At 39.1% G+C, this 144,179-nt stretch overlaps 2 protein-coding genes across 4 annotated transcripts in view; both read right to left on the bottom strand.

The window, feature by feature from the left end:
- Positions 1 to 49,322, bottom strand: part of DICER1 (dicer 1, ribonuclease III) — a 54,374-nt gene extending 5,052 nt beyond the window's left edge. The window contains exons 1-25 of one of the 3 annotated variants that reach the window (XM_072337349.1): positions 49,240 to 49,322; positions 33,387 to 33,452; positions 32,425 to 32,525; positions 28,593 to 28,785; positions 27,611 to 27,773; positions 27,060 to 27,190; positions 26,396 to 26,530; positions 25,402 to 25,562; positions 24,638 to 24,806; positions 22,170 to 22,642; positions 18,603 to 18,735; positions 16,820 to 17,062; positions 16,568 to 16,722; positions 14,645 to 14,777; positions 14,144 to 14,219; positions 13,600 to 13,739; positions 10,680 to 10,859; positions 10,166 to 10,379; positions 9,592 to 9,745; positions 8,795 to 8,977; positions 8,391 to 8,496; positions 8,124 to 8,299; positions 7,079 to 7,862; positions 4,987 to 5,142; positions 717 to 1,599 (exon numbers count right to left, since the gene is read on the bottom strand). In XM_072337349.1, the coding sequence (XP_072193450.1) occupies positions 717 to 1,599; positions 4,987 to 5,142; positions 7,079 to 7,862; positions 8,124 to 8,299; positions 8,391 to 8,496; positions 8,795 to 8,977; positions 9,592 to 9,745; positions 10,166 to 10,379; positions 10,680 to 10,859; positions 13,600 to 13,739; positions 14,144 to 14,219; positions 14,645 to 14,777; positions 16,568 to 16,722; positions 16,820 to 17,062; positions 18,603 to 18,735; positions 22,170 to 22,642; positions 24,638 to 24,806; positions 25,402 to 25,562; positions 26,396 to 26,530; positions 27,060 to 27,190; positions 27,611 to 27,773; positions 28,593 to 28,736 (5,092 nt within the window). In that variant the 5' untranslated portion in view covers positions 28,737 to 28,785; positions 32,425 to 32,525; positions 33,387 to 33,452; positions 49,240 to 49,322. Of the gene's footprint in view, positions 1 to 716; positions 1,600 to 4,986; positions 5,143 to 7,078; positions 7,863 to 8,123; positions 8,300 to 8,390; positions 8,497 to 8,794; positions 8,978 to 9,591; positions 9,746 to 10,165; positions 10,380 to 10,679; positions 10,860 to 13,599; positions 13,740 to 14,143; positions 14,220 to 14,644; positions 14,778 to 16,567; positions 16,723 to 16,819; positions 17,063 to 18,602; positions 18,736 to 22,169; positions 22,643 to 24,637; positions 24,807 to 25,401; positions 25,563 to 26,395; positions 26,531 to 27,059; positions 27,191 to 27,610; positions 27,774 to 28,592; positions 28,786 to 32,424; positions 32,526 to 33,386; positions 33,453 to 49,019; positions 49,203 to 49,239 lie in introns of those variants that run through there. The other 2 variants (XM_072337348.1, XM_072337351.1) reach the window with 2 other exon arrangements.
- A 5,900-nt stretch (positions 49,323 to 55,222) lies between these two features.
- On the bottom strand, positions 55,223 to 125,410 carry CLMN (calmin). The gene is made up of 13 exons (XM_072337871.1): positions 125,222 to 125,410; positions 78,332 to 78,393; positions 75,855 to 75,950; positions 74,337 to 74,420; positions 71,419 to 71,511; positions 69,998 to 70,188; positions 68,081 to 68,274; positions 67,051 to 67,133; positions 64,324 to 65,637; positions 63,172 to 63,353; positions 62,474 to 62,534; positions 61,738 to 61,799; positions 55,223 to 60,448 (listed from the first exon to the last, which is right to left on the bottom strand). The coding sequence occupies exons 1-13, from the start codon at positions 125,301 to 125,303 to the stop codon at positions 60,295 to 60,297; spliced, it is 2,658 nt and encodes an 885-aa protein (XP_072193972.1). The 5' UTR covers positions 125,304 to 125,410; the 3' UTR covers positions 55,223 to 60,294.
- Positions 125,411 to 144,179: the final 18,769 nt, after the last annotated feature.

The raw sequence follows: 144,179 nt of genomic DNA, 5'->3' as shown, positions 1-144,179 counted from the left end.
CCTCAAACATAAAACCAAAGGAACATTTCAGTGTTTCATCAGGACTATTTCTCAGTGCACTAACTTTTCAAAATGACTTATTCCTTTAATTAAGGAAAAGATTTTTTACTTCTTGGAATAAGGACCTACTTCACTATTGGGAAAAAATAAAATAAAATAAAAAATAATAAAAAAAATCAGACAAAGCAAAAGTAACTGGAGAATATTACAAATTTGGTCTAATGTTATATCAGGTACAGGAACAGTAAGCAATTAACCTGAAATTAATATTTAGTCTCATTAAGTCAACTACTTCAAACTTTTACATTAACCATTCACTCAATAAAATATCTAAACTTTAATGAAGACTTCAAATTCCCAACTTCAAACTGAACTCTCTATAAATTTTGCAAAATGTACTTTAGTCTTAGATATAAACTCAAAGAATAACATCTTTGAGATTAAGTTATGTGACAAACTGCTAAACATACTTGCAAAATATGATCAGAACTTTCAGATTTTCTGCAATTAGAGATGAATTTAACACAACTAAATGACAATCTAAAGTTAGTTGTGTGCATTAACAATACAGTCTCAGACACATCCTGTATCTACATCAAGTAAAAAAATATGAATATCATTAAAATATGGCTTCAACAAGTACTCCCCTTCTAAATCAGATTACTTATCTTACATTTGTTATACAAGAAAAAACACTTTTCATTAAGACAACTTACCAGTAATGGTATTATAATGGTACGAGGCATGAGTAAATGCCTGAAGAAGATACGCCTTGTTCTTAAAACTGTAATTAATTTTCTTCTCAAAGTTTTCAAAACCAGAAATAAGGTGATTCAGGGTTTTTTCAGCATCTGGGTGATCAAACATACACCTTGGTGGGATCTTCAAACAACCATACTCCAGGTCTTTATAAAGAGAAGGCTCTGAATTAACTATACAAGTAGAAACAGAGTTTGGTGAAAGATTCTTCTGCTCACTGTTACAGTTCTCTCCAGTTGCACACAGAGTGCTTTCCCAATCAGTCTTTTTAATTACAGGGAGAACCTTCAGCCCCAGTGAACACAGGAAAAGCTGAGCAGCTCTTTCACCACAGCTGGTCAGATAGCAGCCCAACAGGGCTTCCACACAGTCTGCAATGCTTTTGTCAGCAATACACTGCTCTGTATGCAAATCATATGAGATAGACTGTTTTCCTGCATCGACACCACAGTTTTCTTCTGATGGATTCCAGAAGCCGACTACAAAATCATCCTCTTCAACAGCCTTGCTAGGATCCAAATAGCACATAGCGTCCCAAGAGCTATAGTCAAAATCATCAAAATCTGATGAAAACGGAACGTTACCCAGGGATGACTTTTTGGGTGCTTTCCATTCATAGTTTGAATCAGTGGTTGAAAAGTGAGAGAGAGAAATTTTCTTCACAAAAGCCCCCGATCCCATTAACATGCTATCTATGAATTTGATATGCTCTTGATCGTACTCCAAAAAATCATCTTCAAAGTCTGTTTCTTCCTTGGGCAACCTCCACATTAGGTCTTCATCTTCTTCATCATCATCATCGTAATCAAGTTTACCATTAGCCAACAAATTCTCCTTTGTCTATGAAAGAACACACAAAAAAACATGCTACTGAAGAGGAAAATAGTATTTTATTCTAGAATTGTCCTAAGAATAGGTTATGAGTAGTATCTGCTAATAAGCCTGACTTTTTTAGTTAATAGTATATTGTCTAATCAGATACACAATAAAACTTCAATTAACACTAGCATTCTAAGACTAGAATAACTGCTTTGGAATATGCTACTAAAGGTTAAGTAATAAAGGTTTTGTATGTTTTACATACCACACATGGTATGTTTCGTAGGAACTCATGCTGATATTGTGCACACAAAACTGACTTAAAAAAAAACACTAAGTGCATATTTGTATGTTGAAGAAAACTAAACAACCTCTTAGACTCTAAGCACTTCAATAATCATTATGTAAAGCAGCAAAATATATTTATTTATGCTTTCAAATACAGTTGAGTTGCAAAAAACTTGTAGTCTACTCAGCAAACTAATTAAAAGTTTAGTCAGTCAGTGTAAGTGATTATTATAGACCAAAAGAGGAGTCTAATAACAAATCGGCAAGAATTAAATGCATGTGTGGGAAACTGTCCTGATCGTCTATGTTAGGGGTTCAGTAAGTGATCTGCTTAGAAGCAGAAGAAAAAACTAATTAATAACATGTAATTTGTGTCTAAGAATGGAAAAGCAGATAAATGACACAGTTATGCAAACAGATTTTTGTTTAGTACTGAACAACAACCTACACATTAAATCATGAAGTAGGATAATGATGCAGTGCAAAGGCAACCAGTATTAACCCTATCCTTTAGGCAAGTACATAGCTTTTTTTTTTGCAGACTATACCCATAACTTGTTTAATTAAGTTACATTTGTCACCATTTTTAATACATAATCACATATCCACAACAATAAAAGTAATGATGCCTCATATCTTTTACCTCCTCACATGGAACAAATTGGTGCATGCTGAAGTAAATTGTAAATTGAACACAGATATGTCCAAGAGATACAATGCTGTACAATTTGCTGTGGCCCCAATCCAGGAAAGCACTTTAACATATTAACTAAATGCATAAGTAGCCATTCTTATATCAAAAGGACTATTCACAGGCTCAAACCAGCATCACTGATGTCAATGGGAATTCTGCCACTGAATTTGATCGGAGCAAGATCAGATTCAAAGTGCTTTTCTGGATTGGATCTTGAAAGCCAACACCATTTTGAATCAAGTGAAACAGCCTATATCTGCCCTCAATCTATGTATGGTATGCTGTAGTCTGTATCTGCCCCCAGTCTATGTATGGTATGCTGTAGTCTCAGTATTAGCTATCTAATCTTGCGAATCTGTGAACCAGATGCTAAAACTGGAGACCCCTCTATTTGGGCCAAATGTACAAGTCCTTAGAGCTGTGGATGTGCAGCCGTAGGGTGCACCCACCAGGAAACCCCTGAAACCACCCACTGACCAACTGGATCACAACCTTCCTCAACACGATGTGGCAGCCCTAGCTGGGTCTAGGAAAGGTGGTGGAACAGAGAGGAAATGGCTATAGAAATTCATAGCCCAGCTATATTTTACCAAAAAAGTTCTGCTGTTGTAATTACCCATTTGATGTGTCCAAAGCAGGGGTTTCACTGACTTTAATTGTTTGGTGAAAATGGCAACATTTGAATAAGTATTTATTTAGACACTAGTAGCAGTGCAAGTTTTCTAACCACCCAGAACTAGAGCTGACTTCTTATAAAACATCACCTGTCCCACCTGCCACTAAACAGAAATGATAAGCGTTCATTTTTTAAGAGCTCATTGACTGTCCTTGCAAATATTTAGAAAATGATAAGCTGCATTTTTGCTGCAATTTCATTCACAAGTTAAATAACTTTAAGAAACAGGACAGCTAAGTAACCTACCCTAAATTAAGTGATGAGAATGCTCAGTAGTTAAATGAGTCAGGATGTAATTCTGACAGTCGTTTTTTTATTTCAGAAATACGAAAAAAAATAATCCCAGAAGAGATTTTTTTTTTTTTTCTTAAAGAACATAAAATTAACTTTGAAAAAGTCATGGCCACAAGCTAAATAAAACTACATTGTTCTTTTTTTGTTTTTTGTTTTTTGTTTTTTTCCTCCTTGCTGTTTGGAAATCTGCTATTTGATAAATTACGAGCATTCTGCTACAGGAAAGATCTTAATGCTTGTTAACGCAATAATACCAACTTTAATTAGGACGTTTCAACAATAATTTGTCATAATGAAATGAGATTTCTAGATCCATAGATAAACTGAAATTTAAATCTAAGATCACGAAGAATCAAGTCTGCCAGTTGGCAAAAAACTCGTTACTTTGGACTGAAATTGATAATTTTGTTTACAAACAAATAGTGAAAGAGGAAGATGCCACTGAAAAGTTATGGAGAACTGAGAGTGTTTTAAAAACAATGATTATCACTCGTCCCAGATGTACTATTTTAATTTTAGAAAGGTAAAACAGTAAGTCTCTTTGAAATGAAATCTTGGCACAATATAGAACCACAATAATCAAGTTGTTTTATTCTGCAGTAAATATTTATTTGTACAATACATCTACCTAACAGCCCTCTCATGTGCCCTCTGGTGGTTCTGCAGTCCGAGTGTGGTCTTCAAACTGGGAAAAAAATAAAAATCCCTCCACTCTCTCCTAACCTCCAAATTACTTTTAAGCACCTAAAAACTAAATCAGTGGTGTTTCCTAAACATCCACTTCTACTCCTGACATAAAATGAGTTCAGTCAGAAAATAATTTTCATACTTCATTAAGACTTGCCAAGTTTTTAGCGACGGACACTAAGAGGTGCCTATGTCTGCATTTTACTTTCAATGAAGAGGAATTCCCAGTCATCCTCGCTTTCTAACTAACAGCAAGCAATATTTTCACAAGGCAGCTGTAAACTTCATTCTCCAAAGCACTATGAAAAATAACAACGCTTCATATATTCTACAAAGGTAAATACATTTATTAAAAAGCAGACGGTCGAAATTTCTTCTGCGTGCAAATGCTACAGCAAAACCAATAATGATAATTCAGTTTAAAATTATCAGGAGAAACTTCAGACCAGGTAAACTCAGGAGAGTACCTTAACTACAGCAAAAAAGCTTTTCTTTCCTGCTTTTCTATTAACATATATTGGATGATGTTCAACAAATTTCCTTAGTTTGGGCTCTATTCGGGATCAGTTTGCCCCTCATTTTCCTTAAATTAGGGTTATGTTTTAGATAGAAATGAAATAAATATATGGACTTTCATTTTCCAAAATGTAGCAAAATACTCGAGGGAGAGGTTCAGAAGGTAGAAGTTAGGGGATACAGATCACAGTCATTAAACTATTCTGAAAAGATGTAGACAATTATTCACCAACATTGTTAAATGAATTCTTACCGTTTCATCTTTCTCCCATTTATCGGTGTTGCTCTTGTCCTGGTTTACTATGTAACCAGGAGGAAGCCAATTGACAGGGGGATCAAAAATCGATACCACCATTCGACTAGGCAGTCCTTTCTTTTTTCCAAGGCGATACAAGTTACAGTTGCTGACCTTCAGGAAAAAAAACTTTGATAAATCTCTGGACATGCATTTATAAAAGAAAAGGTTAATATATGAAGGACCAAACTGATTTTATGAGGTCAGGTCAGATTTTATACCACCGTGCATTTCCTTTAGTGCTCTTAAGGGTGTTCAGATTTCTTAGCATAGTGCAACCAATTCACAGCATGGCAGAGATTTATTTAAGTTAAACATATTAGATGTGACAATTTCAGCTAAAAGAAATATGTTACATTAAGTTCTCTTTGCAAAATAAAATTACTACTAATTTTAGAATAACAGTAAATATAACTTAGACAAGCACCACTAGTTATCAGTATTAACAATCAACATTCAAGCTAGATTTGGAATGAAAAATGATTACTATAATGGTCAGATTGACCTAAACTTTAGCAATAGAAAATGTTAAACAGTTCTGCATAAAAAAAACTTAAGTTATAATCCAGATGTTATTTTGATAGACTCAAAAGCTTTTAAATATTTTAAAAGGAAAGGAAAAACACAGACACAAACATCAAGAGTTTCTTTTACTTTTGAACTACCAACTTCTGACCTCCATTTCTTATTTTAAAAACAATTTCCACATTTCTTTTTCAAGTCTTGAAATCTGAACCTGAATATTCAATTGCTTTTTTTCATAGAATGGCCTGGGTTGAAAGGGAACTCAGAGATCATCTTGTTTCAACCCCCCTGCTACGTGCAGGATCACCAACCACCGGACCAGGCTGCCCAGAGCCACATCCAGCCTGGCACTGAATGTTTCCAGGAATGGGGCATCCACAACCTCCTTGGGCAACCCGTTCCACTGTGTCATTACCCTCTGGGTGAAAAACTTCTTCTTAATACCTAACCTAAATTTCCTGGCTCAGTTTAAAACCATTCCCCCTTGTCCTATCACTATAGACCCATATAAGCAGCCATTCCCCCTACTGTTTATACGCTCTCTTCAAGTACTTTAAGGCCACAATGAGGTCTCCCCAGAGCCTTTTCTTTCCAAGTTAAACAAGCCCATTTCCCTCAACCTGTATTCATAGCAGAGGTGCTCCAGCCCTCTGACCACCTTAGTAGCCCTCTGACCACCTTAGTAGCCCTCTGACCACCTTAGTAGCCCTCTGACCACCTTAGTAGCCCTCCTCCAGACCAGCTCCAAGAGCTCTGCATCTTTTATTTGAAGCAAGCAAGTTATCTAGCTTTCCTCGTTTTCAGAGAGGAAGCTACTCAGTCATTTAATCCTCAGTGATGCATTTTATTAGAAGTAGTCAAATCAAATTCTCAACATTAAACTTAAGTTATGTTACATGGAAAAAACAATTATTACTCTAGAATTCTAAAATTGTAACAGCAGAAATGAAGACTGCTCACTACTGTTTATATTTACATTAAAATACTTTTATACATTTTTATTTAACTGTTATGTGCAACTTGTTGTTTGTTTCATTTTCAGTATTCTTGTAAGATCATGCAAAAAGTTTTTGTGGAAGGCAACCCACTGTGGAAACAGATAAAAGGTCAGTAAAGCTACAGTCTAATACTCTGTGCTGCTAACTCTTGATTTAACTGCTCCCATTAAGAGTTTCTGTTCTCAACAACTCAAATGTTTGGTCCACCAAACATGTTCTCATAAACCCAAAACTTTCAGTTCAGCCCTATCCTTTCTTAGGGACAGTATTCAGTTGCTTTAGATTTAGAAACAAACTGTAAAAAAAAACACACACAAAAAAAAACAAACAAAAAAAACCCCACAACCAACAACAATTTCAATTACAGCTATAGGAGCATCAATCTCCTCATTATGTATTTTTAAAATATATACATATATGTATATATTAATTCATATTTAATTAATATTTAATACATATTCATATGTAATTCATATTTATATAATGTGTAATATTATATGTGATAGCATTGGATTGTTACTACTTACTTTTTTGCTTCTCATGTATGACAGCCGTCCCTCGTGCGCATCAGGGTAAGTGCAAAACAAGTACGTAGTGATGGCATGCTTTAAAAATGAATCACCAAGCATTTCTAGCCGCTCCAGATTAAATCCATCACTAGCATTTGAAAGAGTCAAAGCCTGAAGAATGAGACCAGGATTAGGACCAAGAGTTTTTGAGGAGTACCCACTGGAAGTGTTCTTTTCAGAATCCACTTTGTCTTTTGAAACATTAAGAGCTGTTGAAGTACTGGTGGTCACTGTCATTTTGGGGCATCCATCTGAGGTAGATCTGTTAGCATTTCCATCAAGGTATTTATTACTCAGTAGAGTACATTCATTGCTGGGCTTGGGCTGGTTCTCACTGCTGTATAAATTCTGAATGGGATATGAGGTAGTTGGTTGTACAGGTATTTCCTGCCTGCAGTAATTCAGCTGATTTCCTTGGCAAAAGTCTCTGTTAACTAAATCACAATTGCCATTGGCAAGATTTTTATTATAAGAAACACCATTAATTGCTGCAAGTTCTGCTGAGACATCAATTTGGAGTTTACTGGGTGACTCATCAAGCAGTGTTCTGTAACTCACAGACATTTGGTCATGTTTTTCTGCAGAAGAGGTTCTATTAGCACCTTGATGTGCAGCATTTTCAGGGACTACAATTGTGCTGTGCTTACAGTAATTCTCATTCTCTACCAAAGAGGAGCTAGGTATGGAGATGAAAGATTTGCTGTCAATAGATTTTTTCCATCCGAAGTCCAGGTTAGGATATCTGTGAAGAGAACATGTTGGCTTTGTTAAGAAGAAAAGATTATAGATAACTACATGCATATACTCGTTAAAAAATTGATGTTTTTCTGAAAAAAAGTGAATTTAGATGCTGTAGTCACTATTTCCAATCAAGTCTTTAATTATCAGCTTCACTGAAAAGTGACTGGAGTTAAACAGAGACTATCAATCTCAAATTCTCACAACAGTTAAGTTTTCCCCTGATAATGTAGTCAGATATTGAACATATTGAAAAAATACATACCTGAAATCTGCAGGAAGTGATTTAACCCCTACACCAGCATCAGTGGCTGTTTGAGCTCTTAGTTCTTCTGCTGTCAAAAGGCAGTGCAGGCGATAAAGTATGCTGGGGAGGCAAACTGCTTTTCTCCACAATGATGCTGGAATAGGATGTATAGCACATAGCTCAGGAACCAGTATCTGGGGCAGGAAGAATACAATTTTATTACTAAGGGTAGTCTCCAGGATACTGTTAATGCAGAGGCAACTTGAATCATTACTTGTATTTTACCTGCTTATTCTGCAGACTTTCCCATTTTGCTTTCCTCTTCTCAGCACTGCTTAGTGGAAGTGCTTTCCCCTTCTGATTCAAATGGCGAGGAGTCAAAAGATTAAGTCTAAAATACATGTGAAAATAGTTTAATATAAGTCTATCATTAATGAATAAAACTTTAGCTTAAACTTTCTGAAGTGATAACTTGTTCTTAGAATTCACCTGTAACGCATTATGAAGTGGAAAAAAAAAGAATAAAAGCAATATACAACTGTAACTTGAGTCTAACATATGCAAGGTATCACCAGAGAAAAAACAGTATTTTGGAAAGCACAAACCTTCAACTTAATCACATAGAGGGGAAAAAGAATAGCATTTTGTTGTTGTATTTCAAATATCAAACAGAAATGATTGTTGTTTACCTTGAAGATGTGTGGTCCACATCCAGCAGTGGCTGGTTGAGATTGGTCAGGTCAAGATTATATTTTGTTTTATAATATTCAGCAAAAGTTTCATATTCAGGGGAAGGGAATTTGCTGAGTGGAGTAAGATCAGTGTATACATCAGCTACATAGAATCGATGAGGCTGATCAAAATTTCGATACCTAAAAAAAAAAGTTTAGCATGTTTTATCCTTAGAGGAAAGCTTGTGGTGATTTCTTCACGTTTGAATGTGATTAAGTGATAAACCATTAAATAACTCACTTTAGGGCTTTTATTTTCAAACGCTAGTTAAATAAATGAGGGTTTAACAACTTCAAAATCAAATACATTGATAACAGTCTCAAGAGTAATTCTGCAAATGATGATTTCTTAATTCCAAACACCATTTACACTTGGTAACTTAGCTTCTTTTAATTTGGTATCTTATTTGTGCTAGATTCAGTAGAATTCAGAGAATCAAATTTCCCATACAAAAATATACTCTATCCACACTGGCAAATAAGATTAAAATTCAAAAATTAAAATAGCTAATATAGTAAATTCACAATAGCCTAATAGGTGAACACAACTATTTTAATAGAGATACAATATTAGAAAACTGAAGCCAGGATTATGAAACACCTTTTAGTGATGTTCACTGGATACTTATGTGAAAATCTGAAATTCTTTGCTGAAGAATATGTTGTGTAATTAAGCTTTCACAAAATCCTTTTTTTCCTTATCTTATTCACCAGCCATGCTTATTTTGCAGAATGTCCAAATAACAGATACTCACCGTGGAATGATAACTGCATCCTGGTAGTCTTCTAACTTGAAAATAAAAGGCATTTCTTTTGTATACTGTGTACTGGGAATGCCTGTACGCGCTTCAGACTTTTCAATATCTTCCATAAACTTAAAGTCAATGTCCAAAGTGCTGGAGTCATCAACTTCAAAAATGAAAAGGTATAACACAGTTATTCACAGGAGAGTTTTTCAGGAAGAGCTTTTCTGACAAGTTGTAAATTACAACTTTTTTTTTTTTTCTTATTCAGTGTGCTTTCTTATTCTATATTTCTATTTTACTTGTGATATACACACACACACACACACACACACACACAAATACATGTATGCGATTTTATACCTTTACTGAGTCAACTGAAATTTGCTATAAATCAACTTACATCACTAAGTTAAAACTAATTTAGAATTGTGAATAAGAAATAAAAACAATACTGACAAAAGATTTCATACTACCACATATGACATTATTTCAGCAGTTAATCTCTGAAATTTAAAATAAATACTAAAAAATGTTTTGCTAAAAGAATTAAAAGTGAATATTTAAGAAACACCTTTGTTCTTACCAACGTTAAGAGGTAGAACACAATACGCTGAGTCAGCATCTGTGGGTTTGAACTCTAGTGCAGGTTTCTCAAGACGAAGAATATGTGAGAAAATGTACTGGTGGAGTCGTGTTATCAGCTCAAGCATTTGCAAAGACAGAGTAAAACCAGATTTCTTAAGCTCAATTGATATTGTAACCTCTCCAGAGCGAGTATACACAGGAAAGTGAGGAATCTAAATATGGGGGAAAAAAAAAATAATCAAAAAAATCAAAAGGGAAAAATTCAGAGTAGGATTCCTCTACAGAGTACTAGTTACATAGTTCAGACATTTGTCAGCTGTTTGAAACACCACTCATGTCCAGTTGGCAGGGACACACATCAAAATCAACCATCTTTGAGGTCTAAGCAAAAGTTAAAACATATTAAAGTCACTATTCAAATGTCTCTTGCATTTTATGATCATTTCCAACTCTACAGCCTGGAAAATGAGATTGAGTCACATTAGATAAAATAAAGGGGCTAAATTCATTACCTGAGGTATAGGTTTGGCTGTCAATATGCCAAAACATCTCGTTGTATCCTCAGGAGGATATAGCTTTCGTCTCCTAAAGTTGAGCTCATCAGGTAATGGAGTAGTTAACACCATTCCTATTACATACAGGTAACAGGGCTGATCGGGTTTGGGATAACTATCCCTCAAACATTCTGGAATCTAAAAATCATAAAATAAAAAAACATTAGCATGATTAAATCAGCAAAACTAACCTAAACACTATTCTTTGAATAAACCTCCCTGTGCTTATTTGGTAAGGTACTGCTAAAAACGAGGCATAAGCACATTAATTTAGACTTACATAAGCTCTTTCTTACACAAAACATCTGATCAGCAGCATGGCCTGGAACTTTGAAACTTGTGTCATCAAAGGAGAATAATGCCCCCAGATCTTCCTATTTGCTAAGGTAACTTAGCACTACACTACACCCCTAACCATCCACTATGTTAGAAACATAAGTCCAAGTGTACAATACAGACATAACTTCCTTATTAACACAACTAAGCTTTTGATGCCAATTTAGCCAGTATACCTAGAGCGCCCTATGTCCAACATCTTTCAATCTTAACACAAGAATGAAAATAAATAAATAAATGAGGGAGGAGGGAAGGAGACAGAAGCAACATAACAACACCCCTTATGATCTAGTAATTCAGCTTTCCTATAAGCTTGGCTGAATTTACATCTTTATTAACACAGATCCTTTTCCCTAGATAATCAGTTTTAAAACATAATTTTCTTTAAATACAATTTGAATAAATAAAAACGAAGTTTTATACGTGGCCAGTGTAGCTTAGTGTTACACGGTAAAAGTCTTCTATTAACAACTATAGCTTGTAAATTTGAATGCTCTCAACAGCTAGGAACAATTTTAACTCTGCTGCTCATATTTATCATAGATCATCCCTTACATTTGGTAGGATCTTTATGGATCGCAGAATGTTATCCTTCTGCTTATCTAAAACCAAACTGCAATGCATGCAGTTATGGATTTTAAAGTCAGACTGTAGCAAAACTAAGGCCATGGCTTAGTGGAAAATTACTCATAAGTTTAATAACTATATTAAGCCCAAGAGGATCTTGTAGACCTTAAACATTTGCCAAAGCTTTTTTTCCAGATGTGAAAAGTTGGGACTGAAGTGAGGGAAAATATTCTCAGATTCTGTATTAAAAAAAAATTGCTGAGAAAGAACGATGCGTTACTTGACAAATCAGCCCCTGTGAACGAGAAAGAATATAGTCATGCATTTTACAAGTAGCCTTAATTCAGAAAAATCACTAGAGGTAAGGGGACTGAAAAAGACCCTTGTGGTGACAAGAAACACCAAGAAACACCTTGCTAAGTTTCAAGCCAATAAGTCTTGCAGGAAAAAAAGAAAAAGGTTTCCTAATCTTGTAATTCGCTCTATAATATTCTTCATGATGACGCAGTCTCTTTTCCTGGTGTTTCATAATAACCAATTATTTAAGCTACTATTAAAATTGGAGTATGTGGAGGAATCCAAGAATGAAGTTCTTGGTTGGTACAGCACATCACCATAAACTACTGCTCTGAGAATACATGCTGACGTTCTCAGATGTGATCAGGGGCTGCAGGTTTCTTCATGAAATGCAAAGATTGTCAGAAGCTACTACCAGAAGCTACTGTTTGTTACCAATCCTATTCGAAGAAACATAAGGCAGAAATCAACAACTACAGGGGAAGAAGAAAGGTTCCTGAGTAAATCCTAAGGTACTCAGACAAGCTACTTCATTCCTACATCTTCCTCACAAATACCATAGTAATAAATTAATTAAACAATCTTAAATGGCTGAAACCTGTTGTAACAAATTTATGGATAAGCTACTTAATGACACAGAACTATCAACTATCTCATATAAACCCTACAGTATTTTAGGAGTAATATTTCAAAGTACAAATATTAGAAGTATTTTTGATTCTCTAAGGGTTAAACAACAATAAAAAAAGAAAATATTTGTTGGAGCAATAAAACCAAACATCTAAAAAACAAAAACAAACAAACAAACAAAAAAAAAAAAACACAACACAACAACCAAACCATTAAAAATAGGTAAAGGAGCAATTTCTGCACTTAGTCACCGACCCTGGGGGTGTTCAAGGAAAGACTGGATGTTGTGTTGAGGAACATGGTTTAGTGGGAGCTATTAGTAATAGGTGAACGGTTGGACTGGATGATCTTCTAGGCCTTCTCCAACCTTGGTGATTCTATGATTCTATGACCAATGTTCAATTACTTCTCTAGAAAATCAGTAATTCTTCTGTTGCTCTACTACATTTACTGGAGAACTTAAGCATTTACAGATTATCAATGCCAGATAATTCTTCCTTCCAGTTATTACAGTTTGTATGGGAACTGTTAAGTCATGGCCTAAACCAATGATTGAGCACTTGGTGAAAGGGTACACAGCCCTGGTAGCACAGGTGGAAGCAATTCACCCGTGTGACCAAAAGGAGTTTGGTCTTACCTAATCTAATTATAGTCCCATGGTCTTACCTAATCTAATTTCAGGGCTGGCAGATGCAAAGGGAGAATTTTTACTTGGAGATCACATTCCCTGGGGTATTCTGATACTCAGAAAGGGGTAAAAGCAACCCCTTCTTTATGACCAGATTGTGACTGCTGCCTTCCTTGGGTTTAAAGTAACTGTATCTTCTGCTGCCTATTCTTACACTGTAGCAGGAAAAACAGTAACCAAGTTTTGAAGAAACTGTACATTCTTTGAACTACAAGCACACTTCCACAACATACACTCACATAAGCTAATCAGGTAATAATGCAAGTTTCCATACAGTCAAAACTATAAAATACACCAAGTACAAACTGAATTGTTCCAAAAGACTCTTATCAGATAAGAATAAACATTAGCAATGCTAACAGCTTTAGGGTAGCACTGTCGTCTTTTTGTAGAGCCTGGTCTTCCTGGCACACTGGTTTCTTCTTCATCATGTAAATCAAGCTCTTCCTCATATTTAACCGTTTCTTTTCCAACTGGCATCAAATGATCATCCAGTTCACCTAGGTATTGTGAAAGATTACAAATAAATAGCATTAAATACAATCACACATTAAATACAATCCTGATCTACAACCAATACCTTCTAGAAAATGAAACAGTATGTTCAATATTGAAATCTCTTTGGGTTTCACTAAAGTTGCATTTGCTGCTTAAGACAAAATTAAGTTAAATAACTGGAAAATGACTTTAGCTTACATGGTGTGAGCTAAACTATGAACTACATGATGATATCAAAAACAAGCCAAAAGGAAGTAAGAATAGACAGATTCAGCAGAAATTCATGCATAATGTCTAGATCATCTTCAGTATTTAACTGTAAAAAAAAAAAAAAAAAAAAAAAACCAAACAAAAACAACCAACGATTTGCCAAAGAGATATTGCTTTTCAAATTTCAAATTCTTACCAATTTTGTGCAGTTTTTCACAGCAAATAAGAGCTACAACTCTCTCAGCCAATCTTGCACAACTCATTGGAGGACCCTAGAAACATTTAAATATTTCTTGAAGTCTTCAGTTGATTAGCACGTATATTACAAACAGTTTAACATAAACATTGGACCAACAAAACTTAATAAAATATTACATTAATGACAGCTTTGTGTAGATATGCTAGTTTACACTGTTTTCCCACAGAAACTAAAAGCTTTTGAATTCAAAACACTACTGGTAAAAAACAATTAAGCATGTTTACCTGCAGCTGATACATAAGCACACAAAAAAAAACAACCCAATAAACAAAACAATGGATAACAGAAATAGATTTACATGCAGTTACAGAGCACAATGCAGGAAGAGAAAGTTATGTGACTTCCATTAACTGAAAAATATCAGTTTAAAAAACTGAGCATGCACACATCTATACCAACAAATTCACTTATTTCTATGTTCTGTCCCCAAATACCTACAACAATTGATGCTCGAAGAGGTGAGTTGATTGGCAGGTAGAGAGTAGAGTAGAATGTATGATCAGGTAGTTCTCGGGTTTTACACTTGGGAGCTAGGTGTGTAAATGGATCACTTGGTAATCTAGCACAGTACCTAAATTGACAAGAGATTTTTCAAATAATCAAAACTTGCAAAGTGAAACTATAGACATTTTCTATAAACTCTTACCTGTCATGGTTTTATGATTTTTGTTATCAGTATTCCACATCATAAGATCACGTAAAGCACTGGGTGTTAAAAGAGTTAATGCTGCACTTCCACAGACTGCTGATTTTGCAGGTACCAGGTTCTCAGAAGAGAGGAACTACATACCCCAGAGGACTTTTCATCTCCATGTTCTGTTCAGAGGGAAAGCTGAAACTGCTCACAAGTCACGAGACTGCCCCTTTTTTTGGCTACTCATCTTGGCAGTGCTCCATCACCATCTCTTCAGCTTTAGAGTACGGCCTTTGGTTTGGCCACTCTCTCACTCATTTTATTAGCCTCAATTCCTATTATACTGAGTTATTCTGATTTAGAAAATTAGCTTTCCTCCTCAGATTGTTGCCACTGTTTTGTTTTTAGGCCCATCAACCATCTGTCTACCCTTCCCATCTTTTTCCCCCACTTACCCTGGGTGTGGGTTTGTGGGTCCGCCTTCTCCATTAATCAAAGAACCTGGTTGAACCAGCTTGTAAACATTTGATACCCCCACCTCCCCTCCCCTATTTCAGGCTGTCCCCCTGTCACAGACACAGACAGATCTAGAGTTAACTCCATGACACCATTCCATCCCATGTACCAGAGTTTCCTTTCATCTGTTTCTCAACCTCCAGACCCCTCCTCCACTGTAATCACATTCCTTGTTTCTTGAACACGCGTCAAGATCAAATGTGTCAAGGAACTTTTTATGCAGCCATGACAGCGACATGCGCTGGATCTTCTCATGGCTCAAAAGCAGTAACATGCAGAACCACATGCCAGCTACACTTTGAGTAATCTACCATTACACTCTGTCTCAATCTGACTGCTTCGCTGGATTCCATTTGCCAGGCAACCCACTTGAATGACCTGTATCACGTAATTGCCATACAGACAAACTTACATCAAAAGCTTTAGTTAACAGAAGGATTTTACATGATCCATTTTTCCTTTGTTCAGACTCAAACACATCATCATACACAAAACAATAGGTTCAGACATGCAAAAACTGGTCTTGATGAAACTGCTGGCTGTTGCCAATCACAACTTCTTTATACTTATGGAAACATGCTCCAAAAGTATTCATACTAAAGAGTTAAGCAGTCATGTGCTTCTCTGTCTCCTCCTTCTTGCCTTTTTGGAAGAGGGTCACAACATTCACCTTATCCCGTCTCTAAAGGCCTTTTCTTACTGCTATGACTTTACAAGTATATTATTGGCTAGTTTCCTTGGAAACAGTTTCCAGTCTGGGTGAATGGTACTATGTTCACCTTAAAGCATTGTTTTTTTTTTCAACACAACAACACACTGACTTTGTAAGAGTGAATTTTACGATTGGAACACTGTACTACAGTTTTAATAAGCCACATACTTGTTTTTAAAGTTAGCTTAGTAAGAGGGGAAAAAAAAACAATCTTGCTACCTGTTTTAAAACTAAATGTTTTCAGGGCAGCTTTTATCAACAGGACTACATTTATTAAGAAGGAATCAATTATTATGTTTATTATCAAAGGTAGAATATCTGTAAAGAACATAAAAGCAAACTATACCTTCAAACTTCCATAACAATTTTCTTTGGAAGACCCTGTCAAGATTTCCAAGATGCAATGTGCACAATGCCCAAGCCTATAATCTTGTGTTGCAAGATACAGTGATGAACTTTCCATTCATAGAGAAATTGGAAAAGTGAACATGCCTCATACCTATTTATGTGTCCAATTGCAGTGTTGATAGTAACTCTTGGACTGTTCTCATCTGTCCTCAGCACATATGGTGGAAACACATCATCATCATCAACAATGGGCTCAGTTTCGGTTTCGCTGGTATCAACAGATTTTGAGCATTTATTTCTCAGGATCTTAACATTTCAAGAACAGAACATGGTAAGAGATTTTTCCTTTAAAACACATTACAATAAATTTAAGAAAAGTAGGCATAGTCCTCTGGTCACATACCTTCTCAATTGCTTTATATGTCTTAAGATCTTCTTCAAAACTTTTAATTTTGTCTGTATCTGCTAACATTATGTAATTGGAAATTGGTGCTCTAGCTCTTCCTTTTGACTGCACATAGGAACGGTATTCTGTGGGCAAATCAAAACGCACCACCAAATTGCATTTTGGTATGTCAACACCCTCTTCCACAATACTGGTAGCAATAAGAAGATTGGTCTCATGTGCTCGAAATTTTCTAAGAACCTGTAAAAGTAAGGAAGACAAATTTGAGAGATTGATCTGTCACCATTTGCATCACTCAATTCATTGACAAGCTATTAGAGCTAAGAGGAATTATTCAGGCATTCCAAAAACTTGTTCAAGTATGCAGATGTAAAACTACTAGTGTTTGCAAAACACAGCAAGGCTATTTTACCTGATTTTTAGGAATTATATCTGATACATGGAATTAAGCAAATCTAAGGATCTACTGTCAGGTAACAAAAGCATCACACCCAATTACATTTTATAAATACAGTATAATAAAATACTGCCTTCAGGAGAGTGATTTTTCTTCCTACATATTATTTCTGAGACTGAAATATACTTGTTTGGGAGGGCTATAAAAGAACAACACATTCTAGTGTTGGTACATTTATTTTTAATAGTAAGTAAACAATAAGGACTTCCTCCCCCCTCCCCTCCTGGAGAAAAGTGAGAAGAAACAAAGAATACTTTCAGGAACATTGGGAGCAATGCCAAGTTAGATCAGAAATTCAAGAAAAGAAGTAAACATCTTAAAAAACCTAAAAAGTAAAATCTACAGAATATCTCACTATAATATATACAGAGAGGCTCCCATAACAATAAAGAGTGTGTATTTTAAATTTGTTAAGGAATCAATGCCATCAACACTCAATGATTTCAAGTTTTAATACAAGCAGTGTATAAACAGCTACCCTTCATTAGTGGATTCAACCCATGCTTGTTTGTGACGTTTTTCAAGACTATATATTCTGGATGACTGAAATGTCTTTTTTGCGCCCCTATATAAAATAGTGTGTGATTTTATTAGAGATTTATTAGGCATGATTAACTTCATTACTTTTATAAGACACCTTTTACAAGACACTTAACATTTTTTCCTTTAAGTACATTCACTATTAAGCTCTCGACCTACTATGTTTCACGAGCTTTATTACAATTAAAATTTTGGCGTTGCTGCATTACTGTGCATTTCCTGAAGTCTGACTTGTATATCGCTCTCTCCTCACCATGTAAAAGGTCAAATTGATAGAAACATACAATGATTTCAAAAAAGATACTAAATAACAATATCATTACAAAAGCCAGAAAGTTGGCAACGCAGCCTAGGTGGGAGAAAAATGCATTTGACCTCCAAAACCTGTATGTGTTCAAACCATGGAGTTTTACATTCATACAGTTTAGAGATTTAACACTTTTTTAGCAAAAATGAACAAAAGAAGCTTAATAACTGTTAAAAATACTAGTAACTTCAATTTGCTGTATAGTATTACTATACTAATATTAATGCAATGGAAAAAGTTAATGATCTGACAAGAAATAAATGACTTCAAATAAAGCTTTACATAAAGTTTTGTTCATGCAATGTGACATACAATTCATCTAAACATCTGTTATTTTTCATGAAGAACATCTGTACCCCAAATTAGCATGCATATTTGTAAAACCACAGGTATTCCCCAAACTTCTAATGACTGATTCTGCCTGTAAGGAAAGTACTGAAGTTACTGCTAGTTTCAATTATTTTTCTTGAAGTTACCTCTTCCTGTTTTCTGAATTCTACTTCCATCTGCTTGTTACGAGGCTGATTCTTGCCAATGCCATGTCCAGTTATGAAATTGCTACTGATGTAAGACAGTTCTGGATCTTGCTTGCCAGCTTCTTTTATCAACCTAAAAATATCATGTGCTTTTTAGAAGTCACACAAGCCAGACAATGGAAGACAATCTTTTGTTTGCAAAATCGACATTTAAAAATGAATAAAACTGTGGAAGTGCAAAAATTAGACATCTTGCTAATATAAGCCAGCCTTAGTTTACCCTTGCAACACTGGACTCTACTGAAAGCCTTTGCAAGGACAGTAAAAGACAGACCATACACACATGGATCATATACATTCTAGAACTATCATGGTAAAATACATGGATAACACCCAGGTTTTTTTGTTTGTTTGTTTTTAAATCCAAACTACTACTCTAAAACTTCCTGTTAACAAACTCTCTATTCATGACATTTCAGATCATTTTCTGTAAGGGACAGACTAGTAGAAATACCTCTAACTGCTCCCTCAAAACGTATGTTTCCTGAATACAAAGGGTTCATTCAATTTTTTTCTCCTATATCTTTCTTTAGCTTACAGAAAGAAGTGAAAAAGGCTGCCCTTGGCAATGCTTTGGTTTCAAGCACCAGAGAAAATTGCTTGCATAAAAAAGGACTGAATCTAGAACCAGATATTTGTGGATTTAAAAGTGTTGTTAGCTTGCTCAAAGTAATTTTTTATGCCATAGCACCCTTAATAGACCTGCTTTCAGCATGGACAGAATATGGGACTTCTCAGCCATACAGGTTTATGACAGGAGAACCAATAAAACCAAGGTTTCTAACACAATTATATCTCTTGTAGGTCTCAGAATAGCCATCCCAGTACTAGTTCTTATAGTACATCCCTCGTTTTCATCAAGATGTGTTCCTCCTGTCCAAGGAAAGCCTGCTTCCATATACCCCCAGCAGTAATTTCAACCCCTCCAACTTACACGTTAAGAAGTTCTGCCTCACAGAAAAGGATGGATGCTGTACTAGCTACCTACCAGTACATAGCCATTTTCCATTTGATTGGCAGCAGCTAGCTGGCTAAGTTCTCTTTCCTTTCTCTTCTATTGAAGTACTTACTTACTCAGGTTACTGATTTTAGTAGTTTATGGGAACCTAGCACACTTCCTTCCTTTGTATTTTGTTGAAACTGTAATGGGCAGGGAGAATAAATAAGATAATGGAAAACTGACAAATAGCTCGGTATCCTTACAGAAACAAACTAGAAGGATCCTCTTGTACAAAGATGTGCTTTTATTACCTTAAAGCTGAAAAGATTCACTTTTCATATGTGGTCTAGGCTCTTGAGACAGGCATTTTAAGAAAGTAAGATTTACAATTTTAACAACACAATTTAACAAATTGTTTTATTTTTCTGTGTGGCATTTGTACCAAGCTGTATAGCTGCAAGAGCAACTACTACTGAACATTAGAAATATTCTTTTTGTGTCCTACTCATTACAGAAATTGAGAAAAATTAAGAGCAACTGAATAAACACGCCACTGTGTAGATATTTGGAATGCTTTCAAGAAACGTTTAAGACTTTAACCTCATAATTTAATGGAAAATTTAAGTACTAATAGCTAAAAAGGAACTGTTTTCCAAAGAGATAAGATCCTTCTCTAGGAGAGCTGTGGGGCACTGCAATGAAAATGGATGGATACTGAGCTTTAGAAAGTGATTTTTAGTTCCACTAACCTCCATTTCAGAACAGGACTCAATTGTATCGACAAATGAGTAAACAGGCCACTTCATTAGTTGTGTCATAAAAATGTTAGTTTCTGAGGGGAGATTTGCTGGTTTTGTTTCTGTCTGTTAGTCTGTAGTACTTACAACATGAGCAGTGGCTGCTGCTGAGTTCTCCAAAGAAAGATCAACTTTAATTAGTACTTCAGAGAAACAACAACAACAAAATCTACCTACTTTCCAGAAAGGCTGCCCACGAACTGCAGACTATAATACTATTTTATGAAGTTTGTTTTACCATATTTTCCTTTTTTTTAAAATTGATGGTACTTCCAGTTAGTTCTGATCCATACTGGATCATTAAAAGCTTGAGAGGTTTTGATAGACAAATTCAAACCCTCATGACTTCCTCATTCAGGAAACTCCTGTACATACAGCATCAATACAGCTGCAGTCAGCAGAGGCCCTTGAACATAAGTATCTCCATAGAAGGCCTACAGGCTTCTGTCAACCAGCTCAAGTCTGCTCATCCTCCAGGAATTCTAAGTGCACATTAAGTAAAGAAGCATTTTGCTAATTTTCAGCAGAGAACATGAAGTTGCATAGTTTGATTTCTTTGCTGCCCATAATTTGCACCAAAGGTGCTTAAGGCTTAAAGATGGCAGAAAGTGGCTACTTACTCTATCTAGATATCATACTCTCTATTGGTTTCAAGAGCACACAATATATACTAATAACGCATAAGTCTGTCCACAAGAACACCTTAAGAAAAAAGCTGGAAATTAAAGGATTTGTAGTTTAATAGATAACTAACATTTAACAATTCTGTTCATTTCTTGTTTAGTAGTGGAACACCAACTTTGCATGAAAATTTCTCAGAAACTATTGAAGTTATTTTTTCAGGAGCTATTTACAGGGAACATTAATTCCACTGAAGTACATGATTTGCATTACATTGCATATTTATACAAACATATTTAAGAATGTAGAAAGGTTAATGAAAAAGTGCACAAAAAACACATAGGCAAGTCTGTATATTAAAGACTATATTATGCAACTCAAACTACTTAGTCAGGTAAGAGATAAAAACTGAAGCATCAGATTCAGAGTTATCCAGAACTCAAAAAGCAGACTGCAAAGTACACTTTTAGCACTCTATCAAAAAAGAAAAAACCCTACATTTTCCCTTCTCCCCCAAGATATAAATCAGATGTCACCCAGTTTGTGTCAAACGGTGTTTAAGAATTAAGAATGCTAAGTATATCTATCACTGATCACATTCAGGAATAAGAACTGATAAGGAATGAGATTACTCCAAAGTATATCTTGGCAAAAATTCCAGAATTCCTATTTTTCTTGGTGAAAACTGTAAGAAAGTGCTTAGTGTAGAACTGGTAAACCTTCAGAGGAATTCTGGCAAGTGAAAATTTGCATTTCTGCAGGCCTGTATCATGTAGTGAAATGATTTAGTAAGCTAATGGTAAAATTTCCGGAAGTACAGCTCTCAGTAAGTTAGAGAAATTCCCAGCATCCATTGCAAATATATAAAGAATAATTAAATACAAGTAAGGATATTATTATTTTACCCTTTGAGTACAATTTTCAAATACATTTGCTGTCCCCATCCACACACAACCTCTTTTTTTTTTTTTTTTTTTTTTTTTTTTTTTTTTTTTTTGCTATTCTTTTTTGAGACAGGATCTGGTATAATCCCCTAATGCAACTTTAAATAGAGTTCTGAAGATAAAAGCCAATCCCTTCCATATTCACAATGTAAACATCCACGTGCTGGCAGCTGAATATGCTTTTTTTTTGTTTTTAAAGATTTACCTATTTAGAACAACTGCTGTGTATCTTCTTTCCACAAAAATAATTCCACATAAAATATTCGTAAAAGGAGATGGGAAATTAGTCTCTGGCTTCTCTTTCTCCTCAATTTCTTCATCCTCATCATCATCTTCAGAATCACTCCATGATACGTAATTATCCTGATTTCTATTGTTATACCATTCAACACTTTCAAACTGCTGCCGTTCATATGGTTTGTATTTGCGCAAGATTTCAAGCAGCTTTATTACTTTTGGAGTTACAAATTTCAGGTCAAGTGAGGCAGGTGAGAAATGCTCTTCACAGAGTGCATGTATTTTCCTTAGGAAAGTGTCTGTAAACAATAAAAATTTCCTGTGCAGCTCCTCTTGCTCATGTTTGATGTACTTCTGTAGCTCTCTCACCATCATCCCAGCTACCTTGTCTGCACACCAGGGTCCCAGAACAACCAACACAGCTCGACAATCTGACAATATCTACAACAGATGAATTCAAGTATCAGTTCAAAAGAATACATTCATAAGTTATTCATGCAAGACAGAACTGGTTCCTCATGTCATAGAGCTTATGAATATTGTGATACGTTCTATTACAAAGATATTTAAAGTTGGCTTTTGTCATTTATGCAACCTTGGAATCTCTGGTATTTAATGGAGCCACTTTTCCTCCCCTCTTAAGTCCCAAAAACTCAACTTTGAGCTTTGCACATTTCTGAGCCTCAAAAAAAGTTTGATTTTGCAATTTGACGAAATTGGTATTTGAAATTACCTTCAGATAATTATGCTAAGAAGGAAAATACTTCTTGAGGCAGCTCAATATGCAAAGCAAAACTATTATCTATTATGTTTAACATACAACTAATAACAAGATAAATGCTTTAGATAAATGCTTTAAGAGGTACTTTTTACTTAATTTATTAGCGATAAATACCAAGCTTTCAAAAATACCTAAACATGAAATTGCACAGCTGCAGTAGGTTAAGTCTTCCCATTCAAAGGAAAAAAGGGTATGTGTAGGCAGAACAGAAAAAAAGAGATAGAACTATTTACTATTTGAACAACATAGACACTTGAATATAATCAGCATTATAGCTGAAAAGTTCTTTCTTTCCACAGAACCAAGTGGTTCAACAAGAAACAACTAATGACATTCACAAATGAGATACAAACAGTACTGCTCATGAACTATACGTATTAATTACAATGGAAGTGTCTCAAAACAATCAGGATATCAGTTGCCCTTCTGATTTTTCTTCCTTCTTCCATTCATGTGAGAAAACACAGAACAAGTTGTCTTTTTGATACTGTATTTCCTGAAGTTTATTAACTGTGAGATTTAAGGGTAAAAAATTTTCTAAATAAATTGTAACTATATACAGTGGGTTGATTCTCTGCAAATCAAGTGGAAAACTGATTTATTAAACTAGGTGCCTCCATCTTCTTCTAGAGCTACTGGATCAGGAAAGAAGCATAGAGGGCAATGCACATTAGAAACATAGCAGTTAATTCACTACTCTGGATTATGCAAACACTTGGGATTGCCCTCAGTTCCAATATTCCTTATGAACTTCTGCTCTACTGCATTTTAAGTCTACAACAAACATCACAAGCAGTTGTGAGAAACTGAGAAATAGAAAGACTGAGACTGCAATACTTATTATCCCTCTCTCTGGCTCAAGTCTTTAACTGCCAGAATATTGAGTTTGTAGAAACATTAAACTCAAGTGTTTTGAGATGAAAAGAGAAACACGTGGTTATAGAAATAATTTACTTCTAACTTCTTGTTAAACAAGGAGACTTAATATCAGCACAATTGTGCCTCAGGATACAATTCCAAATCTCAACAGAAAAAAGATATAATGGTTCTGGACTCCAGAACCCATGTGCAACAAGTCTCTGTTCAAACCATACCACCTATATTCTACTCTGCCATCCTGCATAAAAGCACAGGAGCAAACTTGAGGAGGAAGTTTCATTCCACCAGTCCCACCTAGTTCTTACTAGAATAAACTGTGGAAATTTTAGAGCTTGTTGGATTTTACACTTCAATTTCACTTCAGCATTCTGTAACAGAACTGTGCACTGCTTTTCCTCATAATTCCCATGGCATTATTTCCCTTTTTGTACCAAATTATTCAGTGGTCATTGCAGAGCCTACAGATGTTAAGACTCTTGACTTCAGAAATCTGGGTGCAGGATATTTTGTTGCCTTAACCAAATCTGAATACAGGATTCACAAAACAGATGAAGTTTTAATCTAGATATGGAAATTAGGTGCGAATACTTGACATTCAAGCCCCATTAATTTATGAAAAGATTCGCAGTGCCAGTAGAATATGAAAATCAGAAGTCTTTTTGCTCAGATATACCAGGCTGACTAGCCTAGAAAGTCTCTGTAACAGAACACATGGTGCAAAGAAAAGCATTAAGACTTCAATTCCCTAGGTTTTTTTACCCAGCTTACAACCTTACCTGTTTAGAAATTAACGTAGAATCTCTTTCCTTTGAATGTACTGATATGTTGCAGTCATTTAGAAAATGAAGTGCTTCATCCAATTCCCTTAATAGTCTTCCATACAATCCACTTTTGTCAGTATATGGTCCACAGTCTACAACAATCTCACATGGCTGAGAAGTATATCTTAATTGAGGGCAAAGATCAGGTTATTTCAGCCTGTTAAAGTTATACGGCAAATTGCAAGGGCAGTATGAAGTACAGTCAAGTACATATCTATTCTCACCACGAATGATTACAAAGTTAAATATATACTTAAAAAAAGAAAAACAAAAATCATCCTATATACCAAACTGATTCATTTTAAGAACACTAATCTTCCTAATATACTTCCTAAAAATGAGGTTAGTATCACTGCCTACATTTCAAATATTGGAATATCTAAGCCAAAGCAAATTGAATCCATTTGACCACAACCTTCACTTTAGCTTTTCCAAAGTGTACTCTTTTGATATGCCAAACAAGTAAAACAGTTGTGATGTAAATTTTATTTATTTCTTCAACAACATAAAGTCTCTGATATTAAGGTCAAACAGACTTTCTGCTTAACACTGGTTACTCAAAAAGCAATTTTGTACGTTCACCTTTCTCTCCACACCTCATGTAATGGCTTCACATACAAACTCTGTTAAGATTTAAAATAGCAAATATTCACACCAGTTTATTCCCTACTAAACTAAAAGGCAGTCAATTAAATAGCCATAAATGTACAAGAACATACCTATCTAAGACCACCAAATCAGTTGCAGTTTCAGCATTGCTCTTTAGTATTTTCTCCAGTTTCTTTATCTTCTCTTCTAACTCAGCAGGATCACACTTCCCATTTAAAATGGAAGCAGTTAATCCCAGGATTCGAGGGCAAGATGGGTAATCCTCACAGATCTGTGAAGCAAATCAGAATGAAGTACCTTCAAACAGTTGTTCCCATCATTCTGAAAACCTACAATCAAACCAGCGGGTAGAAAGTTTCTATGCTTAGCTGGAAACTGGTATTTGAATAGTATGTACAAGACAAGAAATCAAATGTTCCGTAAATTCTTTCTTCTATTACCTGGAAGTAAACCTATGGAACTGAAGAACAGTCAACAGCAGCCATGTTTCAAGATAAACATTTCCATATAGTAAATATTTAAAGTAGTAAACAATTAGTATTACACAGGATAACTTTGTCATACTTACAATAAAACACATGATAACACTTAAACACCATGGAAAAAACTAAAGTAACACACATAAAACAAGTGCATGTGATCTGGTTAAATCTGAAGAGAGATCTGGGAAGACATCTAACAAATACCTCATGAAGCTAACAATATACCTTCAAAAGCCCTATGAGCATTTTTAAAAATCAGTATCTTAAGAAATACAGGAATTGGTTAGTACATCTCATTCCCAAACACAAACATTGTTAAGAATAATTCTGAAAGTTCTCTTAATTTCCTAAGTTCAGGTTATTGCCAGCTTTTTCTTTAATCACTACAAATTAGAGAAAAGTAGTCTGATAATGAGTTAAGTATTAATTTATTACAGTAAATCCAGACCCAAGGCATGCTAAAACCTGGTTCCATTGATGTCATTCTCCAACAGCAAAAACTGACTTGTTTCCTACTTCTTCAACCCTTCCAACCTCACCCTGTTTCCTACTTCTTCAACCCTTCCAACCTCACCCTTGCTCTGCAACCAAGTATTAAAACGTTCACACAGTATAAACTAACCTTCATAATTTCACGGTATGGATGGTCCTGGATTGCAAGATGGCACTCATCAAACACCAGTAGATTAATATTTGACAGGGATAAATATTCATTTCTCAAAACAGTCAAAGCAACATGACATGTCATAACAAGAACCTAAATTAAAAAAAAAACAAACAAAAACGCATCAGTATAAAAAAAGAGTACAAGTTGTCTTAAGCCACAGTAAAGTAAAAAAGCTTCTCTGTACATCATACTTGATAGTATCAACAGTATTAGCAAATATCAACTCCATGTACTCATCTGAGTTCTCTACATATATTTCATTGGCTATTACTACATTTTGCTAAAGTAAAATAAAGATAAAAAATGGTCCTTACTTAAAAGGCAGAAATAAAAAGGATGCCAAAAATTGACATTTTTAGTAACATTTGAAGTACAATATGTACACTAAAAATTTCTTCCATAACTGTCATCTCTGACCACAAGGCAGGGAGGCTTGAAAAAAAGGATTAAAAGGACAGCTTTTTACAACAACCCAAGTACCTCCTACATGTTTTGCCTCAAAATTAATATACATATATTACTAACATGCTGAATTTCTGTTAGAACAGTTTATGTATAATTGAAAATGACCAGCTCTCATGTGGTCTAACCATAGACTTATTTATACTTAATACATTACCTGATGCTTAGAGAATTCCTGACTCCATTTCTCTTTTGTCCATGATTCAGTTACCTCTAAACTTGAATACTCTCCCACTTTAAGATCTGAATGTGTTCTGACAGCTGATACTTGCTGAGCAACTTGATTTGCTTAAAAATAAAACAAACAATAATCCTCAGTCTCACAAAGGTGTTTCCATACATTAATTTTCAAGATGTTTACCCTATTATTAGCACTGTGCTTTACATCAGGCTAATGTTAAACTGGGGTACATGGTAGTCTACCTCCACATAAAACTATAGCTAGGAAAAACTGCTAACTGAACTGCAATTCAGAGGCAATGTTTTTAAATCAGGAAATAGAAGATGTCAGAGATAAAGTGGTTGTATTGAGTGTACAAATGGCAAAATGTGAAAGGCATCACAGTCTTTGATCAGTTTATTACCCCTGCTGTTAACAGCTTCAGCCAAAACTTTCTCCCATATTTGCTTTCACACAACTTTTATTAAGGAGTGTCCAATGACCACAGACCTAGCACATTCAGCAACCTACTATATTTTTCCTCTTACCTGAGTTGACCAAGAACACAGTTCTTTTTCCATTTTTGTTGAAATCCCCCCTGATCTGATAGGACAGCTCTTTAGTGAGTAGTACTGCAATAAAAGTCTTCCCTGAGCCAGTGTTTAAACAGACTATTGTATTATGATCCAAAGCTGCTTCAAGCAGTTCAACCTAGGTTTAAAAACAACACCGTTATTTGCAGCAAAGTGTATAAATCATTGACAAAAATAACAATACAAGGGGTAAACAAACTACAGACAGGTCAGTATGACCTGTAGAACTCTTTCCAATGCCAAAGAACTAACTCTATTCTTTCATAACAAAGGTACAGTCACTCACTCAAAAAATACTAATATGATTTATCTTCTAAAACTACATTCCTCTTCAAAATTATTTGAAGCTAAATGCTAGAGCTTTTAAATGTAATTCTGTGTATTAATTCAGCCAAATATGCAAGTACATTAGTTCAAGGTGAAACAACCTTTTCAGTAATACTAACCAAATTCTAGCTTTCAGGCATCTCTGCAGGGCACAAAGAGGACTGAAATTCCAGAACTCTGGAATATCTTCTGCAACAAAATGAAAATCAGAGTGCCCTGACAGAGTTTCTAACATCATTATTATACTGCTTTGACCAATGTGCATATCAAAATCAAGACTGGAGATGTGACTGTAAGTGTATAATCAAGATGCACAATGTCAAGACTAGGGTATTTATCCCCAGTAACACCTTGCAGAGAATATTCTGTTAAAATTTTGGTTCATAAAAAAATTGAGAAGGGATTATTACAAAAATAGAACGCTTCCTAGATAGTGAAAAAAAGGACAATATGTCCCAACAGGCGGAGTTGTGAGAAACACATGCCTGGACTACATACAACAGTAGACTTTTATATTCTGCTCTGCTTCTTTTTCTATTAAATTCTTAGATTTAATTTCATTAACATAGTAATGTTACAAAAAATAAAATAAAAGTATGATCATCAGTACCTGATATTTTCTTGGCGTGTAAATGTTATCATGAATTGCTTCTTGTTGCCATGGTAGTCCAAAAAATGGACCCATTGGGGAGGAAGCAGGGGTCATGAGCTGCAGTCCCGCCATGCTGAGGGATTGCAAAGCAGGGCTTTTCATTCATTCATCCAGTGTTTCTGTCATTGCGTTTTTGTTCCAGCACAGCCTACTACAGAAGAAAGCAAAACGGTATTAGATACAGTTATAATACAAAGGAAAAAAACAAAACAAAAGAATCCAAAGATACATAATTCTACTTCATCTGTATTTGCAGTAAGTGCTACAATCTCATTTTTAGCAGAATACTTCAATTTTGCACTTACAGACACTTCTCCAATTAAAGAGATGCATTTACCAAAAGATTTTCGAGATCACAGGTAACAAGTAATTCTACCACATTTTGCATTTTCAAGTAGGAAGTCCTATAACCAAAGATTTACATATACATGTAAAAACATAAATGCACAGAACAGGGACTTCATTCTAACCAAAAGGAAAAAGAATAGGAGCTTCAAAAGAACTTTTTCAATTAAACAGATAACTTTAGCAGAATCAGCAGAAGAATAAGCAGAAATGTAATAAACAATTACAGACGATGATGACAAGAGCTAACAGAAATTGGGTCCCCTGCCAGATAAACCACAAGCTTCCAGAAAGATACTCTAAGTAACAAACAATTTGATGACAATTATATACTAGAACACAGCTCCCTAAGAAGGTCTACAAAGTCCTCATCACTGGTTATTTTAGAAATGTTGGATATTTTACAGGAATTATCAAGGTATAATCAATTCTTGTTTTCCCAAAGGACTGAATGAATTATAACCTTATTGTATAGAAATGTTCCTACTGTCCTATACTAAGGGAAAATTAAGTTTCAAAATTGTGCACTGGGAAAAAATTTTGAGACAAGTACTGCATGCTATACAATAAAAATACCAAGCAGTGAATGTTATTAACAAACTGCTTAGCAAGTATGAAGCAGTTGAAATAAAAAAGGAAAAAGTATTCATTTTCTCTGAATCTAGATGAACTTCACTTTTATTTATGAGTTCAATTAACATAACATTGTAGCTCTTCCTTGTATATTCACATTTCCAAGTAAAATTTTACAATTTGAACCAACTCTAAACACTGACATACATGCTAACTTAACTAACGTTATGTAAATATAAGAAGCTTTTTTCCACTTCAAATATATTTTGTCTCTTGCTTGAGACAAAGAGAAAGCGCTACATTGAATTACACGATCACTCCTCTAGGATGTTAGTTCTTTTTTTTTTTCCCTCCTTTCTTTCCCCAGAAGAGTGGAAGACTATTCAAGGACATTATGGTTGAGTTGAAGTAGCACTGTTCCATTCCACTACAAAGAGCTACCACTGTTTTGAAGACAAACATTCAAAAAAATGCTAGTAAGTGAAAAAGGGTAAACTTCATCTTTGGTTCAGCAATCAACACCCATCCTTCTTTATTAAAAAAAATCTTCACCAAAAGGAATGTGTTTATATTGCAGGAGTGCAGTGTTACATTTTAATTTCATCTACAGAGAAACTGTCAGGGTGAAGAGATACCAGAAAGAATTGATTTATTTAAAAGTTGAGAGAAAAAGCATGTAGGTTTTCAAAGGATGTATTAAAGAATGCTTTTGAGACACTGATTTCTCCAGTTACTTTTGAACAAACCTCTAAACTCATGCAAATCTTATGAGTATTTCTCATTTACTTTCTCAGTCCCGTAACTTAAGTTATTGTGTCAGTATGAGTCCTTTCAGATTCTTTAAATCAAAAGAAAAAAACCAAATAGATATTGCTTTTTTTAGTTGCAAATACAGAACAACGTTGGCTACACACATCATAAAATCAGAAATACATCATTTTTCATTTCAGATGTAATATAAGAAGAGTCCTGGAGATTCTAAAATTGCTGACACAATACTTAATATATATATATAATTTCTATATTATCTGGTTTCTGAAACAGTTTCAAGAGTCTATTTTCCCAATTTTCTGAAGAATATAATTTGGCTCAGAGGTCTAAACTAAGAAAATACCATCAAACAATAGTATTCAAAAGGATGAATCAAGTTATTTTTACATCATGCTACCTTTAACATATTTTAACACATGCAATGCAGCTGCACAAAACTCCATTATCCTTCAAATACCTTCATCATATGCATTGTCTAACAAACTATATTGCCCTGCAGCATTCTTTGAAAATAAATAAATTCAGATCAATTCTTTTTAAGTGCTAACAGAATGCACAGATACTTAGAAAGCTTAGCTGCAAGAATTCCACCAAGAACCAGCTTCCCTGGTTTCCCAAGCACAGTCAATTAACTTTGAATGTTCATCTTCAATTAGATGCTATTCGTTGTTATTTTATGAAATAAAAGTAACCTAACAGTATAACCAGAGCATTGGTCTTTAACAACACAGCAAGGGAGCCAAGTGCTCCTTTTGTTCAGAAAAGTTTCATTAAAGAGCTTACTAAGATGAGGATTACATTGAGGATCTGTGTTAGAAGGAGCTGCTTTTGAAGCATTTCTGCTTGGCAACATGGTACAGTCAACAGCTGGAAGGCTTGCCAGACTCCTATTCTACTGCCAGGAAGTTAGGAGAAGTGGATAAATGCACGACTTAAGTCCTTCAAGTGCTTCATCACAGGTATAGACAAAACTAGCTTTGAAGAAAATTCCTAATAAACAGTTTCTGTTGCTGCTGAAAAAGCTAAGCTAACTGCATCAGCAGGCCACTGCTCATATCAAAATTAAGTATTAAGCTGCTGTACATTGCAACAAACCCTTAAAGCAAAAGAATTTTAATTCTATTTATCAGCATAGTATTCCTAGGATGTAAACTATTTGCCAATGCGGAAATGAGAAAATGAAAATGCATCTGTTTTTTAGCATATCTATACTCACATCAGTACAAGAGGCATTCAGAATAAATGAATGGAAGGAGGATGCTTATCCTTTGTCAATTACAAACATACAGATAGTGGAACGAACTATTTAATCTTTTATAAAGGCACATATAAAGCCTAGTACAGCAGGTCTAGCTACGCAGTTGGTTAATCAGAAGAACTTGAACTGCTGAAATGCTGATTCCTCCACTTTTAGCCCTTTAACATAGAGCGCAACAGAAAAAACTTTAGGCACATGATATATAAAATGCAAATGAAGGAGACGACTGATGAAACCAGATACATGACTGTCCTCACTTTGACACCAAAGCACTCAATTTTCATTGTATACATTGTATACAACTTTATCAGATGCCTCTTTCCTGCTTTTGCTCAACTCATAATTGAAACTGAATATTACTGACAGTAAGACTGTAACAACTTACCTGCCATTCACTTCAAGACAATAACTTTTTACCTCCTATCTGAAACAAAATCAATTCTAATTCTAATCCTGCAGATCTTCCTTCTTCCCACTTTTTAAAAACTTGTTTTATTTCATCTATAAAACCACATTTCATTGCAAAATCCACAAGAAATATTTAAATACAACAAAAAAATGAACACATTCATATTCAGTTTCACAAGACATATCAAGGCACACATTTTACAACAAATTCTTCTTCTTTATGCCACTGCTTTATCTAACCATCTATGGGTAATAAAAATAAATCAGCTATTTTCATCATTCTTATTCTTTCCAAAGAAATTCCGGGTAAATTTCTACAGTCTCACTCACTTTATGGTGACTTGGTGATCCTGAAGGAGTTTTATGTATCAGATAGAATACAGCAAAATGATACATAAAAATCTGTTTCTCCTACACTACAAAGCATGCACTTACCGTTTTAATGTCTGCAGCCTCTGTGCTTATGTTTTCCAAACTGCATTTTGACATCATGATATCAGCTTGGAGGTTAATCACATAATTTGCAAGCTTCGGCACTGAAAAACAAGAAGAAAAAAGACCTCTGAACTATAAAAATTATTTTTAAAGGAAAGTATAACATCAAGGTTAATTGTAGAAATTCACTTGCTTATAAACATTTCATGACGTGTCAATACCGCACTATAGCTAGCTGAGAGAAAATGAAATACTTAAATCCACTCTGAACCCATAATATTTTAATTTAGTAGTAGAAACAAAACGACAAGCAATTTAAAAGCTAATTTTTGATAGATTAAATATGCAAGGAATTAATGCGTCCCTAATCCTACCCATATTAGTAATTTGTTCATATGAGAAACACACTAGTAATGCTTTAGAACAGTTTTCAAATAAACATAATGAGTTTTCCACACACAATTCAATTCATTTAAGAGTTGGAATGAAATGCAGATTTCTTTTAATGTTTTCTAATGTATCACACTTTCGAGTCACAATACAGTAAACTGATCATGAAGAAAATTACTTTCCAAGCACATCAACATAAGTATATTTTATTAGTAATAATAGTGTGCAATTCATGTTAATTCCTATAAAAATACATTTATTCACATACGTCTAGCAGTCATTCAAATCAATTTCATACATTAACATCTTTATAAAACCACAACACAAAAACACAAATGTTAGATATCTAACTGATCTACAGTATTCTCAAAGCTTGAAAGCACAAAATTAATGTGATATTTAAGTATTAGTTTTGCTGTATCTAAAAAGATAATTGAAGTCATTTTTTCTTTTAAATCAATACCAAAAACTTAAATGCAAAATTAATCTTGATGAAAATTTCTGCTCCAATCAATTTCATAAAGTTAATAAGAAGGACACTCCCAAGATTACTTCAGTATGTTCATTTTTACCTCAAATACTGATGCTGAGCTTTTCCAGAGTTTCCAAGCCTGTAATTTTGTTTCACCCTAGGTAACCTAGAAGGCAATATAAAAAGAGAGTATTTTAACATGAACTGCCATAAAAATCAATCGTGCCATGTGGTAGTCTGCTTTCTTGCATTTTAATATTTAGCTCTGTAGCAACAGCACATGGTCCTTCAAAATCTAATTATCATCTGTCCTTTTTTGGCTGGGGATACAGACAGTCAACATCTGAAAGCCATAAGCGCTCCGGAGATATTTGCATATTTTCTGTTTTATCTGCTAAAGTAATTGCTGGCTGAGTACAACTAGATTTACAATTTTCCTCCCCTGTGCTCCTTCCACACAGCTTTCACCTAATGCTGTGATGAAGTCTTAAAGAAACTTAGCATCCAATACGTAGCCAGAAGAATGGACTAAGTTTGAAAGAGCAAAAATAAACTGTTTTTGCTTTATTTTACAACAGCAATGTGTGGCAAATGCAATGGAGAAAATCTGGTGAGTACTGTGTTAATGTACAAAATAGACCTACTCAAATCTTACTCCCAGAGCTACTTTTGAAATTCACGTTTGCAATGCACACACACACACACACCCTCTTCACAAAACAGCAAATTACCAGTAAGATGCAGTGAGTTGAACAAATTTATAACAATATGTTCCTGTTCCATACAGGTTTATCATTTAGCCATCAACTCTACAGCATGAATAGCCTAACAACTAAAAGCCATCCCTTTTGAAGTAGAGGAGCAGAAATATACCAGACTTTATATCATTTCTTTCAGCTTCTCTTGCTATTACATCATTTAGTTACCCTACCATGACACGAACAGGAGAGAAAGAAAAAAAAAAAGAAAAAGAAAAAAAGAAGGCTCAATTACTTGTCAAGAAAGCTAACGTCATGTATTGCTTCACACAGCAAATGTATTTTATTCCATAATCGCAAATGGTAAGCAGAAAGCAAACAAATCGGTAGGTTCAGATTTGGGAGAACCAAAAGGAGAATGTAATTCCCCACCAATCTCCTTTGGCACATCAAAGCTGTAACACAGAAGTCGGCAGCCTCAATCGATCCGCAAACCTGAATTACAGTAGCCCTTTTAATGCCGAAGCTAACATATAACCAGACGGGCCACATTCCTGAAATGCAGTCAAGTTCTCCTACAAAACAGCAGCTCCTTCCATTAGCATCTCAATGGCGCTGGTGCCCGCACCCAGACAAAGCCCGGTGCGCAGAGGCAGCAGCCCTGTCTGCAGCTCCAAGGATCCCAGCCCCGGTGAGGAAACGCTTTGGGTTTATCAGAGAATTTTAATAAACATCAGTGTCCGATCTGGTAATACTTAAATAAGGTCTTTTCCAAACTGGGTAATTCTTTGATTCTATGATATGCAGATAGACAAATGTAGAGAGGTGTCAACCATAACACTATGACAAGAGGTGTAATATTTTACGGCAACTAAAGATCTCGTTTAAAAACAAGGGTGACTTTTATTAAATAACTCTGACATCACTAAGCACAGAAGCCATTCCAGAAGTGAAAATCAACGTGTCTTTTTTTTTTTTTTAAACTCCCTATTAAGAGCTTAATGTTCACATATTTTTATATAGTGATGGAAAGGGAGACTTCCAAGCTAAGTATTTGGATTGCCCAACTAGCCACACTGCAAAACCCATAAATACTTAATGAACAAAGCAGCACTGTTCAAGCAAACAAATAAAAAACCCAACAGTCAAGTCCTATAAGGATGCCAGGAGAAGCAAGCAAGGACACTATGACTTCTGCAGATCTCCAGTGCCCCGGCAATCTGCCAGTAACCAACAGGCACCTCTGCAGACCTCAGACAAGATCTCTGAATAGCGTGGCTATTTGCTACTTTGAAATTTAATAACACCAAAAAATAAGTATACAAATACATCAAAAAGTACACAAAAGAATACATCATCAGTTTTGACTCTTATTTTCTTCTATTTCGTAAGATGATGTATGCAACTGGACTCTGAACCCACAAGAGTGATGGAGCAAATGATCTTCAAGCAAATAGAATTAAATTCTAGTGCAAACTGAAGTCCTGCAGCACCAGAGGATATGAGCTATAAACCACTGTTGTGGCTGTGGTTAGGAGAAAGTCTTTCTGGGCCACCATCCTGCTTCTCCCTAATCACAGCTGCTTCAGGATTTTGAAGAGAGCAATTACAAAACATCTACTCTTCTATCTGTCTGTCATCCCCACAAGCTTATTCCTAATATTTTTCTTTGGTTATACTGTGCTACAAACAATATAACAAGTTAGGAACCACAGTACATACATCAAACTCACTCCAAGACAGAATACTCTCAATTTGACAAACTGAAGTCTCCGTGGAAGTCAGAGGGAAAAAAGATATTAAGGACATGTCTTTAAATGAACTAAAAGCTAAAAACATTATTTAATAGAGTTAGCAATTAAAAAGAAATTACTCCATGCAATATTTGCTTTTCTTTTCCCCCCCAGTCTACTATTTGAAAACTAATCCACAGGGTAAGCTTACAAACCCTAGTTTATATAGATACCTGTATAATTACTACATCTGAATTACCAGAAAGGATAGCTGAACATACTGATGATTTTTCTTTTTTCCAGTCACTTGATCCTTTGATTGGGCAACAAATCGTTTTCTTGTAATTATTTAGTTTATCCAAAGGTTAACTTTAAGACAGGAAGGCAATTAAGCAGACATTAGAGCAAGGATTTCTCCTTTCCCCCACTCATGCGCAAGCTGTGAGCCAAGTACAGTTCCAAAGTATCAATTATTCTTGCTTATGGTAAATAAAAGCAGCAGCTGCCCTCTGAATATAACCCCATGTGGGGCTTTTGAGCCCATTATTTGCATCAACATAAACCCTTCCTCTCTATGGGGCAAGTCAAGCTCCCCCAAACAGAGGTGTCTGACAGCCCTCTGTTCTCCCTCTGTCAGCATCCAAAGCTAGAGTTCAAGAAGAAGACAAGAAGTGTCCTTTGAAGGCATTAGTTCTAAGAAGTAGCATATATGGATATCTGGATTTTACGTCATCCTCTAGCATTTTTACCAGTCTAAAATGAGAGTTCAAATCTCATAATATTGGTCATGTTATTAATTCATCTACCACTCAGCGCACAATCAGTAGGCTTTGCTTTCAAAAAAAACCTTCACTATGTATTATTTGTTCTGCAAGTCAACTCATCCTAATGTAACATCTCACTAGAAGATACAGCATATTATAGACAATACTATTCCTTCCATATAAACACATGTATTTAAAAGTAGAACTTGAGCATTTATTTACATTACTTAAGATAAGATTATAAGACTTAAGCAAATTATCATTATATAATGTTTTCACAATACAGGTCCTTTGTTACACTGTTGGCTTTCAAACAGCTGGTACCAAGATAATGAAAGTGATTCAGATATCTGAAAAAATTCACTTGGGGCAAAAGGTGGCCACATGTGAGCTAACACCCGTAACGAAGTTGAAGTGACAAGATACATAGAAGAGCAAGTGACGTTTCACTTGCATTTTCACTTGCATATTTGCAACCAGACATAAGGAAAATCAGAATGGCTTGCAAAGATTTAAGGAGTTTATCTTGTGCTCTATAACTTCAGGTGTCCAGTGTAGGAAACAAACACCTTTGTCTTTAACAGATGTCTCCAATGAAGTCTCAGAAGTTTAAGTGCTGCCTTATGATTGACCAAGAAATGAAAATATTTAAGACCCACAAAATACAACTGGAATACATTCTCCACAACACGTGGGATCACAGGTGTCTAACATTAATAAAGCTGTTTTAAAAACTTAAAACTCACACCCCTGCTTCCCCTTTCTTCCCCCACCTTTCACTTTTTCCATCAACTATGGAAGACAACAGAAGGTCAAATAGATAAAGAGCTACCATGTCACTCGACTTGAGAAACATCCTGTTCATCATAAGGGTCCCTCATCTCCACTGTTGATGCTGTTCTGCACCAGCAATACTTTCATTACAGGCAAACAAATAAAAAAAAAAAACCCAGACCTATCCCAGAGTCAACAATCTGTGAATCTTTCACAGCAGCAGAATAAATGCAAGGAGACAAAGAATAATTGTAAGTAAAACAGGTATCCTTGAGATATTTCTGTGTCTACTAGGAAGTGTTTTTGTATAACGCAAAGCTGGTTTACTGAAAATTGCATCAACTTTTTTAACGATTATTAAGGCCTCTTATATAAGGAAAAAAACTCAAAACAAAACAGAATTTTACTAAACAATTTCAGTTTTTCTACACTCTCATCTAAAGCTATTCAGGGCTGAGAAATAATATTTTGAAGCAGATACATTTCTGTAAATGATGAAATTAAGGCTTTCTGACATTCATTTGGGTTCTGAAAGCAATATAAATTAATATAATATTCCAACTGCCAATTAACCCTTCTACCAAACCTGACTCAGAACGCATTCACATAGTTCCTTCAGTTCCAGTTCTACTGTGAATAGCCTGGCACTGGAAAGACAGGCATACCCACAGGATCCTGGTCCACATTCATCAGTTGAAGGGAATTCTCCTCTTTTTTGTAATGCTAAAGTGCAGTCCCATAACTCAACCAGTTGAGAGCTGGTGAACAGTGTTTTCAGAACAGAATATAAAGATAATGGATTCAGTAGAGCTTCACTGCTAAAAGAATATCATCATATATTTTGCTCTACTCAGAATTCCAGCTCCAGAGCACCATTTACTAATAAGAGCACTTTGAAAGAATAGAACAAGTTAAAGCAAAAGAAACTAAATAATCTCTTATTACCACATCAGTTGTGGCCTGAATTGAAATTTTCGAATCAGCTATAATTATGTTTAGTGTCATCTAATTGCCAGCAGCAAAATAGCAAGCACTTTAGAGGTCGCTTGATCCCAGCAACACGGAGCAGCCAGCAGCAGGCAGTCAACAACAAACACTTCAGATTTTTTGTGATTTTGTCAGTTGTGAGTTATTGGAAAAAGAGCCAAGTTCTGCAATGTCCACCTGGCAGCTCAATCAGCAGAGCCTGGACTGCCTCCCTTTTCTACTTACGTCCTAAGCTTCTATTGCAGATATACAAGGACCTACAAAAAAAGTGGTATTTTTGCAGGTACAGTCACTACAGAAATCTTTGTGATTTACATGAGAAAGAGAGAAGGAAATTACAAGAGAATAAGATAAGAACTGGAACACAGCTTCACCATTTTGAATCTGGAGGAAAAAAAATAAAACACCAAACATATCTGTACATAATCTTTCACCGCAGGATCCCTCCAACCTGTATTAACTTGAGAATATTCCACGTTTCACATTTTACGACTCATCCCAAGGCGTTTCCACTGTGGAAACATTCCTCAACACCTTTTTCTTATCTGACCCTTGGGTGGTTCTGCAAATAATTCAATACTTTCTCTAACAATGAACACAATGGGTTAGGAATATTTCCTTGCCTTTGTTTATCCTCACAATGCCCTGCAGATGACCAATTCCAATAGATCAGACTGATGAGTACATAATTCTCCAGGGGACAATTAAATCCAGACTCTCTAAGAAGATCCATGATGCAGCACGAAGGGGATGGAAAGAACAGCAGCTGTAATGAATACATAACATTCAGGCACTATCAGAAGAAACGCTGCCTGCATTTAAATTACAAAGAACAATGAAAGCTCAGTCTAGGTAAGAATGAATGAAAGGAAATAAATAGGTTTCTAGAAGCAAAAGAAAAATACGAATGCAAACAGAGCTCTGAAGAAGTAGAGATAGTCCTGCTCAAATAAAAATAGATACTGAAAGCAATAAGATACAAAGTAAATTGGTTAAGAACGGGGGGAAAGGAACAGCATTTTAAAGGTGATTACTGCACCACATCATCTCAGTACAGCAGATCTGATTAAATGCTAGACATTAAAACCCCTTAACTCAACACTGATTTCTACTGGGAAACTTAAAATTATCAGTTAAGAAAACTCATTTTGGTTGTGAAATTTTAATTTTAAGCAATTATTGCTATTAATTACCTGATCTACAACTTATGAATGTGAGCCTTTGACATATTAGGAAGGTACTGTTGCAACTACTATTAGTTACTTCATTTAGCTTATTAATTGGCATTATTAATAACCATTATATAGAACATCCCGCTTGTCTGACAGCTGTGTGTGTTATGGTGTATTTAGGAGGAATTTATAACTTGATTAAATGCAAATGCATTTTAATTCATTAAAAATTTATATTATGCAAAATAAATATTTAAATACAATTGTCTTTAGTTTCACTGAGTAATCATGTAATTTTGTTAGTTAAAGCTAACAAGCTCACTTATTTGGTTGGGCATTAAGAGATAATTGAGAGGTATGACTTTCAGAAGGATTAACATAGATTAACTGCCCAACTTCTACTGAAGATTTGAAATATTTTCTACTTCTTCCTCAGAATTGCTTCTCAACTATGAAAGAGTAGATACATTTTTAACTTCTCTTTGGTAAACAGATGAATTATAACACCCTTCCTGCATAACACAAATCAAAAGTAATCTTATTTAGAAAAAGTGCATGTATTGTTTTTATGGCCTTAAATGCTGAACAAGACAGACATCGTGGAAGTCAGAATTAAATACTGACTCTGATTCTTTCCTAGCTACATGTCATTTATACAGGAGACGGTCATTTTCATAGTTTACGCTTCAAGCATTTTCCAAAGGCACAGTAAAACTGATCAGGAAAAAGAACAAAGTCTAGGCCTTTAGCACACATAATGAAGTATTCTGAAGTGAAAATGTACAGTTACAATCATCAAATAGATAAGAGCTTAGAGAAACCGAGACTAATCCAGTAATGCAATGAAGTTAATTTGAAAAGTGAATTAAACTCACATAGGCAAGCTGTCACTGAGAAAAGTGGTCTTGCTACTTGTCTATTAGAATTAAACACAGAGCAAATAGAGAAGTTTAACATATCTTAATGTCACAAGAGATATTTCATTTTAACTCTCAAATATTCTCATAAAGATCTGTATCTATTTGCACAGTCAAAGTTTGTCAGAATAAACGCAGAAGAAATGCGATAGCCCTGTATCGACAAAATGCAGAAAATTCACTTTCTATTTCATCACCCCTCTTCCATTTTCATTCAGCAGTTACATAAAACATTGCCCCATCTTTTAAAGGCCCCAGATGACACCTTAAGATGCATTTCACGGGGCTCTGACAGACACACAGGAGCATCAACTCCTAGAATCCTCTTCAACCCACATGCAACCTCCCACTGTGTCTTACACTGGTACAACAGCTTCTAGGTAATTTGTGGCCAGGTAGGAAGACCAGCCGTAACAGTTATAAAAGATGTCACACAGAAGAAAGTTGTTTCTTAGATGAAGCAGCATCCCCAGTCCACCACATAACTTCAGAAACACTTACACTCGAAGCTTCACAGCAAGTACCACTAAGTAGGGCATCTACAGGTATTTTCTTTCTAGGCAGAAATGTCAGCTAAAATGCACAACTACATATAGATCTATGCACCTCAGGTGCCCAATAGGAAAAAGGAATTTTGAGGGCATTTTTTTTGTTTGTCTGGTTTTTTTTGGAGTATTTTCTCTGTGATAGCATAACTCCTACATTGAATGCAAAATTTAAAGAATATGATTTATTTATTTTACATAGAGGTTTTCTTTTTTGGTTATTTTAATTAACCTTCTACATGATATCATAATACCTATCACAAGTATTGGATCATATTTCATAAGAAAATTATACATACACTTATGCGATATTCTGAGTTGCATGCCTACTACTGAAACTGATACATATTGCCTATCTCAAATCCAGTGGGACAGAAATATTAAGACAACACTAAGTATGGGACTCCATACAGCAGATGTCAGTCTGCTCATAGTTTTTTTGGATACTGATGCATCTGAATGGTGCTATCACCATTCAATTACTTAAAAGAAAAAGAATATTAAAAAACCTGCAATCAATATTCATCACAAATCCCAGTACAGGACTGTTTAAATTTTCAAGCCTTGTCTCCAATCCCTTCCCAGATTTACTCCAAAAGTAAAAGCACAGGGTAGGAAGAAACAGTTGTTTACTCAAATGAGACAAGGAAGAAAAAAAGAAAAAGCCTTATAAAGGTGACTTGCTTCTTCCAGCTACTTTAACTTTTGAACTTCCCACACAGTGATTCAAAGACTTATGTTGTGGACAGTGTGAGGTCCTAAAGCCCTTATTTCAAATTAAGGGTTGCAATACTTCATCAAGCTGGTGGTAAACATCCGAACTAGAATTTATTACTATCATTTTAAACAATCAGGACAATGCTTTCCTTTCCTTCACTGAAAGCTATCCACTTTGGTTCAAGAAGCTCTTAAGACAAATCACAGAGATTACAAAAGAAAAAAAAGTAATAGATAAGGAAAAAAAATTAGGCTTTGATGCATACAGTGACACTGCTATCATAAAACACAGCAACACATTTAACGAAAACAGGAAAGAAAATATTATAAGATAAAGCAGTTTCATGAATAACTCCCTAATTACGGAGTCAGGATTACAAAGTACCACTAAATAAAAATAGGAGGCTTTACACTGAGCATAAAAGGAGATCTGAATTTTCCCAAGCTAGCAGCTAGAGCATAAGTACTCCATCTTGGTTACTGCCCTTTCTGTCTGTTATTATCTTTGTTTCAAAGTTATTGAATCCCAGCTTATCTTAATACTCAAAAACCATAAGATTACTACAATAATATGCATGTTTATAACAACTGCTTACTAATAAATGAGAAAGTAGACTACTGAGAAAAACATGAAACAGTTATTTTAATTAACAAGTGAGAAGAGACATCAATATTCACATCGTACAGAAGACAGTCAAGTAGAAAGTACCCACAGTACTTTGGGATTAGGCTTCACAAGACTGCCAACCTAGTCCCATAGCAACTCGGCGCTATATGAAGTAACTCCACTCCTTCTCACTGCTCCTTCCTGTCTCTAAACAGCTTTGACACTCAGTTGACATGTTGGGGGAAAAAAAAAGTTCAGCTCCCTTTTCTCCTTTGCCTAAGCAAGCTTTCTGCTGGATCAGCAAGCTGCACAAGGTATGGGAGGTGGAGGGTGCCACATGAGTAGTAGAGCTGGTGTGAGTAGATGGTTGTCATCCATTTTGACAGCCATTAGGTGGCTTACCTTACAGGAAACAAGCAAACTGGGTTCAAGAGGCTTCTGACTGTCACTCAAATCAGACAGCAACTTCCCTGTTGCCAGCTATTGCTGATCTATGTTACACAGTGACAAAAAACTTTAAGTTGCAAAAACAAGACTTCTTGATACCTAGTACAAAACCAATTAACAGAAAGCAACAAAAGAAAACATTTAACAGCACCAGTAAAGGAACAAACCATAAAAGGCTTTAAAAACAGTTAACAGCTGGCAGTCGATACATATATTAATAGTATTATTGGCATGTTACTCAAAATGCTGCCAGAAATCAGCACCTGCTTCATCGTTCTGCAAGTCACCACATGTTCTAAAACCATCCAGCAGCTCCCTGCAGAACCTTATTCACTGATATAAGTACCAGCCAGTGGACAGCTTTAACAAACCGTGGATTGCTTTATTGAAAATTCATCTTCTATTCAATTTAAGTAACACAGAGACTAAAGAAGACTGTTTTCCAGAAAGTTCAGTATTAATCAAGGCAGGATTTATGTCTCAATTTCTACGCAGCACAACATTAACTATGCAAAGATTACCACAGGGAAAATTACTCATCTCCTGTAGGTTGATTGTATGTCTTTGAAGGACCCAGGGAGCTCATAAATGTTCCTGGCACTGTCCCAGTCCTTTTGCATTGAAGTACTTCAAGGTAGAAATGCAGGCCTATGTTGTGCATTACCTTCATAAAACCTCCACCTCCTCCTCCACAATTCTGTCATCTGCCATATAGGTCAAGCTCTTTCCTCTCAAATCCCAGGACAGATATTTTTCACCACACATTCTGGTTACACTTCTTCAGAAGAAGATATCACTAAATTGTAATCGGATTGGAGGGCAACACTAAAATCAACTGATGCATTCAGCATATAAACAAACCTATGAACTTCAATACCTAGGTACACATTTCTTAACTACATATAAACCTTTAAAGTACACAAATAATCAGCTTGGTTTTGAAGCTCCAGGTACAGCTTGCTGTGTTTCTTCAATTCAGGAGGCCAGTATTTACTGAGATCACTAGATCACTAGACCAACTAAGAAAAGCTTCCTTTCCAAGTATTAAAATATTAAAATGAGGTGCATAGGATCCAGTTTAATTTTCTTAAGCTAAGAGGAAATGCAGGCCTTGTTTAGAATAACTGTAGAAATAATGAGAGAAGTAAAAAAAGAATAATCATTAGGCTCAATAACACAACTGTGTCACTTCCCTTTTGCTGTCTCTACCATTCAGGCTGATGCTGGCCACTTAACTGCTAGAAACCATTCATTTCCTTGGGTCAATATTATCCTTGTTTAGCCTCACAGAAACAGGAAAGCATTAATACATCATAATAAGAATAATTAATAAGTTAAATAAATAAATACACACATATTCCATAGACTCGTAGAACACATGCCAGAAACAGGGCTTCAAATCAAGTCCTATTTTCAGAGCTATGTACCTTTTAGTGCCCATTATCCACCTACAGTAGTAATTCACTTTCTGAACTCTCCGACATCAATTTGGCAATACCACGCCAGACAGCAATAGTAACTAAAAATGGCCTTCAGTGGAGGTGGGGGAGGGGAGAAGCATGACTTTCCCCACCCCAAGCCTTTCACACAGATCATATCACTTCTTAATAACTTCACATAGATTGGCAACATGGGCATTTAACTTCAGCAGAAAGACATTAAAAGGTCATGGGTAAAAAAAAATAAAAAATAAATAAATCAGTCAAAACACTGTTATATTGTATATACCTTCTTTTACTTCCCATCCTCTTCCAAAAAGGAAAACCTACTAGCCACTTAGCATGAATTCAGCAAGGCAAGAACGTTTGCCTACTTGGAAATACAAAACTTAAATGAGAAAGTAGAAGTCTCCCTTGAGATTGATTAGACTTGGTCATCTTTAATGATAACAACATTAGCGCCAGAAATCACTGAACATTCCATAAAGCCACAGTTAGTAAGTCAGCTTAGATGTATCTATCTGTCCTAACACCTAGCAACAGTCCCAGATTTCAGCAGTTGAAAGTAGGGAGGCGCAAAAAGAGGGACACCTGAACGAACTTCACAGAACTCTGAGAAGGGCTTCCTGAACCTGGACATCAAGGGATCAATTCTACTTGTTTTTAAACATCAACTACAAAGTAACTCCACTTTGTTCATTTCCTCAAGAGCAAGAAAGCATACAGAGAGATGGCAACAGTTGCAAGAAAGCTACAAAAACCTTGATCTAAATCACAGACAAAAGAAGACCAGCCCAAACAAGGCAGAAACAAGAATAGTTTAGTTAGCCATCGAATTTGGCCATTTAATTAAGTGAGCAAACTACATTTGCTCCCTATAGAAAGGAAGGTTGTGCTATCAACAAATGGGCAGTCCTTCAGACCAGCTGTCGCAGAGAAATAACTTTTTTAAAATAAATCCTACATTTTTGCATTTCCAAGAAAACTGAACATTTACTGCTACCCAGCTGCTATTTGGAATCTGCTGAGGAAGCTCTACATAGATTGACACTGTATCAGCAATCAGACTCCGAAACAAGAGACAGGCCCTGGGAACCAGGTTTTAACTATTAACAGTAAGGATTGTGGGGCTTGAGGATTTTTTTATGTTTTTGTTGTAGTTTTTTTTTGCATATAAATGGAAGAGTTGAAAACGCACAACAACGCCAGCTCAAATAGCCTCAACCTGCTGCCCTGTTCACAGCAGCCAACCCACTGCAACTAAGACAAACACACACACACTTGGTGAACCTATTAAGGAATCGATTGTTCGTGGAGATAAATAGAAGACAGACAACATGAGCAGAAACTGGTTATTGCATATCACATGGCAGCAGCGTAAGCATTAAGTCATGGGCATATAGAGGGGGAGGAGGGAGAAAGCATGGCAGAATAGGTTTTCTACAAGACTTCCATATTAGCAAGTATTAAGAGAACAAAAAAAGATTCAGTTTTCTTGGTCAGAAGGGACCCACAGTGCCACACTAAGAAAAACCAACCCACAAACCAGAATATTCACAGCTGTGTACAAACTTACATTAAAGCCACAAGAAGAGCTACAGAAGTCCCTGGCTCTAAGATGCAAGAAGTCGGAGCCCTGCTCTTCTTTCTTTTCCCACCAAAGAAGGACATTTCACCATCTCTGTATAAAATTCACACAACCTTACAAGTAAATTTCTTGATGCCAGTTTCACTTCTGGACTTGAGAAGCAGAGAAGTTGCAGCAATTTGAAAGTAAAAACATATCAGGAAAATTCCCCTTAACCAATAAAAAGCAGAAATCAGCTGCTCAGCATTCAAACCCTTAACATCTGTAGGCAAAGGAAGTAAGAACTACCAAGACCAAGCTTTCAGAAAATATCAAAGCATACTCTAATATAGCAGGCACTGCTTTGTCCTGTAGATTATATCTTTTAGAATGGCTCCCTAATGTCAATCCTGAAACTGCCCATTCCCTCAAATGATTAACACAGTTTGAACAACCAAACCTTCAAATACCAACCAAAGACCACAGCAACTCCAGCTAAAAAGAAAACCCTTAGTTACTACTATCTATCAAGTCTCTTCTGGCTTATCACAACCCATGTGGAAGTCAGGGAGAGCTAAAGATTGAGAAAAAATCTTGACGGAGAGGAGAAAGCACAATTTGGTCTTTAAGCATTCTTAGTCTTCAGGGTGGAACGTTCTAAAAAGTACATTTAATTATACTTCTACTTTCTTTTTAAATACAGCCATTTCCTGGGGGAAAAAATAAAACAAGTTTCTGTGCTATCAATATGAAGAAATGAGTATTGAACACATGAAGGTAACTGGACACAGATCAGAGCTTACCCAGCTATACATTACAACATGAGGAAAGGGAACACTATAACCATCTCTCTGCTCTGCCAACTTTATCTATCAAGATCAGTATCCACAGTTTGTACATGAGAGAAAAAGAAAACTGGATTTTTTCATTGAGAATGATGGAACGTGGCATAATTCATTGTAACTGAAAAATGTTTTAATGCAACTAGATCATGCCCCAAAATAAAGGTTGTCAGTAGTCCTAGCACTTACTGTAATGCTCACTATCCCTAAAGCATCTCTAATCCTTTGCAGATTCTTCTGTATACTGTAAATGAGAGTTCAAGCTTATACAGAGTACGTCAACTCCAAGCTTACCACATTCATTTTTCTAATCTCCTTGCTCTTCTAAAAAGGACAGACTTTTTCACTTTTTTTTCCTCTTTTGGCCAGTAATTTGCATTCAGGTACAGATAAACACATATTTCGTCCATTCACAGTGAAAGAGAACACAGATGAAGTAGTGAAGTTTTGCATCAAGGAAAAGAAATCTTACAGGCTTTTGAACTGGGACACTGCATTTGTGTCCACCATACAGTAGTCTTTTTGGACTATTGTTCTGCTTATTTTCTTCCCATAATCTACAGACCACCAAAACAGTTTGCAAAAACAATAACTTCTATAAAATATTTATGCAATCTCACAGCAGACAAACTTTCTCCTCCCCAGCTTGCTGGCTTCTCTCTACCAGTATCCAATGGAGGACAACTATGAAGGAGTATAACAGCAAGACCTCCCACTGACACCCTTCACAGTCATCTTGTTGTTTTCTGAGTCTGGGATGCTTGAGCATACCTAAGATGCTACTTCACCAGGAACTAAAGCTACATATGATATATATGATATATAGTTCTATTGCTTTCTTTTTTTATTTTTTTATAAATTACAGGAACCTTCCATGAACAGGTGAAAAAAGCTACTGCTTTCTATCAACTTTGCTCATGACTTTAACTCCAGTCTCTTACCCTTCCTCTTGCAACTCTTCCCCTGTGTAAGAAGTCCTAATGAACTTTCTCCCTACCTTTGTTCTTAGTCTAATGCCAACTTTTTGAGGTAGAACAGAAAGACAGCAAAAAAATATCCCAACTCCATTTAGTATTACATATGTTGGCCCAGCAAGGACCTATACACTGCCATACTGATGCCCTTTTATTTTCACTTATTTGCTGGTTCTTTATTTCTTATTTGATGGTTCTTTTTACTTCTTGACTACTGAGTACTGAGCTGCCACTTTCACAGAACCGTTATCAATAAGATGATTTCATACCTAGTTTAAAGTTCAGCACTTCTGTACAAGCATATTTACTTAAATCCCACAGATTAATAAATTAAATAGTAACAATCCTCTGATCATACACCTATTAGCACCTTCCAGTTGAAAGCTTCTAATAATATCTCCAAACCTTGTACTGTAATCTTCATAACTACAAGTTCTGAAACACAGGCAATGGGAAAACCCTCTTCACAAAAAAATTCTGAATAGTTATAGTCCATAGGGAGTAAATTCCAGTTTGTCTCTATATCAAATTGTGGGAGAAAAAAAAAATAGCCAAGACAACTCACTAAAGCTACATATGCAGTATGCCCTTCAATACAACATCAAAAGTAGTTTATTAAAAAAGATGCATAAACAAAAAGCATAAAGCACAATATACCATAACGTAAACTGAGGGCCTGCAGTTAATTCTTTTGATTTTTCAGTTCGGTCTTTTTACTTTAAAAATGGTCATCGCCTTCAAAACTACAGCTTCCACCACTGCAGCCCCTCTGCATAACTTGGGGTTTAACATCTCGATGTCCAGAACACTCATAACGTATCATGTGAAGTGCCAAACCCCCGCCATGCGAAGTCAGTAGGGAACTATTTTTGGAAATAATCATTTCCGGGGAATGACAATAAGCAAAAAACAAAACACGCTTTTTTTTCTTTCTCCTAGAGATCAATATCACAGCCCATGCTTTTAGTATTATTTTATCTATCATCTCAGCATACCAACGTGCCTTTTAACCTTTTGTTCTTTCACAAAGCACCAGGTGTGCCTCGATCGCTCTGCTACTACACTTTCTTCGCTCCTCTAAACTAAGACAACGGAGAGGGAGCACAGCGAAGAGCCGCGATCTTCCTTCACCGCCTTTAGCAGCGGGCTCCCAGCAGCGAGAGTTCTCGCCGTGCTCCGATCCTCGCCCTGAGCCCATCGGGACAGGGCACGGCGGCTCCGAGCCCCACAGCCTCACAGCGGGCCTTCCTCGCGGGCCCTACGCAGACAAAGCCGAGCAGGACCAAAGCGCGGCCCTCACACCCCGCACGCCGCCGGGAGCTGCCGAGGCCGACGGCGGGGCTCCGAGCCCGGCCTCAAGACGGGCGAGGCCCCGTAGGGACGAGGACAGCCGCTGGGACAGAGGCGGGGCACAGCTCACCGGGACCCGGCGGCGAGAGGCGGGGAGGGAGCGGCCGCCGCCATCCCACCCACCGCGGCGGCGCGCGGAGCGGGCTCCGCCACGCAGCTCCCGGGGCGACAGGCAGGCGCGCCCGGCCGCCATCTCCTACCTGCTCGGACGGACCCGGCCCGGCGCTGCACCCTACTGCAGGCTACGTCTCATTGTGCTGCAGCCGCCACCGCCATTTCCCCGCTGCCGCCGCCTCGCTCCCCCCAACTGTCAGGTTCCTCCATTCACCTGGGCCCGCGACGGCCTCCTCCTCCTTCTCCTCCCCCCACTTTCCCCCTGCGCTGCCGGCCCTACGCAAACGGAGCACCTCCCTCCCGTACCAACGAAGGCCGCCCAGCGCCTACGACGCAAGCCCTCTCCGAGAATTCCACCCTGCGCAGCTTACGCTCTACGTCCCCGCAACATGAAAGGAATCAAGCAATTGGCGGCGAGACCTCGATAAAAGGTGAAAGGTTCACAAATCAGCCAATGCGGCGAGGCGACACAGCAGCTGCTCGGGAGCTGCCGGGTGGTCCAAGAGCTCACGTGTGTGCGCCTTCCCCTCCAAAGCATGGCGAGGCTCGCGGCCTCCTCTTCTCCTCCGCTCCTTCCTCGCGCACGCGCTCGGGCGGCAGCGCTGAGGGGAGGGCGGCGACCGCCATCTTGGCAGGGCTGCGGGTAGATGAGTGAGCTCTGCGGGGTGCGGAGATGGCGAGGCCGCCTGCGGGGCACTGTTTTTATCGCTGAAAGACCAGCTGGGCCGTTGGTCTCACTGAGTTTCTTGTCAGCCCTCTCTTCAGTAACATTGTGAGATGCAACACTTTTTTTAAGTGCCCGTAAATTTCATGAATGTAGCTTTTCAGCTGATGTAACTTCACTGTCAAAACCCTTCAGGTGAAGCATCAAAGAGAAGCAAATGGGTTGGGCATAAACAATAGAACACTGTTTCTCTTCTATGTCACATGCTACTGTTTTCCAGCTTTTATTTCCATGATGCAATTGACATCAGTGTTTAAAAGTCCTTGGAAAAACCGGGGGAAAACTGCAAAATAGTAAAAGGCCTTGAGTTTACCTAAACTGGGCTGCAGTGCCACATGACTGCTAACTCCCTAACTCCTACCTTCCATGGCATCATCTCTTTGTGACTGGTGAGAAGACGGAACCCTCCTCACAGAGATGAAGCTAATAATCAAAGCTCCAGTCATGATTATTGCATGACTTAGATCCATAGGTGAAGCCTGAACCAGAGAGATGCCCAGGGCAAATAAGGAAAAGAATATCTCTTGTAGATTCATATGTTGAGTTTAAAAGTCCCTCAAGCCTAATGTCAGCTGGGATGGATCATCAGGGAATTGAAGTGTAGTAATCACATCCTATTTCTGTCTTGTTCCATCCCCTTGTGAGTGGCAGTTTGGTGGAACTATTAATGCCCAGTTATCAGTTACAGCAGTGTTGGAGCACAGAATTGCAGCCTCAGTCTTGAACAGCTATGTCTGGAGGCAACCTTGAAAAGCTGCATCTACATCAATTCACAAGACCTTTCCTGTTCTTCAGCACATTGTGCTCACCTTTTGCTGAGTTGGTCCATGTTTATTAGAGTCCACATCAGCTGTTTAGATTGTCCTGTCGCTTTCCATGGGTTTAACAGCTCATCCTTTTTACCTTGCTGCCCTCTTCAAGGGGTTTCATTTACACTATGAACAAATTAAATCGCTGACCAACAAGAGAAATTTTGGTGGTTGTTGGTGATGTTTTTTTTTTCTCCTGAGTGTGTTAAAAAGATGTGTACTAAAAGGTGGAAGCAAGTGGCAAAAGTCTTATTGCTGGGGCAACAGTTTTTTTGGTCTCATTTCATTTGCTAACTGCAAGGCTTAATTTTTCTGCTTAACTTTCCTTCATCCTTCACTCATATATGTCCAAAAGCTCTTAATTTTCCATAGTTGTCTCACTCTTTGTGAAAGAGCAAGATGCGTATTTTGCCATGCTTCACAACAGTGGTGGGATATTCACACTTAAAGTTCAGAACAGGTTTTATCTATGGCACAAGTGAGTGATCATATGTGTGTACTACCCATAGAAATCACCACACTGATACTGTAAAGATATATCCACACATGAGCCATGTGGTCATTCTTATGGAAAGAGGTCTTCAAATAATGTAAATATATGCACCTGGCTTCTCTGTTCCACAGTGGATAATTTAGTTGCATGCTGCATTGTTCTGATCCTCTTTGCCTTGCTGCAAAGAGCTCTGCAAGATATTTCAGGCATGCAGGTATGGCACTAATCATGCTTTTGCTAGTCCAGGTAGGTAAGTTAGGACCATCCTAGGATCACAGTTACTTACAAAGGGACTGGAGATCGTCCTTGTTGCCTAATAAAGAAGAAAACTGTAAATGCAATATAAAACCATTTCTTGCCAGCTGCTGCCCTTTTAAGTTGTGCTGAATGTGATGCATATGCAGCTGCAGATCTGTCACTGGAGATCCAGCTTTCTTCATTCCCTCTGCATTCCACCTTCCTTCCTACAACAGTTTGTGCCTACAAAATATGTATGAAGAAATAAGGGTAACCAGAGCACCCTGAGGTTCATTTAAACCTGGATAAAATGATTCATCAAAGTGATAGAGTTTTCTTTACTTAGCTCAAATCTTAGTTGCTATTTAGAGCACATTTCTTTTGTAATGCCCATGTTATTAAATATTACCGTATTAGGTATTTTTATAGTGTTGAAGGGACACCCTTCTGTTTTTTTATGGTTGGAAGAATAATTATATCCCGTGACAAAACCTTAGGAAGAGGAGCAGCTGTTCAGTCTTATCCAGTGGGAGCTGTCAGAACATATGGGTCTATTTTTCCAATTTAACTGAAGTACTGAAGGAAATTGGCATTCTTGATTATTTCTAACATAAAATAAAGCAGAAAAAAAAAAACACCCTCCTTAATCATCTGCAGGCCATGATTAAATAATGAATTTTATCCAATTCAAGTAGGTTCAAAGAGAAGACAAACAGAATACTTAAAACATAAAAAACAAAACACAGTAATGCCAGGAGAATTCTGGAAGTTATTTTCATATAAAGAAAAGGGTGTCTTTCTCCACAGCTACTTCCTCTTTGAGCCTGCTGGCTGACAGGAGTTTTTGATTTAAAAGCACAGTTGGGATAGAACTTGTACTGTATTGTATTGTTCCATCACCTCTACCCACTCCTTTGTGAACTAGGAATATTTCTTGTCACTTGCTTGCATTATAACAGCTAATGTTGAGATTTTTCAGCCCATATCAAAAATTAAACTCTCCGTTAATTTCACAAATTTCTTAGAATAATCTTTAAAAGGAAGTCATCGGTGTGTTAAAAGCTCTAAAACATACTTCAAAGTACTTAGAATTCAGTGTTTGGTGAGGAAAAATAAACAACTCATAAGGATAATAACAAAACAAACAAAACAAAAATAACCCCATGAACAGGACACTGGATGAAAGGAATAGAATAACCCAACTACTTAAAATCCAGGACAGAAATAATGATTATTCACCAGATCACAGCTTTCACAATATCTTTGGTGCTGGAAACACTGATGCTTTACTCTATGCGATAACTGCAGTAAGACCACGGCAGCAACAACAACAACAAACAGAGATATTTATCTCCCCCTTTCTATAAAATATATCAATAAATGATACTGGATTTTGTTTCTGATTATTCCTGCTGGGTAGCAGTGAAAAAAAAGAAATGCATATGGGTTGGAATGGAGGGAAAATGCAATTTAAAGGAAGTCATAGGCAAGTAATTGTTCATGCTACAGAACTTTGAAATTAAGCCAGCAGAAACCAGGCTTTGCTTTTGGCTCTGCATATCAAATCGGGTTCCAAAATGGATTCTGAAGAGATTCCTTCCTATGAGTCAATGGTGACCTCTGTTGTTTCCTGCTGCTGATACCAGCCACGATGCTGTTTTGTCTTTGCATCACATTATTTCAGCGGTGTACTTTGAAACAAACTGGCACTGCAAAAAATACAGGCCGGAGTGTTGTAAGCAAGTTTCTGTAAAGGATGTGTCTGTTCTTCACCTCACTTCAGAAAATGTAAATTGAGACTTCCCTCTCAAATAGCTCCTATTCTGGCTACCGGGTTTTTCTGTTCACAGTTGTGAATCACTGCAGAAAAAAAAGCAGTTACAAACACTTGAAGCCATGGCACTAATAGCAACATCTGCAACGTATTATGAGAAAAAGCTGCAGGTACGAGTACGAAGGAGGAAGCTGGAGGAAAGAAAACGCCTCTCTTTGAGCAGAGACCATTCTTAAAACTGGAGCTGAGATTTCAAGGTCTCAGGTTGTGCAAACTGTTGGTTTCCCCTCCAGGATACAGGTTAAAAGAAATCTCACAGTGCTTTAAGGCTTCATAACTCTACAAAAGGATATTATTTCCCTCAGTGCAAGTGAAATGTAAATATTCTTACCGGTTGTAGTGTCTTTTCTGCTCCCATTTATCACTGACTTGAAGTTACTTTAAGCAAGTTGTGTAATCCCTGCATTTCACATACAGCTGCTGTACAAGAGATCTGTCATACCATAATTAACAATGGTTCTTAATAGCCTTGAAATATACATTTTTATGCTCCTTTGCCTGAGAATCAAGAAATAATACTTTGTAATATATAAACATACCCAGCTGCTACAGTTATGATGATTCTTGCTAACGTGCAGAAAATACATAGTAGCAAAATGCTTAATCAGTTCCCCTGGGTACAGATCAGCCATAAAAGTAATGCAAAAAATAATCAGTTCAAAGTATTTACAGCAGAGGGTGCTGTGCATTTTGCTTTGATCATGTTACATCACATTCCAAAGTGTGGGGTTTGGGGGGCACAGAGACGAGGCCAATGGTACCGTCTTAGCATGGAACAGACTTATTCACCAGAAAACACTTGATAAAATATTCTAATTAACTCTAGTGGAAATAATCCTTGTAATATCAATACAAACAATTCAATAAAAGATTATTGTCATTTCTTACCTGGCTACGTGTTATTGTTGCTTTAAGAGAATTTACAGCTCAAGTCTGAGATTTTGTTATATATAGTTTGAAGGTACTCATGGCTCTGCTGGCATTTATCTACTAGTCAGGTAAAGTAAGCACTGCACAGAGAGCAACCAGAATATATATATATATGCCTTATGCCCACCGGTTACCCTCAGTAGGTTTGGGCTGCTACAAAAGCATGACATGCAGACCAGTTTCTTATCTGAAATGACAGCCATGCTTGTCTGTATTGCTGTCATAATCCAGATAGGTATGTTTCCTGTCCTGCATCATTTGCATCACGTTTAAGCTACAAAAACTGTATTTGCACAGAAAGGAAAGGGAGATTAATTTTGCGATTGCGATCAAGATGATTTATATCCCATGGTAGTGCAAAAGAAATCAAATCCAACAATTCCTACTCATGCCATCTTTGTAATTGAACTAAATTTTGAAACCTATACCCTTGCAATAATATATGTTCCTCCCAGACTGTCAATAGCATTATGAATATTACCTTACTGTCTACAAGCACTAGGTGTGGGGGAGGATGACCCAATAAATAAGTACCAGCAGCAAGAGTTGTGCGAAACACACTGACAGTGTATGAGGCGATTTTGTAGCAAGGAATACAGGAACATTCACCATTCCTAAAGCATGATACCCATTAGCCTTTAAGTTTACTTAGAAAATAAGTACTCATACTCCATTCCCCATGTAGTTTTATGATGTTTATTTCTGTATTTCTGGAGGCAGATCACTTGACTGATTCTCACCTGTACTGCATCTCTGTTGTATTTTGATTATTCTCCTTTGCTCGTACACTGCAAATGGAATTGAGATGTAGGGGGAGGAGCATAGTAAATACGAATCAGTTCTGCACCTAATAAGTTGCTGCTTCACTGGTCTAACACTTAGCTTCTTACCTAGAAATAGGCCAGATAAATTGAATATTAAGATTAATATTAAATTTGGCACAACTGGTTTTGAAAGCTTACCTTTGTAATACCAATTTCCACGCATTAAGAAAGTAATAAATAACCGCCAGGAAAACTTGAAGTTCATTGTTTGTTGACTGGAATAAAACTTTGGCTTCCTCCTCCAGAATTAAAGGTCGCTCTTTTGATAAGTGGGAAAACAACGCTCTTTGTGAATTTACTCTGTTTGATGAGATCTTCTCTACTAAAAAGCGAGTACAGTTTCTGGGCACTAAAATGCAAAGTAAGGGCAAAATCTGTGCTGACATTAGGAGTCTGACAATATACAGAGAGGAAAAGGACAAACTCACAGGTAACGGTTTCAGTACAGGAAGCCTGTCCCTTTATTTCAAAACTGGAGATTTTATAAAATAAAGAGGAACTATTCACTAGTGAATACTAATCTTAGTACAGAGGAACAGTATCTAAAAACATTTTCTTCGCTATTGTACCAACTATACACAAGAATACATTTCTTTCTCACAGAAATTAGCTTTGAGCAACAGGTGCAAATGTTCAATACATACCACTGACTGAAAGCATTTAGAAGGAATGTATTTTAAAATACACAGAAACGCATCTCCTTCAGTACGCCTTTTGATACCAAGCAAGTCCTCCTTTCATTTGTTCTCATTTAAATAACATTCATTCCTTACCACTCACCAACGGGTACCATGTTTTTTGAATATGCCATCCCTTACTTATAAATGTCTCTAGTTAAATCCTTAGAAATATACAACTTCATCGATCCTTTTAAATTGAAGAACTTTAATAAGAATGGTAAAATTGATCAGGGTAAAACAGGGGTTTTTCTTTTGCTTTTTACACAGAAGAATAAGATAGCATGCAGTGGTATGGCAAACTAAAACATGTTTCATTCAATACAAAAGCAGAGGTTGAATTCTTTTGACTGTAGCAAAAAGATGTATTTGATTTACAGTGTTTAACTGCAAGTTCTTCAGCATTAAAGAAAAAGAAAAAAGCCTGTTGTTTCTCTACAAAACGAATAGCACATAAGTTGAAAGTTAATTGAATTAAATTAGACCAGTCATTTCTAAGTAAACACTGGTGATTATCTGTTACAGTCTAGTGACAGCTGTGGATCAGAGCTGCCCTGTATGAGTGGTTCCTTGGGCACAGAGCAAATGTATTCCATGAATCAAAGAGATTCCAGGAAGGCCCAATGAAAGTAATGAAACTACTTTGGCAGTAAAATATTACCTGACTTGAACACAGCCTTTCTTGGAATGTTATTTTTTACTATTTCTCACTGAGGTCAAATTAATTATTTTTATTGCCCCTTCTAACCTTTTCATGAGGAAAGAATTGTATTAATCACCCAGGGGCCAATTTTATGTTCCAGAGACATAAACTTAGACATTCCCCTCATGGTGAGAAAATAACACCGTTCTCATTTTCCATTATCAGCAGTAGCAGCTGTCTGAAAAGGAGTCATCAAAAGCGCCACTGAGGTGGAAGTGAGTTTTCCATGTCTCATATTCAGAGGAAGAAAGAAATTGTTTGATATTCCACAATTTCAGTTAAGATAACACTGAAACAGACACAGCACTTGAGAATAAAAGGTTAATTGTTTTTGCCTTTTGTGGGCTATAGAGCAGTGAGTCAAGAGAAGGACAGAGTAAGCAAGCTTTCCCATTCAGAATATGTCTTTTCTGATATCCTTTAAATGTGCCTATAAATCCCATCCTCTGGCACAAACAGCTCCGCCATGGTGGGGTGTGGGGGAGCAACTTGCACTCGTGCATGCCCCGTGTATGTACAACACTGGAATATGAACACACATCAGTCTGGTGTGTGTAAATGAGCATCATCAGTGGTGTGCAGTGGGGAAGAATTTGAAGTTACTTACTTGACAAAAAACTGCACAGCATGGAAATACAAACACTTTAGGGATTTTTCTTTCCTTCTTTCAGGTTCACCATCTATTAGCCCAGTGGAAATCAAGGGGTGACCTTTTGTCAGGTCAGAGCTTTTGGCTGTGGAGGTTTGGGAACTTTCACAGGCACTTTCTAACCTGTGACATTACCCTGCATTCCAGACACTTGTTCCCTGCTGCTGTCCTCTTAATCAAAACTGGCAGCGGATGGTAACTTCCTAGAAGGAGGGGTTTGGTCCTACATAATTTATGCAACAAATGTGATGCATTTAAAGGGGTTAGCTAAAGTCTGTGGCATTGTTTGTGTACCTTGGATTTGAGGGGTTCTAGCCCTAAGGCAATGTATAGGCTTTGGCTACTTCTGGCCTATGTGATGAAAGCTAAGTCTCCTCATGGCCAGATCCTGTAGCGTGTGCTTAGCACACAGATGTGTCACACTGACTTTCACGGAAGTCGAGAACTGAATACATCACTGGATGCATTCATGTTTGCGCTTGGTAAGAAGGGACTCCCAAGTACTTAAAGCTACACATAAGTGATAATGCACTAATTATCTTCTTTGATGGATAAATATGAGAGCACACACACTGGCCAAATTCCTCTTCTAAAAGCTCTGATTATGTGAGGATGGGTACCGAAAGCTCTGAAAAAAAATATTAATAAAAAAACCTGGGCCCCAGTAAATTCAGTGGCTCACTCCTTTGATGAAGAAGTCATAGTGATCGTCATCAGAAGATGTAAAGGAAATAAGCGAGTTAAACACCAAATACTAACATGTTGAAATTTCAGCCTCAGGAAGTTTTAATGCAAGAAAGTAGCTTAATCACTCAATATAATTTGCAACTTTAGCTGAAGGTTAACATCACAAAATGATATATAGCTATGCAGCTTTAAGAATCACACAGTTGTATTCAAATCCTGTCCCACGTCTTTCAAGTCCACTGTGCAGCAGGAACCCTTCCTCTGTTTGCAGTTTCCATTTTCCAAATGGACAATCCAACTGGTGCATAGCTCAATGTCCATTCTTGTGAGTCATCATTAATAAATAATCGTATCACATACACATAGTTTTACAGGTATTCTTCAAATGGTTTTACAGTTCTATTAAATATATAGATAAAATAATCACCGCTATATAAAAAAAAAAAAAAATCTTTTTTAAAACAGCTGAACTCCGAAGCTTTGCATAAAATTCTGTAGACACATTCATTATAATCTAGAAACTCAATTAAAATACATTTTAGAGCTCAATCTATCAAAAATATTCACGGCATTAAAAAAGTGATTGTCTTTTTTTTTTATCTTATTACTGCAAGCTGTACTTGCCCTGATCATTTCCTACAACCTGGCAAAGGCTGCATTCATTTCGCTTTGTAGATTCCATGACTGTTAAACTCATTTCTTCAGCTGTAAGACATCTGCCCCATAAATGTTTTGCAGGGCTTTGTCTTTAATCCTAAACCATTTCTCGCACTTTCTATAAAGCTGCAATGAAACACTTTGCAGTTCAGTTACACAACAGCAATAACGTTGAAGCATCCTGTTACAGCTGTTTTGTAGCCTGTAATGGTGCTTCTCTGAACACCAAACACTCTTTTATCCAGTAATCTACAAGCACTTCCCAACACACTTCACAGTACCTTCCTATGCATACACTTGCTCAACAAGAACTGGTTTTATATCTTAACAGATCAGTACCCATATAACCTGAATTCTACTACTAAATCAAAGTATCAAATGAGGTCACTTCAAACTTAGCACTTTTCGAAAACCCAGGTCTTTTTTTTTCAGAAGAAACCTCCTTATTCAGACCCTGCACGTATCTGCTGGCGAGATAAAAGATGGTCCACCAGCCTTTAAAATCTCAGATGCCTCAAGACAGTCTTTGAGCCAGCACATTAGAAAACCCTTTGCTACAATGAAAGCTTCACAGTCAGGCTTTTAGACTGTGAGCTAGGAATGGCACACGAAGACCAACAAGGAGCAACATTTTCAGAACAGGGAGGGCACTTGCAGGAAGGGACTGGATTTTGAACAGTGGAATAATGATGCAGGCTTACATGCTTACACATACACCTTTATGGATGTCAGTAGTTTGGATGAGACATCCAAAGATCTTCTCCTTCCAATTCATTTTCTTAGGAGAAAGAAGACAAAATGGAAATGATTCTCCTTCACTGAACTCTGATAGGGGTAAAATTCTCCAGAAAGACTGTAACTGAACTCCAGATAATCTCTGATGATGACTAAGAAATAAGTGCAATTGAACTGAATTTGAAGACTTCTCTTTCACCCTGTAGTGCGCTGGTACCCTTCCTCTGGCTGAAAAGCTAAATCAAATACCCTAAAGCGATTGCTGATGTGGCTAAAAATGTAAGAGGCAGAAATGGCTTAACTGCCTGTGCACAAAAGTGTATCCAGTTATACTGGAGAGTAAAGAAAGGCTGTCAGCATTTATCTATACTGAGGTTTACCTTTGTCATTGATTTATATGCTTAAAGAATATTTCTAGCCCTTTCATAACAATGCACTTATGCTTCAGCAGTAGCCTTAGAAATTAGATGACCCGTCATATTTTGTATCTTTAGAAAAGAGAAACGATGACATGATCTGGTAAGTATCTTTTTTCATCAGAAAGAAGGAATCAGATGCTGTCTCACAAGCACAAGGTACAGTATTCAAAACGAACAAAAACCACCAATCCCTTCCTGATCTTTCTCAAAGATGGCCACCATAGAACACATGGCCAACACAGAAAGTATCTTTCTTCAGGTAATCTGTAGAGAAATTCCTGGATTAAGATTTCTCACACGATCCTTCCTAAGAAGCAGGTAGCACTGCTCCACACCCAATTTGTTCCTGCAATTTAAACATAACAGGTTCGCCATAAAAATGAATTTACATCCTAAAAAAAACAATCTTCCCTCCACAAATAACCCTCCACCTGATTTTGCTGCTCCACTGGATTGCCACTAGGATTATAGTTGAATTCCTGCAGCAGGAATGTCTCAACTCCAACTCTGCTCTACCTCCACCTCCCTCAAAGAACTCCATGGAAAAAGCTCATTTCAAGCCTTGCTCTTGTAGGACGGCCAGATTCATGGGCAAGCCAACAAGAATTCTTCCACTGCTGTTGGACCCTCTGCAGGTAAATGAAGCCAGAAGAATAATTTTTGAAGACTAGAGCTCTGAATTGTTCATAATTCTACTGATAATTACCCATTTTTATTTAGCATCTTATAAAGCAAGGCACAAATGTACAAAATTGCAGCTACTAAATCAGGTCTTTTATATATATTTACACAATTGTCATAATATAAAATGTGCTTAGACATTGTCATAAGCGCAACAGTAGAGGAACCGAGGAGAACCTGATAGTAAATACAAATACCAGGTCCTATATTTCTGCTTGTGCTTCACCTGAAATAACATACTTATATGTAGATACACAAAGCAATCAAGCCACCGTCTTTTATTTTTCCACACCCCACAGAGATCACACTTTGAAGCTAAAAAGCTGTGGAAGGACTAAAAGGCAGTAGACAAGCACCCAGAGGAAAATGATGAAGTAGAATAGCTCCAATTGCTCAGCGCTTAGAGTCTGGCGAGGAGGTGCTGCAATCTCATTTGTTTCCATGTCCTTTTTCATCCTAAAAATAAGAGAGAATTTGTTACGAGGCAGGAAAAAGTGTTAACATTTACATTAAAGATCAGTGAGTGTTCTAACAGACAGCAGTTTAAGCTGCACTTTCAACCTACTTGGTTACAACCCAAGCTACACTATAGGATGCATAATGAGCTCTAGCAGGTGTTTCCTAAGGACTCTAAAACAGCAATTAACACTCTTAAGACTTGGACAAGTTCTCAGGTAGTTAATACACATGCAGAAACAGTTCATTTCACATAAGCTGATTTTCATTAGTCAGAAAGATATATACATATATATGTATATGATACAGCCAGTGTATCAGACTTGATATACCATCTCCAAAACAGCTACTCTTAAAGAGTTTTTCTTGCCAGCTACACAGAAGGGTAAACAAGCAGCCCTAGACCTCACAAAACAAACTAACAACTCAGGTAATTAGTTTGCACGAAGGCTCCAGAATTACAACCACAGTTCATTTCTTCTGGGCTGGGCATCCTGATCCCTCAATTAATGTACTGGATATATATGTATGAGTATTACACAAAACAATAGCAGCAGTCTGCAAGCAAGCAGTGGTTATAGATTGCTGTGACAGCTATTCATATGTATTTTTAAGGGAAGCATAATTGAGACCAGGGCAGTAGATCTTGCTATTTTCTGTACTTTTTGCAGCTAAAAGCAGCCATCATTTTAAATAGAAACTCAAGGTGGTACTAATTCAGTATCAATTGAGAGGGAAAATGTGAAGTAATAAAGCGAGGTAATGTTTATTTCTTAAATAGATGTGTAGAAACCCATACCAAAGGAATACACATTTTGAGCTCAGGATCCACCACAGCACTGTAAGCCCAAACTAAACACACACATGAATTGCAGAAGCTCACAGGTGCTCTAGGAGAGGCAAGAGCTCTGTTAAGCATTGTCTTTCCCTAGCACTGTCTTGACAGGCTTCTAAACTTGGAAAGAGCCAGCACTGCCAGAGGTTTCACACAGGACGTCCTCCCACTCTTTTCTTGGTTTGAAATATCCACCATGTAGGGAAAGAGTTCACAGCCTTGCTTAGACAGCCAAGCCTTTCCTCTCACGCCAAGAAAAGGTAATTTTATTTAAAGAGAAAGATCAAGCAACAGAGAAGTTCTGTGTCTTACACCCATGGGAAATACTGACCCCGAGCTAGTACATAAGATGTCTACTACTACAGTTAACTTTTATTTCCCTTTGCAACACTGACAAAATTACCTAGAAGTTACAGATTCCTTGTGTAAGATTTTTTTGTGATGAACTACTCACCCAGTGACCAATAGATTTTCATCCATTTCTGTCATCTTCTGATCCTTTTCACCAGAGGTTTCCTTAAACAAACAAGTAACCAAAAGCAGATGATATAAAAAGAAAATAAAATTCAGTCTCTCACACAATAGTAGTTGTATCCAGAGCATCCAGAGCTCAGCTGTATCGTGTGCTTGCAAGAAAACAGTATGATTATATCTGCAATTCAGGATGGAGTTTCGCATTACAATCAATTGTCTTCAAGGGCTAACTGCTGCTATGTAGAGAACACACTACACCACTACTACAAAAGGAGAAGCAAAGTGCCTCTTTGGTAAAACGTGCATCCAAATGGCACTCTTGAGAATCTCTGACCAAGATGCTCACACACATATAGAAAATGCATAAACTAAAAGAAATTGTATCTGCAAGTAAAGGAAGCTTCAAAAAGTGAAGCATTTCAGTTGTACTGTAATGACAAAGTAAACCTCAAAGTTAGAGTATATTTAATTGGAATATTAAGTAGTACTTCGTGGGCTTTCCCAAGGATCAGTAAGGTGCCATTTCGTTTATTTGGAAGAATTCAAGAATAGCTTAAATTGTTGTAGGTTAAAGCACTAAAAGTCTTAGAAAACACCGGGCTTTTGTGTTACCACAGGACCTTTATAGAGAGCAGTCCCTTTTAAAGTATCTGAACTTCTGGAGTTTGGGAGAAATCATGAAATAGTGACAGAAAGGTCAATTTCTACAAACTTACCATCTCAGAAGTATCAGGAAACCTTTTTCGGAGATAAATGTTGGAATCATTGTCACAAGTTCTGAAACGTACGTAAAAGTAAAGTGCTTTAATTCATGAAGTTTTGCTTTGAATTCAAGGAGGGCCACTGCAATTATTCACACTAGTTCTAGGTTACGCAAAACTATGAACATGTTGTTGTGTGTTTTACTACATGGATTTGAATTTATGCTTAACATTATAAGCAGTAACTTTGGGAAACTTTAAATTGTTTTTTGGTTTTTTTTTGCTCGAATTTGAATCTTTTTGTTTGTTTGTTTTTTGTTTTTTTTTTTTGGAAAACAGTATCTGATACATTTTTTGCACCTTTTACATCATCTACATTTAAGCAAGGCTTATGGCTAGGTGAGATTTTATGGTTAAAAAAGAATTGATACATGACAGGAAACACAAGCCTGACAAAGTTTCTTCGAAAGTTCAAGTGCACTGGGAATCCAGTTGGGTTTGTGTAGCAAAGTTTGTACAGCAAAGTCAAATCACGCCTCACCTGCACCAAATACTTTGATATGTTTAAGAGAAATACAGGAAGAAGCCAACGAATCATAGAAGTCCAAAAGAAATATTCAGTGGTCATGGCATACTTTAGAAGTGCAGTGCACTTTAGAAGTGTATCGTTGCTATCAATTAGACGCATTTCAGACAAAGTTAATGTGAAATACCTGGTCAACTCTTGGCTATTAGCAATTTCTTCCAGTTCATCGTCTAACAGTGTAGTATGCCCAACTTCTGAGATCTCTAAATCTTCTGCTTCGATCATATTTTCCTTTTTTCCCTCCCCATTACTACTTTCTTCCAGTCTTATTCCCACTGTTGCAAAGTCATCTAGATCATCTTCTCTGACCTGTTGAAAGTAAGAAATGTTATGCATCAGACAAGACTGATTCCCCAACCTTTTAAGCAGCTCTGTGGTGTAACTTACTCAGATGCTAGATTACATGCAGTATGACACTGAAGGTGTTACTAAAGAGAATAAAACACAAGTTTTGAAAATAATTTCAGATACCTTGAGCTGCAAAGTATCATCAGTTTAACTGACATGCAATTAGTTGGTAGTTCTTTAAACATAAGAAATTATGACATGATTCAGCTCTTTCAAGTAATCCACTCTGATTTTCTTTTTTTAAATCTATGTCCAATTATCCTGTTGGGGATAGCAGCAATTTGACTTCATTGCCCTAATAAACGTTAGGACCAAACCAAGTGTAAGCAGCAGGGTATGATTCAAGTACTTAAATGGACATTCATTCCAGTAAACACTGTCACTACTATGCTAGAAAATGTGTAAGGCAATTCAAAATCAGTGTTTCCAAGAAGACATACAATTTTGCCTAAATCCAAAACAGAGAATAACTACCAAAAAAAGCCCTTTTTTCTCTTCCTGTTTAGGTAAGCCTGCATTTTACTCACATTACTTAACCTACTCAAATTGGTTTGTTTTCACAGACAAACTTATTTAGATTCAGACAAAAAGAATTCCTTTACCTGTATCATTTCTATATCAACAACATTGCTTCCTGTTTATTTCATTAAAAATTATTTCAAATACCCTCCGTCATAATCTCCTCTGCCTAGGAGCTACAAAGGGGCTTCAAAATACCTTAAAACATCAGTAAAATTCAAATTTCTGCAGTATCATTACTGCTCAGTCTCTTCTGTTAATGCCACATCAACTGCAATTCCATTCTTTCCAGTAGAGGGCTGTGGCTAACAGTGTTATTGAGGCAGAAAACCAAGTGCAGAAATCCTTGAGTTCAGGCACTAACCCCCCCATGCATACATAAAGAAATACAGCTAATAAAAAAATTAAATACCTCAGGATGCTGTAGAATCATGGAATCTTCATTGCCGGTGTCTTTTTGGCTGTCTATTTCAATTTCTATCTCTCCTATTAGTAACGGCACTTCCTTTTGATAGAAAGAACTGCTATGAGTGTTCATATCTACTGTTTCCTCCTCTCCGTTCTCAGTATCCATTTCCAACGAGGGGACACCATGATTATTCCCTAAGCCTGGCTCTGGAGCATTCTCCTTGTAGTCCTGTGCAGGTATCCCTTTCTCATCTAAAATATCTGTTACTGTTTCAGAAAAAGATTTCTCATTTTCAGTATCGTATCTTTCAAGACAAGGCTCAGCATAAGCATCCAAAACTGCTGATATGGGAACATTATAATGTGGATAATAGAAGAGATCATGTGGTATTACAGATACTTTTGAAGAACTGAGTAGCACTTCTGCTGAAGACTCATCGTCATCGCAGCTGTCTGAGTCTTCTTCATTATTGGGCACATCTGACAGAGAGTCATCAGATGTTTCTAGCAGTGTGGATATTTCTTGGCTTTTGAGATTAGAACCATTGAATGAACAGTGGCTATTTTCTGTTGTCTCCAAGATAGGTGATTGCTTTGTATGTTCATTTTCTGGCAGTTTCAGTACTTCCTCATTTAGAAGATGGAGAACATACTTATGTGTATCTTCTTGTTTAGAGGTAACTTCTGGTAAAATAATTGAATTTTGAGAATTGTTCTCTTCTACTTTATTTATAGATTCATCTGTAAGTATACCTGAAGTCCAAGACAAGGGACTTAAAGAAGAAGTATTGGCTGAAAGGCTCTTTGTTTCATTGTCGTATTCGGTATATGTTTCTTTAGTTAATTCTTCAGAGTAGTCTTCAAAAGAGTCAGCAGAATTTTTCTGGTCTGTCAGAACAGCTGGAGAAAGGTCATCGCTCTGTTTCAGTGGATCATCAGATATGCCACCATCACCTGGCATCAATTTATCACTAAGAACTTCCCAGGAAGAACTTGATTCATAACTGACAGATCCTGTAATGTTCAGTGAAGTAGGCCTTTGTGGCTCATCATCACAGATTTCCTGAGAATCACCTAACGCTTGATTCGATTTGCCATTACATGCTTCAGGAACAGTTTCTGACAGGATTCTCTCAGGGGTATCGTGAATATGAACCTTTGGAGGAGCAGGGTGACTCCTTTCATGATTAACAGTGTACATATTTTTGTCACTTTCCCTTAAAATCAAGATTTTGCTTTCCTTTTCTGAAGGTGTGTCTTTTATGTGAACATACGTAGATTCAATTGGAAGCTCCTTCTCAGGATCTGTAAAGTCTTCCTACAAGTAACAATACACAATTAAAAAACAAATCGTGCCTCACATATCATTTTACTTCTCCCAAGTGATAAAGAAACTAACCCATTGCCCCTGTGATTTGTGAATGGCCAATTAATTACTCGCATATTTTAAATATAGGCAGAGCAATGTGGCAAGTAAAGCGAGTTGAACAAAGCTCAACATAAAGAAGCCACTTGTACAGGAAGATCAGAATGGAGACAAGCCTACTGCTCAGTTCTTCATATTTTCATCTCGCCCTGCTGCACTTGTGGAAAAAATCGATTTGGCTTTTTTGACTCAATCCCAAAAGCTGGCAGTAAAGTAAACCTAAAAAGTGCACAGAATCTACCATGAAACATAGTAATCCACTATATTACTCAGCTCCAATGGACTGTATTAACAATAAATAAATAGGTAGGCTCTTTTTTTGCCATTAAAATGTTCTAAGGCTGACAAATATTAATGGCAATCTCATTTAATAATCACGATTAGATTATTATAATAACTTTAATTCCAGTGATTTTAGTAATGTCCACTGATTTTATAAGCTATGAAATGAAATAACACTTGGAACTTTCATTCACTAAATGAGATGGAATAGCTTTCATGTAAGAATCATGACTGATGTGCATGCAATCAAGCACAAAAAAATTACCTACATACTCAAGGGTCACCAAGTTCCTTGGAAACTCTTTCAGATTAAAAAGATTGTGCTAAACCAGGTTTGTCAAGAGCACTTTTTCATCTTAGGCAGGTCTTTTCCCAAGGTCCTGGGACTTCTCATTTCCCCACCAGTTTAACATCTCCTATTGCTTAGCTACAATTTTAAATTTATCTTTTTGTCCAAAGGACCTTCATCAGTCCCAGCTGACGTCTGCTCCTCGATTCTTTGCTTTTGATAAGATCTTTGTTAAAGCCCTGGCCTTTAAGCTGTAATTTACATTATGCTTACAAACAAGGGCCTTTGACAGCTTTATTGACAAGATTCAGCCTGTGGTGTCTTCAGTATGATGCAACAAATGCTAAATTCAAATTGATAGTGACTCTCATACTTGAGAAGCTTGAATTCAAAACCAAATTGAAGGTCAAATACATTTTCATAGATTAACAGATAAACTTCACTGTTCTGAAATTACTATGGCAAAGTGGCAGAGCTTATGTAAATACTTCTAACCTTTGAAAGCTGTAATTGGATGTAAATGCTTAAATGCAGAGTTCTACCTGAAGCAGCTGAGCAATCTGCAGTGAAAGCTCACTTGGCTTAACAAAGATGAGAAAAATTACAGCTGAGTAATTATTTATTTTAATTTATTTTAAACAGCTCAGAAAGAAACCTAGAAGATAAATGCAACACCTTTATTTATTACACCAAAGCAAATAAAAAAGGGATGTGGCATAAGAGTAAACACTTACCCCCTCCAGCTCTGGGAAGTGTTCAAGGAACTGGGCCACATAGGTCACAATGGACTGCTCATCGGGGGATTCCACCATTACATCTATGGAGGAAGGTGTACAGCACATCAGCACACATGGCCTGAAAGCACTTCTGCAGAGGCACAGACTGCCAGTTATCTGCCTTTATGATGAGAGAAATAGCAGCTACAAACACTTTTCTTTTGCTGACAGAATAGAGATGGTAGAATCCTTTTCACTGTTCACAGTATAAAGAGTTCTTACCATCTTCTTCACATTAATTCTTTTTCCAGTTTCCAAACACATACTGAACCCTGACCAGCATCACTTTTCATCCACCTGGAAAGTTTAATTTACAGCATATATATGTTGCTATCACTAGACAGTGATCTTGTTTAGTGACAGCACAGAGACTTATTTTTTGCAGATCCTATTCTTCTAACAGGTGACACATAAAGCACAGTTTGGGTGTTTGTGCTTTCAACCATAAAGTCAAGGTTTAACACCTGCATAACAGAGTTCAGCAAAAAAGCATGGTAGGAATCAGCTCCACTTGTAAACATACATTTATCTGTACAATGATATATGCTTGTATACACATAACTGGGATATGCAAACACATTTGAATAGGTCTCTACCCATTTTCCTGGTGTGATGACTCACACACTTCATCCTGAAGTGACATTTAGCCTCTGTGGACTGCAGGCATTATGAAATGCTGCTACTGCATTGAGACATCTCTCCGCTCAGCAGGGCAGTGATTAATGCCCACTAGCAATATTGATGCCATGTAGCATCTAATCATTAACCAGGACCAGTGCACACAGCCAAAATTATGGTAAGGTATCTGAACAAGTGTGACCAGAACCATGTAACTACCAGCCAGCGTCCAAATCTTTTTTCATATCAATGAGTACCACACACCAATCACATCAATATTCCAATCACTTGTGGTAGGTATGGCAATGCAATATTAATATATTCGTGGTAGTCTGAATGTTACCCAATAACACTGATGTAAATGTTTTACCTTCTGGCTCTAGGAGCCTAGGAACACCCAGCTTGTTTTGAGCAATGCTAAAAGCATCCTCCAAGTTTTCTCGAGCTGATTTTTCCAGTGCATGCTTCATGTCTACCAAAGTGGAGTCTATTGCTTTTATGATAGCTAAGAAGGCAAGGCCGCTCCTCCAGCTGCTGGCAAAGTCCTGAACTGCAACACCGTATCTAAACAGAATTACATACAGTTTACACAGCAGTTGTGTTAAAAACATCACCATTTTCAAAGATTCTTTAACGTTGCACTCGTCACAGCATCAGTCAAAAGGCACAAAATGCTTCAGTGAAACACAAGGATTCATAGACCAGGTCAGTGAGGTCAACAACCGATATCAACCTGCTCATAGGAAACAGCTAGTAAAAACAAAGCCCTCAAGTACTTAGCAACCACATTTAACATTCACAAAACCAAATGCTTGTGCAATTCCTGTTGTGTTCTAGTACTCTAATGCCATAGCTTCGGATGACTGCCAACACTCGAGTACTTAAAAAACATAAGCATAAATGACTCACTTTCCTCTGTACTTGGCCTTCCATAGCAGAAAATTGTACTTCACCAAATGCAAATAGTGTCAGTATACATATAGATCACAGGTTTGTTAGGAAAAAAACAATTAAATTTGCAATGAAATGGGGCCCCAGAATAGAAAATCATGCACAAGTCATTGGTGAAGACAACTATAATGATTCAATTACACTCCTAATAGCACAGTTGCAAGAACAATTTTCTCCATTAAATGATTCAATTTGTACTCCTTGACTAGGATGAGAAGTCTAAGACCTTAATTTCTCTCATTCTCTTTGCACCTCCTCTCTGTTAATGTCATTATCAGCACTACCTTGAGAGTAAAACCACACTTCCTATGTGGTCTGCATTAGCAGCAATTAACTATGGATCTCAATGGAGAAAGTTTATCTGCACAACAAGCACCATTACCTTCACTGCAGATAACCAAGGGATGCGGTCCACAGGACCAAACTCTTAAGATGTAAATTTGTATCTTTTTTATCAGCTCTCTATATAGAGCTTCTATCTGAGTTCACAGGCAGATCTGGACATACAAATCTATCAGCAGACAAAAATGATGGGTATACAGCTATCCTACATTTATTAGTAAGTTTGACCCATGCTCTCTTTTATCTCTGGCAATCATCCTTTCTGATAATATTATACGTAAAATACATGCCAAGCATTTATGTGCGCACTGGATAACTTACACTGAAAAAGTTCAACTGAACAGGAATTCTACCTAGTGTTAATGATCAAAATGTTTTGGTGAAAGAATTGCTTTTTTACTACAGACGAGAGATGTGTTGATCAGTAGAAATGGACCCCCAAGTTAACATATTTCTCAGGAAACCAAGATTTGACCAGTTTTTATATTTAATTTAGAAGAAACAAAACTTCTAATACAAATTCTGTCCTAGGCGCTCTACAGCACACAGAGAAACTCCCTCAGGGCTGCTGCTTAATTTAAAAGGCTGTTTGTTATTAAAGTCTTTCACTATGGCTTTTTTCCCCTTCTACATTTCAACCTCTATTTATGCCTACCCTTCAATTAGAAAAAGATATCCAATAGACTGTGCAGAAGTTGCACGGAGGGGGAAGAGGGAACGATCCTGTTTTAAATAGTGCCAAACAGATTAGCGCAAGTTAACATTTAACATCAAGCCACGAAGCAACACAGGCTGCTTCAAGGTCAGATGGTTGCTTTAGACACATGTGTGCAGTGATACGTCTACCTGCAGACTATAAAAGTCTCTCTTCTGCCTGCAGACTTTAAAAGCCAGAAGAACCCAATGCCATGATGGTACATTAGGAGAGAGAGATGAGCTTCTGCTTGAACAGGACAGATGGGACACAGTTTTCTATGACAGCTTGTTGGCTTACTTTCTGGTTTTTCTCTGAACCCAGAATAAAAGGGCTCTGATGGCTTTTCGCTGGTCCTTCACTGTGACAGACATGCTTCTCTCTATGTTAGGAGTGCTAGGGTATGATGTGTCTGACTCTGGCCCACTGGGCCCAGATGAGAGGCTGGATGAGGAGGAGTTCCTGTTGAGGTTGCCTGTCAGCTCTTTAATCTGTAATAAAAAGTGAAACACACAGAACACCGATTTAATACTGAGTGAGTGGAAAACTGAATGTTTGTTTTCAGGCAAGCCAGCATACTTTTAAGATAACAGAACCATAACTGAACAACTCTCAACTTGTACTGCACAGACGTGACAGCCACAGCAGCCCAGCTCACAGCCCCAGGAAATGGGGAGGGCACAGAATCAGTTAATATTGAACAGAACAAATTCATATTAAACCAAAATCAAAGAACCACATCCTGAAAAAGTAGTTAGCTTAACTGAAATCATTTTCTCTCTTCACAGGGCCCATCTGAGTGAAATATTTTACATTAAGAAATGGTGACCTGCAACAGCATTCCCATCCTGTCCTTGGTCAGCATGGATAGCTGAGTCCAAAGTACTCACTATGCTGCTTTCATGTGCTTCCATGCCAGAAGTTGCCAAGTCTATCTGGCCAAACTGGTGCTGTGCTGCGGTAATTGGTTTGAAGTGCTCAGCCACACAGAGAAGCCCCCATGCCACTTCAAAATTGAGAGCCGTTTTAGAAATGGGCCCAAGAAAATGAAAGAGCATTAGAGTCTCATAGTCTTCCAAGAACTGCAGAAACCTTCCCTCCATCTCCCTCTGTTCATTAAAATCTGGTATTGTCTAGAAGGTCATTTGCAAATACATGTAGATTAGGAAGCAGATTGAATCTAACCCTGAGCCTAAATTAAATTTCAGGTTTAACTCAGTTTTATCAGGTCTGAAACTTCAGGCTCTTTGTGATCTTTCATTTGGCTCTCTGCATCAGTTGTGAACTTCTGCCATGGTGAAAAAGCCTCCAGAGATCACCAGTTCTGCATGGAATTTGCCACCACATTACACCAGATCCAGATAAGGATACTAAAAATGAACTGTAACCTGGAACCAAACCTGAGACATTGGTGCAGGTCCAGGGAATCTGGAGCAGAGTCCTGAGAAGGCACAGGGGAGAAGGGACAGGAATAATCTGAAGCTAATTCTGGTCCAAGTCAAATGAGGGCTTAAATTGCCTTCTATTCACATCAAAAAGGATTCAATGAAATAAAATGAAAACAGCTCCAGGTATAAAATTAGCATATCTTGGAAGGAAAAAGGTCAGCTTGATTATGTTTCTTAGGATTAAAAATCAATTAAAATACCTGTACTTGTCTGTAATAGATTGATAACATGAAGGCTGTTGACTTACGACTAAAGTTATTTGAGTTTTATTACCTGAAAAAACAATATTATGTTCCATATTAGCCCAAGTACCAGAGAGGAATTTCCATCTGCTATTTCTGCTGCATCGATGCTAACAAGCTTTACCTGTAGAAGAGATCATAAATTCAGAGACAAATTCAGATGAAACAGTGTAAATACAAAAATATATACTGGCTTGGACTGCGACCATAGGCTATATCTGGAACACTTCTACCACTGACCAACCAGCCAACTGTAAGATTGAAATCTCTTTTAATGATAATGTGCCCTGATCACAGTCACTCTGCTCACTGAACTCTCAGCTCAAGCCTTCCAAACCTCTAGCAAAGTCTGCAGAACAGCAGTGAGCTCACTTGCACATTTAAGATTACAAGTGTATTTCATCTGTACAAATATAGAAAAAGATAGTGTCCTTGCTGGAGGATCTTAACATGCAGAGGGCACACATATACCTCCTGCCTTCCTCTGTCTAAATTGTGACAGATTGGCTAGAATGCACATAAAACCTGAGGAAAAGGATAGGACTGAGGTCACTTCTCTTAAAAAAACTGAAATCATACTAAGAACTGCTCACTTCTGTTTTGCTACACATCTCCTTCCTCCTTGCTTATATCACTTTACACTGCTTGTCAAAGAGCTCTGATGAAATCAGGTAGCAGAAGATAGGTTTGCATAATCCAAGCAAACTCTAGAGTTTCCTACATTGAAGTTTATTCCACATAATAACAGCAGAATGTTATTCTCTTAGACAACATATACTTGTTTTTGGCAAAGCTCATGAAGGAAAGAGGAAGCAAGGAAGCTGTCAGTACTGTACATGGCACTCAGAGCCCAGCATGCAGCCCATTTATCGTTTATTCAGGAATTCCATATATGATGAATCACTTTGCTTCACCCTGCTGCCCCAGTTCCACAGAAGCATACGCTGATGGGTTCCACCCACTGTGGTTTAATATCTAACCCTGAAGGTCTTGGCAGCTGAGGCTTTTTGCCAGCACTTTCATCACTACCTCTCACTAAGTTTGGTTAAACTGAAAAATGGAGAGCAGAATAGCTTTTTATCTAGTGGTCTGCACAACAGTTTCCAATCCCAGCATGAAGACACCTCTGGCTGCCATACTTCAAGGCTCAGATTTTCTTACCAGCTTCGAAGTAATTGGCACAGGAAAGCTTTAAAAAGCTTTAAAAGTTTAAAGTTTAAAAACTTGGTGCGTTTTAATAATTGTCCAAAATGAGCATTCATCCTTAGACTGTTCTGTGTTGGCTCTGTTCTCTTACCACTGCTTATGTTTGTCACCTGTGTTCCAACTGAGCAAACTGCTGCAAGCTACCAGCTGCTTAATCTTAAGGAAACAAGAAATAAATAGGGAAGAAGTTGTTTCGGCAGAGCTAATTTGAAGGCTGCCTGTGTCCATGGCTTTGTTCAGTGAAGTTCTGAATTGTCACCTTGTGAGGTCCTGGCAAGCAGACATGCTTCAGCTGCAGCTCTGCAATGTGTTGACATCAACAGAGAGAAAAAAAAATCTCATCTGCTAGCAGGCCTTAGCTGGCTTTGTGTGAAAAGCATAATCTGGGAGGCTGTTGAGAAACTGAAGAACTTGTAAGATATTTCTTAACAATTTTATAGCAGGCCATGTAGACCTAAACATTTAGAGCCAGATCAGGCCCCCAGTGGAGGACTAAAGTGTCTGGAAGACATAGGACAACTTTCTGACCTTTCACATCCTCTTCTGAGGAACAGGGTGAAACCTTCAAAATCTATGATGTTGAAAGAGATCCAGTAATGCCTCGCATCATACTCATTCCTGTACTGGTGCTCCAGTGACCCTCTGGTCTGATGAGTACTACTACAGGATCTCTGGAGCAAGAATTAAGCACATTAAAAGAAAGCAGCAAAGTGGCATCAGTCACTGATACGGCATTCTCTGAGAGGCAGGGTTTTGTCCCTACACACACATATACATCAGACCTATTCTTGCCTATTAAGCTTAATGCTCCTTTATTTGTATACTGGAGTTAATAGGATCATCAGTTACATTTTATCCTAAACAATATCGTGGAGAAGCTGCAGAACTTTATTTCAGATATTAGGTAAAAGATCTTTCAGTACAACAAGAAGGCTGCAACCCTTTGTGGGTATGGTCCGCTTTTGTCTTCCTCATTCTGAAAGATCTGAGTATACCATATAAATAAGCTGCAATATGGCTGGGGACTTCTCTGGACACCTTTACATAGCTTTGCAAGAGCAGAGAGCTTTTAAGACACAGATCACATTGATAATGCTTTGGAAGAAAGTTCTAATGGGAGAGATCCAAAAAGGACCGAATCATTCCAAGCTACAGGGTCGGATCTTGTTTGTTCCCTTCCAGCTGTGTCAGTTTTTAGGAAGTGATGCTGCAGTACTACTACACTAAGAGGAAAGTTATATCCTTATAAGGTTTTGATTCCTGGAATCACGCATTTATCTCATGTTCCCAGATTTAATTTTCTCTTGCCTTTGACTCATGATCAGCTGCTGCAGTGGTTCACCAGATAAATACATGATTTGTAATGCTGAAGGTATTTCTGATAAAAGGAAAGAAAGCCATCTACCTTCAAAGTAATTGAAATAATGCCTCTAATACTCAGTTCATAAAGACTACTTGCCTTTCTTTTAATTTTCTTTTAATACTGGATTCCTGGTCTTTTAATCCTATTGAACCTTTACATTATGAACTGAACAAATAGTCCTTGTTCTAGACTCTGTAGGTGTTCTCTTTGTGCATTTCTATGTGGCTTTTAGCCTTGCTGCTAAGGTAAATCACGGTACCTTTAAGCAGTACATTCTTCTTACGTACATGCCATGCATCACCCTAGTTACAATTACAACAACTACAATTTGTGACATACATCCAGAGAAGAGATTAAGAGCTGCCTTTAGAAATACTCACATTACTGTCCTCCAGGAATTTAAGTGCTTTGGCTATATTGTTCAAACGAAAAATCCGATGGGTTGAAGATTTGTATTCATGCATCTAGAAAAAATAAGCCAAAAAGTGATTAAAAGTGGTGGCACCCCTTCACACAAAGCATTAAAAAAAGCCAGCAAACAGAAAGCATTTCAACTACGTGATTGCCCTCAGCTGCAGAAAACACAGTTAGCAACCCATCTTCCTGCTCTCCAGATATTACATCTCTCCTCAGCCTGCCAGGTTGGTTGTTTATATAATTAGCCCCAATCACATTCAGTAACAGAACCAAATTTACCTGAAAAAAATCATAATAGACACATTTTGGTTTTTTTTGGTCTTTAATTAAATTGTGTCATTCTATTTAGGAAGCATGAGCAGTTTTGCTAGCAGGCATAGGCAGGTGGGAGCAACAACCTTCATTTTGGCAGATTTGCTGCATAGCTGTCTCCCTGCAATCTCATGTTGGCACCCTGCTTTGATCATGTATGCAGGAAGATCCAGCTGCCAACATAAGTCTGGCCTCCCTCCCTGACCTTCCAGCACACAGACCAGTGATTATTGTGATGTGTCTCCCCTCCAATCCCTCTCCACCCTGCTCTCAAAGCTTTCTGTGTGAATGCAGACAGAGACAGCACAGCTTCTGCTACAGCCCAAACTGCATGAATATTAAAAAATAGGTGGTTCTGAATGTATGACCACAATGAGCATTCCCTCTGCAGTATGGAGCATCATGAGGTAATTATAAGAGCACATGCAGTGATGTGGAGGCTGCAGAGCCGGTCCCTCCTCTTGTCCAAAAATAAGAGTGGTATCCCCACAGAAGAGATTACTTACTGACAAGGTTTAAGCAGAAAGAAAAAACTGAAGTCAACTGTAATTGGTCATTAATGTTTGCACTGGGCATTTCCATTTCTGGTACGTGGAATTTTAAATAGTTCTTACAATGAAAGAAAAAACAGATTCTGGTAAGTGAAACTTCGTCATTCTGATTCAGACCGTACCAGTAAGACTAAAGAAATCTGAGCCAGAGCTAAACTCACAACAGCACACAAAAGCAAGCGGCATCACCAGGCTTACTCAGTGTCATAATGTCTTCAGACAAAATAGAAAGAAAATTCATGGATTAAAAATATATATATATCGTTTTCTCCAGCAAATTTATGTTTCCTTGATAACGTGGCTTGAGCCAACTCAAAACAGAATATGTGCACATTAACATATCCAAGCCTTAAAAAAAAAAAAACACAGCGGGAAGGAACATTTACAATGATTGCACGCCACTTGTATCTCATGGTTACAGATTTCCTTTGCATCTAAATTACAGCTCAGGACACCAGCTTGTAACATAAAGAAATAATGACACAATTGCTGAAATACTTCTTACTGTATGCAAGACACAGTACCAAATTCTCCCTTATTATTTGAATGTCAATATAGTGTTACTTCTAATGTGTGGAGCTCCATAGATACATAGGTTTCTCTCCCTTGCATACATACCAGTTTTTGTCCTGACAGGACTTCCAGTAGTGCCATCAAGATTTTGCCATCTTGTATATCCATAAACAAATCTCTCACTTTCAGAGGAGGTTTGCACTGTGAAGTAAAGAAATGAGGTAGCTTTAAAATAGCCCTACTTGGTGAGTCACCGTTACTACAGAGAATTGGTAGGAGAATTTTACAAGACAGAGATACTAGAAATAAATCTCAGCCTGCAGGAAGAAACTGACAACTCTTCTTCACATCACTGGCAATTCTGCCTATAAAAGAAATAAGATAAAACTGAGATACAGCACCCAAGTAACCAAGATCTCATTCCTGCCTCCTTTGTAATGCTCCTGGTGGTACCACTTCACATCCCGCTATTTTCTAAGCACTTTAAATAGCAATGTATTGCGTCTTTCTTCTCAGCAAACTTCTCCAAAGAGAGACATCTCTCCACTCCACTGAGGTGTCATGCTGTGTGCTGTGAGGCATACAGCGAAGTCAGCTCTGCCCTTAGGGGCAGTCTCAGCTGCAGCAGTGATGCTCCATTCAGTTGTCACTCCCACCTGTGTCCCTAAAGAACCAAGTCATTTTATTTCTGATTGGGGCAATGCACTACTGTTTCATTAAGTGCTGCTTCTGGTAAAAGGAGGCTGTTCATTTTTGTCACCAGTCTTTAACCTAGCCAAGAGTACTAAACTCAAGTCAACACTCCATACTGAAAGAAAGAAAAGTAACATTCATTTCAAGACTTAAAAAGCTTTCAGCTTGAAGCTTTCAGATTTCTCACTCACTCCTAACAAAAACAGGAACCACCAGAACTCATAGGATGTAGGCTGTCCCCAGCTATTCCATTACCACAGCCATCTCCTCTCAAATGATGACCCACATGGGATGGCACGCTTTAAGAGGGCACACACCATGCCACAAGTTTCCTAAGAAGGTATACAAGGAGGCCTTCAGTGCTGCCTATAAAAGAAGTAAGCCAGTCCGAATACAGAAGTGCTTCTGCAAGGATAAAGGCAGAAGCCATCTTCCTCAGAGGGTGTCTCTGTGAAATCACATGTAATTAGAAATAGCTTTAGCAATGTTCTCATTATTTACATGGATACGTTTGTTATGCTAGTTGCAGGAAAAATAATAATAATAATGTAGCAGTAAACTTTTGCCCTTTCTTCAGAGAAGCACTTTTCTTTATTGAACAAGAGAAGTAAAAAATTTGTGTGTGCTCCAGAGAAAATAATTCACCTACCCACAAAATTTCTAAGACTTCATATGTTTGGCACAGACGAATTAACAGCTCCCTACAGCCATTTCATGATCTAATTCCTTTTGTAAATGAAAGACCTCTTCCACAGTTACATATTGGACAAACCTTTCTGACAACTTTCAAATTTAAAGCCCCAGAGCCTAATTCCCAGAGGAATCACTGCCTTCATTCAGAGCAATTGATAGTTCAAACATTACCAACTGGCCTTATTCTGATTTTCTAGAGAGAGTGAAGACCCTTTTATTCCTTCAGTAACATTCACTGCATAGTAGAGGACTTAAGCAACTATATATGTAATGCTTTTCTTCTACAAACCCTTTTTGCTTTACCATGTTTGAAGCACAGTCTTTTCACAAGAAGCACACAATCTGGACTGTAATTTAACTCAAAGCCCAAACTCAGTTCCTATCTGTACTCGGTGAAACTTAGCCACAGATACTAACAGCACTGTGAAGCCCAAACTCCAGTCCAAGGAGTCCAAGGAATCCAAGGGCTGCTGGTCTGTCTCATTCCACAACTGCACTAAGCATTGCTTCTGTCTCAGTAATTCTAAGATTCTTTTTTCTCTTCTCAACAACAGGAAAACCTTCCTCTGGATGTCTAACTGCTCATGAGAGTTAGTACTTATCTACCACCAACAGGAACAACAAATTGGCTTCAACAGTCACATTACCGTTTGATTAAGAAACAATTATACTTTAAAAATATGGAATGTCCAAGAATTAGTTCTCTAACATAATTGGATATGTAAAGATCACATCATACAGGCCTTCGGAAAACGAACAACAAGTAATTAATGTTTCCCATCTGGAGATCTGGGACAAAGCCAGGTTCTGAGGACTGATCTGTCTTTGGCTGCTATGCCTCAGATACTCAAACTTCCAGTTGTGGGGAACACACAGCAACCATCCCTTCAGAGCAGCCTAAACCACGACTGTTTTTATGTGGCTATGTGGGGTTCTACAGAAACACGCAGTCAGTAGCAATGAAGACACAAAGAAATCTGAGATGACCTAAAGCCAGACCAAGCATTTATTGAACCTGCAAGGGAATTTTCATTTATATGGAAACATGTTTCCAGCTTCCCCTCATTCTTCTCAAAAACCTCTCCATATACACAGAAGTCCTCTTGAATCACAAATTGTAACTATTTTAAAATGTATCAATGTAGTCTGCTTCCTACTGTGTCCTTGTATCTCAGTATCACAACAGCCAGTCTTACCTTTCCCAAATGTAGGTTTATCCATCTTGTAAAGGTCCTCTTCTGTACATTTTCCCGTTCCACTACAAATATCAGAAAAAAAAACAACAAAAACACAGCACTTAAGTTTCCACAAGACAGCACACTTATAGGAAACTTCAAATACTTATGCACAAAAGAAGTCAGAATTCATTGGAGGCCTGCAAATAAAACAAATATGTCCCATAACAGGAGACATAGGGTCTTCATCCAGATATGAGCTATGTACTTGTAGATGCATTCTGAACTCCATAGGAAGAAGGTGCTCTTAGTTTTGCAGTCTTTAGTGTAGCTTTTGAGAGCTGAGTTTTAACATGTTGCGCACAGCTCTCCAGTGATGTTAGACTCTGAGCCGGTGGTTTGAGCCTTCAATTTATGGAATTATTGTCCTGACACCCACATGCAAATTGGGCTGCTGTGGATTCCAATGTACTTAACTAACAAGCACAAGGAAACCGGACCATGTTAGTCAACACAACAATTTGGTCTATCAATCTTATGAATGGAAAAGTTGCCTAAGAACTCATCTTCCCAATCTTCCAACTAGTGCATTTCAAATAAAAAGAAAAAAAAAATCAGAATCAAAAGTCTCTACACTGATTAATCATTTTATTTATACTGCAGTAAGACAAGAAGCACTTTTGACTTGCCAGAAGTGCTGTACGCTGGGAGCTGTACAAATAGCTCTTGTGCCAGCTGAAGAGTTTTTAATCACATGTGCCATTTCCTGAATCCATTTCCATAGCAAACTACAGCAAAAGTGTAAGGGGAATCATATTTCTGACTAATCTTCTAAAATAAAAGAGTAAAGTATAAATTTTAAATAAATGAAGTAGACTGACAAAGTGATATTTCATTTAAGAGACAATTATTCTCAAGTGATTCTCCAGTTTCACTAGAATTAAGGAAATCTGGCAATTTATAAACAAAAAACACTAGAACTAGTTACATATTTCAATCTACACATAGAGTATATTGAATATATTCTAAAGTCATTTCTTGTTTCCTCAGTCATGCTAAAATAGCTAACCCTTCGACTGGGAAATCACAGTCTGTAAAAGTCTGGTTTGTTTTTATTGGTCAGTCTAATTATAGGCTAAGTAGCAGCTTCCGTAAATCAAATTTTAATCTTGTTCTTTTTGATCATTTTAACTGAAGGGTCAGCAGCCTCTAATCATATATATAATTTTTTTCCTTATTTTGATGTATAGGAATAGAGCTTTCAGCATGAATTAAGTCTATCACTGATGGCCACTTGGGCCTTCTAGGTCCTCTTATTCATGTAAAACCTGATTTTATGTAAGATCGTTTAAAAAAGTCATTACCCTTTATGTGCTTCAGAAAACATGCAAAATGCCAAACTAATTATTGCTGTTGGCTTTTCTTTTAAAACAACTTAGAAGAATCTGTACAGATTTGAAACAGCTCTCTACAAATTAAACTGTAAATTATATTAGGTTTCAAGAATATCTGTAAAAACACCCACAGCATTTACTAACTACAAATCTCAAAATACAATAAACCATGAGACAGGTCATATCCTTCTTGGGCTTCTCTCCCATCAGCACCTCAACCCCCGAGCTGCCTCTCCATGCACTCGCACACACCCACGTCTGTTCAGAAACGCCACGTGTCACACAGAGTCAAGGGTGTAACTTCAACAACTGATCTGTTAAAATTAACTTTGGAGGGTCATCAGAGGTTAAAGTTAAGCCAGGTCCGTCCCCAGATACGTTGCTTTTTGTTTAAATACATGTGTTGGTGAAAAGAGGCAGGCAGTGCAGCAGGAAATGGAGCTGCATTTGGGATTCCTGGATGTCATGGGGGACTGGTTGCGTTACCAGGTGGGATGGCTAGACAGATGTCCAATGTCCACCAAAACTGAAAAGGAAACACAGAAGGGTACACAGAAGCAAAACTTTAGTCTTCTAAAGCATTTAATTTCTACAGAGGCTTGGTTTCAGCCAGGTCCTATTTTCACCAAACACTCTGGCAATTTTTATTTTCAGGGTAAGTAAGGATGCAAGTGAGAGTCGTGCTTGTTTAGATTGCCTGTACGAAAGAGGACACTGTGGCTCCTAATTTTGCTGCAGAAATTCTGCCATCAATGTAAATTAGAGCTGCACATATGCCTGAAAGGATAGGTGAGTCAAGCTGGTATTACTGCTTCAGGAAGTTCACACACCAAAAAATAAGCCAGGCAAACACAGGAGAGCACTTATGTATATGTACAGATTCCTGAAACTACTCAGCAAACCTTTCAAAAGCAAACAGGCTCCTTCCAATAAGAACGATAACTCCAGAACAGACACTAGAGCTCTACTACTGTAAAGGAATAATAACTGAATGGGGAGGAAGAAAGGGGAGAAAACTTGTTTCTAAAATCTCTAAGGCAGACAAACCCCTAATGCAGGCCATCTGCTTGCCCATGGGGTTAATGGGAAAAGTTCAATGCAGGTATTTACTGATGTGTGCCTCTAAGTGCTATTCTTCTCCAGCTATGCAGACCTCCCAGTTCTGATGCAGCCCCTCCTCTCTGCAGCCTTTTCATTTGTGAGGATTCCGGAGACTCTATAAACTTTATATAGTTTCTATAAATTAAATGGAATCTTTTTTTCTCCTTCACACCTACTTTTGTACAAAAGTGAAGAAAATCATTCAAGTCTGAAATTCATATGCTGTTGCATATAGTCTACTGAAACTGCACTGGGTTTACTGGGCAGCTAGAGAGCAATAACACCATTATAAAACAATAATTACACATGCCATATGGCTGGCCTGCACGCAAATCCTGTGCATTATGCTGGAAAAGGAGGATGCCTACTGAGAGGGTTGGAGGCAAAGATGTAATGCTAGAAGGCAGTAAAAAGTTAAGAACTACTATTTCAATTATGCTATGCTCAGATCTTGACGTAAGAGACAAAGATATAAAGAGGAATTTTGACCACCTCACAGGAAGCAGGTCTTCCATACTCTTCCAATAAGCCCAAAAGCAGCATGCTTTCACAGTAGTCTAAAGTTTTGCAGAGGCACGTGATCTTACGGAAGAACACAGGTTCTGGGACAGATGCAATAAATGAATTGTCCCACACCGACATCACCAGTAAGCAACAGCCACCGCAGAGCCATCCCAAATCCTTTTTGATGTAAGAGATATCAGAGCATCAGTACAATATGCTCACCCTAGTGAGTCTGCAAATAAAAAGTCACAAAAACACATACTCTGGTTTGTGAAATCAAATGGAAAACATTAATTTGTCACAAAGAGAAACCAAGCTAGTTTAAAGGACCTCTTGAGCAAACTCAAGGCTAAGTTGGTATGGACAAGAGAGTTCAGCTGGTTCCCTTTGTGGCACTATTTCCTTTCCCACTAGACTCGGAATTCCTCAGGCATACAATGCTGATGTCATTTCTTCCTCCTCAAATGCCACTGCTGTTGCAATACCTACAAGAAGTCAATCCCAGTCACTCTGTTCAATAGCAAATTGGAGATAGCAGACACCGATTTGCTTTTAAATACTATTTATTATGATGTTGTATAACCAGCTATGAACAATCCTTGGAGGCATATCGCCACAGGGTTGGGCACACGAAGGAGCCAAAAAATGTGGAAACTGATTTGAGTGCAGCTCTTGTCACTGTGTGGTTACATAGCTTCAGAAAATTGCTTGATTTGCATGTATGGATATTACTCCCAAAGCAAAGCAGCAGGTCAGTTAAATTTGTTTTCAAAGCTATTAGCATTTAATTCAGGATATCATCAGCAGATGACATTCAAACCTGCATAACAAGCTGGCTTTTAGATTCACATGCTACTTACACAGAAGATGTCTTGCTAACTACCAGTGTTATAACATGTACAGAAGCCTTCTTTCTCCTTCCTATCTGAGGTTATAACCACTACAGACACAAGATCTATCTGTTATTAATATTAGGCAATTTTTTAAGAGGGAAATGGTGGTGCTGGCCACATAACTGTAAGGGAGGATGCTGGTTGCCTTTGGCTTCAGATGCAATGACTTTCATGTCCACCTTATCAGCAACCGATGCCTACCTCACAGCCAACTCTTAGCCTTTATGGCTCTGGAGCTAGCAGAGTTATCTGCCAACACCACAGATCAGGAGAAAGTAGAACTTGTCATTAAACAACAACAACAAAAAGGGCAAATATATGATATTTAAATACCACAATCCAAAATGAAACACCTGGCTCAGATACTCTCGGTCTCGGGAAATAGAATACCAATTCCTTTCTTTCCACCTTCCTCACCCCCCAAAGCCCAGCTCACAGAGCCAAGCAATCAACAAGCCTCTAAAAAACACATTTAGAATAATCTACTTTTGAACCACTGAAACTCTAGGCCTCCAAATAAAATGAGAGCTGGATTTTAAACTGGGCTTCATGGTGTTCCTACACAGTGACTCAGCCTAGTTATTGCTGACTACTAATCACCACGCAATTGAGGTGAACCAGTATTCATATTTTCACTGCAAACGTAGTGGTCATGAATAAAGCCAGACTGACATCTTGTGTATGGTGTGATGTCCAACCAAGATCTGCCTCAGTAGGATTCTGTACAACAAACATCTGGGACACGTGAATCTTACCTAGCACAGCATTCTACTTTTTGCCTATAGAGGTGCAAGAAATTGTATGTGTCATAAGGGCTGAGGCATTATTTACGATAAGGAGTCAGACATTCAGTTCAGGATGATGATATTAGATACAGGATGTCGCAGAGCAGCAGGGAGAAGTGCAATTACATTTTCTACCTGTGACTGGCTTATCCAACCTCAGAGTTAGAATAAACACGCTGAACCACTTAATCTCCATTATGTATTTTTACAAGAGGATAAAAAAAAATAGCTCACATTGTGACTTAACGCAACATGCAGGAAAAACATTCCTCTTAAGTCTATATAATACAGCTACACTGCCCAGTAAGTACTCAGTACTTATAAGGAAATCTCCGTATTTGTAGAAGTGCAAATTTTAATGGCATAATCAAAGCACAAGGAATAATTTTATCCAAATTGCCCACAAAATTCATTTTATAAGCTTCTGAATTCCTGAGAATTGTATATTTTCCTTGGGATTATGAATCCCCCAAACAGCTTAGAGGATTAATGTTTTTTTTCTTTTTGATCTATATAGGGGTTGAAGGCTTTGTTGTGTACCATATGCCAATTGGACGTAATTTGGAGCACATGAAATATTAAATCTTAAAAATTCTGGTTTTCTAAGGGAAACATTAACTATACCATATAACATGAAACTGCTCTCAAGTTACCTCCTATGAAACAGGGCCTCCAAGTCTTCCAGATGAAGTTGTTAACTGTTTGTTGAAACTGACCCACTTATTAGGATCCTTATTAAATTTCTATGGCAGGCGTTGAAAGCTGGAGGCTTTTTCTTCCATCGAAGTTGCAAATTCCCAGCCTTACTGGTTCAAAATTTTTTAAGACTCATGTTGGTGCTGCAGAATACAAACCTCACAGGGTCACAGGCATGACGTTTTCATTAACTGTAGCTAAGAAGGTTTATTTTAGAGTTCAATTTCTGACTACAGCAAAATATTTACTGCTGCAGTCGGTCGATTACATACATCAAACAAATATTGTGGGATGAACAGACCTCTAAAAAACTCTTAGTACTTCAATCCTTCCAATGTCTGAGACAGATGTTCCTCTTACCAAAGCATTAAGTAGATGAATTTACTTGTAAATTCTACTAGGTTCTGGAAGAGAAATCCTACATAAAAATATTACTATCAGAGCTGATAAAATGGCTTCCAATGAGTGGGATTTATTTTTCCCTCATGAAAAGTAATTTGATGGTGGCAGATGGTAAAGATTCCTCTCCCCGCACCCTTAGCCACAAAGTAAACATCTTTGTTCTGATGACTTTTCATATGCATGGAAAATGTTATTGAACAGATTACAGAATTTTTCATTTACTTACCAGGAATATTCTTATCAAACAAAATCTGACTTTTGTTTGATACGGTTCTGTTCTGAACATTCTGAGTGAAGTAAACATCAGTGTTTACTGGGATTGTTACTGGGCCCCACTAAGTAGCAATAAAGCTAAATTCGGTGGCTTTGGAATTGATCTAATAAGTGATTTAATCATTGATCAGACAAAGCGTTCTCAGACTGCACACACCACCTGTTCTGTTATACTATATGTTGTACAAGGAGCTTAATACTTCCTTCTGTACATGAAAATAAACAGGATTTGCTATTACCAGCAACGGCCATAAGGAACAACGCACATTTGCAACAATTTGATTTGAGGGTTTCTTCTGACCTAGAGTCCACTGCATCCTCCTGCCTTTGACTGTACTAGAATCAGGTTTTACAACTATTTCACTTCCTGAGACCATTAATGTTTCTTGGGAGTATTTAGGCTCCCATCTCCATAGCCGGCAGATCTCCAACCCTCTGCCATTGCCAGTGTGATGAGCTCTGCTTTGAGGGGAAATGGTTAACTTCAGTTTCAACCTCTTCTTACAACATTTCTACCTACCTGAGTATACCAAGTCCGATTCCCTTCACTTGCTCAAAGAAATATCAGGAGCAGCCTCCTGAAAGGGACATCATTGGCATCACTGCACTCAGCCTGTACCAGTTAACTCTTGTTAGGGGAACAACTCTTGAATCAAATTCTTGGAACATGGTTTTAGCAGCACTGGCACAACTGTTTCCCTCTTGCTGACATGGAAAAGATCACTCATTATCCAAATCAATATACGCACCAGCAGAGCTAGCATCTAGATAATGTGCTAAATCAAAGATCTCAGTGCTCATCCCGCAGCGCCTAAGAAGAAAATAGCAGCAGCTTACAAAACCACCCTACCTCAACCAAGTATGAGGCAGTCACAAAGTCCAGTCCAGCTGCACCTCCACTGCTCGTCTTCATTTATTGTGTCAAATCTAGAAAGTCTAGATGGTAAAACATTCCTTATTATTTATGCTTTTTCCTTCCAGAGAGGAAAAATATCCTTTTGGCTACTTAATTTTGTTGAGATATCAAAAGCAATAAGATATTCTGCTTTACATTAGCTTTGACAGCTGTGCTAAAGCCTGAATGATTTGAGATGAGCAAAGAAGCCCAACAAAATACAGACTGTGAGTCAGGGTTGCTTGCTGGCATTCAGAGTCAGATGAGCAGCAGAGTGCCCAGATTCCCACCGCTTCCTACACTCATCAGATAGCACTAAAAGGCTGGTGATCAACTAGTTGAGTGCATTTGAGAATATAGTATCTGCACTTGTGAGCAGAAGGAACAAACACAGGAGACCAGCAATACATCCATTTTCAAACAGAAGCCTAGGGCAGCTTCTCAAGGTGCTTCATAGTAGTCAGTCTCTAACACAGAATTTCAACTCATGCAATTAATGGCCAGGACCTTCAAAGAACTATAGTTTGAAGCAGAAGGGCTGAGGAGACAACTGGCAGAGACATCTAATTGCATCTGGAATTTGCCTGTGACTGTGGGAAATGTGTCCTTAGAAGACAGCAGTTTCATTTTGTAAAATCGGGTAGGGAAACTACAGACAGGGTTTGATACAGAACCATTTTGCAGACGCTATGAAATCATAACGAACTGCCTTCTGGGTGCTTGTGACTTCTGGATCTACCTTTTCTGCTTCCACCGCTGTACCCAAACAACCTGGGGACATTAACCAGCCAGCACATAATCCAAACCAAGAAATGCTCATGATGTCTTCTCAAGAGGACCCAGCACAAGCAGAGGTTCAGAAGTGAAACTTAATTCCTTATGTGCAGTACTGCGAAACAGAATTTAAAGCTAGAAAGAGTAATCCACTGCACATGTCACCAAAACACTGCTATCCTCAAGAAATGGAGAGGCTTTGGATGGATCTCCATAGCAAAAAATGTGAATTAATCACACTGCATCTTGCCTTCCACTTTTTCATCCTGTTGATGTCTGCCATCAAAGCTACTAAGCAACACAGCAGAAACAGAGTGAAGAATATGGTGGTCAGATGAGTATTAGAAACAAACAGAAAGACATGCAGCTATAAGATCAAACACTTGAAGAGATTTATGGAGATTAATATTAACTAGCACCAAATCCTGTGGCTTTAGAGGAATAAGCAGATGCTTTGTCCATTCTGGGCCAGACACACGATCTGAACATAAGGGTATCGAACAGCTCTTGGAGAAATGGAGAGAAAAATGAAACCATAAACAGCATGTAAGAGATTGGAAGTACGCTGTAATGTGCTGTTTTGTAGAGCAAGCAATGACCATTTAAAAATGGATGAAGGTAGAGTGTGAGCTGCTAGAGTTAGATTAAAATGGCTAAAAAGATGAACTGCAGAAGAGGTCCTTTTTGAGATGCACTGCAGATGAAGAGGCAAGGTATGCTTCAAGAGAAGTACACCTGCATTTCCAGGGAGAGGGTACTTGCTGCAGAATGATGCCAAAAATAACATTTGTAATTCTCCATTTTTTTGCAACTCTTTTCAAAATTCAATGGGAACACCACAGAAACTATGCAAACTTCTTCATACCTCACAGGAAACATCCACAGAGAAGAAAATGCAAACATTTAAAATAATTTGTCATTAATTTCCAACCATGTGTTTATGTTATATTCACAGACACTTCCAGATGTTTCCAGATTTATAATTCAACAGACAGGCACTCCGGATACAGCATTATTCATTGCAAGACAATCTTATTTCAAACAGAACACTGTCACTATTCTGCTATACTCTCTTTGTTTGCAAAGAGTTTGCACCTGTGATCCTCCTTATCAGAGTTTCACATCCTTGGGGACAAGACATAGCACCATTTCCCATTAGCAAGGAGAAAATGGGAGCACCAAGAGCTTCAGGGACAAGCATTTTTCCATAAGGAAGAATAAATTGAGCAAGCCCAGAATGGCTAGGACGGTCTAGCTTAATTTGCAGGTGTTGAATACCAAAAGGTGGAGGCTCACAGCGGACTGTGATGGAACATAAGGAGGGAACAGGGCAGTGCAAGAGGAGTGCCAGGTACTTATCACACATGCGTCAAACCCTTCCTTTAATACATCTCATGGTGCATCACACCTTTCCAAGGGCAAGGGGAAAAAAAAAAAAGCTCATGGAAAGAGCAGGTATTTTGTTGCTTTGAACTGTGTTCAACATGCACAACATTCCCTCCTGAGATGGATTTAAGTGATATGGAAGCAAAATGGAAAGTAGGCCATTTTATTTGCTTTGCTAGCTAGTACTCAGAAGAGAGGTAATTAGACACTCCAAAGAAAGGCAGGCCCTCAAGTATATGTCATACTCCATAGCAAAGGAGGATTAAAAGTACTTTGAAATGAGAGAGAGAGCTTCTGTCAGAGGGTCCACAGAGTTTATGCAGCCCTTTGAATCATGTCTTCTTTATTTTTCTTTTAATGCCAATTCCAACAATTTATTGCCAGCTTCCTGGTGCTTTCAGCCACTCCCTGAGGCTATCGGTGCATGAGAAGAAACAGTTCAGGCACAGCCTGCTCAGTGCCACTTCACTCCCAGCTGCATGGTACAGAAGCATTGTTTCACATACCCTTTAATACAGTTCAGATCTGCACTGCCAGTAAGAAGCTTAGCAAACATTTTGGCTAGCACAAGGGAGGGCATCAAGCAGCTTTTTGGCAGCAGGACTGGCCTACTGTGTATATGAATCCTTGACTAGGGAGCACTTACTGTCTAAACACCATCAGACGAGGTCCCTGTCTTGTTCAATCTGCTTCTATACTACCTTGCATCTCTTGCCTCCAGCCAGAACAACAGGATTCTACTTGCTGTATGTTCCTTGTACTTCTTATCCATTTGCCACATCAAACCATGAAGGTTGTGCAATGGGAATAACGTACAGCATGAAGACTGACAACATTCCTACTTCCATAGGAATCAGAAGAGCTCTAATCAATATGCATCCATTCTGCATAATTTTCCTGTTGTAAGAGGCACATCTGCTACTTTTAGCACAGAGGATTGCTAGTACCTGCTGGATATGGTTAATACTTAGTATAGTCACCTCCTTTAGAATTGCAGCTATTTACAGAACCAGAATATACACATTCTACAATAGGAAAATCACTATTCATCCTCCATTTTCCTTCATGCCCCAGAAGGCAGCAAGTACATCACTGTTTTCAGGTCTGAACACTTGAGTTCTTTAAGGAAAAGCCAACTCAGCTTCACAGTCAGTAAAATATGAAAAGACATGAGCAGCAGCAGAAAGGCTGCCCTGCATGCAGCCTCTGACAGGAATGGACAAGTCAGCAGCATCCTCCTGTCAACAACACTAAGATCGGTTGTTCTAGCATGAGCATGGACAGTTAGTTTGGGGTGGCAGAGGATGATGAGATGTCTTCACTAAGGTCATGACTATGTTTAGAGGAAGAGACTTCAAGGCTGCTTTAGTTCTATGATTTATCTACTTGCATAAGACTCTTACTCAAAAAAGCCTTTCTCCCTATTCTATCAGTAGTACTACATCTGAGACATTTTGCTTTAACATGGTGCTTCAAGTTGAGAAGCTCACATACATGGTAAAGGCTTGTGCTTAGCAATCAGTAATGTGCACTGCTCACATCATTCAGTGACTTCTTAGCTATGAGAACTGATGTGTCTGATGAGGAGAGGCTTAACTCTTAGGAACAGTTTCTAATCTTCACAGCTATGTGATTAGGTCACAAAATTACCTACAGCAAACCCCACATTTCAGAAATTTGAGACCTGACTCACAGGTTTTGAAAGTTTGAGTCCATATATTTCCCAGTGTCTGTCATTCTGGGCTCTAAGAAAAGACATTATTAAGTATTCCAAGGACTCCACAGGTCTGAAGTGTGCATGGCAACAAGCTTCATCAAAGCACTCACCAAACACATGGTACAAGTGAAGTCAAATCAGAGAACTGAGTAATCATGAGTAAAACATGATCATATAATCATACACTTCCCCTTGGGATTGGAAACACAATGAAATCTTCACAGAGAAAAACAAACAAACAAACAAAAAAAACCCAACAAAACAAAGCAGGAACATAACTATTTGATTGCAGCCTCTTGCATGGCAACAGAGAAACACTGAGTTTTGAAGCTACCTTGAAATTGAGGTATCATTAGAAAAAATAAAAGGACTTTTAATGCCAAACTGTATTTAGACTGCACTGCGACATAGTGCTAAGAAGGTTAGGTATATAAGAGTGTGAGCTCAAAAGATGAGAAGAGTAGAGAAGAGCTCAACCAAAGTCTTAAAATGATGTGGGAATTCCTTTCCATGCTGCCTATACTTATCATCTTTAACACAAGAATCTTCCAGGCTTTGAAGGGATCCTGAAATGAAACCCACACATACTGACTACAGAGGCACTCAGGTACTTCAGCCAGAACCATGTAGCCAGGCACTGATGTATAGAAAATAAACTACATATAGGACAATTCTGGTGATGCATTTACCTACAACTGTCACAACTACTGATCAATCAGATTATTTACCCTGTCAAGAAACCTGATAAAAGTGTGCCACTCAATTAGCTTGTTTGCAATTGATTAATATTCAGTCTCAACACAGTAAAGTTGTAAAGACAGCAACACATTTTACCTGTTCACACTATGATACTGGAAGCAGCTGTGGTGTAACTGAACTCCATCACAGCAGCCCGTTCTTCTTTTACTCACAAACATTTTTAAAAGCAAGTCACTGGAAGAGTCAGGATGGGATTTTTGTTTGATGTAACTTCACTTGGAAAAACAGAGCTAAATTTTTCATTATTATCTTTTACTTTAATTTTCCATTAATAACAGTGATTGCAACTTAGCTGTAAGAATGGCTTTGAAAATGTAACTCCACTGTTTCAATTTATTTCTACAGCTGCAGAATTAAATTGTTTAACTTCTCTTTCTTAAGTGGATTTCCTTTGGCTTTGGCTCCTACTTAATAAAGTGACGAGCTTACTGAAAACAGCTTTTGCAGTTTCAGTGGATTAATATGGTAAAGCCTAACTTGATTGAAAAATAACTTCACTGCATGTTGTTTTACTGCCACTCAGCTGACACCACTGACCACAGCTGTGTCTGGCCACCAGACCAGTTATTTCACTTTTTGTTTGTTTCCAAAGGGTCAGCAATAGCAATACCAATAACATGCACACTCCTCATTTTCATGGTGTGTACAGAGTTGGCAGGAATAGCCTGACTGGAGACAGGTTGTCAGAAAAATGGTTTTTCCTGCTTTCCTGCAGATCTGCAAATAACACTGATGATTAAAGGAAAAGCAAACAAAGCCAGTATGAACCAAACACAGCAGCATAATTATTTACAAGGAGATATGCCAGATGAAACATGAGGGTAGAATTTAAGTAGGAAAAGCTCATCAGAAATCCCTAAGCACATCATTTAATCGGGTTTCGATGCAGTGACACCAGAACATGCTGCACACCTCTCCTAAGGTCTGGAGAGCCTCTATCACCCACTCACTTCACATCCCACAGTGCCCTGGGCACAGCTGGATCTCACAGAGACTCCTTGTGACAATACCCATAGCTAAAGATAGCCATCAACATTTAGCTTTTATTTGTCTGTAAAACAAGAAGACTTAATATAAAAGTCAACTTTATTATGACATAAATAATAGCTACTGTGTTCTTTCAGCACTGAGAAGGTTTAAATTTAAAGCTGTTTCATGGACATTCACATTAAACCTCACACATGTAAGCAAACAAAGACTTCAGCATTAACAGACAAGCAGCAAGGAATCTGGGCCTTTCAAATCCTCTAGACAAAGTTTATTAGCCTCTCTCCTACATCATCCAGAAAACTAAAGATGCTAAATTTCTGAAATACCCCCTTACTGGCTCATATACCTGCCCTGGAAAAGTATCCAATTTATTTACTTCTTTTTCCACTGAATAGACGATTCTTACAGATTAATTAAATATATTTTTTTTCTTTCCTATACCTCCAGACCACTCTTTCTATTGAAGAAAATAAAACCGATAAAGTCTAGACTAGAAATACAGTTATGTAGCAAGAAGCTTATTTTTGTCACGTGCACCCAAGACAAAAATGGAGTTTCTAAATAAGTTAATCACAATTTTCAAAATAATAACAGAAATGGAAGTTCACAGTCTTGGTGATTTCAACAGAAATTCCCAGTGTAAAGAACGTAGACTTTGCTCACTACCGTAGTCTTCTAATGAACCTACCACGTAAGGAAGCTGTCAACAGGTTAAAAGATGAAACTGTGGTTTCTGGAGGCAGGGCTAGTCAAAGGAAGCACATTGGACAGTACAACATGGCCATTTCACTCTGGATTTCTATAAGCTTCCTAAATCAATCATCGCAATTTTAGGAACAAAAGAAAGAAATTATCATTATATTGAATTTACATGAAAGCTACTCATAATTGATTTGTCTGATGACATGCATGAAGCCAAGTTGCATCTCAAGTCTTGTCCTTGAAGTCCCATTTTGTATTGTGAATAAGGACATGCTCAGAAAGTGCACATTTGACTGCAGTTGCTATGCAAGTAACAGATCTTTAAACTGCAGCTTGTGTGGGCCCCTTTCCTAATCAAATCCACTGAGGTACCGGACTCTGCAGTTAAAATAGGTTTTACCATACAGGCCTGAAACAGATAAATCTGGAGCAGAATGTACTTGCTATAAAAAGTAGGGGAAAAAAAAAAAAAAGTCCTCAAACTTACATTTGTCCCAAGAGTCATATAAAATTTCATGTCTCAGGGTTGTCTTCTAGAGAAACTAATGTTTCCCTGGAAACAAGTTTCTAAATGCAGTTGCTCTACCCATCTCTCCTACTAACAGTTCGTTCTTCAAGTACAGAGACAGGCTAATCACTGCTGAGTTTGTATCCCTGAAACTTGCTTGCCCTAGTCAAATCTCACAGTTTCTCAGGACCCGTCTATTTTTAATAACCGAGAGAGCAACAACAGTCACCCATGATCCAAGATACTCCTTAGGAGGAGCCCTAAGGCATCTTTGTCCTCTAGTAAGTAGATGCAGTACTGTCAAACAGCCTTCAAATCTCAGGCAGCTGGTGCTTGAGCCAGCACCACTAGTGCTCCAGGAACAGAACTGCACCCTGACTTTGCACCACCCCTGGCACACTGTTACGTCAATTACTTATTACAGAAGGATCTGGAGCTGCCAGCTGAGCTATGAAGGAGCTCTGAGAAGATCTTGGGGACTAATAGAGCACATCTGTAAACCACCACGATACTTGTATTCTAGAGATGGGTTCTCTCTCTCCTCAGGCACTGGTATTAGCACCTGTCTCTCAGTTTCTTCAAGAAAACAAACAAACAAACAAACAAAAAACACTAAAAAAACCATAAATGCTGATGAATTCTTCACTGTGAGAGCACACGAAGGAGACACAGATTTCTAGAACCATTTCTGATTACCCTGCATCCTGCCAATATCCACTATAGATATGAGGCAGTGCTGCTCCTGGCATGTTCCCTAACATGATCTCCAAGTTGCAGGGTGTTTGGCAGAACGTTTGCTGTTTCATGTCTTTGACTAAGAAGAATCAGCTCCAAAAAAAGGTGGGTGGATGATACCAGCCTTTGCCGTGTCTTCTCTATGCTCTACCAGAACAAAGGTGCTGGAAGAAATCATGCTGATCTCTGTGATTACCTACCTGGCAGATGGATTTTTTCAGTTATAAAACAATTCCTTTTATGCAATATTATTTGATCTGAAGAAAGACAGACTTAAGATTTGACAAATATAATTTTTTCTGTTTATGCAAGGTCTGTAAGATCAGGAATGGCACTGAGAAACTAATTGGTTGTTGTTCCTCCCAGCAAAAGAACTAAGTGATATGAACTGAGAACATCAGGAGGCAAGTTTAAAAACAAAACTAAGGGAAGACTCTCTACATGCACGGTACAGTCAATTAGTGGAAGACTTCACAGCCAGTCACTGAGTACTCAACACATTTAGTGAGGGCCTAGGTGGAAACAAGCTCACAGAAGGCAAATCTACCCATGTTGACTATATTTTTATATAATATAAATTCATGGGAAGGCAAGAATTTTGGGTTTTGTTTTCTTCTCTACTCTTGTCCACTCTGCCCAATTCACAGTAGATCATCCACCCCTACAGACAGCAAGATGACTGTTCCCATACAGAGACATCAACTTACTGTTGTTTTTAATATCTAATCCTTAGACAGACACAGACATTTTAAAAAGGGGAGAAGAAAAGGAGGACCCAGGTGAGACTACACTTTTGGTTACCTACTCAAAGAGTTTTTCACTCACTTTTGATGGTAAGAAGTAACAGCCCTTGCTAAAACCAATGACTTCATTAATTTTAAATGGTTTAACCCATTTATAAAACAGATAGACTTGTTAAATCACTCATCTGTTAATAAAACAGTCCTGAAAAATTTCTGCAATGTATATTTTACAGGGTGTAGCTATCACAGGTGGGAGAAAAGTACTGGCATCCAAAGCTGGACACACAGTGGAAAAACCCCTACGGTAAGTACAAGAACTAAACAAATAGGTCTGCAGTCACACCCTGAAGGTTGCAACCACCCAGCACTTGCCAGGGAAAGCACATTCCAGATTCAGGGCCCTTCCTTGCTGAGAAAGTACTGTCATAATTACTCCCAGAAACAAGTCTAAGCCATAAGGCTATAGAACTCTATATATGAAAGCAAAAGCCAGAAAAAAAAAGTCAGGAAAGTGACACAAAATTATTCTCAGATAGTTCACTATGGAGAATATTTTTAGACTAAAAGCAGTCTGCTTGATGTGAACTAGAATTCAAAGAACAGTTATGTTTTCCTAGCCATGGAGTGAGCATTATTTCACTGATGCTAATAACTGCCCCACAGAAATCAGAAAATGCCATATTTGCTCATTTTAGGTCACTGCTTTGCCTTGGAATGAATAGAGTGTACAGACATTCTCCTTTTCCCCCTTCCTTCATGAAGGAGAGATCCCTGTACTACAGTGTAGGTTTGCTGAACAGCTAGGGGTAAGGACCATGCTGTTTCCTGACATCATAATTCCTTGACAAGCAAGACCATCATTGTTTTTACTTGCTTTTAAATGGAAATGTATCAAGTGAATGTATTTATAGGAATGCAGCAGCTTTCAGTAGTGTCACCTCTTAATGCCCAATGTAATAATGAACAGCATCCTGGAAATCTGGGATAAACTCTGAGCAATGAAGTTATCAGTTAAATACTGAACTAATAATTCAGCTCTGATAAATTATGTGGTGATTTATGAGAACACTCATTTAATTCAAGGCATCTTTTTAGTTTTAAGTGGAAAAAGATGTTTCTTCCAAACCTTGCAAACCAGCAAGGTCTAATTCAAACATCCACATATCCCATAGGTGCCCGTTTTTAGACGTATGACCATGTGCTCCATTTCACTACCATCAGTGTCCCAGATCACCGTCCCAGATTTGCATTCTCTTGCTGATTCTCCTCAGTGCTGTAGCCAAACTCACTCCTGACACAGGTCAGTTGAAGCTGTCCCTCCTCACTGAACCACTCACCTGCACAAATGCAGGAGGCCTCACAGGGACAGCAAGGCAGCAGTGTGCCCCATCAGCAGCCTCAGAAAACCAGTACTGTGGGACTGGGACATGTGTGGTGCTGTCCTCCTGTCCTCCCATGCTCCCTTGCCCTGACATGCAATGAGGATTTTTACTTTGAACTTTGTGTGTCGTTGTCTGAAGTATGCACTGTGGATAAGATGCTACATTTTCTCCTTGTTAATCTCTTTGAGCTCCTTTAATTGCAGCCGGGAAGATTCTTCCACACGAGTGACTGGTATTATTTTACCCTTTCCCTGAAGAGTTCAACTGCCTTTGCCATTTAAAGGCATTTCTCAAGGGTTAAAGCTGTTCCTCCCAGTTTTTCCTGGAATACAGTCATGTGTTCCACAAATTATCCCACCACCCATCTCCCTTCCGTTTCTATAATCAGGTCAGAAGGGATTGTACCAGATTTGCATCCTCCTCTCTGTACTCAGGCTCCACATACCCAACAGGCATTTTTTGCCCCAAAAGCCCATTTTTTCCATCCATTATGCTGGATATGTACTCTTTCTACAAACTGTTACTTTGCTTTTCTATTTCTTCTCTTAATTTGCTTAATTGACAACTTTAACACTGCAAACCAAGTACCAAAAAAATACAAACTTTCAGAAAAGATTAGCAAAGCCTAATTTCACAGAGATCCAGGCTTAGATCCTGGGAGACCAGACTGAGGAAGCATTGTAAGATCAATTGTATCTCACACCAGTGACTTTTCCAGACTCCTCCACTCTGTAATATGTGTTTCTTCCTTGAAGCTGAATGTAAGTTCAGAACTTCTTGTGCTTTTACACTGACGTGGTACTTCTCTGGCTCTTTTTCCAGCTTTGATAATTTGACTTCTACTAAGAACATTCTTTTACAACATTGTGACAAAAAAAATCATCTCCTTTTATTCAAGGTGAGGGAAAAAATGAAAACCATAAGCATTTAATCTTCATTTCTTTTCTGCATACGTGTGAAAACTTGGTAGAAAAGCAAGCACAGCAGACCAGTGCTGAAAATAATTCAGGGACATGAAGAGTTTCTGTACAGGAACATCTACAGCATTACATTTTAAACTTTTTAACTAAACATTTCGACAATTAGCAAACTGCTGTGTCTGCCATTTCATTTGAAAAGCCACACTGTCATCAGTTTGTGCATTACTCAACTAAACGCTGTTTACTGAGGTTTTCAAAAGGTGCACTGACTCCTGTTGAAAAAAATTGGGGTACGACTCCTCAATACCATTATCAGCAGTTCTAACAGTTTGGGAGCCTTCTCCTCATCTTCAGATGAGGAAAATAGAATTGCATTAAAGTACACATTAAAAAGGGCCATGCAATTGTGAAGTGATAGAAAATCACTTTCCGTGCCAAGAAGATTCTGGATGGGAGGGAGGAAAAGAAAGAAGGAAGCATTTGTTCTAACTCTTAAATACCAATTCACAATATTATCAATCTCCAGATTTTTTTCTCCATATCAGTATCTACAGATAAACTCCAAAGAAGGAATATCCAGTCCAGCTGAAACATTACATGACTGTTCATTGTGTTTACAGTTATACTTTGTTCAAAACTAGTTTCAAAACTGCAAAGTATACTGCATTTCAATTACAACCGAAATGAAGAAGCCTGTTGAATTTTTAACCATTTATTCTCTCTACCTGTCTGAAGGAATGTTTTTTGTTTTTTGTTTTTTTTAATTAAAAGGAAAAAGAAGGAAAAAAAGAAAAAAGAAAGAAAGAAAATCAATCCTGTTAGTTGCAAAATATCTCTACACTGCAAACAGGATATAAGCCCTGCAGCCATGTTTGCAGACAGAGGCCTTAGACTCCTCTCCTGGCACACAAACAGGAAAAGGAGATAAGAAGCTGCCACATGGAGAGTTATGGTGCTCCTGGGATAGATTCCTAGTGCACCTCCTGAGCCTGAAGCAGTATTTAGAGATTTCAGGGTCACCTACACATCAGGAGCCCAAACAATATACCTGTTGTTCAAGAAACTGTTGAAATGACTCACTGGATTTTTCTTTATTAATCTGCCAGAGTTTTCTGTTAGATTTTTTAATCTGATCATTCCCATCCTCTTTTATCCCCCTGCCAGCTTAGTCTTTATGCCACACTCTGAAACAGCTGAAGTATTTGATTAATGTTTTCAGAAGGAAAAAAAAAACAACACTTCTACACTTACCAAAAACATGCCATATATTTTGACAATTAGTGATGTTTCCAAGACACAAAACAATAAAAGCAATTAGGGACAGTGTGGTTTTTCTCCATATGCATTCAATTTTTATATCTCCCGCCGTAATCTTGGTCCAAAATTCTCCCAAGTAAACATTCAGACAGGTATTCCTAACATTGAGCTGAATCCCCAGACAAGTGTTTGCCTTCTTAAAGCTTTGCAAAACAAAGTCAATTTTCAGTTAATTTTCATTATTATCAGAGACAAACAGTAACTTAATAGCACAAGCAGCAAATAATGACATTATGTGTAGTTCAACAGTACAGTAAATCCAAGCTTGAAGAACCAGATTTTATTTTCAAAAGCCAATTCATCATATGCTGAACTAGTGTAAATCTGTCCTACCTGCTTTATTACTTTTAAAAAGTTGCAAATTAACTTTGTATCACCAAGTTTTAGACCACATCCATTATTGCCAGGTCTCTGAGAAGTGGCATCTAAGGATAAACTAAATATCATCTCCACATTCCAGTGAATTTATCAAAGTATTGTGAGCCCACATGTGATATGGATCACCTCTGTGTTGCTTTATCATACAATAAAAACCTATATTGAGCATTAACAGCAATGAGCTAAGTAGGTAGAATTAAAGTCCCCCTTAGTTTTAATGGGTTGGGACAACTTGAAATGCCTGCCATATGGGTTAGGCTGTCACCAGTTGAGCACCATGTTCTGGCATCAAGGATGAGGGAGAAGCCTAATACAAAGCCTGTTCTTGATTCATCTTTTATTTTAGCAGAGGTAGTTGCTAACCAATCCAGGACAGCCTCAGACTTGCTTTCATATCTACCACAGGTATCAGAAAGAAGAATGAGAAAAGCAGATTCTGCATGCATCATTTTGCCCAGAACATCTTGTAGAAGAAGGTCTGGAAGCAAAGCTGAAGCCGTATACATATCCTGCCTGGGAAGAGCCTAGATCAGAGCTCATTCCCAGGGAAAGCAGTAGCTCAAGTAAGGTAGTGAGAGAGTCTTTTAAAGCAAGTAAGTTAGATCTACAACTTTCAATAGAAGTATCATATTTGAACAGGTTTCTAACTTAATCACAAATCATTCAGTATTACCTTGTCATGTAAACAGTATATGGCAACTAAAGCATCAAACCATTGCTATGATTTAGAAGAGTTTATGTGGGTAAACTCAAATTTTCATCCTGGGAAGCAATCAAATGCGTAAATGGAGAACTGACTGCCTACAACCAGCTTCATCAGCCACATCAAATGTATGTCATTTCACAACTGTGAGTCTACAGTACCAGCCTGGATCTCTTCAGGAACAAGAGACCTAACAGAACAACTTGCCTTCTATATTTGTTCCTTAGTATTACAAGACCAAACTCGATGTACAGTGCCACATCTGTTTTCTCCTACCTCTATCACAGATTCACAGTTTACATACCCTACAAGGGCATGCAAATAGTCCTTGCACAAAGATTTGCTTAATGTTCTCCAGTGCAAACTCAAATAGCCTAAGCAAAGTGAGAGATAGGGAAGAGCAGTCTAAACCTGTCTGTGATGCCATGGGAAACCAGGTGCAGGATTTGATCCCAGCTAAAATTAACCTGGTGGACAAAAGGGTTTATTTTAACTCAGTCACTCGATCCAATTCACTGCACAGTCACACAAACACTTGCGCCTGTATGAGCCAAGGGAAAAAAGGGTGTGCTACAGCTCTGCCTCTCTTGGCAGCAGTGCTGGCTTATTTCTATTTAAACCGTATGTAAAACTATGTCTTAATAGCCCTTGAGCCATTTTATTTAGTCTCCTGAGTCACATATATCACACAGATTTTTGCTGCTGTCCAGGCTGGAGACACTCAAAAAGTAGAGCATGAGTCTTCACACAAGACTGAAAACTACGATATGTTTAATTATAAATACTCAACGGCTGTCTCTAATGGTGGTATTTTTAGAAATATTTGTAGTTCAGAAGTTAGAGCAGAGGATTGCCAAGGTATGCCGCAACAGGAGAGAAGCAAACAAATGAACTTGTCTTTGTGCTCCACTGCTACTACCTTGCATAAGTTCACTTTGTAAGATCTCAGGTGAAGAGCGAATGTTTTGATTGTATGTGTACAAAAAGAAAAGAAAAAAAAAAGCATGTAACATATAACTGTGATATAAAACAAAGAAGTTTAATGAAGGTTAATCTGTGAATTTGCAGAGCTGCTAAGAGACACCATGCCTGTATTACAAAAGAAGTCTTCGTCTATGAGTTTCTTCATTTTCTCTCTCCATCCTAATTGTTCACCTTTACCTACCCTGTGATTAGTCTCCAAATATAGTATACATATGGTTAATTTAGAATGGTTCAATTATGCAGTTTGTTAGCAGCTCATCCCAGTTCTACTCTCGATGAAATACAAACATTTTTCACAAGTGGCTGAAGACATAAAGATCAAGAGCCACCTTCTTCCTTGCCTTCTTTGCACTTATCTTACCCACACTGTTTTCCTAGAGCTTATTTCCCCATCTAAGCTTTGATCTGGTCTGTAATCTGGGTACGCAGTTAATCTGTATCTCTTCCTTTCTTTCCTTCTCTCAGGAGATAAACCAGCACCAATCTGCAGAGGTAATTCCCTTACCAGACAACAAGTTAGAGAGGTAGAGCTACTCATTACACATTTCTGAAGCTGCTCTGAGATGGCTGTGGTTAGAGAAGCATTACACATAGCAAGTCACTCCAGTTGTAATATTTCAGGTCAGGACAAAATGAACAAAATGCCCCTCAGGCATCCATGCATTACATGCCCAAAGGCAGCTGATTCATCATCTCAGGAGGCCAGATAGCAGGATTTAGTCCCTGCTCATGCATTAAATATCAGAGTCACAAGGGGCTGCCTTTTAAATCCAACTAACCATAAAAGGATCCTCTATATTGGTTATCTCAAATCTGAAGGAATGAATAATTAAAGACACTAGGTATTCTGTACAATAATTACGTCTTTAGTTAGGAACAGAATGACATTTAATAGGTCAAGATTTATGCATATGAAAAATAGCTTAGAAGAGTCAAAGATCAAACAGACTCATACGGAGCTGGCTGGCACTGGAGGCCCAATGGACACAATGCACACCTGCTGGTCACAAAACACACCGACTCTGAATTGGGTAATGCATCTACCATGCAGGCACAGAGTTCATAGCTGTCCTGTCTTCTTGATGACATAACATGATGAAGATTCTCTCTTTCAGCTTAATTTCACAAGCACTCCAGGAGAAAATTTGCCACAATGGTCAAATGAGAGTAGTGCATAGGCTGCAGGATTTGACTTTCATTAACTGCAAGATGCCACAACAGTGGAAAATAAACAATAAACTTATCTTGTTTCAGTGTCTTAATGCTGCACAAACAGAAGCTGGCTAAATATAGACCATGCCTGAAAAATTCCTCTCCACAAGCCTATTGAAAGCCCTGTCCATGCTGAAGATGCCAGGCTAGCTGTTCATGTTGGGCCCGGGTAATGATGATTGATGTTGCCAGCCTAGTCCCACAGTGCCCAGATCTGCTGGGTTCACTGACACCTATGCAGGCAGGACAACAGGTGTAACAAACGCTTCTTTGCTCCATAAATCTTTGTTTTACAGCCCAGCAATGAGGAGAGGCTGTGCAGCCCACATGCATGTGCAAGGTTTGCAATAGAGCTGGCAGCTACAGCTCCCTGCTTCATAGTCCAACAACTTCCAGGTGCCATGGCATGATCTTATTAGTGAGAGGAAAAGGAGTACAAACTTACCTCAGACCAAGAGATGAATCTATCATTTGAGGCAGGGACATGAAGAAATCAGAGAAGAGCTTCTGAAGACAAAGCTCCTTTGAATACTCAGTTTTCTAAGTTGAACTGAAGACAAACCATGGAAGAGCTGCTGCCTCCCTCCCACTTACCAATGAAACCTCACTGCTTTAGGATGCAGCCTTTCAGCATCAGTCACAACCAATACTCTGCAAGGTGAACCACCTAGTCCACAATGCACTGGGGATTTGCCAGGTGTAGGAATGGCAGCCCAGAGGTCAGACAGGGGTGAGAGCATGGTGATCATGTGCAGTTCTTTGCCTCTGGAAACAAAATCCTAGCATTTGCAGCACTGCGTTTCTTCAAAACAGGGTGGGTAGGACTGTTACATAAGTAAAGTTAGGTGGCATAAAAATCACTTTCATTTCCTCCCTAAGTTCTTTTTATAAAGCTGAGCTATTTTAGACAAAGAAAAGCCATTGTTTTAGTAACTGGTAATTACCCAGTAACATTTTTTCTGCCTTAGCTTATTAATATTTTCTCAGGTCTCGTTTAGAACTGTGAAGAGGCAGGGTTCAAGAGCAGCAGTTTGAAAACATAGACTACACAAATGCACATCACATCACTCCTCTCATTCACTCACAGGCATGATGGACAGAAGGGACCTATGGAAGTCCCTGGACAAACCTCCTGCTCAGAGCAGGATTATTGCCAAAGCAAGACTGCAGCTTGCCAAACCTTCAGAACTTCCTGAGAGAGAGTTCTTGCGGCCTCCCTTGAGAGCCCTTTCCTTGTAGTTCCAAGCCTCCTGGTAAGAAAGGTCTTCCCAGTGCACAGCCAAGCATCCAGCTGTAGTATTACCCTGTGTTGCATTGTCTGGCACTGCTGGGAGGAGCCTGGCTCTCCATACCTGCACTTCAGTTCATAACAACACTTCCCGAGGTACTCAATTCTACCCTTAGTTCACGCTTTGCAGACTAAAGAAGTTTATATTCCACAGTGTCTTTTCCTAGGGCATGCTCTAGCCACCTTATCATCTTTCTAGTCTTTCAGTGGACCTTCTACATGTCCCTCTTGACCTAGGGGCCCCACAACTGGATACAGCATTCCAGCTGCTACATCACCATTACAGGGAGCAAAGCACAATAATTTCTTATATTCTGCAGGCCATGATCCATTGGGAATGTAGCATGGTAGATGGTTTGTATTATTTGTAGTCAGGGTGCATTGCTGTGTTGTTTGAAACTTCTGGATCTACTGTTGTCATCTGGCATCCATCTAACACCCACACCCTTATCAGAAGGGCTACAGATAAACCAATCACTTCTCACCCTCTACCAATGCAAGGAGTTATTCTGTACAAGATGCAGAATGTTACAGTTTTTCTTACTGAACTCCATGAGATTCAAGTTTGCCTACTCCCCATGTTTATTCCTCTGGATTCAGGCTCTCCTACCAGCCATATCACTTTCTTTGCTTAATTTCTAGAATGCACATAGTGACTTCACTAGTTTTCCAATGAAGATGTCAAGCAACATGACACCTCACATCATGCCCCGGGAGCTCTGCTTGCTGGTTGATGCCAGATTATTATCAATCCTTTGGTCTCCTGGAGTCCAGTCTGAGGTGATCCTGTCAGTTTCAACTCACCTAGCAATCTACTGATCCAGGCTGTGTCTGCAGTATCAAAAAGGTCATTTACCACTGGGAGGATTTGGCAGCTTTGAATCTTTTTGAGACAGGAAAGACTTAAAATACTCAGATAGAAGGAGAAGCCACGATATCTCTGAATTACAATTTTGAAGCCCCAAACAATTGAGACATAGGAATGCAGGGATCAGCATTGAGCAGTACTATGAACTTATTAACTGAAGACCAGCAGTTCCTTTGTTCTTTAGGTTAGTGAAAAACAATGCCAGCATTCAGATATGAAATCAATATCCAGCAGCATTTCAAGTGCATATTTAAGCATATATGTCAAGAACTGAGTTACTCCTTACATGAACAATGGTCACTTTAGACTTACTTCCAAAACCAAACATCTTCTCTTTATCCTGGCCTTGTTAACAAGGTCACTCTTTCAAAAACATCACAGCACTTGTAGGAAGAGATTTGGTAGCTTTCAGAGAAGTCACTAAATCACTAGCATGCAATCCAAACTTGAATTAAAAATGATGGTAAAAACACATGGAGTGACTGCAGCTAGAATTGGGTTTCAGATGAAGAGATCACCATTTGGGGTGAACATACACAAATCAGCAATTAGGAGTAATTGCTTTCAGCTGCATTTTGCTGTTATAAAAAATTAATGATATATAATTAATGCTAATTTAAGGACAGATGAAAGCCAGTGTTGATGCTGAGTAGATATGTGTCTGACACAAAACAGCTACCTCAAATGCAACTCCAGTGGTGACAGCCAGAGTATTTCTACCATATTCCCAAAATTACAAAAGCTTTAATCCTTCTGTCTTCTCATGCACTTCCTGCCCATTAATCTTTCTCTTTGCCCATGAACAGATCCTCAAAAAGGTGTGAGAAAGGAAGAAATTCATTGTGTTACTATTACTAGACACGCTGCCAGCCCTCAGCCAGACACTACCCCTTGCTAACTCCACATACCTTCACGTAACAGCATAGACCTGCTGCACTGACATTAATCATACAGGCAGACTTGGAGTGAAAGCCTGTGAATCGAACCTCCCTGTTATGTGTACACTGTTACACTACCTGAGAAGAGATAAACGTACTCAGATCCATGCATAAAATGACTTCGCTGGAAGATTTCCTGGCAATTTCATGTAATCTACCCTGACAGCATTTCCTGCCTTGAAACAACAGTCGCTCAGCTCTGTGAAGCCCTGGCTGCATCCATCCCTGCACAAGGCAACCCCACATAGGCTGCACCACAGGCAGGAAAGCTGATCACTGGTGTCTAGGGGAGCTTCCAGTTGCTACAAACAGGCAAAACAGTGAAATGCCAGGGTGATAAAAGCAAAAACCCCTTTGGGATTACTGAAATGTGACTTCCATGGCTTTCATGATGTCAGTGAGGAGATGCACTGGATAAGCCCTCTACCTGGTCAGCACCTCAGCTCTCTCACAAGCACCCTTCCTCAGACTGCAATTCATAACACAAAGTGAAATGATGTTGTCAAAGTTAACCTCCTTCCACACTCCACTCTGTGAAAGCACATGCCTATTACATGCATCGGTCTTGTAAACTTATTCTAAATAAACTGGCTCTCAACATTTGGTCAAACTGTAAAGCTCCCATGCAATGTGGTTTACCATGTGTTTATCTGGATGGTCAGCATACTAGACCAGACCTAAACATTCATCAAACCCAGAATCTTTACTAGTGAGGCTGAGTAGATTTAGGTCCCTGTAGTACAACTGTTTGTATATGGTTCATGTGGCTTCCTTAAAGAAGGGTCATTAATATACCTAGTAATTATTATTCTGGAGGTGTATCCAGGCACCTCAATGATAGAGAAGCTGAGAGACTTCAGTTGATCTCTGATTCCTCCAACTCTTATCTCTAAAATCTCAAGTTCAGCAAACTTTTATTACAGAAGTGTACCATTTAACAGTCCCCAGTTTGCCAGTGAACGCTCCTTTGCCTCCCCTCACATGTTACACATAGTGTGTGGCTACCCTGAACAGAACTTTTTGTTTCCTTGCTCTCTCCCCCAGCATTTGAAAAAATGATGGAAAGTTCCTCTGATTTGATGGCAGCAGGACCCCAAGGAGCAGGAGAAAGCAGAGGAAGGCATCCCCTGCAGCAGCTGAGCAGAGGTGAAGGGAAAGAGGAATTTCCCTTTGGGGAAAGGCTGCAGAGAATTACCTGGTTGCTTAGAAACACAAGATTAAAAACAGCTTGGTTTTCCCCCTTCCTTCACACATGCACTTACAGAGAGACCATAAATTGGCTGCTTATGAGACTCAGGACAGACCATTTGCAAAGTGAGACCCAGAGTCACTGCTCCAGTCAAACAGCAGGCAGAGGAAAAGTTTTGTGCTCTGCATTCCCTGTCTGTGTTAGCTGCCTTTGGTTTGCAGTGAGAAGTTTCTCCTTGCTCAGTTTTAGCAGCCAGAAGGAGACTTAAGCGGGCAGCTCTGCAGATGAGTTTTATGTGCCAGCATTTTAGCCCTCATGGCAATCAGTTGAGGGAATGCATTCAGGGTAAAAGAAACAAGAATGAGCAGCTGATGTTTACAGCAGATGATAAATTCTGTGCCTCTTACTAATGTTTCCTATGAGAGCTGTCACAGCACTGGTGATCGGCTGCATTACAGAGGCCTGCTGCCTGGCTGCATGTTACATAGCTCAAAGAGTCTGAAAGAAAGACTGATTTAAAAGACAGAAGTCCAACTGCTGCTTTGTTTAACCACCTTCACGTAACATGAAGTAGGAAACAGCCATCCAGATAAAACAGATTTGGACTTAATCTCATGCAGTTCATGGTCAAACCAGTTTAACATGAAAAAGCACCATCACTAATGCAAACATTACAGCATAGCCACAATGTGTGCTCAATAGCTTTAACAAAGTCTCTGCAAGAAGAAAGCTCTCCAGGGCTGGTTTAACAGATCAAAATACAGACAAACTGAGATCTGTCTAGAAAGTAACAGAATGTGGAAAAAAATACTGGAAAGTGCTTCAAATTTTGACAATTTAACATTTCATTCACTTTCACAACCATCAGCTTTCAAACACTAACTAGTATGGATTTTCTATGTAGTACCTAATAACTTTGTGGATAAGAGCCAGTGGTGTGGTTATCATTATGCTGGATAGTTATTACAAGCTGAAGGTTAATTATTAGCAGAGCTGAAAATAAAATGGCACTCGATCCAGACTGCATAGCTACACACACAGGAAGCCGCTACCCTGAAGCACTTCCAGTCTGCTTCCAGACACGTTCAGCATGGTTTAGACATACGAGGTGGCATGTCATGCTATAGTAGAGGTAACAGAGAACACAGCCAGGCCGTTCCTGAAAACAGCACCTTTGCTGAGTGGGTGTTTGTTTGTGCATTCCACTGTTAGGTTTTTGTTTGTTTTTTGTGGTACTACTCAACAGCAATTTAAAAACTGGTACTATCACTCGAATGAAGTTACTTTTGAGTAATAATTAAGCTCTGTATAAGTAAATTCTCTCTTTGAGTTGGGAAGGACTTTTTTTTTCAGAGGAAGTCCTAGAGCTGGCTCCTGCTCCACGCTTTCATGCTTCACTACAAGAAGCAATGAGCTCTTCAGGGATAGGTGTGCAGGAGCCATGTCTCTGATTTTTGTTACGAATTTCTTCAGTGATATTTTATGTTTTCGGCCTGGTGAAAAGTGGGAAAAGAAAAAAAAAAGAAAAGAAAAAAGACCAAAAATTAAAGTCACCTGGCAACTTATTTTTGAAACAGATTTGATAGAGTTGGTTGTTCTTTCCCACAGGAAAATGCTTTCTGGACTTTCTCTATGAAGCACCAATGAATCTCTTCCAAAGAAGTGAGAGAACTTTCTCTTGTCTCAGAGATGAACACTCCTGCCACACTTTTTCACTCAAATTATCCTGCTGCCCCTTGAGATCAGTTCAGCATTAACCTGGCTGCTTCAATGCTAACAAATACCGTTTCACCTGCACATAAGTGCTTGATATCAGGAAAGTAAACAAGGAGCTCAGAAGCAGGCAGGTAGGGACAGCTGAATTCAGAGTAACACAGCAGTGGGCGCAAACCAGCATGTGCCCAAGAGAATGCAAATGGGTAAATCTGGAGGTTTCCAAAGCAGATGCAAGTGAGTGAGGACCTCAATAGGACCACAATATTCTATAAACACCACTGGAAAAAAAGGAAAGGAGTTTATGCTGGCAAGGTGAAATAAAAATAAATTGCCATGCTGCCTAAACAGGGCAACATTTACTCACAGTGAAGGAGACATAGCAGAGAATACTCTGCCCTGTGACTTGCTCTGTCAGTGTGCATGGTGCAAAAACATGGGCTGATGGGACCATGGGTTCCCCATGAGCAGAGCAGCTCCCACTTGGCAGAAAAGGCTTTTAGTGTTTGCTGACTTTGCCAAAAGGAAATCAGAGGAACCTCTGCCCCTCCTCATTCCCAAGATGTAAGACAATAACACCGGGAATGGGGAAACTCACTTCTTTGTGTGCAAGCCAATTTGAGAAAAAGAAGAGGGCTCCATTTTACAGCCAGCCATCAGGTGAGAGAGCTGGCATGAGAAAGACAAGTGTCCAAGCTAAGTGTCCAAGTGGCAACCAGGTAGCAACAGCAAGCAAGGGACGTGGCTCCCACTAACTCCCATTCACGCTGAAAACAGTAACTTTCAGCTCAAGGTCCATATTGGTCCAGTTCTAAAGGATTTGTGACTGGCAACGCAGCCAAGATAATAGCAATACACATGCTTTAAAAGTGGTTAGGTTTTTGTATTGTTGTTGTTGTTTGTTTTTATGTGTATCTGCAGAACTATTTTGTCATTAACTGAAGACAGTGAAAAATCACAGCTCCAGAAGAAGTTCAGGTGACTAGCTTAGATCATCCAACTCCTAGACAGCTTGGAATTGAAAGGGAGAAACACTGCCCACTAAGACAAAGCTGTAGAGAGCTCTGGAGGTCTCGAGCCAGGGCAGCAAGCTTCAGAAATCACACCCAGCTACTGGAAAGCACCACAACTCCAAGGTGCTTGCCATGAAACATTACAGTGATTAAACCCCCCACCCCAAACAAAACAAAACAAAACAACCCAGCTTAAATAGGAATGAAGGCAACCTGAGGGACCTTCCAGGCATGTCAGACAAGCAGTTACAGTGAGGGCAGATAGAAGTAGACTGCATTTACATCAAGGTAATGCTTGCCAAAATAGTTTCCCAGTGAGCTGTCCAAACAACCCTCCTTCTGTTTACACCAAAGAGCTCCCAAATGTGACTCTCTCATTAGTAAATTGAATCTCACTCCAGTCAACTCAGGCACATTTCCACTTTGGCAGCTCTCCTGGCCTCGGCAGGAGCAGGAAAGGTGAATTCAATGCCATACTGCTCCTGTAACAAGGCCCACAGCCTCGTGAGGCCAAGAGATATCCTGAACTCCCCAGCCTCATCCCTTCCCTCATGGAATACATCCAGTTTTGCCCTGCACAAGGAAATCCAGGTAGCTGAGCTCCAACAAGACCTTGCTCTGCACAGCCAAATGAGCCAGGTAAAACATCTATGTGATTTGCAGTATTTACACCTGAAGGAAGGAAACTACTTGTTTGGATGCATCATATATGTCTGAATTGCTAACAAGACTGCAGACTGCATAGGCACATTTTATTTGTTGCTTTTGTCATGATACATTTCTCTGCAACTTTACTCAGCAATGAGAAAACTCAGGTTATGGAAGTATCCGTAGGCACCACTCTCCTGCCTATGGTTTAATTAAATCCCTTTGCTACCTATCGAAGCCAAAAAATCTACATTTTGCAATCACATTGGCTTTGCTAGTCAGTCCAGGTCCTAACTGTGATACCCCAACTGTAGTTCTGTCAATTAGTGCTGTAGTTATATTTATTTGTAGTCAAGGTATCAAAGCCAAATTGTATTTTCCAAAGATTTTCATGTGTAAATGAAAGAACATTTTTCTTCTTCAACTTTAACAAATGGAAGAACAACATATGCAAGGTAACAATATATAATTCAGATTTATACAAATTAAACTTGAACATATTTGTTTGTTTCATAGTTTGCAGTCTGGAAACATGAGCAATCCAATGGGCTAACTTCATCGATTCCTATTACACAGATAAGAACACCACAAAAAGAAGTCTGAAGTGAGGTAGTAGCTGTTATTAGGTCAGAAAACAGAAGCTGGAAAAGCAACAGAGCAACTTATCATTCAGCCTAATAAAAGACATTACCTCTCCCTTCAAACCTTGCCTAGCATATAACACAGCAGCAACTTCACTGCTCAAATATTTATCACCCTAACAATTAAATTCTGCATTTACCAGAAGTCAGAGAGCAGCCTCAGTTCATGATTTACTTTTGTAACTAAACAAGGTGCAGTGCAGAGAGTGGAAAAAAAAACAGAGGAACACCAGTACTGGAAACACAGCCGATATAATTTTGCTAGCGTGGGCACTGGATCTGCAAGTTCCTCCACCCACATGCTGCAGAGCCAGCATCTGCAGAGAACCCCCAGCAGCAAAGTCATGAGCCCTGGGAGCAAATTACTGTACAGCTGATGCTTCCCAAAATTACCATCAGTAGTGTAGGTGGGTCTGCATCACACGTGGCTGATCTGGGGTGCAAGCAGCTCCTGGTAGGTATGCAGGTCTCCTCGGGGACCCTGTGAGACAGCAGTGAAAGCTATTTCATATCCCATGCTCCCTGGCACAACACTGAATTGGAACAGTGTTTTCTGTGAGGTTGAAGGAATAATTGTATGGCACAAATTGCCAGGCAAACAGGCATGGTGTAACCACAAGGCAGTGTAGGGATACCCAACAAGTTTTAGAAAACAGGAGGTTTCTCTGGAGCATCTCCAAGTCCAGAGAGGACTAATAGATTGCTTCCAGGGAAAAAGCACATTAAAGTAAATGTCACTGCCTTGTCAACTGCACAGTAACCATACCCCTACACACAGACATGGTCCTTAATGAGCACCACTGTCATCAAGCTGAGCTCAGGCATCCCTCAGTAACTTTCTTGCTGAGACAGAAACATGGGGATATAGTCTTCTATTTCTTTCCTAGCCTATGTTTAAAGGAGCCACGTAACTCCTCTTCACTACCTCCAGGCAACAACAAAAGAAAGAGCCAGGATTACATACACATAGCCTCAGTTCCACCACTGGGGCGGGACAGAGCTCAGCCATCCCAGCTACATGGCTTCTCTGCCAGCACGTCCTGACAACAGCCTCCAGTCACTGCCTTTGGGGTTCAGCCCAGCTCCAAATACATGCATCCTTGTGCATGCTCAGCTTGATCCCAGGTGACTACCTTGGCCCTCTCCAGCTGGTAATGCTCCAGCTAGTTCACTGCTGGCCTCCAGGCTGGGAAACATCACTGCTTGCCAGGCTTCCACTTCCTCTGCTGTGGCTTTGGTTGGCTTTAGATGGGTAATGCCAACTGCTAGGCACCCATCTCCAGAAAAACATGAACAGAAGCAATCCCCACCTGGAAAAAGCATCCTTCATTCAGTTTAAATTCAGGCAAAGAAAGCTAAAGCAAAGCTACCTTCATTCTGCGGAGGAATGTCATGTTGGAATCCAGAGTGGTTTATTTGTCAACTTCCAGGAAAGCTAATTTGGTTTCACTTTGGAGTGTATTCTTGTAAGATACGCTTTTTATTTTTCATTAACTACACTGTATCATGGTGGCTGTGGCCAGGTTCACTGCTCTGTGGCACAGTAAATGAATCTAAATCTGTGTTTTAATAGTGTCAAGCAGGCAGTAACTGTTGCTGCTGACTGCCCAGCACATTACTATTGCTCTGAAGACTTTCATCAGTGAAGGTACTCAATAGCCTTAAGATATGATGGTCTGGTAACAAATGTTTTCTTTCCTAAACAGCACCTTAAAAAACTGAAGTTGTATGTTGTGGAGAGATGATGAAAAGGCTTTCCTATACCCCTACTCTGAGCACTAGGCTATTAAATTTTTATGTAAAGAGGAAAATAAAACATGCAAACATCTGAAAGAATGTGTTAGAGAAATGGAAGGCAGGATACAGAATTAAATGTATAATTCATGGTTTGTGAGAGCCTTAAGGCAAGACCTTTTGGACTTGCTAATTGCTTTTCTGAGAAGTAGTTCAGAAGCCATAACAGTGCCTCCTTCAAGTAGGCAAATGTACACAGAAAGCTGTAGTAACATCCATCTAGGGGCTTCCATTATCACCCCTGCTGCAGGTGTGTTGTTGCCCACCAAACATGCCAAGCAAAGACATCAGGCTAATCATCACCTGATCTAGGTGTCTGGATCTAATTCTGGTATGTATTCCTGCATACTACAGTTTTTGGACTGCAAACAAGTACATTTATTTATAAATGACTGCCATTATATTGTGGCCCATGGAGGACTTACTGTGTGCCCTGAGCCTTTGTATGTCAGAAGCTCTGTGCACATGAGATCAGTAGGACAGAGTGGCTCCTCAACTGCAGCAGCCTTATTTAGTCCAACTGAGCTCAAAGGCAAAAAATTCAGTGGGTGCAAGATCAGATACCAGTTGCAGGCAAGGATATTAGCATGACAGAAAGGGAGGATGAAGGCAAGCATAACGGTTTGTACAATTACAGAGGCTTGTATATGTGCATAATTTGTTATAATATATAATATATATAATATATAATATTATATTACATTATATATATATTACATATTATATATAATATATTATATAATATATTATATATTAATAATAATATATAATATTAACACATATATATGTGTGTTAACATATATATGTAATATATAATATGTAATATATATGATATATTATAAGTTGTGATCAAAGCATCAAAATATTTTCTCATTTCCTGTGCCATAACCATCTCCTCCTTTGTCCCCATTGAACATCCTTGAATTTTCTCATCCCAGCAGCTAAAAACTGTAGGATTTTATCTACCAACAAGTCCTATATTCTATTCACATTCTCTAGCTGCAGAACATGTCACTGCAGCCACTTCTCTGATATCATCCTGGCAAGCACCCCTACCCACTACTGTTGCTTCTACACTATAAGCCCCGCTAGAAGTTAACTTCAAGGACCTAAGGGAGGCCTCCCCATTGCTGTTTCTAATTTGTTACATTACACAGCCAGAGTTGCTCACTGCCTCTTAAGGAACTTGCCTCTAAAGCAAGCATGTGTTCCCTTTCTGTTCCATCAGCTTCCCACACTCCAGCCTTTTTGGAAACTCTGAAGCAATGTTCTAGATGAACTGCTGTAACCATCTTCCCCTCCTGTTTCTGTAGAAGTCTCAGTTGATGCTCTGTACCCCTTTTCACAACACGTCAGAATGAATCTTTTTTAAAAGCTCTATCCTTCCCTTTTGCTATTATTTACTGATGCATCAAAATTACCTTAAAAACTCATTAATAAAATGTAAACCAATATCTTCCATAAGGCATGAAGACAGTGAATCAGATTAAATTTTTACTGATTATACACTTATTTTCATCAAGGTGTTCCATTTACTACTCAGGGTCAAGAATATGAAAATGCAAAAGGACTCTAGAGATGTGAATAAAACAGAAGGTGGGTGAAGAGTCCTGGTTTACACATATTTCATCTGGATACCATCAGTATTGTCTTGTGAAACTTCGTAGCATAAATGAAGCTATTAGTTACACTACAGAGAAATAAAGTTCCACAGCAAGTAAAACATTCTTAAAGTACTTTAAATCACATTAATGAGAGAAACTGCTCTGCAACATCTTCTGTATAAAAATCTTAGCTAATAATCAGTAAATGTAATAGGTCCACCAATGAAGGCAATTCAGTAGTTAGTAGAGAAATGCAACAAAGCTGAGGACTCTCCGACTTAAGACTAGACACAAAACACAAGTTCCCAGTTCTAAAAGTTCTGAAATAATCCCTTAGCTGCTTCAGAATTGGAGCAACATGATTCAAACAAAGCTGTAAACTATTCCACGTGCAGCTCCCACCAACGCCATTTTAGTTCTAGCAATGTTACTGTTCTTTACAAACTCACCAATTTAGGTTTTGATATCTGCAAGGGGCATACATAGAATTCACAGTTTTCCCAAGACTAGGAGTTTACAACCCAGATAAGCAAATTAAAGGCAAAATATGAGAAAGGGAAAATGATGGCAACAGGAAAACATCCCTTAATCTTGTGAGTTCCATCCTTAATAAATCTTAACACATAGGAAGTAAGGTAAATAATCACTAACAGTAAGCACAGTTTTGTGTAGTTTTATTTTCTTCTGTGACCCGCTCATTTGGTTCAGGAGAGATGAGTTATTAAGAACAGAACTGGTCCATTATAACTGTAACACAAAGGGCACTCTAACTCCACACAAAGAATACTAGCACAGACGGCGAATCAACATTTTGCAGGAAAATCCATGTTGCTTCACATTAATGAGACACAGGTTACAAGAACACAGTATCATATGTCGTTGCTGTTATGTCACAAGCGATTTGTTGTTCTAGCTTAGGTAACCAGATGGTATAAAAAATACAAACTTCCTACATGTACAAAGATTTCGTTACAACTTAAAAAATTGTTTCAGAAAACATGCTGGTTTCTTCAAGTATTCCCAGTTTGCTCTTAACAGCTGAACGTGTTCTGTATTTTGCTCGCAGTGGTTTTACAAGAGCACATACATGCACTAGAAAACCTCAGAGGGCAGCAGTGGTGAGTACTAGCATAGAGGAGGGGAGCTGCGCAGAGCCATCGTATTCCTAGCATGTAGAAGAGAAGGAACAGGCTAAGAGTTTAATGGTGTCTCCCTAGCTGGTATACCAGTGAGGTCTTCAAAGAGGGCCTGGTCTCTGGAAGACGTGTCCATAGAGCTGCATGTTGGATGGTACCAAAGCAGAACTCAGAAACTACACAATCCACATTCATGCAGTTTAAAAATAGCTCAAACTAGGAGCAGTGACTGCTCCTGCTTCATCCACATCAGCTTTAACCTTCCACCCACACAATGGGCATTATCCATTTCAGAGCCAAAGCAACTGGACTTGATGCCAATTCTAAGTCCCATTATTAACACAATTTTTTTCCTGATAAGAGCCTCAAAAACCTTTATAAAGAACTCCTGGTTAAATAATTACTTTCCTTTCACTTCACTCTAGCAGACTCCCACAGGTTTGACTGTATTTTCTTTCTTTTAAGTAAATTATGCAGCTTCTCCTAAAGGGTTCACCTTTACAAAAAAAAAAAAAAAAAAAAAAAAAAAAGAGCTTAGAAAATACCAGTCAAAATTTGACGTATTTTCCCCATTTCAAAGCAATAGAAGGGTTTTTCTGGAAGAAGATGACATATTTTCTACTCAAGTAGATTGAAAATCTACTGCAGAAAAGGGGGAAGGAAGGGGAGGAGAGTGGGCATGAGGAAGATAAAGGAATGAACTGCTGGGAGAATACGTGGGTGGCAGGATTTGGTTTTTAATCTGAAAGGTATATGCAAGCACTTCTCCACCGACATACCTATCAGGGATTCTTCTTTGCACTGCTATAGATTTGTACTGCTTTCTAATGATCCCTCTTATTTTTAGCTTAGTTTCCTACAGGTCTTGATGTCCAAAGCACTTGTAGGTTAACAAAGCAAAAAAAAAAAGCTTCAGCCTTTTTCATCCATGCATTTGCCTTTCTAAGTACCTCAAATTCCTCCTGAAATTAAAAACTGTTTTGTCACCTATGTAGCAGACAACATGGTACAAAGACAGATTTACACCCTGGTAACTAGGGAGCAGGCAGAGGAGGCGGCTGCTCAGCTGATGGATATAAATAGTAAAATCCTAGTCAACAGGATATTATTGTTCTTTGGGGTTCCCAAAGAAGCCTGAAGCAATAGATCAGCTCCTACGCACATGCTGACTGTAGTCAGCACTGGTGTGCAGTGGGCAGGCAGCTCAGGAGAAGCCCTGCTCAGAAAGACTTCAGAAGTGGCCAGGTCCCAACACTTCCCATGCTGCAGTGGGAGGATAGATTGAAAAAGTAAGGGGGAAAGGTCTTAGCAAAACACCTGTCGTTTGTTTGTTTATATATTAATAACTTGCCTCTAATAGTCATGAGACTATAGAGTAATGCTTTCCCCTCTACTCACCATGAAGCCAAGCCTAGAAGTAGATCACCAGATGAAAATCAAAGAGCCTCAGAAACTGGGAAAAGAAAACAAAGAAGAAACGAGATCCTTCTGAAGCAGATCAGAATGGCTTATTTATCAAGCTGCAACTCCACAGGATGCTGACTTCAACTGGCTTCGAGTCAAGGCAGCTTACACTCTCAGGTATCACATTATAAGCCATTATAAACCACATTTCAAGGTGAGGCAGTTAATTGTCTCATCCCTCTCTGACCTTTACAGAAAGGAAAAACAATTTGATTGCTCTCCTATTTCCTATTTTCTGTTAACTTTCTCATTTCTTTCTCTTACAAAACATACAGTTGTAATCACCCAGGGCAAACAGACATCTTTAGACAGATCTCTCCCCACAGGCAAGATTAATATCTCATCCATGCCCCAAGTAAACTCTTCCTTGGTCTTCCCCTCTTCTACCCACTCCTGAGTTCTTTCAGACCCCAGCACAAGGAAGACACATTTTCCTGCCAGTAGATACAGCACAGTTCCCTGTTAAAATAACATCTGGATGTTTCTAAGAACTGAAATTACAACTACAGTGTGACCACAAGTTCAGCCTGGGATAAGATTTGATCTTATTCATTTATGCACGCAAACAGAAAGCTTTTATTAGCAGACATTCCTCAAGAAAAAGAAATTATAATTCCTGGAGATGTTCACCATGAGGGACATTCTTCTGGCTTCTAGTGACAAGTTTCCTTCCTTCCCCAGCTCCACTTTATCTCCCTTCTAGCAACATACTCTCAAAACAAAGCAAACAGAACTCCCGGAATAAACTGAGAGAACTGGAAGTACAGCATGAAGAGGCCAAGGGAACACAGCTGACTCGGATGTTGACCAAGGTAATTCCAGAGCATTTGAAGGAAAAGTTTACCTGAAGATGATAAAATAGAAACTCAGAAAGATGGCCAACATAAAATTACTATAAATACATCTTTCCAGATAGGATGAAGTAGAATAAAGCATGCTCTACAAACATTCCACACCATAAAAACCTGAGCCAAGCCAAAATGATGTCTGCCAAAAAGCTGGTGTGCATTGGAGAGAACACAACAAGTATGAATAAACCCAGAAGGAAAGCACCTGCTGCCAGACTGGGCAACACTACAAGGTGGGAGAAGAGCTGGGTAAGTGGAATCGTGTTAGTGAGTTGCACAATTTCAATAAAGACAACATACTGGTTACAATTCAGGCAAATGGTTGGATGACGTTACGTATTGCTGTTAGACAGTGAAGGAAAGGCAAAGAAGGTGTGAAAGAAGGAAATTGGTCAGATCATTAAAATAGGCATCCTGGAGAGAGAAGACCAAGGCTCAAAGTCTGCTCCACCAAAGCTTTCCAGGTTCATACACAGAAAAGCATCATTATACTACCTGGATAACTTTGAAATAAGTCTTCTGGCTTACATGTGCCTTTGTTCCCAACCCTGAAACAGGGAAACCAGCCAGACAAATACATCAGAAACATGAGATACTACTACTAAAGAAATAAAATTTATTCCTTGTTAGTATGTATTAAGGGCACATTCCAGTTTTAGTCAAGACAAATACAAATCAGTAGGGAAAAAAGCCTATAGGCATCAATACCACCTGAGTACAAGAACTCAAGCTGTGACCCCGTCTCTAAAACCATGACTACTGAATGCTACTCCCACCTCTGCAATAGCCCTATCCATCTCTAGGAATGCAACGTGCGGGAACACACATACCCAGCAGGACCACCAAGGCAAAAGGAAGCAGGCAGCCCTGCAAACCTTTCTGTCATGTGGACACCATGTTAGCACATTGCGCTGTGCTTAGCACACAGGATTTGGGTTCCAAAACTCATCATTAGTGTAATAAATGAAATGAGCGGAAACTCCTGCTCACAGAGCCCAAACTGCAGCAGCTCTTTTGTCAGTCACTGCCCTAAGTTTTGGTTCATTGGTGAAATGAGAGTATGAGAGGTCAAGTGAACATTTGGTTCTTAATTAAAAGCCTGAATGACAAAGCTGTCTGCTGGCTTGAGTGATGCAACACGGAGGTCTCATCAGAGCTTGCTGTAGGCATCCAGACCACCTCTGCAGATGGCTTTCATCATTCTCAGCATAAAAGTGAATGACTAAAGATACATGAAAAATAAATAAATAAATAATTGCTCTAAAGCCAGCTGTGGGCAATGTTTAGACACCCCCACCAAATAAAAGTTAAAGACTTGAAAGGCACCCCAGAACTGACTGGTTGAAACAAAACCTGAATATAACTGGCTATTAATTACTTTGAAATCAGCCTGGAGAGAGACGCAGAGGTACCAGCTCTCCACACCTCAGTAGCTACAGGAGATCTCTCATCAACTGAGAACAGCCCCCTGGTCATACCCAGGACCATGGTGAAGCACACCCTGCCCTTCTCCTGTGATCTCCAGAGTCAACACCACTTCCTGGCTTCAGAGACAGCACACTGCTGTGACCTCCAAGTTCTTAAATAACCACATGATGAGTGATACTGTCAACTGCAGCATTATGGGTGAAGGTTTTTATGTAATTGCTTAGTATTAGTGACCAAAACAAGGTGCTTCCTCTTAAGGTTTCTGAAAACAATTAAATATCCTATCCTATTTTGATCCTTCAGATAAACAGGCAATGTTTTAAAGTTTTGAAAGGCCAACACTGAATACATCAAAAAGACCTACTTTCAAGAGAAGAAATGCAGCTTAAACTTTCCCTGTCTTCTTTCAGCCAAGGTCAATAATTATATTAACTTCTGAAAGATGGCTGAATACAAGTTGCTTTTCTTTTTTTTTAACTAGCATTACATCCCTTTGAAACTTTCCCTTTATAATAAACAGAAATGAAAAAATTAATGTATGAGTCCCTGTAACTTTAAATTGTGCCTCATCCTGTCTCCAGGGAGATCTTTAGAAGAAAAAGATAATAAAACTGTGAGCAACAGGAACTAAATGTTGTTCAGTGGCATTAATCATCAGGGATGAGAAGTCCCTGCACAACATGGAACCTGAGAACAAGGACAGGGACCAAAAACATTTCCCCAGTGACTCTAAATGATAGCTGCCAAAGTCACTTGTAATTCCTCACAAAAAAAGGCTTACTGAGGGTCTTGTCAAAAAGGTAGAATCGACGGAGCAGAACATGTCTCACAACATAGAAGTAACACGTAAAGGACTGACTATCAAGGTATTTACTGTACTGTTTATTTGAGCTTCTTGAAGAAAAACAGAACAGGCTGAAAGAAACAATGAACAGCAGCCATCTGAGCTACTTCAGTCCCTGTTGAGGATAATCAGGGTTGCAAGACCTAAACCTGAGCTTTCTTTATGTATAGCTAAACATGGAGAGCCTACTCTGCAAGTACTACTGAATGAGATGGGGCACCCCAAGGCATCCACAATGATGGAGGTTAACTGGGCACTTGAGACTTGTTTCACAACCAATAAAAGAGTCTCCAACACAAATACAAAATAGAAAAGTCAGAAGTCCAGCAGCCCTGAAAACCACAAATTTTCAGTACGCATGAGTATGATTGATTGCCATCAGACAAGGTTTGCCTCCATGCTTTAAAAGCCCTGTGCTGTGATCCGACCCAGCCGGAGCATTCCTGACCTCAGCAGGCTCAGTGCGGACATAGGAGTACACAGCGTTATCAGAAATGCACTGCAAGAGCAGGTCAGTCTGACTCACAGAGCACTGGTCATGCCCCTGGTCATGGGCACTGCCCAACAGCAGAGACTTCCTGCTGGGGACTTTAAAATGCACTCATCCCCAGCGCTAATTAGGAGAGGAAGAAAATCCAGTGGGATACATGCATTAAAGTAAAAAAGAAAAATAAAGGATATAAATATTTCCATTTGAAATTAGTTCTGTGGAACATATTTAGTGAGCAGTAACTGCAATTATATTTCCAAAACAGAAAAACATGAAAACTGATTGCCTTAATGAAGCGAATCAACAACACTGATCAAGATTTCATCTCTGACGGTAAAAGATAATAACACAAAAGGCACAAAAAACAAAGTAATTCATAGTTAATAGATTGACTGGGTCTGAATTGAATTATATTGGTATACATCAGGAGTAAATGTCAAGTACAAAAGATACTTATTTCGTAGGTCAGAATTAGTGGAAATAATTAATAGAATCCCTCTAAGTAATGTATTATTTTAACTATTACTTCTCGAATCATGCTGCCAAACTGAGTAATTGCCACAGAGATGAGAGTTATCTTTTAAGTATCTTTGATAACATCTTTTCAGATTCAACAGGATTTCGGGCTTTAGAAATAAATCCTTTCTGTTTGCAGGTTACATGTCCGCAGGTATTTGTTCTGGAGACATGCAGGCTGTTGCTAATCATGAGCCTCCTTAGAAGATGTAGATTTCAATTTGTGTTTGTGGCTATGAAGCCTCAAACTGCGGATAAAACACGGCTCAGTTATTCACACAGAAACACGCAGCAATTACAATGAAGTAAAATCCACGCCACAAACCTCCACCTACAGTCCCTGCACTTAAGTGGGTGGGGAGAGATAAAAATAGAGCAGTAGGTAAAGATATTTGTAGAAAAAAGATGGTTATTTCTTAAAAAGTGCTGTGATAACCTTCACCACATCAGTGCTGACAGAAATGCAACTCCTTATCTGTTGATTTCTTCCTTTGAATACATCATTTTGAGAATTTCTTTGACTTCTGCATGGAAACAGAGGTATTGGCTCTTCTCCTTTAGATTTATGCCCTTAGCATATTAGTATATGCTGTTCTGCAACAACAGTGAGTTTATACAATATAAACATTACAGAAAATAAGAAACTAGTGCCTTAAATGGACAGTGACAAGCTAAAATACCCAAGGTTGTTTTAGTCCAACAGAAAGCAATCTTTCAAACAGAAAAAGGAAACATTCATTTGAAATATTTTCTAAGTAAATGCTATAAACATGTCAGAATACAGGTGACATGACCTTGAAATTGGCTTGGAGAAAGAAAATTGTTTGAATTTCTGTCCAAGCTTAGTGGACAAAAGAAAAAATAAACAGGAGAAGCTATGAGAAACATGTAATATTTTTGAACCAGCATTAGTTTGAAAACAGTATTTTGAGTACTGCCTTTTTTAAACTAAGGCCACTCAACTTGTTAGGGTCAGAGATGTGACCAGCTGTCCTGGGTAACACTTTGTGCTGAGCAGCAGCTCTCCAAGACAGGAGGGGATACGTGTGAGAGCATCGGCCTCCTGCCTCCATTCACATCTGTGCTTGGAGGCCAAACAAGAACAGTGTCTCTTAAGTTGAAGTGTTAACACACAGGTTTGTTTGACTGTAGGGCTATTGGGCATGATTTGAATTTGACGTAACTTCATGCACGCAATGGGACAGAGAACCCAGACCTTTAATTTGCTAGAGAAATTAGGCACTGACCTTGTTAAAATGGCACACTGAGACGTGCAATCTGTGCTTTCTCTTACCTCTCACTGCTCTTTTATTTCATTGCAAGTGCTCCCTTCATTTAGAGAAGGGAGTCCTCCTCATTGCTGACTAACACTGTAAACCATGATAGTGCCATTACAGAAGCCACCTCCATCAGAATAACTATGTCTCCAGCATTACCTTTAGTTTCTTCTACTTGGATCTGAATCTCCATTTTGGGGCTTTGTATTTAAAACTCCCAGGTCCTTTGAATTTGTATACAGAATAACATCACTTTCTTGATCTTAGATGAAGGAAGCTTCATCTAAGGTTCTCCAGGCCATTTTATCTCTACAAACATCACCTCAGTCTACAAAGATCTCCACTGAAAGTAACATGTCTATGAGCAGAATGAAATACTGCTGAATATGAGGTCAAGTTACAGAAGAGTTAAAGCAATGTACAGCTACATCTTATTTTTGTCAGAACAAATGGATACATTTAAAAATAAAACATTTCCTACCATTTATAAAATGTCCATAGGTTTCAAACTGCAGCAAACAGGTCAGATGCTGTTGATATCTTAGAAATAAAGACAGAAGAAAAAACCACCACTCTGTAGTGAAGTGCAATGGTCATAATCGTTGTGCTTCACACATAAAGACAAATACAGAGAGAAAAATATATTCAAGAATTCCTAACTATGAGCATCCGCCTTTGGATGCCCATTGGAGGTGCACAAGACAGAGATATGTTCACTCATAGAGTCAGCAGCTATGAGCCGAACACCTGTATTATCTCTTAAAATATAGGCTATCTCAAAGGAAGCCGAGGTCCATTTCAATATCAACTAAAGTTATTATTGTTCAAAGCTTATTAAAAGCCTAGAACTTCCTGTGCATCCAAATGGGAAGGTAAGCAAAATCTGGGAGTGCTATGAGTTTATGACAAAGCAGTGCAAGCAGAGTTGCAAACCAGGGCAAGGATAGGGAGATTATGGGTCTGGTATCGCTCATTTCATTTCTTTCAGCCTGTTACCACTATTTTTGCATCATTTTTGACAAGTCTACAATATGCTCCTGTGTAGCCCTCCAAATATATTCCAGGGCCACTTAATCATCAGAAAAGTAAGCCTGAGACATGGAAAAGTATTTAAATCCAGGGGAATCCAGGAACATACATCAATAGATTTTATGTGGGATCTGGACCAAACCCTGAGTAATCACCAAAATGACAAGTAGCAAGATGCTGTGCTCCTTATCTAGTCCTGATAGATTCCTACCATCCCAGACCATGTACTCTATTATAAATACAAAAAAATGAGCATTCAAATCACTGTTATTTTTCAATGGTGATAACAGTACTCATTTTTCAGAGATGGGAAAAACTTCTGACTATACAAGTATTCACCTCTACATACTTCATTCCAAGGAATATAAGGAAAGAAAAGGGGTTACATACACATCTGGACTATTGAAAAGTACTGAATTCAGAACCAAAATATCACCTAAAAGAAAATAATTCTTGCTGAGGATGTTGCCTCTTTCTAGTGAACACAATTCACCACATAAGCGAGCATATTTTTGATGATCCTAAATCAAGCTTCCAGTAAGGAAGCTTTTTAAAATATTCTTGTATTGTAACAAAATGTTCCCACTGGTGGTGTAATGAAAGAAAGAAAGAAAGAAAGAAAAAGCCCATCTCCTGGCAGGAAATTAATTATTGAGCATTCCACTGCTTGATGATGTGCTCGTACATCCTGCGCAGGCTTTCCATTTTTTCTCTCTCAGTATGTGGAGAAATTCACCATGGAGAATATACAAACAGAACAAAGGAGTAAAGAATATCAATTTATTAATTGTATTTAGCAAGCAAAACAGAGTTAGAGAGGGGAGCCCAGTTTGCGCATCACCACACTGGTTACTCCCTCTTTAATATTCACCTCTTCTCCATCAGATTGCCACTTCATTCCATGAAATTACCTCTGTTCAAAATGGAAGAGATGCTCCCGAACTTAGCATCACTTACCTGCGACAGGTTTGAGCTGCCGCTTCCTTCACTGAAAACAAACAGCAAAAAACAAAACAAAAACCTGAAAATCTTAGTTCATGATGGAAAAAGACCATCGGCATACACCCATGGCTAAATATCCATCCATAATTCTATACCCACAAACAACTTTTTTTTTCCCCTCTATGTCCAGTCAGTTTAGCAAATTTCACCACTGTCAATTTTGGCTTTCCTGTGGAAAAAAATAGCTGAGATAACCATCCATCTTATAGATTCAGCAATCTGTTTTACACCAAAATATATAGCTCCTGAGGTTACTTGTGCCCAATGCACAGTTCAGCAGGATCATAATGCTGCAAAGCATCCCCACCAGAGCATAACCCAGAAACTGGCATTCTGAATCCTTCAGCAGCATTCTGTGGAGCTATCACACGGGGAGGGAACACGCAACAGACTGAAACCACATATGCTGTCTTCAGATAGCATTTCACATTAGCAGCGCGCTACAGCTTAGCTAAGACATGGTGAAGTGTTTTTTCAAGAGAAATTAATACTTCTAGCACTCAAAAAAGGAGACAGAAAGAATATGGTAAACTGCTATGGCAGATGGTTGCGTGATGCCTGCAGAAACTTAAATACTGGGTAGGTTCCTGGGGTACTGCTCTCATGCCATTGCCACTGACTGTCCCCTTGGCTCTTCCATCAGCTGCTGGAGAGGATGGCTCAGGCACAGCAGGACAGAAATGTCTCCATCTGCCTTGTAACCCCCTAAAAGAGCCCCTGTTAAGCTATCTCCTTGTATCAACAGGAGACAATCAGAAGTCAGTTTCTATCCCTGTAGCACATGTCTCAGTGTTATCATGTGCTGTTCATATCTGGACATATCTAGCTGCTGCCTGCCATCCTCTCCTTACAGCATCCTCCCTGTGCATCACAGAGGCACCTTGGGTCTACTGACATGCCAAGGGGTCCCCAGAGACTGTAAAGCACCTCCACAAAAGCAACAGCATCCACTGAAAGGATACATTCAGGAAAAAGATAAACCATCAGCTCTGACCATCTCATGCAGCCCCGCAGGAGCTCTGCAATGCTGCTGCAAACTGCTCCAGCCCCAGCTGGCTTCTCATCTGAAACTCATGACTTCCTAGCACATCAAAACTGTTATTGATTTTACAACTGACAATGACACTCGTGGCGATTCAGATCATATTCTTTTGGGAGCATGCATTCTGAATTACAACACATGAAAAAAGTTTAATTACTACATATGAACATAAAGCATATGCTGCCATTTTACAAGAAGGCATGCTGAAGAGAAGCTCCATGCTTTGCCACTGGGCTCCGGCATAACAAAAATCACACTCTCCTGAGTATCAGACTCACCATCTGTAACATTCTCCATTTCTAGAAGATAATGTGAGAGCTATGTGTTACACATCATCTCTGCTGTAAGTGACAGATATTATCACTTGCTTTGGAGCAGCAACCCAGAACAAATGCCTTTTCTCTCCTGTAAGAGCCCACAACAGGCATAAAACTTCTTAAAAATCCTATTCAGTTTTGCATGCAAAGTGTCAACTAAAGTTTCCCTGGGAATTCCTCTGATATGGTAAGAGGGGGACAGGAGTTCTTTTCATTACCATAATGTTATTCAAAGGAATTTGCCCTGTAGGATGACGTTTCTCCTACAGGACTATAGAAGTCCTAGAGATGGCTGTGTGCATCTGTATAAATGCATTTTAAGTTCCAGAGAGGAAAACAAGTTTAACTCCTTCTTACATAAATCACTGGAGAGGCAATGGAAAAAACATGACAGGTTTGGGGTTTTTTCTTTATTATTTGCTTTAAGAAGAGATTTCTATTCCTTCTCCAAATTGCCACGAGTTAAGGATTAAACCTATTTTAATCACTAGAGTTGACCGCAAGATATCAAATGCAGGCCATCCATGCTAACACAGAGAATCAAAAGAGACAGGACCATGAGTCAGAAATGTAGGATTATATTACAAGGAAAGACTATCAAAACCCAAGGGGATTTCAACCCAGAATTGCCAGCCTGGCAACTGAAAATTGGTATTTCAATAGTTATAAAGATGCAGGTCACACCCCAGCCACACTTAGCTGCAGAGCTGAAGGAACGGCTAATTTGGGTCTTTATTTTTCTCCCTGACAAATTATACATACTCTCTGTCAAACCCAACCGAAAACTCATTTCCAGCAACTGCACTGCCTCCACCAGTAGACAGAGCTCTAATGTCATCATGCAGAAACAGGAAGAGATAATGAGCTATAATTCGAGTCTATTATTTCTATGGGACATGAAGATGCATGGCAGTATAATACCAGCTGCTGACTGCGTTTGATGTAACACACCAATCTGAGTGCTCTCCCATGCCTTTAAACCAAAGACGTTCTTAATTCTCCCATCAGTTTCTGCTAATCACAAAGAGTTTGCCGGTGAGGGGCAAAGATAACTTTGGAAGGACTGATACCAACAGCATCCAAGCCCGGGTATTTGCATCCTTTCCACCAGCACAGCCTGTGGCAGAACAGGAGAGTATCTCGGAGATGATTTATCCCAGAGCTCTGCCCACGTTTATTCAACTGTACGCTGGGACAGCCGCCACCTTTCCCTCCGGCTGCGGGGACCCAGAGCCAACGGGGTCTGCCCGGCCCCGGCTGCTCCTCCGCTCTGCCCCCGACTTTCTTCCCACCCGCGGAAGCCGAAACACCCGTTAACGGCGAGGCAGGGCGAGCCCGGCACCGCCTGCTGGGCAGCGAGGGCAGCCGGAGCGTCGGAGCTCCTCGACGGTCCCTCAGGTGTGTTGGGGCCGGGCTCGGCCGCGCCCCTCCGAGCCCCCAAAGGCCGCGGGGCTGCCGCAGCGCTCCGTGCAAAGTTTGCTCCCCTTCCCCACGCCGGGCCCCGAACCCGCGCCGCGGGAAGCCGCCGGCCCCCTCCTCCTTCCCGCAGCCGGCGGCCGTGGGGTGGGCTGCGGAACCCCGAGCACGAGGAAAGGCGGGGGAGTAAAACGGAGACGAGGAGGAAGAGGAGCGAGGCGGCGTGGGAGGGGTCTCGGGGATGTTTGTTTACCTTGGAGGTTCTGCACTCGGATGTCGCTGATGTGTCCGATGAGCTCCTCGCGCTGAAACCAGTCCCACTCCTGCCCGGCCATGGTGCCGCCGGGCCGGCCCGCTCCGGGCAGGGGGCGGCGGGAGCGGGCGGCACCGCCACCGGCACCGGCACCGTCGGCGGGCACGGAGCGGAGCGGGAGGGCGGGGAGGGGGGGCGGCCCCTCTCGGCTCGGCGCCCCGCCCCGCGGCTCTCCTCCCTCCCTCTCGCCGGCCCCCACCTTCGTCCCCCGGAGCCGCCCCCTGGGGCACCGCGGGGCCATTGCAGTCCCGGCCCGCGGCCCGAACAAAGAGAGGCCTTTTGGCACCGCTGCTGCGCCTGGGGACGCGAGGAGAGTCGTCCTCCGAACACTTGTCCTGCACCCTCGTCAGAATGGGAAGGAAGAACTCGGAACGGCAGAGGGGTCCGATAGAGGGGATGAATGCTGTCAATTAAAAGCTGCTTGTGTCTGCCTTTAGCCTGCTCTTGCTACGCTGCCGAATTTCCTTTGGATTTTCACTCTGAATATCTCCATTCACACCATTCTTCATCCCAAGCGATAGTTATCGAGGCTCCTCAGCATCACTAAGATGTGCTCTGCAAACTTCCCGAGCAGCACAAGCACCACTTTACATGCACAGCATACAAACGTCTGTAGTTCTGCGCCTTTTTCTTCTCAAACCATGCAGGTTGTTTAATGTAAACAGAACAACTTGACACAATCCAGTCGGACTGGTATAGTACCACCAGTTAGACTACCAAAACACACGGCTGAGATCTACAAAGTTAAATATAAACAAACTAGGAGCTGAGAGCAGGGCTCTTTTGAGCTGGAAGTGTTTGTGCGTATCCCGAACTCTGGCCCCACACAACCATTCAGACACATGGTGCTCTTCCCACAACCCCATCAGATGGATTTTCCAACAGCCTTCCAAGTAAAGTGGAGATGGTGAACACGTGAGGTCATCCAGAAACAGGTGAACTGTTTATTACCTCTGTAACAGGCACCAGTCAGTCATCCCACAGCCCAGCCTACAAGCATCAGGGTGGCCCTCAGCTTTATTACTGTTTACACATCCAAGCCTTAAAGTTTTGCACAAATATTAAGAGGTATGAGTGCCACACCAAGGAGTTTACAAGCCTGAAAGTGAGGAACAGAGGAAATATCATGTAAAAGGGAAAGTGCAGCTGACTCAGACATACATGCACAAACCCCAGTGCCAGGCTATGGCTTTACACTGCACCAGGACATCCTGGTGTTGCCAGGTTCCCCAGGACTGCTACCAGTGTGGGGCAAGTGGTCCAGGCTTGGTGTCACTGGGTGTGTGCACACAGTGGGAGCTGGTGTTCTGGGTGTCCTCTGGACGGCCCAGCCCAGCCTCCAGGAGCTCCAGTGTGTTCTCACAATTTCCATGTAGAATCATGGAGTCTTTAAGGTTGCAAAAGACCTCTGAGATCATCTAGTCCAACCATCAGCCCCTCAGTATCATGTCCTGTTGCATGTGCTGCAGGCAGTGTGTGCAGCTGCAGAAATACAGCTGGTGTAAAGTGGGGGTAAATGGGTGAGGAGAAATGAAAAGGTCAAAAACGTTTGGCAATGAAACGCCCTCGTGGAGGTGCAGAAGAAGGAGTAAAGGGCAAGAGGAAGCACTAAAGCACGCATTCACTGCCAGCTCTGCCCAGTGTGTGATGTTATGGCTCTGATTCACTGCTCTCCGCACCTTCTTCTGTGTCTGCCTAACACCTTGTTGCCTTCAGCCTGCTCCCTGCCCACATGCAATGTGCCCAGCTGATGGCAACCCCACTATGCTGCCATCCTCAGGCCAGTTAGGAGCTGGCTGTGACTTGTACAGTCTAGGTCTCAGGGTCAGGCTTTGTTTAAGATATTGTAAATGACTAACATCACGGCACAAGGAAGTTTAAATTCCTGGTGAGGGGGAGGAGAAAGGCTGTTAAAACATTTTTTAATGCGGGAAAGCACCTGCTCTGTACACTGTTGTCCTCTGATAGAGAAAAACATAGCCAAATGGCAGCAGGTAGAGTTGACTGGCAGGTAGTACTGCCTGGGCTGCACACTCATCAGCACATTCATATAATCTGCATCAACTTCATCTTACATGAGTACGAGACACTGACATTGAAAAGGCTCACCCAGCAGAGTGCAGCTCTGTTTGGGAAGGCAGCAGCCTGACTTCGTCCATCTCAGCCTGCCAGACAACTCCCCAGCACTTTCACCAGACCAGCTTTAAGGAGGGCAGAAACCCTCACTGGTCAAACCTCCACTGAGATGGCTGTAAATAAAATAAGCAGTATTTGCAGAACCCAAGTAATCCCAAATGAAAAAATAACCTCTGCAATTGTAAGGACGCTAACATTTGTGAGGTGAAAAGGGGCATTCTTTATAATATGTTTTTTCTTTAAGCTTCTACTTTATTTAAATTCTTCCCTGAAAACACGTGGTCTGTGAATCAGCTCCGGAAGAAAGTATGAAATCTGAGACTCTCACATAAAGATAGATCTCCAAACATTGCGTTACTTTATGCTACTTGTCCTAAAATCTGTAAATGCTTGTGGGAAATTATCTGTGAAAACATTATACGCCTACTAAAAAGTAACTGATTGCATACAGCGAGGAGTAAAGAACTTCTCTTAAACAAAAAGCCATCTCAGATTCTGTTATTAAAGTCTGCCTGCCTTTTGATGTGTAAGGACCATCCTATAACTGAAAAAGCAGGTTACATTTAATTAAGTCCCCTGGCTCAGACTCGTTACTCAGGGCAACACTGTAAACACTTGGCAGGGACTGAACTATAAGAACAGGTTTATTAAAACAAGATCTTGGTCACATATGAGAAGGCAGGAGATATACAGGAAGTTCATGGGCAACTTATCACTCTTCCATATCATCTCCATTTTTTTATTATTATTATTTTTAGTGTATTCAGAAGGAAAATATTAAAAAGCTTTGTTTATCATCTGCATTTGGTTCCTTTGCATATCTTACTTGTGTGTGATTTAATGAGTTGAATTCTCGGTTTGAGAGGAAAAATTATACTTGAGGATTGTCTGATTGTAGCAATAAAACCTCCAAATCCCACAGCTAGGTTTTGTGCCTGTCCAGAACAAGAGTGCTTTGTGGCTCCTGCTAATATGACAAGTGAAGGTGCTTCCACAAAGGAAACTATTGATATATATATGATTGGAGCTAAATTGCCTTGGTTTATAAACAGAGGTCCTATATGAACGCTCAGTCCATGAATGGATTATATTCTGGCTCTGTGTAAACATGTTCCAGGCCAGTGATAACCAGGAAAAATGTCTGTCTTGAAAAAGGCACTTCTATGTGTGGACATAACATATACTCACCCCAGGCCTCAGAGGAGTGTAACTTCCCTCACATACATGCCCTAGCTATCACTGGCTGCCCTTCTCAAGTAGCTAAAGAGTATGTCCACAACTATCTCTGCTAGACCTCCCTCTGGCCACACTCCCCCATGTCCTTGTTGTACTCTGCAGGCCTGCAAGGAGCTCCTTTGCTTGAGACAAACACAGCATGGGAACGCAGTGAATATTTGGGTCCCACAGGCACAGCCCCTCAGTCTTTGCAGGCCCTTATAGCTCCTTAGCAGGGCTACAGAGAAGGTGAGGATCTCACTCAGTTTTTTAACCTATTAAGTTTTTCCGAAGTCTTCCTGGACAAAGAGTAAACCCAGAGACTTTCTTACCCTATTGCTCAGTGAGGAAAAGTCAGGAAAGTTAAAGCCTGAAACCTTCAACCAAAAGCAATCCAAACTACAATTTAACTCTCACATTTTACACTTACAGTACAACCTGACCTGAATGGTGACTCGATTTCAAAGCAATAAGTATGCTACCACAGGTCTCATCAACACTTCATTTTTCTTGTTTAGCCCGTATCTGAAACACCAAGGAGTGCCAGCCATGAGAAAAGATTCATTAACTGTGCCAGATGAATTGCTAAGCAAAGATTTTGCTTTTATTACCCTGTCTGACAGCAACCCTCAGCCTGGCTCTGCTACCCACACACATGTAAACACTGGGAGGGGTACCATGTAAAGTAGACTTTCAAAGCAAAACACGAGAAAAGTCAGGAGAAAAAAGACAGTCAAATTTAACAAAGTAGGTAGAAGATGCTCACGAATGGGTGCAGAAGGAATGAGAGAGACTGTATTAGGAAGATTAAGCAAATGGATGAAGTGAGGTTATTCACACACACACAAAGCTATAAAATATACGTGCCTTAGGAATCTTTCTTTGAAGGTAAGAAAGGCTGCAGTAAAATGTGGGTTCTGCTCCTCTGACGAAGTTTGGTAGCAAGCAATGAACTCATTTGCAAAATCGATATAATCAATAAAATGAATACCAGCTTTGAAAGAGGAGTGCAGTGACCCACTAAACCAGTGCCAATCTTGATGCCTTTCAGCTGCTAACAGAGGATGAGGGTGTGGTGAGTGTTGGCCCTGCCTCAGTGTACTGCTGAGAATATGAACAGACTCTGGTGGGCCTCCTCTTTTCTTGACTTCTAGAAAACCCTCAGGCCACGCTGATGAGCCACACTGATTCACATAAACAGCTGCAACCTAATAAGTAGATGACAGGGTCTTCTAAGAGGTCTCTATGTGCAGTAAATAAGTTTTGCTATGCACTGTTAACTTGGATGGGTTCACCTGAATTTATATTATTTGCTTGCTGCAAATTCAAGGTTTTTATGTGCCAATCTAGGAGCAAAATGCACTTTCCAGCATGCAGTATTATTTTCAAGGCTGGGCCTTTTGTAATGGTGGTGTCCTGTCCGGGAGCATTGTGGATCTGTGGAGGTGAGGTCCTTGTCATTCTGCACTGGAGAAGCTAATACAGTAGAAACGGGGTTGTATGGGTCACTCCTTGCTCTTCTTCTGCTTCTTCTTTTTTTTTTTTTTTTTTTTTTTTTTTTTTAACTTTTGTGAATGTGGTCTATTTCAAGGTAGGATTTATTGAGAACATGCATCTCTACTTGACGGAGGCAATAGAAGAAGTCCTTCCCCGGCCTTCAGGCTAGTTTACTTACAGTCAGTTTGGTTTTCTGCCATTCTTTCACACAGTCTGAAGGCTGGAAGAAAAGGAGGGTAGTTATGTAAAACTCATTTGAAAATTATGCACTTGCGGAACTGATTTGTTTCTGTTGCCATGGCCCTTTTGTTCAAACGCTTCCCTTTCACTTGGACAAAACCCTCCGCTGATTCAGAGAGCACTTGACAGCAAAAAGCTCCCTATAGTTTTTTGAAACTCGTTCCTTATTGTTTCATTTCTTCTCTTCCTATTATTTTTCCTCAGTTTCTGGTGGATGCAGGAGGCAGTTGCTCTTATCCCTGTGATTAGTACAGTGTAATTCTTCCTCTTTAGGATGCACTTGCTCTCAGCTCTGTGTGACCAACTGATCTCATTTCCTTCAGATTCCTTTCTGTATATTCCAGCATGTTACGAAGTTTTGTTGCTCCAGGAGGTACTGAACCAAGATTGCAATGTGTAGCCATTAAAGAGACTGGGTTTTCCACATAAAGATGTTATTTATCACCCTAAAGGCCACAAAAAGACACATGAAATAAACTTTTCGTCTTCAGAGCCCCTGAGTGTGTCCTAGTAGTTTTCAGCTCTTCAGCATCCTATTCCCACAACATCAGTTTCACCATTTCTGATCTCAATGAAAAAGGCAGCGATGTCAGCTTGGTGCTAGCAGTGGCTTAAAAATGACTCAAGAAATGGAAGAGTCAGTGCCATGCCAGGGCTCACTGTATTTTGAGGTGATGGATATTTCTGTAGATAGCAACAGCTGGTAAAACTGTGCAGGTAGAAATGATCCAAACCACAACTGAAAGTTGCTCTGGGACAACTCACTCTGCCTCGCAATGTTCAGCTTTAGGTGACCCTGACCAGCTGGCCAGGTTACTTTCTTTTGCCTGAATTACTTTGATTAGATAAATTTGAGGTACTTTTAACACATACACAATAAATTGGAGGCAAGGGCTCCAAAATAATATTCACTGGCAAATACTGTTTCTTGACATAACTACAAACATTTAATATGGTGTAAACAATAAATCAGTTGCCTCAAACACCGTCCAGAAAATGCTTCAAGTGGAAAATGGAGATTGCACAGTCTATGTTTTACCCTATGAATACTAGCATTGGAAGCAGGGCAGCAGGTAGTCATTACAGTGCATAAGTACTGTAGTTGGAGATGCTATAAAAAATGATGGTAACGTTGCTGGTTTTTATACACAGCTTTCCATCTGTAGATCTCAAATCTTTTGTATATTGCAATGTTGTGCAATTTCCTGACTTAACCTGCCTGAAACAAAATTGACAAGCTCTGAAATAATATTTTATTTTATAGGGGAAAAAAAAAAGCATATTTTTGCAATAAAATGTTTGTAGAAGAATTAATTATGTGCGACCTATTCTGCTTACTTCATCATAGTAACAAAACAAATTATTTTCTTATAAGCAAGCAAGAAACAATGCTCCTTTTAAGCTTCCTGACCACTTTCACAGCATTGAGGATACCAAATATTCTCCAAATGCAACATTCAGCTAAACTGCCTGTCAACGCAGCTCCCTTCAGAAGTAATTCAGCCTTCCTTCTATTTGTTTCTATTCAAAGAAATGGTTTCTATTGTGCAACCAATGTCAACTCAGCTTGACTGTGAGAAGAGAATCTCTTGCTATCCTCCCCAGATCACATTGGCTTGACAAGTAATAGAAATTCATAAGTCTCTCCAATTAAGTGGTAGTTCTCAGTAGCCAATGAATAAGATTATTTTTATGTGTTTTTGTTTGTCTGTTTGTTTGATTTTTGAGTAAAAAGGTGCACGACTCTGAATCCCTTCCCTTCCAGGATGAGATTTCTGCAGTATAAGATGCACTAATGGTTCCAAGCTCTTCAGGAGCAGTCATTTGCAAACCTTACTTGTATTTCACTGAATATTTAATGTAACATTTCTGCCAGAAGTCTCTGAAAATAGGGAGAATTAAAACCCAGCATCTGTTTCTCAGCAGAAAGAGGTTGATGATTTTGAAAGTTTTCCATTATCGTATTTCAAAGCATGACCTTGAGGAATGCTGTCAATGTCAGATATGTCCTTGCGGTTGCTGTATATGATGGTTTAGAAGTCACGTCCAGTATACTGCAATACACCAATATACAGCAATACTGCAATAATCTGTCAGAGACCACAGTCCTCTTTACCAGCCTGGATCCTAGATGATAGTCAAAGGGCTAAGAAATTGATTATTTGCATGTATTTATGCTTTGTTTTCCCCGGCTTAAAAACTTCTTTGCAAAAATGAACAGCAGTTAAGGAGTTAGACAAGAATATGAGGCACCACCACTTGGCAAATGTTCTCAACTCAGCTTTGATAGAAATGTTTGTCATTCTGCTCCTGAGAACGACTCAAGAATATGTGCATTTATGCTATAACTCCACTGATTTGAACTGGAAGATGAAGTCATAGTGCAAAATGCAATTGGTGCTATGAGATATGGTTTAGTGGTTTGCTGTAGCTACAGTAATGGGAGGATGGTTGGACTAGATGATCTTGTAGGTCCTTTCCAACCAATCAATGATTCTATGGTGTTGATTTGGGGGAAAAACAGTAATGGAAATCACCCTGAAACTCTCCCTTCAAAGAAATGCCAAAACTAAATCATTCTGTACATCTCCTATCTGACCAAATCAACCCAGTAGAGATGAGTTTGATTGGTTGTCCCCTCCTGCAGTAACTGTTTCCAAGACTGTAGAAATGCCGGGGTATCCGTGCCAAAGGGATGTTTTCAGATTTGGGAAGACCTGTCAGGCTGCCCAATTACACAGACCTTTAACATTCATGAGTTTAATTTGTCGCATCTCTTGTGAAACAAAGCTAAACAAGCCAATGGACTATCGCATTAAATTCAAATAAACCTTTGTAAGAGGTATTTGGGATTTCAAGATGAGGTAAAAGCATGACCACATACCATCACATTGGAGAGTTTTGCCTTCTATCTTCAGTCCTTTTTACCTGCCTTTACACAACTCATGGCATTTTATTGCACAACTGATTACAAGAATATTTATCTGTCCAAGAGCTCTTTCTGAAATACCGTTGAAGTGTTCAGCATGGAGGCAAAAGTGATCAGGGCTCTTCACACGTATAGTTCATTTAAGAAGAAAATACCAGCCATCGAGGGTTTTTCAATGCAGTGGGGATGGGAAATACACAAACCAACAGCTGAAAGCTAAAGCCAAGACAAATCCAAATGAGGAGATTGTAATAGAGAGCCAGTCATGCAGAGACATGATTTGCCAACTCTTGGTGTCTTTAGAGAGAGCATGGGCCTTTCTAGAAAATGTGCCCTAGTAGAACACAGCAAAGTTTATGCAAAAGTGGGTTTATTGTGTGAAGTGTAATGGTCTGTAATATAAAAGCCAGATCAGAGGATATGCCTGATGGTCCTCTGCCTTTAGTTTAGTGAGCCTTATCTTAAATGGGCACTTCTATTTCTTTTCATTATTTTTTTTTAGCTCTTACACAGGCTAGGTCCAAGAGTTTTAATTCCACTCCTTACAGATTTCTACCTTGGGAAATGAAGCCAATGAGTAAAGAAAAAAGCAGTGACACCAACTGAGAAGTGATAACAGCATGCAGTTAGTGCTCAGCCACTGGGAACTAATGCACTCATTCACAAAGTGCAAAGCTGCCGTCAGGCGAAATTTTTTTGTCACTATCAAACAGATTGTGCTTAGATCCACTGACAAAGGTGAATGGTTTGATAGTCATAATTTAATCCTGTTACCAGTACAGTAAGACAGTTGCTGAAACACACAGTTCATTTCTTTCAAGGTTATCATGCAGTTAAAAACAAACACATTGGCACAACATTTGAAAACACATGTTGCTAGACATTTGTTACAGCACAGTTCCTACTTCTGTATGTATATAGTGCATATACCCTCTCTGTTGTGTGTGTGTATTAAATTATATGCATATGTACATTTACATACACATATATATGGAATTATTGAAGATAAGAATAAATCGAAAATGAATGTGTGCACACATCTGCATTCAGGCACATCCAGGCCCAAGGAGACACCGCTTTCTGCTCCCCTCAAGCAGCCTCTAAAAGACTCATCACCTTAACATACCTGCAGAAAGAGGCTTAGGAATGCAAATAGAGTGTGCCCTGCTACTAGATGACACCTTTAGAAAACTTTTTTCCCCCATTTGTTCTGAGAGGAAAAACATAATAGCCATACAGACCTTCAGGATACTACAGTTGTTCACTGAATTCAGAGCACCTGAATTTGGAAGATCTGGAAGTCAGTTTTCCTTTGGGTCGTTACGTGATCATGTATAAATCATTTCTCTGAATTCATAATTACCTACAGACAGAAGCTATTGCTGGGGGAGGTTACAAAAAGGAAAAGGAAAAAAAGGGAAAGGGAAAGGGAGAGGAAGAGAAAATGGAAAAGAAAATGGAAAAGAAAAAGGATGTAATGCTTACTGTTAAAAATATCTGAGCTGATTTCAGTGACTTTTGACCAGCTGCAAGTATGTTTATGTTCTGTCTTCCTTCCATGGCTGAGCAAATCAGTTCTCAGCTGATGGTGAAAGGATACAATCTGTTTAACAGTACACATCATTTCAAACTAAAAATACCTAAGGTGCTCGGCCAGCTTCCTGATGCTGGAGAAGAACACCCTGCAGCCATTAGTTCCATGAAGGCGCATGATGTCGTGTATGCAGATTACAGCCTGTAGTCATGGTCATGTATCCCACAACCAGGATCAACTCTCACCTGTCCATTTTATGTTCCGTGAAAGCCACAGCTTTATTCAAGCCCTGGCACTCAGCTTCTGACAGCTCGGTCTTTTTTCAAGGAGTTGGGCAGCAGCTGACAATGCACAACACAACACAGCTCACACTGTTTTCTGCCCACAAAGCAGCCATTGAACACTGCTTAGGAGCCACTAGCATCCAATGTAAATTCTAGAAGAACTCATTGTTTTTACAAAGATCACATGTAATTTGTTGCCAAGCAGCCTACACAAATATTTGAAGCCTGCCTCTTTCTGCATACAATTAAATATATATATGTATATATAAAACCAAGAGCTTTAACTTTGTGCCACATAAGCAGGGAGGAAATTAACCCTGTCCTGTGCAGAACCCAGACATGAGGATGATGGGATCACTATGGTGCACATTTACTTCATGGGGACAGTGCTGGAAAGGACTTGATTTGGAGAATGACTACATATTTAGTGCCTTGGGTTAGACAGCCTTAGACCATCATATATCCTGCCAATGCCTTGTGGGTCTTTGCAATTCTCTCTCCACCGGAGAGGTGATCTTTACTGGCTAATCCTCATGCAATTACCTGGTTTCTAATTGTCACCATCACAAGACTCTCCCGCATTTTGGCCCATTTAGGAAGATCTTATTTTTGAAGATGTTTTTCTTCCTCACTCCCTGCCATCATTCATACCTGAGAACACACATAACTACCGTGCTGAATCGTCAGACAGGAACAGCATTGTATTGGTTGTTAATATACAGATGGTAGCAAATGTACAGAAGGAATAAATAAAGGAAAACTCACCAGTGGTGGTGCCTTGGCTGAAGAAGCTGGGGCAGTCTTCACTGGTGAGCAGTCTCCAAGAGATGCTGCCTCAGTGGGAGTCAGCCCTTAAATGAGGTCTCAGAGGGGATGGAGTCGAGCTCCACCCCTTCTGGGAGCACAGCTACATCACTCTCACCTGTGCTCCCACAGCTGACCCCATACTTGCCTCAGCTGATTAATCAGAGGTTCAGGCTGTGATTACCAATCTCCCATACAAGCATCCAGTCTGATAAGTGAGACAAGAGGGCCAGCTCTAGGCTTTTTGAGTAGAAAGCTGGAAATAGACACAGCTTTAAAAAGACTAGTAATCATTTTTATTCCTATTAGATTTCAGTTTCACTGGTATGATCATGCTAGGTTTTTCTGTCTCTGGAGACAGTCTCCAGGCACAGGGCTGTCCAGTCACTCAAGAAATATCATTGGTATCACATAGAATAGACCTTTTAGGAAAAACAGACTAAGCATAAATATAAACAATGGCTCAGATCCCAGCTGCATTTTTTCATAGAAGCAAGCCTTTATACTGTGTGTACCTCTGTGTTTGCATCTGCAGTACTCGGGAATCATTGAGCAGCCAAATGATGGGCTAATGCCCTGGACCAGTAACCCCAGGGTCTGATTGCAAGGAGTCATTTATGATCTGTGAGAAGGGAAGATTATGAAGGTAATGAGGATGGCCCTGAGAACTGCCTTGAAAGTTCTCCATTTGTATCCTCCGTGTATATGAAGTAAATCACTAGAAAGACTGTTTTCAGGGCATTTTCTAGCTCTCTCACTCATACTTGATTTCTTAGATTCAGTTATTATTCTGCTTTTTGAAACTAAAGATTCATGCTCAGAGCAAACACGTAAACATGACCTGAGCTCCCCATGACTGTACTTTATGTTACATCTCATACTAGTTTTAAGTCTGTTCCCTCAAACTGATTTCAGAACCACCTGGAACCAGACTGCAAATGCTATTTGGGGTGGCTTGATCCACATTTGGCAAATGAATGTTAAAAGCTGTTGGAAAGCATCCTTTTTTTTTAAGCAATGAAATTGTTATTTATAATCAAGTCTTGATCCAATAGTATCTATTAACTAAGATAATTCCCATCAAAATGTCATTTATCCTCACATTTATAAGGATATAATATCCTGCAGCTTGCATAGTGGAGGTAGAACTGAAATACCTTCTGGTTCTATTACTTTTCTAATACCTACAGCAGATGTACCATCATGCAGTTATCATGGTGGTAATTACCAGGATCGATATATTAGTGTGTAAAAGCTATATTTATCAGCTGTGATTTTGTTTTGTTTTTTTCCTTCAGTAAGTGAAGGAAGAATAGGCAAACATTCTTCTTTTGCTTGAATTGTTTCACCTGTGGTCCTCATGCATTGTCTATCACATCTCTGAGGTGCAGCAAAAAGAAAGGGATCACCTAAACTCACAAAAATCAGCTGAAAGAAACGATGAACGCTATTTTAAGAAAGTATACATGGTGGCTTTTTTTTCCCTGTGGAAAATGGGAGGTTGGAGTCTGTCAGATTGGGTGCATCAAAGAAGGCAGCTTGTCCAGCATCCTCTCCTGGAGATAAGATTGGCACCAGGACAATCAAGAGGCCCACGAGCATCTTGCTAAACTGCTGTGTTTAAGTCTGACCCTGTGTTGGATGCCATCCTGGTTTGTTACACAGAGTTGGTGTAGAAGTTGATGCATTACCTTGAAGATACAGTGATGCACAGACATGGGCAGCGCAGGGAGGTGGTGGAATCACTGCCCCAGGTGGTGTGCAAGAAATGTGGCACTGAGGGACATGACTAGTGGGCATGGTGGTGGTGGGTTGGTGGCTGGACTGGATGATCGCAGTGGTCTTTCCAAACCTTTTGCAAACCCTCCCGCCGCCATTTGGGGCCCGGCCCGGCTGTGCTCAGAGCCGTGCGGCCGGGGCAGCGCTGCCCTCTGCTGGCGGCGCCGGGAACTGCGCGGGCAGAACGGGGTCGAGAGAGAGCGCCCCGCGGGGGTACTCGGGGTTCACACCTACTTGGGGCCACCACCTCCTCCCACCTCCCCACGGGTGCAGCCCGGACATGCCAGGGCACCCGGAGACCTCCACCTCTCTCTGAGGAACGCGCTTAATGGGACAGCTCTGTCATTAGTTAGAACTTCTAATTTGGGGGATGACGTACAGCATTTTCTCATTTCTCTAGTTAACCCGAAAGGCCTGACAAATGCACTGCCAGCTTCAGCAGAAAACTAATCGTGTGCTGCGGGCTGCAGCGCTCTGCTGAGACCCTGGGGAGAACGGTCAGGCCAGGAGCGTGGGGGCGCACACACAGGGCCTTGTTCCTGCACTGAGCTGCAGTTGTGAGGGCGTGACACAGCACAAAGCTCTGCTGCCGTCTGTACGAGGTGCAGGGAACTTGCCAGCACAGCGCTGCGCCCGTCCTCTTCAGCTTCTAAAGCAGAGCTCTGCATTTAACCCCGTATCCTGCTGTCATGGGGCAGGATGTGGGAATGCCACATAGCCGCAAAAAGCCAGACAAGTTCAGCTCTTCAGCCATGTCCATCCTCATGGCTCCTGCCCAGGGCACCTGTACCATCCAGTGCGGAGGATAAAACACAGAGAAAGGAAAACCATTCTCACCCAGCTCTGGGTGAAGTGGGACTGCAGGGACAGTGCATCAGGGGGAGAAAATCCCTGAGTGAGAGCACCCAGCAGCCGTGACAAATCGAATGGCGAAATATACGCTCACCTTTCCCTGTATTTTTATTCTCCTTCACGTGGCTGGAGGAGGAAAAGAAAAACAGCCTTCCTAGGAATGATTCCAGTGCTTTAATTTCTGTTTCAAAGAATCCAATTTATTAGGCAGCAATAGCTGAGATTACGCTCACTGAACAAACTCTCAAAGGAAACCTCACCATCTAGGTGTATTTTTCATTATACAATAAACTCTGAACTCCACCAAAGGTGTTTTCTCGTAATGTTAAACTCAGTGCCCGACAATTATTGTCCAGCTCCATTTGGTGCCAGAAGTGCATTCAGCGGAGAAGTAATAAATCCTTTCATGCTGTTTAATAAAACAAGAAAATGTGTTGCTCGCACTTGGATGCTGGGCTTTATTACACAAACACAGCTAAAAAAATAAATGGAGTATTTCCTGTTTAGAAGTGCCTACGTGTCACGTGGTGTTGATTTTCTCCAGGTGTTGCCATCCTAAATGAGATTTTCACTCAGGTTTTTTTTTTTTTTTTTCTGAAAGAAGTTGTTTCGAAATGCAATAATCAGCATGTTGTTAAAGGTGCAAAACCATTGTAAATATATATATATATATATAGCATTTGGTGTACTGCAATGAAATCAGATGTGGAACATAGCGGTTGCCAAATTACACCAGATATTTCTGAGACACTTTGCCACTCGCTTGAGTGCTTTTCTGAGCTTCCACCCAGGAAAGAAAGAAAGAAAGAAAGAAATGTCCTACAAGGTCTGAGAAAGCCTTTCAGTTGATTGTATCTCTTTGTAGGGAGGTGGAGTTATTTTCTACTCGGGTGGCCTGGTCTTGGTTAAAGGTGTCACCCCTATTGTAAAATAAATGCCTGATAAAACTAGATGTCTTCAGTAAGGTCCTCAGCACTAAGTGGAAGCAGGTCCTCGGGCAGGATTATCTGTTCCTCCATTTCCACCGGCTTAAATGAATGAGAAATCAGTCAGTCCATCAGTCCCTTAATAGATAAACGTTCTTGTTTGGGGTCTGTCCTGCACTGCTTGCTCCTGGAGCACCTCTGTGAACCTCATCCACCCATGTCATGAGGGACATGACTGATGCCTGTCATACATGCTTCATTCCTCCCCTCATCTGCTCTTCATTGGCAGACTTGCGTGCACTGCATTTCAGTTTGCCCAATAGTCTGATTCTGTGGGAGGTGGCAAGGTAAAAATGTGCCCCTTACATTTGGAGCAAGAAGCATTAGGAAGGACCTTACATCGTCCTGGGATTTCTCACACAGTTTCTGGATAATCACCAATGTTGGGACTTCTGCCCAGAGCAGCACTACCTGCACACTACAAACTCAACATGCCTGGAGTGGAAAGAGCTCACCACAAAACTACAGAGATGCCCAGGTAAGCGCTGGGCCTCAACCATCTTCTGTCCATTGTAATTTTCAGATATACGATTATATGAACTTGGTACCATCTCTTTTGGAATCAGTAGCTGAAGATGAATCACTCTTCTTTTAACTTCTTGTCCTTTTCCAGTCTGCAGTGGTTGAGCACACTTATGCTAGTGGAGTTAATGGTTCCTGTTGGTTTTTTTCTTGGGAAAAGTTAGGAGATCTGTACCATAGGGTGGCTCACAGCTTACACAGCCATAGGGAAGCACTGATGCATCTCAAAACATCACCTCCTCAAATATTCTCCAGAATTTTTTCTCTACCTGAAAGAATGACTCAAAGATCCACAATTTCACATAAAACACAACACATCAGAAATGACTACTGGGATGAAAAACCTTTCCAGTGAGTGGTTGTAACAGGACATCAGGGTATACGAGGTTTCCTTAGCAGCTTGACTGACTGAAGGCTGTGGTATCACTGGAAGGGATGGGAACACTCCTGCCCCCACACCCCTCTGCCTGATGTGTGGCTCTGTAGTTGTACGAATCAGAGAACAAACCCATTTGAAAACCATCAGCTTGTTTTTTTAGGATTCATTTTCATCCAGGTCAGTTTGCTGGTCTGGTTGGTCCAGCAGCCAGATGACTGTTGTATTGGGAAAGCATGGCAGGGGCGATAGGCAGGATGTGCTTTTTGAGTAACAGCAGTCATCAGATGGCTGAAAGTGCTTGTGAAACCAGCTCAGAGGGTTCTGCAAGCCTAGCACTGTGTGCATCTCCCTGCATACTGTTTTCCCCAAGGCCTCACTTCAGTATGGCATTTAAATGACTGAATTTTGAGCTCATACTTTCCAAGGTAATTCGTATTTAATTTCAATTTAATTATATTTTTGACTTAAATTTAATGATAAGCATAGATTTACTTGTACGTGCAGGGTTAGGTATGTGTTCACGTTCTTTGTTGAAATGAGAATATTTCTCATGAGGAATATCATAATTGCATGTAAAGAAAGGAATTGATTTTTCCTAATGGGTGAGTGGGTATGAATGCAGCTTCCAGTTATGAATTTATTTGTCTCGTTAGTTGAGGGATGATTTATTAGTTCTTTCTCATTACAGACAGTAGCAGGTTTCCTCCCACCTGGTTGTAACTCCAGGACTCAGAGCTCTCCAGCTAACTCAGAGCACAGGTTTAGTGAAACCCTTCCTTATCAGGGTTGGTTTTACAAAGAGATGGGTGTGCTTAACATGTTTGAAATTCAGCAGACTCAGATTTAGACTCTATCTTTGAGATCCTCTGGTCTCTTCCAACTCAAGCGATGCTATGATTCTGATTCATTTCAGGTGTGAGATCCTCACATTATTTCCAGTGAGATAGAAGTGAAGCTACGTGACTGCGAGGTGCAGGAAGGCACAAGCACATCTCTCATGTGTCTTCCCCCTCCGTTGAGCAGCAGGGTTTCAGCATGACACAGAGAGCATGTCTTTGTTCTGGCAGGGTTTGATGAGCACAAGTAACATAGGCAGCGGTGATAATAATAGAAAAAGAAAGGTGAAAAGACTTGTGGTTTAAGAGGGATTTCAAAGACACTCCAGAAATACTAAATATCAGGAATTACACAATTAAGTGAAACCTTCTGCTGGTATAAGGTATATTAAAAAAAAAATAAAAGTAGGTCTGTCTGAGTAGAAGTGTGATGCCATGCTGCTTCCATTATATATGAATAGTAATTGGAAACAGGACGTCTGCAGAAATTAACCATTAACCGTTGAGCACTAAAATCTTTAATTGAGTTTGTAAGCCCTTAATGGCACAGTTAACCTTAAGCATAGCTCAGTGCACGCACTACCTGGTTAACACTGGTTAATAACTCTAACAGCTGATAATATTTCACACCCATGAGAGCTCCAGATTAGCAAGAGACTTGGTGGAACGAGCTCAGCTCACCGCTCTTTTGGACCACAGACATAACAGCTTAACCTTTTTGCTGTAATGGGTCTTTTCAGGTTTTCCTCTTTCCAGACCTGTGTGTGTTGAGAGCACCCCTACACGCATGGCTTTGCAAACTGCAGACACCATGTCCTCAGAGCACTTCATGGCATAGTGTTAGATGGAAACTGTGTGGGCAGTGATGGATAAACACGCGTCAGGTGATGCGACAGCTGGAAGGGGTGGCTGGAACTTGCAGTTTCCTTGGCAAAAAGTGATGATGTGAATAACTCGAGGATAGCAGATCTACCCCAAGGTATCGAAGGGAGTTGGAGGGATCTAGGCTACAAGGAACAGCCTGCTGGGCTAAAGAATAATTCAGAAATCTTAAAAACACCGTTCTCGACCATTGAGGTGTATACCAAGCAAATTCCAGGAGTGTTGCAGCCTAGGAAGTCTGGTTCAGGACATCATATTTCAGGAATGTAGGCAGTTTAGATGGACTGGTGCAAGAAATAGAGCTAAGAAACAGGTGGAAGCAGAGCTGCTGAAAAAAAACATCATCTTGGCCAGCAGTTCCAAGTAAAACTTGACAAGGGGATTCAGAGGTATCGCTCAGTGGTGTCAGAGCTAGGTTTCCTAGTTAAGAGGCTTGTAAGCAAAGAGTTGATATCAACTTCTAATGTGTTTCTGAGGTGGTTAACTGAGTCTGTTCCTGAAGTGTAAATTAAAAAGGCAAAACCTTTTTGCATGAATGATATTTTTGATGAGACTCAAAATCTCAGCCCATGATGAAATGTTTTTCATCATGTAAACAATCAGCGTGCATTGTGACTGGCTTCTGCTAGCTCCTGGAGTCTACTGCTGTTATTTTGTGCAGGGAGTTCTCTGATCTGCCTGCAGCTGTAAGGGCATGATGCTGAGATGCCAGCATGGACTTCTTCCTGTACACTCTTCCTGTCAGCCCTTTGCTTTTCCCTTGCACAGCATACAACCTGAGGATTCACTTCACAATGGGCAGCTGTGCTTTTATGGTCATGACCTACAGCACTCAACGATAGAAAATGAAAACCTCCTTCCTTCTCAACCTTCTTGCTTTCCTTAATGATGTACCAAAAAGTCATGTGTAGTCCAATGAATTCCTACTTGTCATTTTAATCACCAGTTATGAACATCACAATAAACTTGGTGTTAAATAATTGCCCATTTTTTCTGTCTGCTTTTACAGTTCACATAATCTCACATCATGCTGGTACAGGTCAAACCCTTGGAGCCAACAGATGTCTCTGAAAATACTTTTCTTGTCTTCATACTCTAGGAATCCTCTAACCAATTTTTGCACCTCCTGAGATGTTTTGCTGACCATGGTACATAAAACACAGATTGCTGCTCGGTGCAAGGTGTGGGTTTGCATTTAAGGCAAACCTCTCTCTGACCGTGGAGATTGAGTCCCCCCAAGGCCTCCGTTTTGTCACCTTTTGCAGATTCGTCTCCTAGGCACCCTCAATCTTTACTGCCTCTGACTTTGCTTCCTGTGGACTTGCAGTACCTGCCGGCATCGATTGCTTCGCAGCCATTATTCCTTTCTTATTTTCCCATGTGTTTTTATGGCAACTTGTGCTGATTTTCTAGACTAGCTGGGGTATCTGGGGCTGCTTTGTGCCTTTGTTGGATGTTTTGTTTTTCTTTCTTTTTCCCTAATGGCAATGACTTTATTACATCCCAGCCTGTGTCTCCAGGCCTTCTGCTCTGGGATTCCTGTTTGGTTTTCTCATGGAGCAGCCCTTTTCCCTTACCATTTCCCTGTTGCCTTGTATTGCGTTTTTATTACAGCAGAGGCTGTGTCTACAGGTCCTTCAGGCTATTTGTTCTGAGACTTTTATTGGATTCTCAATAAATATGTTTGCCATTGGGGGTCCTTAGCTGGTTTCCTTACCTATTTTATTGAAGCTGTGCTTCCAGACAAAATGTTAACCAGCTATTTCAACAGCAATCTGGTTTCTCTTCTGAGCCCTTGCACGGTTTCTTACATGTTTGCATTGGCTGAGTTACACCTCCTGCTTTTTTTGATGTTTCCCTCACCTTCAGGACCTTTTGTGGAGTCAGTCTGGGTGCTTTTCTTCATCTATCTCCATTTGGCTTGGGACCACAACCAAACCTTTGTGGCAAGTGGCAGGCAGAATGGAAAAGGCTCAGGACCCTCCGCAAAACCAAAAAATCCAAGGTTGTATCTAGACAGAGA

The sequence above is a fragment of the Excalfactoria chinensis genome, chromosome 5 (assembly GCF_039878825.1).
Source record: "Excalfactoria chinensis isolate bCotChi1 chromosome 5, bCotChi1.hap2, whole genome shotgun sequence".
Taxonomy (NCBI): domain Eukaryota; kingdom Metazoa; phylum Chordata; class Aves; order Galliformes; family Phasianidae; genus Excalfactoria; species Excalfactoria chinensis.
Note: the sequence above shows the minus strand (reverse complement) of the source record. Positions and strands in the feature narration are given on the sequence as shown.

Excerpts from the sequence above, each read along its gene's own strand:
- CLMN (XM_072337871.1), bottom strand. The coding sequence starts at position 125,303 with ATGGCCGGGCAGGAGTGGGACTGGTTTCAGCGCGAGGAGCTCATCGGA. Across the intron at positions 74,421-75,854 it reads TCCTGTCAGGACAAAAACTG|ATGCATGAATACAAATCTTC; the intron begins GTATGTATGCAA and ends TATTTTTTCTAG. Across the intron at positions 60,449-61,737 it reads GAAAATCTATTGGTCACTGG|GATGAAAAAGGACATGGAAA; the intron begins GTGAGTAGTTCA and ends TCTTATTTTTAG.